This window comes from Marmota monax, unplaced genomic scaffold (assembly GCF_021218885.2).
Source record: "Marmota monax isolate L192 unplaced genomic scaffold, Marmota_monax_Labrador192_F-V1.1 WCK01_AAM20220418_F8-fsc00178, whole genome shotgun sequence".
Lineage (NCBI taxonomy): Eukaryota > Metazoa > Chordata > Mammalia > Rodentia > Sciuridae > Marmota > Marmota monax.
The window spans coordinates 592,946-712,080 of NW_026694501.1; the positions used below are offsets into that span (position 1 = coordinate 592,946).

A 119,135-nucleotide genomic window follows, 5' to 3' on the forward strand; every position below is an offset into this window, starting at 1 on the left:
CGGTATCACGTTTGCCTAGCACATGTGAGGCCCTGGGTTCGATCCTCAGCACCACATAAAAATAAATAAAATAAAGGTATTATGTCCAACTACAACTAAAAAATAAAATATCAAAAAAAAAATGTGCGTTCAGCCAGATACACTGGTGCACACCTTAATTCCAGTGACTTGGGAAGCTGAGGCAAGAGGATCGATCACAAGTTTGAGGCCAGCCTCAGCAACTTAGCAAGACCTCTTGAAAGAAAAGATAAAAATGGCTGAGGAGGGCTGGGGTTTGGCTCAGTGGTAGAGGGCTCGCCTAGTATGTGCGATGCCCTGGGTTCGATCCTTAGCACCACATAAAAATAAATAAAACAAAGATATTGTGACCAATTACAACCAAAAAATAAATATTAAAAAAAGTGGCTGGGGATATAGCTCAATGGTTAAAACACCCAGGGTTCAATCCCCAATACAGGGGTAAAGGGGAGGAGGGGAGAAGAGATAAGTTGGCTGCTATACCGAATTAATGATTCTAAGCTAGAAAACTAATTAACTTAAATATCATACTTAAATTTTTAAAAAAAGCCCTCTAGCAACAGAGATTTCTTATCTTGTTCTTTGGTGTTTTTTTCTTCTTTAGCCTGACATGAAGCAACTGTTGGCTTACTCAGTGAGATAATAGAATAATTTGGACTCATGTGTGCTGATGGGTGATTGTATGCACAAGCCACATGAGAGTGACCCTTGACAATGGTCATTCTAACACTTTCACTCACTGTGATGGCTATCTACCCTTGTTAAGCAGGGAAATATGGTAGTTTTCCCCCAAATAAATTTATTTGCATCATTTTAAAAAGTAAGTGCAGAGTTGAGGTGTAGTTCGTGGTAGAGTGCTTCCCTTGTGTGCATCCTGGGCTCAGTAGCCAATACTACAAAAAAGAAGTAAGAACATTAAAGAGTGCCCAGAGGGCTGGGGATGTGGCTCAAGCGGTAGCGCGCTCGCCTGGCATGCGTGCGGTTCGATCCTCAGCACCACATACAAACAAAGATGTTGTGTCCACCGAAAACTAAAAAATAAATATTACAATTATTAAAAAAAAACCAACTTTAAAAAAAAAAAAAGAGTGCCCAGAAAGTCCCTGTGTAATAGCCTTGTTTCTATTTGCCTGCAAAATCTAAAACTTTTGAAAACTATAAGTCTTTTTGAGTAAGAACAGTTGTTCAAATACTAGATAATATTGGAACATCAAAAATCAATTTAGAACAGAGGGCTAATAATTTTCCTAAGCTCTTGATTAGTGAAAAGATGTTATAGATACTGCTCAATTGTTGCTACTTATTCCAGGAGACAGTACAGAGTTTTCAGTTAATGAAGAATCAGACATGCCCAGTTATCCCACTCCTCAGCTTATACCTAAGGACTTAAAATCAGCATACTACAGTGATGTAGCCACATCAATGTTTATAACAGCTCAATTTGCAATAGTTGAACTATGGGAACCCTAGGGTGTCCTTCACCAGATGAATGGATAAAGAAAATGTGGTACATTTACACAATGAAATATTACTCAGCTGTAAAGAAATTATGGCATTTGCTGGTAAATGGATGGAACTAAAGACTATCATGATAAGTGAAATAAGCCAACCCCCAAAAAACCAAAGGCCTAATATTTTCTCTGGTATGCAGAATGCAGATGCTGACTCACAATAGGAGTGAGTAGAGAAGAATAGAGGTTCAGTGGATTAGACAAAGGAGAATGAAGGGAAGGGTGGAAGGAAAAACAGTAGAATTAATCAGACATAACTTTCCTATGTGCATATATGATTAAACGATCAATGTAATTCTACGTCATGTACAACCAGAAGAATGAGAAGTTATACTCCATATATGTATAGTATGTCAAAATACTTTCTACTTTCATAATAACTAATAAGAACAAATAAAAAATAAACAATAAAATTAAAAAAAAAAGACTGACCACACCAAGTGTTGAAAGGATGTGGAAAACTAGAGATCTAAAACCCTGGGAGTAACATAATCACACTGGAAAACAATTTGACACATTTTTAAAAGAAAAAAGAATTAGACACGAATAATGTGGATGAAATGATTAAGGCTAGGATATTCCAAAGAGGTTGAAAATACACCACTTCAGTACGACCTGAGGTGGAACCTACTGCATGTGATGCAACTGAAAATTTATGTGGAGCAGAAAAAGGATTAGATGGGCAAATTTACAAAGCTTGTGAAAATGTAAGACATTCAAAACCTACAGTGTGCTGGGCACACAAAACTGTAATTCCGAGGCTCATGAGGCTGAGGCAGGAGGATCACAAGTTCAAAGCCAGCCTCAGCAACTTAATGAGCTCCTAAAATATTAGGGACATCTGTCTCTAAATTTAAATTATATATATATATATATATATATATATATATATATACACACACACACACACATATATATATATAAATATATATATGAGAGAGAAAGTGTGAGTGTGTGTGTGTGCAAGACCAAACTAGCCGGGGATGTGGCTCAGTGGTTAAGGCCCCTGGGTTCAATCCCTGGTACAAAGAAAAACAAAACAAAACAAACAAAAGCCTACTGGTTTCCTGTGCTATTCATCAGCAGACATTGTGTGGGAATTATCTGAATCCACCATGTGTTCAGTGAAGCACTAGTGTCAGTGGTGAATTTTGTTCACACTCAGGAGGTGAAACACATCAGTTCTGTGAGACAGAGTATCTGGACTTACTCTATGCCACATCAATTCCCTGGTTTGGCATTCCTGAAGTTTTATTTTCTGGTGGCGCTGGGGACTAAAGCAGGGTCTCACACATGCTAAGCCAGCGCTCTACTCCTGGGTTGTACTCCCAGCCCTGTTTTTTGATTTAGTTTTGTCTTGTGTTTTTAGTTCTAGGCTGAGATTAAATGTTTTCTAAATGAGAAGAACTACCCTCAACCACTGTTACCAAACACCAAAGGGCTTTGAAATTAGTTTTTCTTGCAGACCTGCTACTGGTTCTTAATGAATTCAACCTAAGATTACAAGGCAAAATGGTGCTTAAGTGTGAAATGCATACTACGATGAAGTCACTTCAACAACTAAGTATGTTTTATGCACAAGCAACATCAAACTGACAAGCTACTTAAAACACTTCCAATGTTGGCAAACAAGAAGTGAGATCTCCATTCCCAGTTAACTGCAGCAGATACATTTTCTGAGCTCAAATTGCACAGTTTATCAGAAATCAGTAGAAGTAGAAAGGACAGTTCCATATTTCAAAATTCATCTCTGTGTGTTTGAGGAGCTTTCATCTAACTTTCAATTAGAAATGTTTAATCCACAATGCAAAGACATACTAAAGGGCAAATATGGAGAGAAACTCGAATGATAAAATGTTTGCCAAGCTGAGTACAGTGGTACATGCCTATAATCCTAGCGATTTTGGAGGCTGAGACATACAGTGTGAGTTCAGAACCAGCCTCAGCAACTTAGGGAGGCTCTAAACAACTTAGAGAGATGCTGTTTCAAAATAAAAAATAAAAAAGGATCTGGGCACAGTGGTGCATGCCTGTAATCCCAGAGGCTCAGAAGGCTGAGGCAGGAGGATCGTGAGTTCAAAGCCAGTCTCAGCAACAGCAAGGCGCTAAGCAACTCAGTGAGACCCTGTCTCCTCTCTAAATAAAATACAAAATAGGGCTGGGGATGTGGCTTAGTGGCCGAGTGCCCCTAAATTCAATCTCCTGTACCCCCCAAAATATAATTTAAAAGGGCTGGGGGGCTGGGGTTATGGCTCAGCAGTAGAGCGCTTGACTTGCACATGGGGAGGCACTGGGTTCGATCCTCAGCACGACATAAAAATAAATAAAATAAAGATATTGTGTTCATCTTTAAAAAGACGGGGTGGGGGCTGGGTATGTAACTCAGTGGTTAAGTTCCCTGGTACCAAAAAAAAAAAAATCCAAACAATGAATATGTTGAATTAATTGCCTGTGGAAAACCACAATCATATGCTTGTGGATTGATGTAAGTACTTGGGGGCTGAGGATGTAGCTCCGAGGTAGAGTACTTGCCTAGCATGTGTGAGGCCATGAGTTTGATCCCCAGTATGTGAAAAACAAATAAGTTCTTGGCAGTACCTATCTGTATGAAGAGACATTTTCAAAGCTTAGTCAAATCTCATTATAGATCAGTATTAGCAGATGAACATTTACAATCAGTTTGGATGACAGGAAGCACACACATCAAACCTAAATTAAATGACATGTTATTTCCAAAAAAGAGATTTCTGTTCTTATTTGAAGACTCAGATAAAATATTGCTCAATTTATTATTGTATTTTGAATTTTAATAATAAAAATATTGTGCAAATTTTCTTCTCATTAGGTACATACCTACATAATATTCTTCATTCTGCCTCTTGGTCTATATTGGGGCTCAGAAAAAAAATGTCCCAAAATATGGAACTTTGATATGCTGAGTAGTTTGAGCTAATGGACATGGAAAGACCTCTGAAGCAGCCTTAAAACCAAGGTCTCTATAACCTCTCCTGTCTCATCCCTCATCGGTCATTCTCTCCCCTAAAGCAAGTCATAGAAACCAGAATTCCTCTTTTCCAACTTGAGCCATAGAAACTATAGAGGCCTGTTTCTAAAGTCAGCCATAAGACCTGGAATGCTTACTCTAACTTTCTCTAGTCTTTCTGTCTCAAGCTGGCCATAAGGAAATTCCCTCACCTACCTTTGTCCAATAGCAGGTCTCCCACTGAGTAGCCAAGAAGAATCTGAACAGACAGGCTCTGCTAGGTTTCCTATTAAATTATATCATTCTTGGTTACTATTAAATTATATCCTTCTTGTTGAATGTGTAGGAATGCCTACACATCAGGCACTGCTTCATTGAATTTAGGCATAAAAATAAAGTGGACATTTTCCACCTGTGTCTTTGGATCTTTATTCTAAGGCTCCCATATCTCGTAAAGGTATGATTAACTAAATAAATTTATGCTTTTCTCTTGTTAGCTTGTCTTTTGTTAGAGGCACGTAGGCCATTGAACTTTTTTTTTTTCTTTTTATTATGTTTATTTTTTAGTTATTGGCGGACACAACATCTTTGTATGTGGTGCTGAGGATCGAACCCAGGCCGCACGCATGCCAGGCGAGCCTGCTACCACTTGAGCCACATCCCCAGCCCAAGGCCATTGAACTTTAATGAGGAGAAAGGAGTCACCCCTCTTCTCTCCCAGACTTATAAACACCAAAGCATTCACTCTCCAGCCATTTATAGGAAAAGTGAGCTGACTTTGGCTTTTTAAATATCAAAATGTACACATTTGTCCCAGAAAATTATTTTTACTTTTGGTACTTAGATTAAATCCAGAGCTGCTTAACCACTGAGCTATATCCCCAGCCCTTTTTATTTTTTATTTTGACACAGGGTCTTGCTAAGTTGCTTACAACCTTACAACCGAGGCTGGTGTTGAACTTGTGATCCTCCTGCCTCAGCCTCCAGAGCCACTAGGATTACTGCCACCACCACACCAGAACAGCAAAAACACACGTATTGTAAAAATGCATACTAGAAATTTGAGGAAAACTTCTAGATGTGGTTTGTGCCATATTTCCAGAAATGTGCCCTATTGAAACACCAGTGTTCAAATGAACTTAATGAAATTTGCACTGGGCACGGGGATGCAAGCCTGTAATCTCAGAAACTCCAGAGGCTGAGGCAGGAGGATTGCAAGTTCAAAGTCAGCCTTAGCAACTTAGCGAGGCCCTCAGCAACTCAGTGAGACCCTAACTCTAATTAAAATACAAAGTAGGGCTGGGGATGTGGCTGGGTGGTGGAGGGCCCCTGAGTTCAATTTCCAATAACCCCCCCCCCAAAAAAAATCACCCTTAATCAAGTGGTTTGGGTTAGGACTCCTGGAACGAATACTCAAGCTAGGTGATTGATGAGAGTTTAATCAGAGACATGAAAGTTTCAAGGGTTAGGGAAAACTGAACAGGGTGGGCATAGGTCTTGACGTCATCCAGTGGGGGACTCACCTGGGCTGGGGTGTAAGTGGGAGGGGGTAATGTATCACCAGAACTTGAAGAACATAGTTACCTAGACAGGGTGTAGAATAAGAAAAAGTGGTCTTCAATTGGAAGACCAGAACACCGGTCAACCCCATAGGACCACAGGCAGAGAATGGGTTCTCTCAAGCCGGCTCCTATGCCCTGCTGAGCCTCTCAGTTGTCAAAACCAGGTGGAGCCACTCCACGCAGAATTCCTGGGTCGGTGCCCTCAGGCACAGGGCAGGGAAAAGAGGACATAACCTAGAATATAGACCATAACCTACTGTGTGAAAGAAAGCAAGTTAGGAAGGGAGATGCTTCATCTAGTGTGTGTATTTGTGTGCACGCGTTATATGCCTGGGTAAAAAAGCTTTGAAGGGTTGGCCCTAAAATGTTTCAATGGTATTCTGAGGGTGGGGTTGATTGCAAGTGACTTTTAAAGTTTTTAGTCTTTTTTTTTTTTTTTTAACTTTCTGCTTAGCACTCAGTAGGTCCTTTTTCCACATACAAAAATAAGCATTCAGTGTCCAGCTTCTGAATGGGCTATGTACCCAGAGCCCTCGAGCGACTTCGCTGCTGTAGCACAAAAAAAGTGTTTTCCAAAAAAACAGATGCGCCCTCAACCACAAGTTTACCCGGGACCGCAGTGAGGGTTCGTGCTGGGCGGCGCCTTAGCGGTCCGCGCAGAGGGAAAGGGCTCCTTCCCACTAGCTTTCTGGGCCCTTCGCCCCAGATCTACCTCTGTCCCCGCAGTCCCCACCACCTTCACCCTCCCTCCGGCTTTTCGCGCCACCTGCAGGCGCTCCGCCGCGGGACCGGCCCCCCGCCCCCCCTCCTCCCCGCCAGGACTTGTCAGTCATCGCGAGCGAGTTGGGGGTTCGCAGAGATCCGGATCCGGTTGCAAGACGCTCCGGACCTCCCCAAAAGGGGTGAGCGGGTGCGTGAGACCGTGAGCCAGCGTCCCACTCCTTTGCACGGATTGCAGAGTACTTTTTGCACAGTTGGGACGTTCGCAGACGTTCCTAGATGCAATCCTGCAGTCGGTCCTGGGAGCGGTCACATGGAAGCTCTCTTTATCGTGTTATAAATTACTTTTAAAAAATTTGGTACTGGGTATCAGGCGCGATGGTGCTCCCCTGTAACCCCAGCGACTCGGGAGGCCAAGGCAGGAGGATCGCAAGTTCGAGGCCAGCCTTAGAAGTAAATTGGTTTTCTTCTCCTTTGGTAACAATTAGTGCTTCTGTAAATTATGTGGGCCACTCGACCACTGAGCCACATCCCCAGACCGATTTTGTATTTTATTTAGAGAGAGGGTCTCAATGAGTTGCTTAGCAGCTAGCTTTTGCTGAGGCTGGCTTTGAACTTTGTGATCCTCCTGCCTCAGCCTCCTGAGCCGCTGGGATTACAGGCGTGGGCCATTCCGCCTGGTGGCGTTTTTCTTTTTCTTTTTTTTCACACTGGTATTGCTTTCTAACTATCTTGTTGGGTTTCCCAAGAAATATTGCCCAAAGCCTAGGGATTTTCTAGGAGAGAAGGTTTGTTCAGTCAGAGGTCTTGAGTTACTGGGGGAAATGCATCACAGATCACATCTCAAGGAAGAGCAATAAAAATAATCATCACAGTAGGTGTTTTATGTGTGAAAACTAATTTAATTTTTTTCTGGTATCAGGGATTGAGCCCAGAGGTGTTCAACCACTGAGCCCCATCTCTAGCCCTTTGAGACAGGGTCTCGCTAAGTTGTTGAGGCTGGCTTTGAACTTGCGATTCTCCTTCCAACTCCGGAGCCATTGGGATTACAGGCGTGGGCTACAGAGTCTAGCTAATTTAGTCTTTTCAACATCCCTATTTTATACATAAGAACTGAAGGCCCAGATAGTACGAAGCAACCCAATTCAGTGTTTTCTAAAGACAGATCAAGTGTTCAACTTGATGGCATTTGAAAAACAAGTTTGGAAATGAAAACTTGACTCAAAAGCCCTGTGACTATTAAAAGTCTATATTTTAGTTTTTATATTATACCCATCTAAAGAGGAGAGGTAAAGGCCAGATGTGATGATACACCCCTGTAATCCCGGAGGCCGAGGCAGGAGGATTGCAAGTTTGAGGCCATCATGGGTAAATTAGAGAGAACCTGTTGCAAAAGAAAAAAAAAATAAAAAGGGCTGGGGATGTAGCTCAGTGGTACAGCACCCCTGGGTTCAATCCCTAGGACCACAATAAAGGATGGATGGATGAATGAATGAATGAATGAATGAACCAATAGAAGAGAGGTAGGCAGACAGGATGGAGAGAAGACAAAGGAACTGGGTGCAGATGGGAGACAAAGAGGACCAAGGTCACCGGCAGGCAGACCTTTTGGAGCCTACAAGGCTTTAACCTATTGAAGTACTTCCGTGGCCGGCTCCCTGGGGGCAAAGCTGGTTAATTTGGACTTGTTTCCACATAAACTATATAAAAGTTGGAGCCCTGAGTTCTTGGTGGGGGAAAAGGATGTGGAGAATGTGACCTGCATGTATCTGTCTGTCTGTCTGTACATTTACCCTCGAGGGCTCTGGTCTCTGCCTCTACCAAGATGGCAGCCCCTCTTGTTACTGGTGTGGGATTTCCTGTTTGTTTTGATTTCTTAGCTGCCTGCCTGCCTGCCTGCTCAGGTTTGACCTCACGCTCACTCAGTAAGTGGCATCCTTCCGGCCACAACCTACTCTGACCTGCCCTTGAGGGTTCAGTTTCTGTTATCCCAGGCTGGCTGCACTTGGCTGCATCCATTACCACTTCCTGCCCCAGGACTGGGGAGGATGGTGACTTGGGTTCCCGTAGCAGAACCCATTTCCCCAAAGCTCCCCGACGAGCTCAGCTTTTTTCCTTAAGGCAGCTGAGGTCGGGGAAGGTGGGAGGGAAGAATCAGCTGCGCCAGAGGGAAGAGTAGACAGGTTTTGCATTTCTTTTTAGACTTTATTGTGTGCGTGTAGTGCTGGGGATGGCATGCCAGGCAAGCGCTCTGCCACTGAGCAGCTGCCCCAAGCCCTGCATTTTCTTTCACTTTCAGTCCACTTGAAGCTCCATGTCCTCATTGCTGACACAGTTAGTTTCAAGGGCCATTGACACAGCACCACAATCACATCGCCTTTGACTGTGACTGCAGGGCTTGCTGCACTGTTGTCATGACAACACTGAATCCTTTCCATCCAAACTGTGGACGTCTGGAATGTGACCCTACTGACAAGCCCCTTACTGTTCATGGATGCCGGCACGAGACACAAGAGCCCCGGTCAGAGACAAAAGGCTGCCTTACTCATGGCACAAGCACCCAGTCCAGCTAATTCTCCTTGCTCTCCAAGACTCACAGGGCCAACACGGAGGGGCCCGGATGGCTTGCAGTGCAGCAAGGAATTCTGATCTTGGGAAAAGGACCTCTTTCACGCCTGTTCTTTTCTTTGTCCTGGTAGGAGACATTACCTCATCCCTCAAGGTTTCTCGCTACAAACAAAATTTTGAGAAAAGGCCTCGTAAAGAGTGGTAAGGCCCTCACCGCTTAGTATCCCCAGTAAGAAGACGCAGGGATGCCTCAGGCTATGGCAGGTTGCCACGGTCATCACCTACCCCAGGTGGTTGAGGAGATGAAATGAGATGAACACCTGCATGTAATACACTCCACAATATCAGGTATTACATCAGCATCAGAGTTGGTCATGAAAGTTAAGGCAGTTCTTAACTCTTTATTAATGATTAATGAATATTTACATTAATTATTAATGAAATTGAAGCAGTTCTTTCTTTTTCTTTTTCTTTCTTTTTTTTGGTACTGAATATAAAACCCCAGTCCTTTATCTGTATTTTATTTAGAGACAGGGTCTCACAGAGATGCTCAGAGCCTTGCTAAATTGCTGAGGCTGGCTTTGAACTTGTGATCCTCCTGCCTCAGCCTCCTGAGGACTATAGGTGTGCACCACCATGCCTGGCTGAGGCAGTTCTTTTTTTTTGTTTTCTAATACCTTTATTTTATTTATTTTTTTGTGGTGCTGAGGATCGAACCCAGGGCCTCGCATGTGCTAGGCGAGCGCTCTACTGCTGAGCCACAACTCCAGTCCAGCAGTTCTTAACACACCCTTAACATGTGCAAAAGGTGAATGTGTACTCATTGAATAATAACTTAAATGCTATAAGGTAGGAGGGACCCTATTTTCCCAACCATACAAATTTGTATGTAATATCTAATAACATCTTGCCTTTTAGATGTTTTTTCAGTGACACTTCCAGATCGTTTGTCCATATTCTTTTATTTTCCAATTGAACTCATAATCCATTGGCTCAGGTCCAACTGGAAAAAACCAGTTATGGAAGAAGACCTGCCGCCTTGGGCCCACCTGTTGGCATCCAACTATAGTAAGTCATGAAGCATTTGCTTTGTATCACTACTGTCAGCAATTTTCATTTGGAAAAGTTTTTCATGAATTTAATAATAGGGTAAAATGTAACAAAACAGTAACAATTCCAGGGCCACAGCACTGGCTAAGGCGACAGCAGTGCCCCTAGACCACTGGCTGGCTAAAGGGCCACTTGTCATGCTTGTCAGCGGAGTGAGGAAGTCCATCATAAGAGGCAGCTGCCGGGTGGGCATGTGGCCTGGAGAACTAACACAGGAAGCTCTAAGATTGTTCACCCTGGGCTCCTGCAGGAAGTAGCTGTCCAAGCCTTCACTAAGCCTGACCTCAGTTGCCTGTGTCTGCCCCAAGAAGAGCGTTTGTTTGGCCACCTTCCTTCCAATAGGCACAGTCCTGAGTACATGGGGGCTCTGCTTCATGGTTATCAGCTTATTAAAAAGTTGGGAGGCTGGGGACGTGGTTTAATGGTAGAGCATTCACCTAGCATGCATGAGGCCCTGGGCTTGATCCCCAGAACTGCAGTGGGGTGGGGATTGGTTCCTGGATACACAGCTGGAAAGGCTAGAGGGCCTCAGGGAGAAAAAAAAAATTAGAGCCTGGGACTTAGATGTCATCCCAAACCAGTCTGAGGTTGAGAGAGACTAATAGGCAGGGACTTGAAGCTACCAAGATGAAAGGAAATTATAGCTCAAAGAGGAAGTGCAATAAAGTCACTCCAGCCGGGGGCAGTGACACAGGCTTTGTAATACCAGCGACTCTGGAGGCTGAGGCAGGAGGATCACCAAGCTCAGAGCCAGCCTTAGCAATTTATTGAGGCCCTAAGCAACTTAGTGAAACCCTGTCTCAAAATAAAGTAAAAAGGGCTGGGGATGTGGCTCTGTGGTTAAATGCCCTTGGGTTCAGTCCCCAGTACATTAAAAAAAAAAAAAGTACACTACAGCATTGTCTGTTTGTTTTTTTAATGGTTTAGCTTTTACTTTTATTTTTTCCACAATTTTATTGGTGCATTTTGGTTGTACATAACGGTGAGATTTGTTGTTACATATTTGTACATGCAATAACGACTTTTTAAAATAAATCATATAACATTTGTTAATTTATGCTTATTTGTACCATATTTATTTATTATGTTATTGTTATATACATATTGCTGGTTAATACATTCTTTTTTTTAAAGAGAGAGAGAGAATTTTAATATTTATTTTTTAGTTTTCGGCGGACACAACATCTTTGTTTGTATGTGGTGCTGAGGATCGACCCCGGGCCGCACGCATGCCAGGCGAGCGCGCTACCGCTTGAGCCACATCCCCAGCCCCAACTTTTTTTTTTTTTACAGCTCCGCTCTACAAGAGAAATTGGAGGAAATGGGATGGGGGAGGGAAAGACTAATGGAGGAGCTGCCTGGTCTATATGGGAGATTCAGCTTATCACAAGGTTGTCCATGTCTGTGGCAGAAGCAGGTTCCCACAACTCTGCAAGCCACCTGCTGCCTAGTTACAATCAGATCTGTCCTGGAACCAGTGTGAACCACACTTGACAGTGACTGTCCTCCTAGGGAATATATGTTTATTTCTTTTTAAACAAGTATATCAGGCATGATGGCAAATACCTGTAATTCCAGCAGCTCAGGAGGCTGAGGCAGGAGGATCGAAAGTTGAAAGCCAGCCTCAGCAACTTAGCAAAGCCCTAAGCAACTTGGTGAGATTCTGTCTCTAAATAAAATATAAAAAGTGCTGGGGATGTGGCTCAGTAGTTAAGTGCCCTGGGTCCAATCCCTGTTACCAAAAAACAAAGAAAAATCAAAACAAGGGTATGACAACCTGCACACCAAAATGAATTCTTGGTCACTGTAAACCAGTCACCTGATAAGGTAATGGTACTTGTTCTAAGAATGCAACCACAGTTCAGAGCATTCTGTAAAGAGTCACCCCATCTGTAGTGATGCTGTTGAATATGCCCAATGTTGTGACCTGTCTTCAGCATGAGGTTTGAAGTTGGGGAACCAGAACAAGCTTGCTGGGTGGAAGGGCCGTGAGGTTGGGTAAGACCATGTGAAAGAGGATGGATACAACAAAGAGGCATGTTTCCTTAGTGAGTCACGAACTTCCTGCAAACACAGAAGGTTTCAGAAATGTTTTTGAGAAATGCAACACTGTAGGACAATACCTTACACTCACTATTTCCTAGCATAGTTCTGGGTGCCAGGCAACCCTACAGAGTAGGGAAAACCATCTCTGTTAGGCATAGAGGAGCTGGGAACCTGCCTAAGTGTACACAATTCATAAGGGGTGAAGCTGGGATTTGAACTCAGGCAGTCTGTCACAAAAGCCCACACTTTCTGGGGGGAAGGGGTACAAGGGATTGAACTCAGGGGCACTTGACCACTGAGCCACATCCCCAGCCCTATTTTGTATTTTATTAGAGACAGGGTCTCACTGCGTTGCTTAGCACCTCACCATTGCTGAGGCTGGCTTTGAACTCATGATCCTCCTGCCTCAGCCTCCCGAGCTGCTGGGATTACAGGCGTGTGCCACCATGCCTGGCTATGCTTTTTAAAAAATATTTATTATTTTTTAGTTGTAGTTGGACACAATATCTTTATTTTATTTTTATGTGGTGCTGAGGATCGAACCCAGGGCCTCACATGAGCTAGGCGAGCACTCTACCACTGAGCCACAACCCCAGTCCCCCTGGCTATGCTTTTTATCACTACATCAAACTGCTTCTTGGTTAAAACAAAAGAGCATTACCCTCTAAGATGCAGACTTGAAGGGGAAGAAGCCTGTTTAGAAAACTGTACCAGATGAATTAATTAGAAAATCAACTTTGCCACTACATATATATATATATATATATATATATATATATATATATATATATATAGTGGTACTGGGGACTGAACCCAGGGGCACTGTGCTACTGAGCTACATGTCCTGCCTCCTTTTAAATTTTGTGACAAGATCTTGCTAAGTTTCCCAGGCTAATCTTGAACTTGAGGTCCTCCTGCCTCAGCCTCTCAGGTTGCTAGGATTACAGGTGTTAGAGTCTGTAAACAAGTCAAAATAACACCTGGCATTTTGCCAGGGGAATGTTAGAGTTCGTAAACAAGTCTGGATGGTGCCTGGCAAAATGCCAGAGGGAGTGGTTTGAGAAGTAACAAAAGCGAGCCATTAAGTGTGGAGATTCCTTATTGGTTGACTGATGTATCTAGTTTATGCTAATTAGATAAGCTGTGTGGAATGTATAAATACCGCTCCTGTCCTGCAATAAACGGCTCCCACTCCTGCTGTATCAAGTACACAAGTTATTCGTCATGACGTCGTCTATAATCCTAGAAGCTCAGGAGGCCAAGGCAGGAGGATCGCCAAGCTCAAAGCCAGCCTCACAATGGCGAGGTACTAAGCAACTCAATGAGACCCTGGCTTTAAATAGGGATTGGGATGTGACTTAATGGTTGAGTACCCCTGAGTTCATTCCCCAGTACCCCCCCCCAAAAAAAGTGCATTACTGGATGAACTGATATCCCAGGCAAATAAAGAACTACCACTTATGGGGTCCCTTCTCCATTTAAGAAACCAAATTATACTCACTAGAATCATTTGGTTTACCTTCAGTCCTACCCTGTAAGAGTATATTCTATCCTAGATCAGGAGGCATTTCATTGTTCAATATGCAAATTACAAGGTCATACTAGACTTTGAGGGGAACCAGTACCCTGCCTTTCCAGTCCCAAGAGCTCAGGCAATTTCGGGGCTTCCTGGGAAAACCAAAGACAATCACCAAGTCCTCAGGAGTTTCACTAGGTGTCTCGCATTCCATAACTACTGGCCACGTGACCTCCATCAGGCACAAGCGACCTCTGGTTCCACCGGCTGTGGCTTTCCAGCTGTACTCTGTCCCTGGTTCTCCCACTCCTCCACCATCCATTTTGCCTAGCACCAGGACTGTCCCCTTCCCCATGCTCAGCTCTGTGAGAAACTCCTGTCCATAGGGTCTGGAAAGAGAAGGCCTGCCTTGGAGGCAGACCAAGTCATACCGCTTCTTGGAACCTCGATTTTTTCACTGGTAAAATGGAAAACACCAGTATATTTCACTAGATTTTTTTTTTAATATTTATTTTTTAGTTGGATACAATACCTCTATTTATTTACTTTTATGTGGTGCTGAGGTTCGAACCCAAGGCCTCTCACGTGCTAGGCGAGAGCCCTGCTGCTGAGGCACAACCCCTGTCCTATTTCACTGGATTTTATAGGGATTAAATGAAATTATGTACCTTGAACCATATCACTTCATTTAGTTACTTCTCAAGTATTTATATGTACACTAAACTGCATAAGTAATTTTTTAAAATTTGGTGTTGGGGATTGAACCCAGGGCCTTGTGCATGCAAGGCAAGCAGTCTACCAATATACCCCAGCTCTCCATAACTACTTTTAAGGACTCAGAGAACAACAAAATCAATTAGGATCCTTGAGAAGTTATAGTCTTACAGGACAAATGAAACATAAAAGTAATTGCAATTATAAAGCATAATGCAAGCTGGGCATGGTGGCCCATACCTGTAATTCCAGCTTCTTGGGAGGCTGAGGCAGGAGGATCTCAAGTTTGAGGCACATTCTCAATTTTTTTTTTAAACAGAATGCAGTCAGTATCATAACACATAAACATGCTAAAGTGGAACTCTGCAAATGTTTGTTACATGCAAAATACTCTAAGCTTTTCCTTTCTGATCCACCATCTGTGGTGGAACTGCTGCTGAGATAGATTTTCTAAAAACAAAAAATTCTTGCAGGAAGACTATCATGCTCAAGGCTGAACCCTTGGATGCTATAGAAAATGTAAAGGTCAAGATCCCCAATTAAGGAAGGAATTCCTTCTGATCAACAGAGACTGATCTGTGTTGGTAAGCAACGGGATGAACTTTGTCTGACTACAACATGGAGAAGGAATCCACTCTTCATCTTGAGCCGAGGCTTTGTGGTGGTGCTAAGAAAAGGAAGAAGTCTTAGACCACTACCAAGAAGAATAGCCTAGGAGAAAGAAGGTTAAATTGGCTGTCCTGAAATAATGAAATTGGCAACATTCGTTGCCTTTGTCAGGAGTGTCCTTCAGATGAATGAGTTTTCATGTCCAGCCACTGTGACAGACATTATTGTGGCAAGAGTTGTCTGACTTACTGATGCAACAAACCAGAAGACAGCATGCCTTAAACATAGCAGCTTGGGAGGCTGAGGCAGAAAGATCACAAGTTCAAAACCAAACTTAGTAACTTAACAAGACATAAGCAACTCAGAGAGACCCTGTCTCTAAATGAAAAATAAAAAGAGCTAGGGGTGTAGCTCATTGGTAAAGCACCCCTGGTTTCAATCCCCAGTACCAAATAAACAAATAAGAGACATGAACTAATAACAAAAGAAAAAAAATACTCTGTAAGGTTTTGTTTAATCTAAATTCTAGTCGCTACAACCAAATACATGCTGAGACACTGTTAAAAAAATTCTTCCAAAAGAGAAAATTATGGCTTCCAATTGTCTCCCGAGTAAAGTAAAAACTCTTTATAATGGCATTCTTTCTTCAATAAAGAGATCACAGACTCTTTCTTGGCTTTGTTCCATTCCTTACACTTGCCCTGCAGTCAGCTGAACCCAGCTCTTCCCAGTTCCTGAAACATGCCTCGGGCTTCCCACCTTCATGCTTTTGATTTTTTTTTCTGTGTCCCTTTGAAACCTCCTACCTCTAGCTTCTACTGAAATACAGCCAGACTTTATGTCACAACCACTACTCACCCTGTCTCCTAAGGCAGAAGTGATTTCTCTGATCTTTTCCTTGTGGCACTGATACAGCCTGCTTTTGTGAGTGTGTGTGTGTGTGCATGTGTGTGTGTGTGTGTGGGGGGCATGCTGGGGATCTAAGAATCACAAAAGACCACATATCATATGATTGATTCCATGTGTACATGGAAGATGTCCAAGTAGGAAAAGCAGAAAAGAGATTGATGTTTGCCTAGGTGGGAGGTAAGGACGAGAGAGAGACTGGTAATGGGAAAAAATTCTTATGCTAAGCAAAAGTTCTGCCTCTAAGCTATACCCTATTGCATCCTGCTTCTTATTGCAGTTATCTGTGTTTTGCTTCTCCTGCAAGGCTGTGACATCCCAAGGTCTTGAAAATATAGTGCACATATGTTCGAGAGGTAACTAAATAAAGTGACTAGTCTGAAGGGACTATTTCTATGCAGGGCCCAAGCAGATGTCTGAGCCACCTGTTCAGGCCCAGGTAGAGGAGCAGGGAATTCTGAAGATCTGTAGGAAGAGGCAGCACAATAGCGCACACATGGACCTGAATGAAGCTCAAAGTCCTTGCTCTGAATCCACTGTGGTAACTACAGTCACTCCAGGGGTCTTGTTCTACCAGGGTGCCCCAGTCCCTCAGCATCCTTTTAAGAGAATAATCCTTTTAAAAGTTGTTTAAACCAGATTTGGTGCACACCTATGACCCCTGGATTCAACCCTCAGTACAAAAACTAAACATTAAGTGAAAGAAGCAAGTCACAAAAGACCACATAGCATATGACTCCATGTATGTATATAAAATGTCCAAATAGGAAAAGCAGAAAAGAGATTAATGGCTGCCTAGGTGGGAAGTAAGGATGAGAGAGACTGGTAATAGGAAAAAAATTCCTTTTTTCAATATTTTTTAGTTTTGGTTGCACACAACAGCTTCACTTTATCTATTTATTTTTATGTGGTGCTGAGGATTGAACCCAGGGCCTCACACATGCAAGGTGAGCACTCTACCACTGAGCAACAATCCCAGCCCCCAAAGGAAAAAATTCTTATTGGAGTGATGAAAATGTTCTTTGGATTTTTTATGATGCCAGGAATTTGAACCCAACTCTGGAGGTGGAGGTTGGATGATTTTAAGTTCAAGGACAACCTTAGCAACTTAGTGAGACCTTGTCTCAAAATAAAAAATAAAAGGGCTGGGAATGTAGTTCCTTTGTAGAGTATTCCTGGGTTTGATCCCTAGTACCTCAACAAAACAAAACAACAACAACAACAAAAACTTTTATTGAGATATAATTTATAGGTCATAAGATTGTTTCATTTAAAAAAGTAGTGTTCTGGGCTGGGGTTGTGGCTCAGCAGTAAAGTGTTCGCCTAGCATGTGCAAGGCCATGAGTTCCATCCTCAGCACCACATATAAATAAATAAAATAAAGGTACATATAAAAAAAGTAATGTTCAGGCTGGGTGCAGTAGTGCAGTCCTGTAATCCCAGCAGCTCAGGAAGTTGAGACAGGAGGATTGTGAGTTCAAAGCCAGCCTCAGTAAAAGGGAAGTGCTAAGCAACACAGTGAAACCCTGTCTCTAAATAAAATACCAAATAGGGCTGGGGATGTGGCTCAGTGATCTAGTGCCCCTGAGCTCAATCCCTGGTACCCCCCCCCAAAAAAAAAAGAAATGTTTAATATTTTTTCATCTGTATTCAGAACTGTGCACCAATGATTAACATCATATGGAATATTTTTTTGGGGGTAGGGGTACCAGGATTGAACTTGGGGGCATTCAACCACTAAGCCACATCCAAGCCCTGTTTTTTATTTTTATTTAGAGACAGGGTCTCACTGAGTTGCTTAGCACCTCACTGTTGCTGAGGCTGGCTTTGGACTCACAATCCTCCTGTCTCAGCTTCCCGAGCTGCTGGGATTACAGACATGTGCCACCATGCCTAGCTCACATGTAACATTTTTGGGTTCAGTCTCCTAGCATCATAAAAAATCCAAAGAACATTTTTCATGAGAAAATTTTTCCCATTATCAGGTTCTCTCTCTTCCTCACCTTCCATCTAGGCAACCATTAATCTCTCTTCTGTCTTTCCTACTTCAAACATTTTATATATATATATATATATATATATATATATATATATATATATATATATATAATCATATGAGGTCTTTTGTGATTTGCTTCTTTCACTTAACATTTAGTTTTGAACTGAGGATTGAATCCAGGGGAACTCCACCATTGTTACATCTCCAGCCCTTTTATTATTTATTTTTGAGACAGGGTTTTGCTAGCTTATTGAGGCTGGCCTTGGGCTTGTGATCCTCCTCCCTCAGCTTCCTGAATCACTGGGAGTTGCAACTGGGCCCAGTTTTCCAACCCTTTTGTGTCCATGTGTCAGCATGGACACAGATTATAAATCAGCCTTAAGGCTTTGGATTCAAATAACCTTCAGGGAGCCCCCACCTTGAGTCCACACACTTCCTTAAGTGCTTTCAAACATTCTACTGTCTTTAATCACAACAGTCCTATGTGGAAATTTTTATTGTCTCAAGCTACAAGGCTTACCTGTCTTTTGGAAGGTTTAGATTTAAAAACAAAACAAAACAAAACAAAAAAAGGGCTGGGGACACAGCTCAGTTGGTAGAGTGCTTGCCTTGCATGCATAAGGCTCTGGGCTCAATCCCCAGCACCATTAAAAAAAAAAAAAGTAAAAAACATGGTAACATGGTCCAGGGTAGCAACTCCAGGCCTACAGGGACCTGCAAGCAGCGGGTGGCCAGGTTTGGGAGGACGGGCGCAGTGGGAGGAGCATGTGCATCTTCTAACTTTGGCTGCTGCGGAGTAGCTCTGAGCAAGGATGAGGGAAATGCAGATTTTGTGTGAATTTTCGAAATTTTAAATAAGGAGCAACAGCGAGCCAAACAAAACAACAGCACAGGTCAAATTTGACCCAGGAGACTGCCGCCGTGGACGGGTTTCTTTGGCTCAAAACTCATAGTCAACTCCCCCCCCCCCCCCAAAGAAAACGTGCTGCAGGAGGGCCATCATTCAGTCCTTCATTCCGCCGTGAATTGCCAGTCCCTAGAGGGATGTGGTGGACTGACGCGGAACCGGGTGGAATAGGGAGGCTGCGTTGGGAGCTGCGGAGGAACCGCGATTGGGGATCTGGCCCCGCCAGGAGGGCAGCCGCCTTCCCCACGGCTCCTAGGGCGCCCCGCGCCTGTGCAGGCGGCTGGCGGAGAACCAGGGTCGTGCGGACGTGGGCTTCGGGCGGGTCGGGCGGGACCGCGAGCTTTCCACTAACTTCCCAAGACAGGAGAAAACCCAAACGCATGCGCGCGCACACACACACACACACACACACACACACACGAGCTCAATTGCTCTCTTCCAGAAACGGCTCTAATTAGCCCTTCTTGGCTGCCTCCCTCACAGCATAGTGCGGCATCAGGAAAGCAGCGGTAGAGAAAGGCTCTTCGGTTAGAATCTGTGGGTTCGGGTCCTGGGTACCAAGCACCAAGAGGTGGCCGGAACCAGAATCTAGGGGAACGTGTGTCCCGGGACCGGGAACCGGGTGAGCAAGCCCCGCCCACTCCGCTAGAAGGCCGCTGGAAAGCGGCGCGCGGTAGCCGGAAGCCTTCCCTTCCTGCACACGACCCGGAAGCGGAAGGGAGTCCGTCTCTTTTCACTGTCCATTGCGTTTCTCCTGCGTTCGTTGCTTCTCCCGGGAGCGGTTCCGAGGGGTTGTTCGCAGGGTGCGGTGAGAAGCGGTGCACTGAGGTCTCCGAGCTGCTGCGGCCATGGCGGATGTGACCGCCCGTAGCCTGCAGTACGAGTACAAGGCGGTGCGTGGGATCTCGGGGGAGGACTCTGGGCGGCCGAGTGTGGTTGGGGAGCGGGAGGCTGTGGAAGGGGGTTTCAGTCGAAGGCCTCCAGGACAGCCGCGAAGGCGAGGGGGAAGTCGATCTGGGGAAGGTGAGATCACACGACGACGCTTAAGTCAGCCCCCACGGGGGCTGGTGGGATAGGCCGAGAGCTCTCTGAGGAGGCTTTTTGCAGTTCTCATTGTAAGTCCGCCCCCTTCCATGTGATGCTCCTCTAACAGCCGGCACTGTTAGGAGCAGGGATTGTCCACCGCTGATACAGGACATGGGACTCAGCTCTAGGCTCATGCACAACGTTGTATGACACCATTGCTTTTCCGAGAAAACGGTTTTAGATCCAGTTAATCATTATTAGCCTTAGTTGCTGTGGTTCTTTCATCGGCTGATATGATTGTGATGGTCTCATGTCGAAGTTTTGGTAATGTATAATCTTTTCAGAACTCGAATCTTGTGCTCCAAGCTGACCGCTCTCTCATTGACCGGACCCGCCGGGATGAACCCACAGGAGAGGTGCTGTCCCTGGTTGGGAAGCTGGAGGGCACCCGGATGGGAGATAAAGCTCAGCGGACCAAACCGCAGATGCAGGAGGAAAGAAGAGCCAAGTATGTACCAAGGGGACGCTGGTTTTTCAGATTCAAAGTCCACCTTCCCTTGTAGCAGTTGAGCAGCATTTTTGCTGCAATGTGTGGTGGAAGGTCAGACATCAGTGTCATTAAAAATACTGTGGAAATTTACAGAAAGTTTGTTAGAACATGAGAGTTTTAAAGATTCTTTGGTCTTAAGTGCAAGTAAACTGGAAAATAAGTTTTTTGAACATAAGTGTTTCTGATCCACAGATCTTAATTTTCTTTTAGGTTTTCAAGATCCTGGTATTCCCTTGTCTCAGTAATTTTTTTTTTTTCCCCTCACTACTGACTCTTCATTACTGCTTTTTCCTTTTTTTTCTACTCTTGTTTGTTTTTTGGTTGTAAACTAATTCAAGCATCCATAGTAAAAAAGACAGTTTTGTTATAATTTGTTGGGAGTAGGTTAGAAGTAGATTCTGTTGAAACTAGTTTGTTTGTCTAGAGAAAGGTAATGTATCTGAAAGGTGAAAAAACTAGTTAAATTCCATTGTGTAATCTTAAGTTAATGGGGAACCTGTCTTATATCAATTTGTCCATCTAGTGAGAGGATGGCAGGATTTCCTATTTATTTATTTATTCATTCATTTATTTACACAGTACCTTTATTTTAATGTGGTACTGAGGATCAACCCAGGGCCTCGCATGTGCTAGGCAAGTGCTGTACCGCTGAGCCACAGCCCGAGCCCCGGGATTTTCTTTGTCACTGTGTCCTGTAAATAAATGCTCCCGTAAATGAATAAGAACAAGTTGGACTCATTTGATGGAGTACAGGTTCCTGTTCTCAAATATCAGATGTCTATATGCCATGAGACTGAAAAGGAAAGGAGGATGGGCTTGATCTAGTATTGCGTGGGGGTGGGAAAGTTCTTCTCTTCCATTTCATATCATGTCTTCATCAGGCGAAGAAAACGTGATGAGGACCGGCATGACATCAACAAGATGAAGGGTTATACTTTGCTGTCAGAGGGCATAGATGAGATGGTGGGCATTATCTATAAGCCCAAAACTAAGGAGACCCGAGAGACCTATGAGGTGCTGCTCAGCTTCATCCAGGCTGCTCTTGGGGACCAGGTAAGGCAGCGAGAGGCTGAGGCCATGTGTTTGGAAAGGGAGAATGTCACATTTGGAAGACATCAGAAAAACCTTATCTTTAGATTTCTGCTGCATACCAGTTTTCAGAATAGACTAATACTTACTAAGCATTTAGTTTATATGGAACAACACATCAGCTATTAATACTTATTTCCTATTTTGCAGAAGAGAAATGTGAGGCACAGAATAGTTATGTAATTTTCCTAAGTCGCAGAGGTAGGATTTGGCAGAGTCAGGATATGAATTCAGGTGATTTTCTCCAGGATCTATTAACTCTTTCCCATGCATGATTACATTGTGGGCTTTTTTGAGTCTTTGAGAGACTCTGAGATGCTAGAGAAAGTATGGACATAGAACTACCAAAAGTGTGTCGAGGTGGAAGAAGACTGCTAAGTGCCTCTGTCATCTAGGAATGTGAGGCAGATTACTGTGAAAGCTGTGTCCTGCTTCTGGAGACTACCTATCCAATCTTTTTTATCCTCCCTCTCAGTGCTGGGGATTGAATCCAGGGCCTCATGTATGCTAAGCACAGTGTTCTACCATTGAGCTATATCTCCAGTTTCTCTAATATTTTTAAAACAGATGACTTTTACTTCAATAATGTGACTTTTTTTTTTTTTTTTTTTTTTGGCATTATTGGGGATTGAACCCAGGGCCTCATGCATGCTAGGCAAGCATTGTACTACTGAATTTGCAACCCTCCTAGCTCTAGGTGGAGTTTTTATCAACATTAATAAAAATTGTTACAGCCAGGAGTACTGCAGTTTTGAAGCAATGTGGCTCATCACATCCTGGCATCACATAAAGCTGGTTGGGGGGTATTCTGCATGTTATTGTTCTAAAAGCTGAATTTTTTTTTTTTTTTTTTCTTTTGTGGTGCTGGGGATTGAACCCAGGGCCCTGTGCATATGAGGCAGGCACTCTACCAACTGAGTTATATCCCCAGCCCACCTAAAAGCTGATTGTTTTTTTGCCACCAGCCACGTGATATCCTTTGTGGGGCAGCTGATGAAGTTCTAGCTGTCTTAAAGAATGAAAAGCTTCGGGACAAGGAGAGACGAAAGGAGATTGACCTGCTGCTGGGTCAGACAGATGATACCAGATACCATGTGCTAGTAAACTTGGGGAAAAAGATCACAGACTATGGTGGAGATAAGGAAATTCAAAATATGGGTAACTAAACTGTTTGTGTTCTGATTGTTGTTGACTCTGAAATGTGTATCTTCTAGCATCATTTGATAATGAATCTGAGTGTCAGTGATTTCCCATCAACCAGAGTTGGTGGGTTCTTTTTTCTTGTTGTTTGTTTGAGGCATTTGGCAGGTTTTATTCAAAGCTGGCTTTAAGGAAGATAGAGAAGAATTTTTTTCCTCGAATCTCCACATTCCTATTTTGTGTTTTTTAAAAAATTAATGACTAACAGACACCAGATTCCCTCAATTCCAGCAGCCATTTCTTACCAAGATAGCCTTTTTCCGCTTTTTTTTTTTTTTCTTTTTCCTATACCAGAGCTTGAACCCAGGGGTGCTCTACCACTGAGCTACACCCCTGGCACTTTTCATTTTTATTTTGAGACAAGGTCTTGCTAAGTTGCCCAGGCTGGCCTTGAAATTTCAGTCCTCTTGCTTCAGCCTTCCAAATAACTGGGATTAAGGAATGCACCACTATGCCCAGCTCTGAGGCCCTTTTATTGTGTAGAATGTGGAAGAGAACTTGGGCAGAGCCTGTGGGATAAGAGAGGGGTGGAATCCAGAATTGGTGGGTGGGAAACTGTCTCAGTGCTGACAGCACAGATGGCGCTCTCATGTGGATCACCTAAACTAAATCCTTATGTGTCCTTAGACCCCAGTTCTGTGCCTCTTTTCATTAACTGCTCACTGCTCTTCATCATTTCAGATGACAACATTGATGAGACCTATGGTGTAAACGTGCAGTTTGAGTCTGATGAGGAGGTGAGCAATTAAGCAAGTGGACTAACTCATTTTTTTAAATTGTTAGGTGACAGGACCCCTTTTAGTGTAAAGAGGTCCCCTAGCTTAAGCCAGATAGATTTTATGGTGTTTTATGAGTATCAGAAATTTAGTGTTATTTTGCTAAAAATATTATTATCTTCAGGTTTTCCAACGCAAATTTAAGTTATTAAATGTAAACTAATATAATTTTTTTCCATTTTTTTATTACTGGTGCATTTCAGTTGTGCATAACGATGGAATTCATTGTTATATATTCATGTTTACATACAATGTTATAATATAATTTGGCCAATATTATTCCCTAGTATTGCCCATTTCACGCCTCTCCTTTCTCCCCCTGGTCTCTTTCCTCTACTCAATTTATCTCCCTTTGATTTTCATGAGACATCCCCCCTGCCCACCTTTCTTTTCCTTTTTTCTCTCTAGCTTCCACATATGAGAAAAAACTTATGACCCCTGACCTTCTGAGTTTGGCTTATTTCACTTAACAGTGTCCTCAAGTTCCATTCATATTCCTTCAAATGCCATAGTTTCACTTTTCTTTTTTTTTTTTTTTTTTTTTTTTTTTTAAATCTTCATGATTTCAGCTTCTCATCTTTAATTTTTTTAAGAGAGAGCAAGAGGGGGAGAGAGAGAAAGAGAGAATTTTTTTAATATTTATTTTTTAGTTTTCGGTGGACACAACATCTTTGTTTGTATGTGGTGCTGAGGATCGAACCCGGGCCGCACGCATGCCAGGCGAGCGCGCTACCACTTGAGCCATATCCCCAGCCCAGTTTCACTTTTCTTTATGGCTGAATACAATTCGTGCGCGGGCACGTTTGTGTGTGTGTGTGTGTGTGTGTATATCACATTTTCTTTATCCGTTCATTGCTTGACAGACACCTAGGCTGGTTCCGTAGTTTGGCTATTGTGAATTGTGTTGGTATAGACATGGGTGTGCCTGTGTCACTGTATTGACTTTAATTCTTTAGGATAAATATTGAGGCAAGATATATTTGGGTCATGTGGTGGTTCCATTCCTTGTCTTTTGAGTAACCTGCATACTAATTTCCACAATGGTTGTACTAATTTATGGTCCCACCAACAGTATAAAAGTGTTTCTTTTTCTCCACATCCTCTCCAGCATTTATTAATATTTTATTTTTTTATTTTTTTTTTTTTAATATTTATTTTTTAGTTTTCAGCGGACACAACATCTTTGTTTGTATGTGGTGCTGAGGATCGAACCTGGGCCGCACGCATGACGGGCGAGCGCGCTACCGCTTGAGCCACATCCCCAACCTATTAATATTTTAATAAATATGTTTTTTAGTTGTAGGCGAACCTTTATTTTATGTATTTATATACAGTGTTGAGGATTGAACCAAGGGCCTCACACATGCTAGGCAAGCACTCCACCCTTGAGCTACAACCCCACCTCCAGTGTTTATTATTGTTTATATTCTTGATGGCTGCCATTCTGACTCATGTGGGATGAAATATCAGTGTAGTTATTTGTTTGTTTGTTTGTTTTTCGGTGTTTTTTCAGTTTTTTTTTTTTTGGGGGGGGTGGGTGATACTAGGGATTGAACCCAAGGGCTCTTAACCACTGAGCCACATCCCCAGCCCTTTTTTTATATTTTATTTAGAGATGGGGTCTCCCTGAGTTGCTTAGATTCTTGCTAAATTGCTGAGGATGGCTTTGAACTCAAAATCCTCAGCCTTCCAACCTGCTGGGACTATAGGTGTGTGCCACTGTACTTGATTTTATGATTTTAAGTAGCAACAGATTAACAAACTGCTCATAGTAGTTCATTTAAACAAATGTTTATTATTTATTAAGTACCCACTTTGACCATGATATATATATTTTGGTTGATGGACATTTATTTATTTATTTATATGTGGTGCTTTTGAATCAAACTCAATGTCTCACACATGCTAGGCAATTGCTCTACCACTCAGCCCCAGCCCCATGATGCTGTTTTAAGTGCACATTTTATTTCATGAGTAAGCACAGTGCTGAGCGAGCTAGTTGTGGTCTCTGCATTTCTGGATCACCATCCGCTTCCCCGGCCTGCTTCTGTACAGCTCTTCTCTCCTGTTAGCCAGCAGCTCTTGTGTCTAAGGACTGTGTATGTATGAGAGATTGTGATCGAGGCGGTTGCCATTGTGGCAGCTAAAGTGAGAAGCAGAAGAGAGGAGAGAAGCATCTAAGGAATCCCCACCAGGTTGTCATTCTGTTAATGTGCTCTAGAATAAGACTGAACCCCCAGGGAGGGGGACGGGAAAGGAAAAGCCGTAGAATGAATAGGATGTCACTTTCCTATGTTCATATATGAATACAAGACCAGTGAAACTCCCATCATGTACAGTGACGAGAATGGGAAGTTATACTCCATGTACGTATGATATGTCAGAGTGCATTCTGCTCTTATGTGTACCTAAAAGGAACAAAGACTGACCCGATTCCAGTAAGTCATTGATTTCACCACAAAGCCGTTGCTCTAACTAAGGGGGTCATTGAGGGTGATTCGGGGAGCGGTTCTGTGGTGGCACAGGATGGGTTCCGGAGTATGGTTGAGGTTGGGGCTGTTTCCACAGGAAGGCGATGAGGACGTCTATGGGGAGGTTCGAGAAGAGGCGTCTGACGATGACATGGAAGGCGATGAGGCCGTTGTGCGCTGCACCCTCTCAGCTAACGTGAGTGAGGTCTCCTTCCCCTGGCTGCACGGCCAGCTCATTTCTGGGTGTAGCCTTTTCCCAGTGCCTGGTCTGGTTTTGCATTACTTAGTGAGCCGTGTTTTGACAGAGTGAGCCATAATAAGTATTTAGTGTCCTGATTCTTAAGATTTCAGCTGGTCGCCTTCCTACCCTGAGGCATGTGGTGGGGAATCAGCCTGGTGCTCCTGAACTCAGGATAGCCCTTTTTTTCTCTCAAAAGGGCCCCCAGAGAAGGCTGGCTGTGGGGTGGCAGGGAGCTTAGTTGTAGGGCAGTGAAAACGTGGTTGGGACCTGGTGAGCTAAGGGCCTGGCTATTATTTTAGCTTGTAGCCTCAGGTGAACTGATGAGTTCCAAGAAGAAGGATTTGCACCCTCGGGATATCGACGCGTTCTGGCTCCAGCGGCAGCTTAGTCGTTTTTATGATGATGCCATCGTGTCACAGAAGAAGGCAGATGAAGTGTTGGAGATTCTGAAGGTATGGCCGAGATGGCAGTTCTGTTGAGTGCATCTTAGCAGATGGAAATGGTGTGGAGCAACAGACAACTGTGTCCTTGATGGTGGCATTGCTTTCTCGTTAGACGGCCAGTGACGATCGTGAATGTGAGAACCAGCTGGTTCTGCTCCTCGGTTTCAACACGTTCGACTTTATTAAAGTGTTGAGGCAGCACAGGATGATGAGTGAGTATGCGCGAGCTCTTCCCCATGTGTGGCCTGAGCCAGGCAGGGGGGTGCTGCTTTCATGGCTTCTGCACTTAATGATTTTTCTCTGCACCCCAAGAGTGAAGGCTGATTTACCCATCCTGTGCCCCTCACCTCCTCCTTCTGCTCCCTGTCATTGGCAGTTCTGTACTGTACCTTGCTGGCGAGTGCTCAGAGTGAAGCTGAAAAAGAAAGGATCATGGGAAAGATGGAAGCTGACCCAGAGCTATCCAAATTCCTCTACCAGCTCCACGAGACTGAGAAGGAGGATCTGATCCGAGTAAGGGCTGGCTTGATCGTTCTGTCTCATTTCTCAGTTGGAGTGTTTGCTTCAGAAAAATGGACAATTGGCTAGAGATTAAAAAACAGATGTCAGAGTAGTGAAGCATTTCTCTAAATTCCTTGGGGTTTCTCAGTGAGTACTGATTAGAATTGTTACATTCACATTTGTGTGGCTAGAGACTGTTTGTTCAGCAGCACCAGGGGGACCTTTACAGATTTCACCATAAAGACGGTGTTTACTTGAATGCAGGAACAGAACCCATGCTTAAAAATGGGACTCAACACTGCTGCCTCTTCCCTAGATGATGAGGTCCCTCTTCTATGTGCTCCTAGGTGCTGAGGTCCCTCTTCTGTGTTTTCCTCTCCTCTATATCGTTTGTTTCCTTGGATCTTTATTTATTTTTTATTTTTTTAGTTTTAGGTGGACACAGTGTCTTTATTTTGTTTTGATATGGTGTTGAGAATCGAACCCAGTGCCTCACGCATGCTAGGCGAGCGCACTACCACTTGAGCCACATCCCCAGCCCCTCCTTGGATCTTTTTGGTGGCCTTTTGGCAGGTGTCTGAATGTGAAGTGCCACCTTTTGTTTTGGGGACTTAATAGTACCAGTGAGTCAAGCACAGCTAAGCAGAGACTGAAAGGGGCAGGTACTCAGCATGGTGATGAGCTATCCTGCTTTTTTCTTTTTCCCACTGCAGGAGGAAAGGTCCCGGAGAGAGCGGGTTCGGCAGTCCCGAATGGACACAGATCTGGAAACCATGGATCTGGACCAGGGCGGAGAGGTGGGAGTTGGGCCATCTCCTAGGCCGTGATGGGTAGAAAACTGTCGTGCTCAGCCAGCTCACTTCCCATGGATTGTTGTTTGTCACATCCCCAGGCACTGGCTCCACGGCAAGTTCTGGACTTGGAGGACCTGGTTTTCACCCAAGGGAGCCACTTCATGGCCAATAAACGCTGTCAGCTTCCTGATGGGTCCTTCCGTCGCCAGCGAAAGGGCTATGAAGAGGTGCATGTGCCTGCTCTGAAGCCCAAGCCCTTTGGCTCAGAAGAGGTGAGTGTAGTTTTGCTCAGTTCTCGTGCTCAGTTCACCTCTCTTCCAGTTTCCAACCATTGCCTAAGATGTAGCCTTGTCTGTTAGATAGCTTATTTCTGAAATGAACGCTGCTTCAGAATTTTCCTATTCTAATTTAGAGCCCAGGGGATAATATTGATCTCTCTGGACTGGGTCTTAGTGAAGAGTCAAGTAGGGCGATGGCCAAAGAATGAGACCCTGGCAGTCCCACGGTAGTGGGCAGTCTGCTGAAGGATGCTGTCGGTGTGATGTGCATGGCTTTTCTCCCTAGCAACTGCTTCCGGTGGAAAAGCTGCCCAAGTATGCCCAGGCTGGATTTGAGGGCTTCAAAACACTGAATCGTATCCAGAGTAAACTGTACCGCGCGGCCCTGGAGACTGATGAGAACCTGCTGCTGTGTGCTCCTACTGTAAGGGCTGCCCTGCTGCTTTTTATTTGATAAGAGACTTGTTAAGTGGTAGATCAAATGCCATGACATGCTGTTTTCTGTTTTGGAGATAAGCTTGGGGAAATTGGGGCAGCAAATATAACCTTATAAATAGGCTGCTTGTCCCTGACCTCTGTCTTAGGGTGCTGGGAAGACCAACGTGGCCCTGATGTGTATGCTCCGAGAGATAGGGAAACACATAAACATGGATGGCACCATCAACGTGGATGACTTCAAGATTATCTACATTGCTCCCATGAGATCCTTGGTACAGGAGATGGTGGGCAGTTTTGGAAAGGTAAGGGTCAGATCTTTGCTCCAAAAGATACTGGCCGCAGTTCTCCAAGTACTGGGAGCTGGCCTGGGCATCTCTACTGCTTATGTGGGGCATCTCTGAATGCCTCTGTGGTGCTTTTCCCATTTCTGAAATGGAACTTGACCCAGGTACAGAAAGCTACTGGGGCGAGAATGTCTTGAACTCTCTTTTAGAAGGGTTTACTACCTTTCTTTCATCTTCTGCATAGTGATATTCTGATGTTGGTGTTATTGCATTTTTAAGTATTTATAAAGTGTCTTGTGGATATGGTTGGTAGAAGACCTCGTGGTGTTATTCTAAGTCTGTTATCTGTAAAGTCCATTTCCCCACCCTTACATGCAGAGCTCCCAGAGATCCTTTGCCTGCTTCATGTGCTCGAGTGAAACTTGGATTTGTTTTAGGAGTGTGTGTTCATATAGACTTATTACTTACCTACTCCCAGTACCCGACACTGAGACTACCCAGACAGAGTTTGGTATCTAGGCCCCTTCAAGCTTGCTGCCTTTTTTCCTTATTTCCAGTGCTGGGCATTGGACCCAGGGCCTAGAGCAAGCTAGGAGAACATTCTACCACTGAGCTACGCTCCAGCCCACTTCAAGCATTCTTGCCTGATGTACCTCTTTTCACCTTAGCGCCTGGCCACTTACGGAATCACTGTTGCTGAACTGACTGGGGACCACCAGCTGTGCAAGGAAGAGATCAGTGCCACTCAGATCATTGTCTGCACCCCTGAGAAGTGGGACATCATCACACGGAAGGGTGGTGAACGCACCTACACTCAGCTGGTGCGGCTCATCATCCTGGTGAGCAAGGGGAGCATGAGGAAACCTGGAGGCAGTCGGGATCAGGAGTGTTGTTGGGCTTTAATGGTGAACATTTCCTCAGATCCTTTTCTGTAGGCACTAGCCTTTGAATGACAGCCATTGTCAGCTTTGTTGTTACAATTCAGTAGAAAAACTTAGCAGCATGGTGTTTGCAGTATTTCTTATATCTTTCTTCATGTTTGAAATAATTTTGAAATAAATATAAACAGACCCCCAACAAAATATATGTATGTGTGTGTGTGTGTACACACACACACACACACATATTCCCAGAACATAGAAGGGCTTTATAAATAAATAATCTGTTCTCAGAGGCAATAAGTAGGGAGTCAGGACATTGTGTTCCGTGCGCACAGAAGCACAGTGTGGAAGGTCTGAGTGTCATTTCTTTGAGGTGTCTGGGAGAGCAAGAAAGGAGAGTGCACGAGCAGGCATTGGCAATCTGTGGCTGCTGGATTCTGTTTATTGGAACACAACTGCACCCCTTAGCTTATGTTTTGATTACAGCTGCTTTCGTGCTGCAGAGTAGGGTTAAGTATTTGTAATAGGGACTCTGTGGCCCACAAGCCTAAAACATTGACCACTTGGCCTTTAAAGAAACAGTTTGCTAAGCCCCACATTGGAGCCTGGCTAATCAGCCTCATTAGCAGGGACATTAGGAATGCTGGATTCCTGGGCCCACCTCTTGCCTTCGAGTACCAGCAAGATCTCCTGGTCTTCCTGTGCTGCTGAAGTTTGAGAAGTGCCACTGAAGTTTGAGAAGTGCCACATGCAAACTCATGCAATGCGTGAGAGCTTTTGTTCTTATTTAATATAAATATGAAGCCTTATTTGATATACATATGGTCTGACCAAAAGCTTCATTTTTCCATAAGGAAATTTATGTGAAGGTTAGGAATTCGCTTACCTAAAGTATCTTGTCATAAAGTGCTGCATCAAAGCAGCTCACGGTATGCTCTTTCCTGGGGTATTTCTTGGTGAATACTATATTCATTCTTCGGATTTCTTTAGCTTAAAATTCCCTTTCTTGTCGTTGTTGTCGTCGTCTTTTTAAAATTTTGTTGTTGTGGGTGGACAGAGTGCCTTTATTTTGTTTTATTTTTATGTGATGCTAAGGATTGAACCCAGTGCCTCACATGTGCTAGGCATCTTCCTGCTTTGCCATCTTCCTGCTTTGCTATCTTCCTGCCTCCCAGCCACCGCCCTCTTGTCTTCTTTGTTGGCATCTTAGGTTATATGTGTATAAAATGGGGGTAGTCTCGGGAAGGGGGGCTGTGTTTCTCTGGTCCTAGAGGTAATTTGCTGCCCTCCCATTCCTTAGGATGAGATCCATCTTCTCCATGATGACAGAGGTCCTGTCTTAGAAGCTTTGGTGGCCAGAGCCATCCGAAACATTGAGATGACTCAAGAGGATGTCCGACTGATTGGTCTCAGTGCCACCCTCCCCAACTATGAAGATGTGGCCACCTTTCTGCGTGTTGACCCTGCCAAGGGCCTCTTCTACTTTGACAACAGGTATAAGAAAGGCTGGAAGAAGTGTATAGCCAAGGTGACCTTCTTACTTTCCTTCTATTTTCTAAGGAGCACTTCTGGATTGAGCTTTAGAGAAGGGCCTTTGGTTTCTGTGTGTCAATCCAAAAAGACAAATATTGCTTCCAGGGCATGGAAAGTACTATTTGTTCCTGCTGCATCCCTGCCAAAGCCTCATTTGTCCTCATTGTTGAACTTCCAGCTTCCGTCCGGTGCCTCTGGAACAGACATATGTGGGCATCACAGAGAAAAAAGCTATCAAGCGTTTCCAGATCATGAATGAAATAGTCTATGAGAAAATTATGGAACATGCTGGAAAAAATCAGGTCTGTTCATGGTTTGTTCTTGAACCTTTCAACTTTTGACTTAACTGATAATTAGGCAAGATTGACACAGGTAGAAGAAAATACAAATCACCAATATCTGGAATTAAATAACTTATTAGTATAAAACCTGCCATTAGCAGGGTAATCAGGGGAATGGGCGTGTGGCTTCGTGTCCCACCCCACTAGGGAAAGAAAGGATAATTAGGGAATACACTAAACAACTTTACACTAGAAAATTAGAAGAAATAGCCAGGTGCTGTGGCACACCCCTGTAATCCTTGCAGGATTGTACCAGAGATTGAACCCAGTGCTTAACCACTGAGCCACATCCCCAGGCCTTTTTTATATTTTTTTTAGAGACAGAGTCTCACTAAGTTGCTGAGGCTGGCTTTGAACTCAAAATTCTGCTTCAGCCTCCTGAACCCCTGGGATTATAGATTTGGTGTGCCTCTGCACCCATCTTCAACCAGAATTTTTTTTTTTTTTTTTTTTTTTGGTACCAGGGATTGAACTCAGGGGCACTCAACCACCGAGCCACATCCCCATCCCTTTTTTATATTTTATTTAGAGGCACGGTCTCACTGAGTAGCTTAGTGCCTTGCTTTTGCTGAGGTGGGCTTTGCACTCACAATCCTCCTGCCTCAACCTCCCAATCACAGCCAGAATTTTTTAATTGAGCAGAGTTTAGCAATGTTAACCAAGACAAATAAGGAAAAACAATAAGATGTGTTTCTTTAAATCTGATAAAAAAAAAAAAGTGAATGAATTTAAGTGAAGACTTAATATGTTTGTTTTTCCTCATAGATACTAAGACTATTTCCAAAATGTGGTGCTAGTCCTAGATGTACTTATAAGTCCTTTTTTTTCCTTTATAAAGATGTGTCTTGCAGATACATCTTCATGTGTCTTCGACTCTTGTTTAGGAGCTTGAACACATTTTTTTTTGGTGGGGGGGCGGATACTAGAAATTTAACTCAAGGTGCTTAACACTCGTGGAGGAAATTTAACTTAGGTGCTCAACCATCCCCAGTAATTTTTATTTTTATTTTTAGACAGGGCTTTGCTAAGTTGCTGAGACTAGCTTTGAATTGCCATCTTCCTGCCTCAGCCTCCCAAGTTGCTGGGATTAAGGGTGTGCACCACCATGTCTGGACATACACAGATTCTTAATTAAGACCCTTGAATTTGCATTCATAGCATATTTAAACTTGCTGTGCAAGATTGGGTGCTAGGGCTGGTTTAATTTCCCACCTGCAGGATTTTTAGTTATTAGGTGGGCTCCTTCTTGGGTCTTGCTGGCCCTGGTTAGGCTTCTGAACCTTCTTGCTATTGCTCCTTTTTGCAAGACACTTGATTCTGATTTATGTAGTGCAGCATCTTTTCCTACTGCTAGTGCCCTGGGCCTGTAGGAGTGGCTATTGCAGTTGTGTCTCTTAACTATAGCAAACTATGGTTTCTTCTTAGGTGCTGGTGTTTGTCCACTCTCGGAAGGAGACTGGCAAGACGGCCAGGGCCATTCGGGACATGTGCCTAGAGAAGGACACTCTAGGTCTGTTTCTGAGAGAGGGCTCAGCTTCCACAGAGGTCCTTCGGACAGAAGCAGAACAGTGCAAGGTGAGGAGGGTTCTGCTCATTTCTCGTTCCTGCCTGGTAACTGGCCTCCCTTACCAGTTAGGTCCCAGACAGCTCTGCTGGGACTGAGTGACCCAGGGCACTGTTTCACGTAGGAATGGTGATTGGATGTGGTTATGGGGATGGGTAAGGGGCAGGGTCTCACGTGAAGAGAGATCCTTTTCCCCGGGAGCGTTCCACCGGAAGATTCACCTCATCCCTTGGTCTTTTCTGTGCACAGAACTTGGAGCTGAAGGATCTTCTGCCTTATGGCTTTGCTATTCATCATGCGGGCATGACCAGAGTTGACCGAACCCTTGTGGAGGATCTTTTTGCTGATAAACATATTCAGGTAAGGGTGGGCAAGGCTTTGGGAGCAGTTGATGCAGGCTTAAAAAGACCTGCTGTGTCAACAGTTGTGCCATGTGTAGGCTCTTGGTACTTGATTTTTTTTCTGGCCCAGCTGGCTGAGGTTGGAGGGTCATGATGGACACACTAAATGTAACTTCCTGCCATCTCTCCCAACACACCACACCCTGCAGGCGTGAAGGTGAGTGCGTTTAGGGAGGTGTCTGAGGAGTATAGCAGAGCAAGCGCTCTATAGCTCCACCAATTCCAAACATGCCTCCTAAGGTCTTGCCCGTGTTCCTTCACTCTTTTAGGGTAGCCTGATTTTGCGTTTTCTCAAGACTATAAGTTTATTAACATAGGCTTATACTTCTGACTCTTACGTTTCTCTGAAACTGAAACGTTAATTGCGGAATAGATGAGGAGCCCGAGGAATCCTTTCCTCACTATTCGGGTGTCACATTGACAAGTATTGGGACATACCCCAGTCCAGTTTCCTCCTGCCCTCCTGATAGTTCCCATAGAACCTCTGAGGCCAGAGAAGTCAGGGATTCTCTCCTTTTCGTGGTATTGCCTGTTTGCCTCATTGTCTTGTCTTGCCTCTCTAGGTTTTAGTTTCCACGGCAACTCTAGCTTGGGGTGTGAATCTCCCTGCCCACACAGTCATTATTAAAGGCACCCAGGTGTACAGTCCAGAGAAAGGGCGATGGACAGAACTGGGAGCACTGGACATTCTGCAGGTACAGAGCCTTTGAGTTTATTCTCAGTGGGAAAAGTACCCTGTTCCTGAAATGCAAAGATGCTGGAAAGAGAGCTCAAAGGCCGTGTTCTCTATTGTCAGATCCCTGAGTCAGATCCAGAAGTCCTTTCTCTGTAGCATCCTTTGTTTGTTGTCTCTGACTTAGATGCTGGGACGTGCTGGTCGACCCCAGTATGACACCAAAGGTGAAGGCATACTCATCACATCTCACGGGGAGCTACAGTACTACCTGTCCCTTCTCAATCAGCAGCTTCCTATTGAGAGCCAGATGGTATCCAAGCTGCCCGACATGCTTAATGCAGAAATTGTGCTGGGGAACGTCCAGAATGCAAAGGTAGGGAAGACTGGGCTCGGTGCCTTCCCCTGGTGCCCCAGAGCCTGAGGGAGCAGGAGTTGGATGGTCCTTGCTGTGGTGCTTTAGGTGTCAGCATCCCACATCCCCTACCTCACACCCACCTCTTCAGTGCAAGCTTCCTGGATCTGTGTCACTTGGCACCGTTCCTCTCGTGTCCAAGATCTTTGAGAGGACTCTTTATCTTTCTATTAATGAAATGTCATAAGCATTCAAAAGGTGATAAACTATGTATCCTCTTAGCTGGGTGTTGATCTCTGAGCCCTCTGTGGGAACTTTGTGTCGGACATGAGCAGTTCTCCATGCTGAGAAGTTTGGCCATCTCTCTTAGGACGCGGTGAACTGGCTGGGCTATGCCTACCTCTATATCCGAATGCTCCGATCCCCAACCCTTTATGGCATCTCTCATGATGACCTCAAGGGAGATCCCTTGCTGGACCAGCGCCGACTCGACCTGGTTCACACTGCTGCCTTGATGCTGGACAAGAACAATCTGGTCAAATATGACAAGAAGACAGGCAACTTCCAGGTGAGTGGTGTGAGGATTTGGAGATGAAGGTCTCAGCAAAAGTTGTAGGCCTGGGTGAAAATTCCTCGGCTTGCTGTCTGTATCTATCTGATTGCTTGGAGCAGGCCTTGGATTATACCTTTTGAACTACGAACTTCTACCGTGATACACCTCTTTTGTAATTTGAGTTGAGGTGGATCATTCAGCTGTGGTACTGTTCAGGCAGTTGATCTGTAGGACCAAATCCTACTGTGGTTGGAGTTTGTCAGTAGTCAGCATTGCTTCAAATCTCTCTTTTCTTCTAGGTGACAGAACTGGGCCGCATAGCCAGCCACTACTACATCACCAATGATACAGTGCAGACCTACAACCAGCTGCTGAAGCCCACCCTGAGTGAGATTGAGCTTTTCAGAGTTTTTTCCTTGTCCTCAGAGTTTAAGAACATCACTGTGAGGGAGGTGAGTCTGTCCAGCACCCCAGGATGGAGCATTGTGTGCACCACCAAGTTGCTGAGTGACTTCTTTCCTTGGCCACTTGGCTTTTTCTTGACCTATCTCCCCCTTGTGGCAGGAGGAAAAACTGGAGCTGCAGAAACTGCTGGAGAGGGTGCCCATCCCCGTGAAGGAGAGCATTGAGGAACCCAGTGCAAAGGTGAGCCCATCTTTTCTTTGCTGGGGGTTTTCATAATGGTCCAAAAGATGAACCTTGAGTCTGGACTCGTGCGTGTAAATCTGCAGAGCTCGTCCACTTTTTCTTTGGGGATCAGGGGTCATTGAACCCTACGGCAATCAGTTCCCAGGTCTTCTGATTCTTTTTATATGGAGCAGTAGTTGTTTAATATCTGTAAATCAAGAGCTGTGGGATGTCTTCTCTGGTATGGGTGCCAAAAGCAGAAATATAACTCACTTTGTGGGACTGTCCAGTGATTGACCTCTGGCCGGTTGACCTTACTTCTTTCCAGATCAATGTGCTTCTTCAAGCCTTCATCTCACAGCTGAAATTGGAGGGCTTTGCACTCATGGCTGACATGGTGTATGTTACCCAGGTGAGGGCAGAGTTGAACTGGGGCTGGCATTCCGTGCCTTGTGTGCTATGTCTTGAAGAAAGGCTGATGAGGCAGATGGAATGCCTAGCACTGTCCTGACTGGCTGGTTGGTTGGTACCTGTGTGGCCCCAGCTGCACTGTACTAAGCCCAAGCACATGGGAAGGACAGGCCTTGACAGGGGACTGGGAGGCTCTGTGGGCCCTTGGAGAGATGGGCAGATCTGCCGAACACAGGATCTTCTCCCCCACGGTGGTTGCAGGACTCATAAATAAATTCAGAAATGGCATAGGGTTTTAGTAGTGACTCTTTGTCTCTTTACCTGTAGGAACAGGAGAAAGGAGTAATTATGGAGGATACTTTGTCTTTTTTTTTTTGGCACCAGGGATTGAACCCAGGGATGTTAACCCAGGTGCTTAACCACTGAGCCATATCTCCAGCCCTTTTTATTTTTTTAAATTTTGAGACAGGGTCTTGCTAAGTTGCTGAGGCTGGCTTTGAACATATGATCCTCCTGCCTCAGCTTCCCAAGCCTCTGGGGACTTTGTCTTTGAGTTGGTGTGGGTAGTTGCATCTGAGCTTGAGGTAGTTAGCGTGGTAGGGAGGCTTGGGGGCAGTTGAGACTTCACAGAGGAATGCTTCATCTTTCCTCAGTCGGCGGGCCGGCTGATGCGAGCTATCTTTGAAATTGTCCTGAACCGAGGATGGGCACAGCTTACAGACAAGACCTTGAACCTCTGCAAGATGATTGACAAGCGCATGTAAGGGCCCAGTGATCTGGGGGCTGGTCACCATGAATTGGGGTCCCCACACTGAGGGTGTGATGGGAAAGCTTAGGAGTGCCTCTGACCTGTCCTGATGCTCTAAGAATGACTTGAACCTGGGTGAGAGTTGGAGAGGGGAGCCCTGCTGGCATGGGGAAGGGAGTTGGTGGTAGTCCGCCACTGTAAGCTCTCTGGTGTCACTGCAGAGAGTTTTGGACATCTTCATCTGGTGACTGTGTCTTGTGTGGTTATGGCTAAACTGTTGGAGGCTGTGATGAGGGCAGCTTGTTACAGCCCTTAGAAGGGACCAATAGCTTTGTATCCTTTCTGGGTAGGTGGCAGTCCATGTGTCCTCTGCGCCAGTTCCGGAAGCTCCCTGAGGAGGTGGTGAAGAAGATTGAGAAGAAAAACTTCCCCTTTGAGCGTCTGTATGACCTGAATCATAATGAAATAGGTGTGTGGGGAGCTTTTGTCCTTGTCCTTTTGTCCAGAACCTCCATGCGCTGCAGTTCCTCAGCCTCGGGCCCCCGTAGCCTGTGTTCACCCCGCACGTCCACTGAAGTACAGTCTTGCTTTTGGGCCTGAATTCTCTGGGCTCCACTGAGGCCAAAGGGAAGAAGCTGCCCATTGCATAGAATCTGCCCATTTCCCATGGTGGCCTCAGGCCCAGCCCGCTTTGCATCTGCAGCCAGGCCAGCTGGGCTGCAGCCCCTGTACTCTCTCATTTCCTTGTAGGGGAGCTTATCCGCATGCCAAAAATGGGGAAGACCATCCACAAATATGTCCACCTGTTCCCCAAGCTGGAGTTGTCGGTGCACCTGCAGCCTATCACACGCTCCACCCTGAAAGTGGAGCTGACCATCACTCCAGATTTCCAGTGGGACGAGAAGGTGAGGCCTCCCTGAGCAGAGGGGACTGCATGGTAGGTGTTGCGTCCCTGTGCTGGCTCATGTTCTTTTCCCTGTGCTTGGGTTGCCAGGTCCATGGTTCATCAGAGGCATTCTGGATTCTGGTGGAGGATGTGGACAGCGAGGTGATTCTGCACCATGAGTATTTTCTACTCAAGGCCAAGTATGCCCAGGATGAGCACCTCATCACATTCTTTGTTCCCGTCTTTGAGCCGCTGCCCCCTCAGTACTTTATCCGAGTGGTGTCTGACCGCTGGCTCTGTGAGTGTCTCCTCTCTGGGTCCTCTAGAACAGGTCTTCCAAGAATAGTGGATGGGTCTCTTGCCTTTGTGGGGGGAGAGAGGCACATGCTACCTAGGGCTTCCACAGTTGAGGTGTTGGGGGCTCTGGAGGAGGTTACAGGAGGGCCTCCTATCCTCCCTGTCTCCTCTTTGTAGCTTGTGAGACCCAGCTGCCTGTCTCTTTCCGGCACCTGATCTTACCAGAGAAGTACCCACCTCCCACTGAACTGTTGGACCTGCAGCCCCTGCCTGTGTCTGCCCTGAGGAATAGTGCCTTTGAGAGCCTCTACCAGGATAAATTCCCTTTTTTCAATCCCATCCAGACCCAAGGTATGTGTTGGGATGCCAGGTAGTTGGTTCTCTTAGGGGCCTTTTAAGGTCACCTGGAGAGCGTGTGTTTTGTGGCAGGTAGGGGAAGAGAGTGCTCGGGTGCTTTGGCAGGCCTGGGAGCTCCGGGATATTTCTCCTTGGTCACTGCTAGATTTACTCTGCTGTTCTGCGTAGTTCCCTGAGGAGCATCAGGAGAGCAGGCCTTACCATGGCACCTTGTTATTTTCTCACTCTCAGGGTGCTAATTGTCTGCTTCTGATGCCCAGCATGGAACCTGGGGTGTGGCATTGGTTGAGACCTCCCTCTGTCATCGTAAACAAGGATGAGGTTCACAGAGCAGGGCTGTGCTCTAAGTACTCGGCCGAGAATAGCGGCTGAGTTTTCCCTCTGTTCCTCCCACCAGTCCTGTGGTTAGGTTACTTTTGGGGTTTTTTTGGGTTTTTTTGGTACTGGGGATTGAACTCAGGGGCACTCAACCATTGAACCATATCCCCAGCTCTATTTTGTATTTTATTTAGAGACACGTCTCACTGAGTTGCTTAAGTGTCTCGCCACTGCTGAGGCTGGCTTTGAACTTGTGATCCTCCTGCCTCAGCCTCCTGAGACACTAGGATTACAGCAATGTGCCACTGTGCCCGGCTTTGTTGGGTTACTTTTAAGGTGCTACAGTCATTTTGTACATGAGGAAATAGGCATAGGGAGGTGCCCCAATTGAGTTGGCTAATAAATAGCAGAACTTGGATTTTAACTCAGTCTTGAATCTAGGACTTAGGCTGTTATCTTCTATATTAGATTATTTCTAGAAAATGCAGGAGAGTACTGAGGAGGCACTTCAGTTGTGCATCATTGTCTTTGAGAAACAGAGGAGGATGCTTGGCCTCTCCTGCTTGGGTTGTCCTGCAGATCTCCTTGGGACCAGAGCTTGATCCTGGCCTCTCCCTTTCCTGTTCTGTGGGAGGAGAAGCAAGGCATATCAGGCTGGGCCATCATTTTGGACTCCTGTACCATCGCTCTGTCATTTGACTGTGACACTTTGGCCTGTGTCTCTGGTTCCTTGGTCTTCACAAGTGGTCTGCCTCTTAGCCTGTCTCCTCTCCCCTCCTGACGTGCATACCACTCCTCTCGGTCCCCAGTGTTTAACACCGTGTACAACAGTGATGACAATGTTTTCGTGGGGGCCCCCACGGGCAGTGGGAAGACCATCTGTGCAGAGTTTGCCATCCTGCGGATGCTGCTGCAGAACTCGGAGGGGCGCTGTGTCTATATTACCCCGATGGAGGCCCTGGCAGAGCAGGTGTGTGACGTGCTGTGACCTTTGTGAGTTTCCCCAGAAATCATTTCATCTGTGATTCTGGATCTAAGTTTTTCCAGGTGGCATTTTCAGAGTCATTTCCTAAAGAGTTTCCTCGTCCCTTAAAGGCTGGACGGGGATCAGAAAGTAGTGTGAGCTGGCACCGTGTTCTGTGCTTGTAGCCCCAGCTTCTCTAGGGAAGGCTGAGGCAGGAAGGTGATTTGAATCTAGAAGTTTGAGGCCATCCTGGGCACAGTGACACCCCATCTCCAAAACAGAAAGTGGCCTGAGATCCTCAGAGCACCAGGTCTTTGGCTTCCCAGTTTTCTCATAGCAAGTGCAAGATGCCCATTGTGGCCTGCTGTTGTGACACTCTCTCCCTGCTGCTAGGTGTACATGGACTGGTATGAGAAGTTCCAGGACCGGCTCAACAAGAAGGTGGTGCTGCTGACCGGGGAGACCAGCACAGACCTGAAGCTCCTGGGCAAGGGCAACATCATCCTCAGCACCCCTGAGAAGTGGGACATCCTCTCCCGGCGGTGGAAGCAGCGCAAGAACGTGCAGAACATCAACCTCTTTGTGGTGGACGAGGTCCACCTGATTGGGGGCGAGAATGGGGTACAGCTGCACCTTTCAGCAGATGAGGGGCTGGGGCTGGCAAAGTGACTTGGGCACTAGGCCTGGTATTTGGGTTTGAGGCCACAGACAAGGCAATTCTTTCTCCACAGGATCCTGCATGTGGCCTTACCCAAGTGGGTGACATGGGGGTTTTTGCTAGAACTCTTGGTAAATAGCATGGCTCAGTGGCAGTTGGCTGCCATGGGGCAGCAGAACCAAACACAGAGAGCCCTAGTTATAAGGAAGGAATTTGGATGATTTTTGAGTCTTAGGGCGATGCGTGAGGCAGAACTCAGGCAGAAGTTGGGGAGCCTGGGCCTGAGGTGACGCCCTCCCCCCTCTTTCCCAGCCTGTCCTAGAAGTGATCTGCTCCCGGATGCGCTACATCTCCTCCCAGATTGAGCGGCCCATTCGCATCATGGCACTGAGCTCCTCGCTGTCAAATGCTAAGGATGTGGCCCACTGGCTGGGCTGCAGCGCCACCTCCACGTTCAACTTCCACCCGAACGTGCGCCCTGTGCCCTTGGAGCTGCACATCCAGGTGGGACCCACACTCCTCCTGCCGTGGCCTCAGATGCCATTAGCCAGGTGAGGTGACTGGTGTCCTTTCTTCTGCTTTGGTGTCCAGGGCTTCAACATCAGCCACACTCAGACTCGCCTGCTCTCCATGGCCAAGCCTGTGTACCACGCCATCACCAAGCACTCGCCCAAGAAGCCTGTCATTGTTTTTGTCCCGTCTCGCAAGCAGACCCGCCTCACTGCCATCGACATCCTCACCACCTGTGCGGCAGACATACAGCGGCAGAGGTCGGTGGGGCCTGGCTTCTGGGGTGGGTTCAGGTCATCCTTATGGCTTGGGGCCTGGCTGCAATCGGCAGGGTGTCCCCTACCAACTGATTCAGTGCTTGTGCCGCCCAGGTTCTTGCACTGCACTGAGAAGGACCTGATCCCATATCTGGAGAAGCTGAGTGACAGCACCCTCAAGGAAACACTACTGAATGGGGTGGGCTATCTACATGAGGGGCTCAGCCCCATGGAGAGACGGTTGGTGGAGCAGCTCTTCAGCTCAGGTAAAGATACCTCATGGAGCCAGATGTGGTGACGCATACCTGCAATCCCAGTCAATTCTAGAGGCTGAGGCAGGAGGATCACAAATTCAAGGCCAGCTGTCAATTTAGCAAAACCCTGCCTCAGAAGGGATTGGGCATGGAGCTGAGAGGTAGAGTACCCCTGTTTTCAGTGGCCAGCACCGGAATAAAACCCTCTCGGCTGAGTGAGATGCCATCCAAGGCTTCCCCAAGCAAATAGTGTGTCTTAAATTTTAGGGCCTGGTGCTGTTCCTGGGTGGAGTACTAGCTCTCTTCACCATACTGTTAGGATTTCTGTGTTATCTCATTTATTCCCCCAAGGCCCTTGTGATGCAGGTAGAGAGAGAGCACCCTGCATGTTAGATGAGGCAACGGGCAGGTGCACAACCTGGCACTGTCTCAGAACCTGGTTTTCTAGCATCTGGACTGTTGGCCACCAGACTTGCTTCTGTATGGATGCCAGGCTCCTGGAGTGGGTAGGACTTGAGAGATATAGTACACAGGAGTGTGGTTAGTTCTTGGTCATGTCAAAACTTCTTTCCAGCCAGCCTCACTCTAAGAGAGCTCATGCTGGGTTGTGAGAGGGAGCTCTCTGCTGGGCGGCCCCTGGGTGAAGCCAGGTGGACTGTCTTGGGGGTAGACAGGGAGCCCTCCCTCAGTCTGCTCCCTTCTGCTGCTCAGGGGCTATCCAGGTGGTGGTGGCTTCTCGGAGTCTCTGCTGGGGTATGAATGTGGCTGCCCATCTGGTGATCATCATGGACACCCAGTACTACAATGGCAAGATTCACGCGTGAGTATAGTTGGTGCTCTGCGTCCACACAGACCTCCCGTCTAAAACAAGTGTACAGCTGCCAGCACAGACATCTGCAAATAAACCTGCAGCCCTGGTTCCACCATAGCAGGTGTTAGAGGTCTTCAGCCTCAGGACCTGGGAGACTCAGGACCTGGGAGCCTCAGGACCTGGGCTCACATTTGCCTCTTGGTCATTGTCCCTCAGTACTTTAGCATGTTGGAGAAGCAGGAGCCTAAAAGTGTCAGATGTTAATTAAGTCACTAGCCTATTTGTTTTACAGATTAGAAAAATGATCTGATCAAGGTTATACACCTATGTAGTGACAAGAAGTCAAAGGTTCAGTCTTAGGAAAAGCCTGAATAATTTAACTTTTTCCAAAATGCAGGTAATTTTTAAAATGAATTTTATTTTATGGGTTTATTTTTAATGTCTGAATCTGGTTCTTGGTTTGGATTTAAGTTAGATGATTTATAACTTGTGAAAGGTGCAGCTCTCAAGATTGGAAAGCTTGACTTACACATTTGATTCTTCAATGGAGAGTTATTTTGCTTTTGGCATTAGATGGGTTTGTAGCACTGGGTCAAGGACCTTGTATGACTAGTTCCTGACCTGCACACTCAAAAGCTAATGTGATGTGTAGGTGAGTGAGTGAAATGACTTCCCGAGTGCCTGAGTTCATGAACTCAGAGTTGTGCTGGAATTTGACCTGGTCTCCCTTCGCCATGGAAGGTGGCCATGCCTCCGATTGTGGTCTCTGATGATGCTGTTCCTTCTTTCCCCTCCTCCCCCACCAGCTACGTGGATTACCCCATCTACGATGTGCTTCAGATGGTGGGCCATGCCAACCGCCCTCTGCAAGATGATGAGGGGCGCTGTGTTATCATGTGTCAGGGCTCCAAAAAGGTCAGTCCTTGGCTCAGGCAGCCCTTTTGAGATTCTGAGCCTCAAAACAGTTTTCATCAGCCTGATGGATGTTGTTAATAAATTTCTCAAAGGTTTTTCCCCCTCTGCTCTTATTTTCCCATTGCTTTTGTAATGAGCCTGAAGCCACACAGAAGGCGGCTGCCGTGTTTTGGCCACTGCTGTTGACTCTATTTCCACGGAGGTCTTCCTGCTCTGGTTGGCTCTGTCCCCTCATGCGTTGCTTACTGCTCTGCCTCTGTGACTCAGTATTTCCCTGATCCTACTCTGTTTCTAAATGTGTGGTTTCTTCATTTTGCTATTGTTTGTTTCACACAAGGGTTACTCCTTATTGGTTTGCCCCTGACCTTTTTTGTGACCATGTTGTCATTGATTCCCTACGACTATTTCCCTTTCCCCAATCCACAGGATTTCTTCAAAAAGTTTTTATACGAGCCATTGCCAGTAGAATCTCACCTGGACCACTGTATGCATGATCACTTCAATGCTGAGATTGTCACCAAGACCATTGAGAACAAGCAGGATGCTGTGGACTACCTCACCTGGACCTTTCTGTACCGCCGGATGACACAGAACCCCAATTACTACAACCTGCAGGGTCAGTGGACTCGGGAGCACACACTGTCCTTGCTGGTGTTCCCAGCCCTCACAGGGCATCTCCCTTCCTGAGACTCCCCACCCACCTCTCTCCTCCACAGGCATCTCTCATCGTCACCTGTCTGACCACTTGTCAGAGCTGGTGGAGCAGACCCTGAGTGACCTGGAGCAATCCAAGTGCATCAGCATCGAAGACGAGATGGATGTGGCGCCTCTGAACCTGGGCATGATTGCTGCTTATTACTACATCAACTACACCACTATTGGTGAGGGCCACGCAGCTCAGTCTGTCTGAGGAGCCTCCCTGTGTGGGGCATCTGAAGCCCATTGACAGGGCCTCCCAGGAAGCAGCACAGCCTGGGTGCTGACTCTTGTTCCTCCTATTGCTTTCCATCTGCTCCTGGCTCCTCTCATGTTTCCTCTTTCCCTGGCAGAGCTCTTTAGCATGTCCCTGAATGCCAAGACCAAGGTGCGAGGGCTTATCGAGATCATCTCCAATGCAGCAGAGTACGAGAACATTCCTATCCGGCACCACGAAGACAACCTTCTGCGTCAGGTAAGTATCAGGCTCAGAACAACAACCTGGAGTTGAAGCTTGGCCTGTGTATGTGTTGCAGTGCCACCGAGACCCCCATACAGCTCTGTCTTCCCACACATCACCCCGCTCCCCACACATCACTCCCTCCCCACCCTCACCCTCCTCCCTACCGTCACCCTCCTCCCTACCCTCACCCTCCATGGTCTAAACCACATAGTGTCTTTGGCCTAAGTGTCTCAGGCAGGGTCACCTGTTCAGCACCACCTCTTTTCTTCCTCATTGCAGTTGGCTCAGAAGGTCCCCCACAAGCTGAATAACCCTAAATTCAATGATCCACACGTGAAGACCAACCTGCTCCTGCAGGCTCACCTGTCCCGCATGCAGCTGAGTGCCGAGCTGCAGTCAGATACTGAGGAGATCCTTAGCAAGGTGGCATGGCGCTGCTGGGGTGGGGTCGGTGGGCCCTTGGCAGCCTGGGAAGCCTCGCTTCCAACCCCGCCTGCTCTTGTACTCTGCCCGTATTCAGGCAATCCGGCTCATTCAGGCCTGTGTGGACGTGCTGTCCAGCAATGGATGGCTCAGCCCTGCTCTGGCAGCCATGGAACTGGCCCAGATGGTCACTCAGGCCATGTGGTCCAAGGACTCATATCTGAAGCAGCTGCCACACTTCACTTCAGAGCACATCAAACGTTGCACAGACAAGGTGGGCTGGGTGGCCTGGAGTGCTGGGGGGTGAGCCTGAGAGCCCAGAATCCTGTTCTGGGAGGGCCATGGGAGGTCTCAGCAGGGGAAGTGCAGTTGTGGTTCCCCGAGGGCCCAGCTTCCAGATGCTGGAGGCTGCCAGCCATGGGCTGTTCTTCCCAGAGCACCTTCAGACACGGCTAGTGTGGGAAGTCAAGACAGCAGTCCTTGGAGCTGGGGCCATTCGCTGTGGTTTGTGTCCTCCTCTGACCTCTGTGCGCCCACGACAGGGAGTGGAAAGCGTCTTTGACATTATGGAGATGGAGGATGAGGAGCGGAACGCGCTGCTGCAGCTGACGGATAGCCAGATCGCCGATGTAGCCCGCTTCTGCAACCGCTACCCGAATATCGAACTGTCCTATGAGGTGGTGGACAAAGACAGCATCCGCAGGTGAGCCAGGCACCACCCTGGGTCCCCGTGGGCACGGCATGACACTATGCCGAGAGGCCACGGCCACATCACTCATGTGCTGCCCTGCTCTCCCCACAGTGGTGGGCCAGTGGTGGTTCTGGTGCAGCTGGAGCGAGAGGAGGAAGTCACAGGCCCTGTTATTGCGCCTCTCTTCCCACAGGTACATCCTGGTGTTAGGGTGAGGCCCTGTTCTGGGCATGGTGTGCTTTCCCCATACAGGAGGGAAGTGAGTGAAAATTAACTCACAAGGCTGAAAACTCCTCTAGGGGCCATGGGGTTATCTGCTTGCTTTTGGAACAACTTAGACGACATCATTATTAAAAACATTGGGGTAGTGTTGTCAGTCTCTTGAATGTTATCTCCTGTGTTTTAAATGGCTCCAGGACACTTTTCTTGTATGTTGTTCCCACTCACTGTGCATCTAGTTGCTTGTTTCTCTACCACCAGAAAGGAAATCTGATCCTCTTTTTGTGGGAGAATTATTGTAGGCTGGCCACAGAAGCCAGATGAACTTCACGTTTATTTCTGTGGCTGATTTGTTCAGCAGGCTGTGAGGAGAGCTTATTAAACTAGGCCACGGGGGCTCTGACAGTAGAGTGGCCAGCAGAGAGGGCGTCTCCCCCAGGCAGGGCTTCAGAAGAATCTGCCTTGAATCCTCTGTGGCAGGTTTGTCTCCAGGTTAAGATTTCTCCTCTGGCCTGTTTGCTTTGTGCTTAAAAAGGACTCTGAGGAACAAATCCCCCCCCAAGATGAGCTTTCTGGTGGTGGCATTGGATTCAAAGGCAAATACTAAACGAGGAGGTATCCTGGGGGAGGAAATGAGCTAGGACCAGCAGATGAGGTTATCTGCCTACTGCAGGATGAAAGCCTTTGAGACACTTTATTTTTGTGGTGCTGGGGATCGAAGCCAGGGCTTTACAGTGGTAGGCAAGCCATTAACTATCCTCCAAACCCCTGGGCCTTTTGATGGTTTCAAAATCTTTTATCTATTGGCATTACCAGAAGGAACACCAGGAATGTGTCTGGTGTTGTGACCATTCTCACAGCTGCCTATAGCCATCCAGTTTGACATGCTGAAATTCTTGGGTTTTGGTCACTGCAGAAACGTGAAGAGGGCTGGTGGGTGGTGATCGGAGATGCCAAGTCCAACAGCCTCATCTCCATCAAGAGGCTGACCCTGCAGCAGAAGGCCAAGGTGAGTGGCCACTGGCCCTACATCTGTCTTGGGTGGGGGCAGGGTGAGAACACTTTCCCCTGGGGCCATGTCCTGATTCCCTGCTGCTCTTTCTAGGTGAAGCTGGACTTTGTGGCCCCAGCCACTGGTGCTCACAACTACACCCTCTACTTCATGAGTGATGCTTACATGGGCTGTGACCAGGAGTACAAATTCAGTGTGGATGTGAAAGAAGCCGAGACAGACAGTGACTCTGATTGAGTCCTGAGTGGTTACTTCAGAGAGAGTTCAGCCCGAGTCAAGAATGTGTGCAGTTGAGGGATCCTGGCTGTGAGACCAGGTGTCTGGTCTTGCCTGAAATTTAGCCAGTCAGGGCTGGAGTTGTCCCAGCCCACCTGCACTTTCCCCTTTCCACCTTGAAGTCCAAGCTCTGGGTCCAGTATCTGGCACATGTTGTTTCAATATGAACCATGTCCAGCGTTTGGGGGCATGTTCTTTGTAGTTCCTTTTGTGTCAGACAGTCTAATAAATAACTTGGAGAGATTACTTGTCCTTATAGTAGTTCCAAATTAAAAGCTGCTTTCTCCAACCTAAGGGCCTTGGCCAAAAGATTTGTTCTAGCCACTGAACTTGATAATCGAGGACTTGTGGAGGACAGACCTGCCTTTTAGTTAGGTTTTAGTCTAGAGGAAGAAACATGGGCAGGTAGCTTCTTTTCAGTTGGGCTGTGATACACACACCAGTGCCTTACACAGCAGCCAGCTGCAGGAGCCCCTCCATCCAGCAGGTAGGACTCAGAGGGTTCTCAGGTCTGCATTGTGAAACGCAGTCCCAGAAGGGGTTAAAATGCACAGCTGGGCGCAACAAGGCTTGTAAACTGGTTTTGTAATGCACACCTCAGTCTCTTCAAGTTCTTGCCTTCTGTTCTTTAGGAATAAATGTGATCAAAATTAAAAGGTATTGGGCTGAGGGGTGTGGCTCAGGGGCAAGGCACTTGCCTAGCTTACGCGGCACTGGGTTTGATTCCCAGCACCACATAAATCAGTGAATAAAATAAAGGTCTATCAACAACTAAATATATATATTTTAAAAAATAATAAAAGGTAGCTGGCTATGGTGGTGTGCATCTGTAATCCCAGCTACTGGGGAGGCTGAGGTAGGGGGATTCCAAGCTTCAGGTCAGCCTGGCAATTTAGGGAGACCGTGTGTTAAGTACTTAAGATAAGCACTAGGGATGTAGTTCTGGTAGAATGCTTGCCTGCCACGTGTGAGGCCCTGGGTTCCAGCCCCAGTAATGAGAGTGGATTCCATAGGGCAATTTCCTTAGATAGGCAGTTGTCTCAAAACCCCTTTTACACTGTACAAAATTAAACCAAAGTTCTTGTTTTTTTTTTTTTTTTTTTATTGAGGTTATGTTCTTTTTTTACTTGCTATATTTAAAATTTTAAAACAACTTGTTTAAAAATAACCTCATCGTTGTTATATCTTTTTTTTTAGATATATGGACTTTGGGCTGGGGATATAGCTCAGTTGGTAGTGTGCTTTTCTTACATGCACAAGGCCCTGGGTTCAATCCCCAGCACCACACAAATAAATAAATAAAAAGATTATGGACCTTTATTTGTTTATTTATATGTGGTGCTGAGAATTGAACCCAGTGCCTCACACATGCTAGGCAAGCGCTCTACCACTGAGCCACACAGCCTCAGCCCCCCCCCCCCACTGTTATATGTTTTACAACAAACAAACAAACAAACAAAAAAACCTTCCAAAACAAATCAGGGAGAAGAAAAATGGTAATTTGTTGAATGACAGATCTTTGAAATGTCAATACCTTTCATTACACAAATCACATTTGTTAAGCAATACTAGTAAAGCTCATAGTGGTGGCTCTAAAAGTTTTCAGAAATTCTTATTCTTATTCTGACATAAGCTTTCAGTTTATCATTGGCAGTGACTACTAACAATAAATGGTTCATCTTTTCATTTTCCAGATGTCAGTCAAATAACCAAGTCCCAATACTAGGATTTGCTAGTCTTCCTAGTAAAAACGGTGTGCCATGCAGACTGCAGCTAACAGCTTGTGACTCAACTGAACACATGCTTTCCCTCAAGACAGCCACACTTGAGACTGTGGAAGGAAGTACTTTATGCTTCTTTCCCATTTTCTCAGTGTTATAAATGTTCTCAAGGGTAACATTTAATACAGTTAACCATTTTTACTGCTTCTATTAAGGCCACGTCTAGGTGAAGTCATCAGTGTGTTTACTGTAGGTGCCAGGCAATGACAACTACTACTACTAGTTAGGGGTTACTACCATGGTTGTGCTCAGTACCAATCCCCAAAAGAGTCTCAGGATCTTGAGAAAAGTGTTCTAGATACCTTTCCAAAATCTAAGATTACAAGTTCTACAATGTAACAAGCGGAATGAAGGCTGTGCCTTGGGGACAACCAACACATCCAAACCCATGGTTTTCAACAAGTTGAGACCCAATTTTCATCTTTACTGAGAAAGTATGGCTTGTGGCCAAATATAATTCTCCCTTTTGGGGCTCATGTCTTTCCCATTTATTTTTTCATTTCCTCTGTTGGCATCAGAATAATGGCACAAGAGGTATGTGAGGTTTTCTGAGGGAAAGCAGGACTTAGACAGTCCACAATGGGAAAGATTGAATGTCTTCATGAAATAGGACTTTGGACTTGAATGGATTAGTTCTATAAAGCTCACACTGTCAGGAAGGTCTGAAGTACACTCCCTGTTGCACACCTACATACAGAAACACACACACGTATGCCGTGATTATAAATATTATATTCATCCCCCAAAATGTAACACACTGTCCCCTAAAGCAGACAAACTCTGTGGCTAACAATGTAGACATCCTGTGGCTCTTTACCAAGGTCCTCATGGACCAAGGAGGGAAAGTCCTGTGGTTCCACACTGCCATGCAGGTCTCAGGAGAGGTGAGCCAGGCTAAATGAAGGTCAAGCAAGCTTTTCCAGGTCCCCGAGGACTAGAAGTCTTTCAGCTTCCTGGGGAACCTTTACTCCAAAGTCGTAGTAGCTCAGAGGCCTTCAGGCCGCTGATACTTCCAGAAGGCCACCTCCCCGTCATCACTGCAGGAAGCCAGGAGCCCAGGCTCCTTGGGGTTCCAGGCTACACAGTTGACATCCTGGGAATGGGCCTGTCGCGAGTGGGCAGCCAGGGAGAAGGTGGGCTGCTGTGGATCTGAGCTGGGGTCCTCCTCAAACACCCGGATGGCATCATCCCCACAAGCAGTGGCCAGGGCCCCTGTCAGCTGACACCTGGGAGGAACAGAGACACCAGTAGGTCTGCAGGTTGCTCCTGCCTCCCTGACCTGGCAATTCCTGTACCTGTTGTCTTCCCAAACCTCCAGCCTTAGCTGGAAGACTAAAAACTTTTCTGGAAGAGCTTTCCCATCTACGAGCCAAACCATGGCCCTCTTCAGGTGCTTTGATTTAGCTTTCAGTACAAAAAAATTTTTTTGGTAGAACTAGGAATTGAACCCAGGGGTGCTCTACCACTCAGCTCTATCTCCAGCCCTTTTTACTTTTTGAGACAAGGCTCTCCCTAAATTGTCCATGCAGGTCTTAAACTCGTAGTCCTCCTGCCTTAGCCTCCTGAGTCTTGGATTATAGGTATGCTCCGCTTTGCTCAGCTTCCCTTGATATAATTAGCCTGAAGTAAATAATTAACCTACACACAATTCTTAATGGAACTTTTCTCATGTAGCATAGCAGTTGCCCATGTCATAAAGTATTCTTAACCTTTTTTAAAACAGTTATTAAACAGGCTATTGAATTTTACCATAATTTATGTAAATCCATTTTTGTTGAATTTTGTTATTCTCAAATGTTTGCTAATATACATAAAGCTTGGATGCACAGCAATTTTCTTCATGGTTTAGAATTATTTCCTAGATCCAATTCTCAGGGTCAGAATTGCTCTCTGACCTCTTCTCCTGTAGGAATGGTATGGTTTTTCTAGCCTCCATTATTACCAAACAATAAAGACCCCATTCACAAATTCACAAATTCCAGGATGATGTAAGCCCTAAGGGCTGATGCTGCCCTCACAGTCTGGGATCTTAATCTTGGGACAGGCCTGGGTCTAAGTCTGCTCCCTCCTCCTTTAAGCACTAGGCCAGCCAACTTCAAGCCAACACATAGACAGGCCTAACTTTTTTTTTTGGGGGGGGGGGGTACTGGGGATTGAACCTAGAGTCAATTTACCATTGAGCTACATACCCAACACCTTTTTGATGATGATGATGATGATGATGATGATTTTTGAGACAGGGTCTTCTTGCTAAGCTGTTTAGGGCCTCAGCCTTTCAAATCACTGGGATTACAGATGGGTACCACTGCACCCAGGTGACAGGCCTGATCTGACAGCCATCAGGGTAGCTGCTCTTTATTCCCACATACTCCTGAGATGGTGGAGGGCAGCACAGGGTTCTGACATCTCTAAAACCCCTCCTATGGTAGATGGGGAAGTCGGGGACGGAGGTCTTACCAAGCAACGTCGTAAATGGTCCTGGAGTGGAAGCCCGACAAAGTGCAGATACATTTCCAACTGGGGTCGGAACCGCTGCATGCCACCCCTGCATGACAGACTTCTCTTAAGCCCCAGATGTGTCTAGGTCCTGGGGACCTCTGGGGAGTCACTGCACCACTGCAGAGGAAAACCTATCTTGCCCTCCCTCACCCCAACCTTCAAACCATCATTTGCCCTTATCTCTAATCCTGTCCCCATCCTCATTATCTGCCTTACGCACTGGCCAGAAAGCAGACTCATGAGAAGAAAATTTCCTTATTCTGCTGCAGGCTCTGACTAGTTAGCTGGCCTTTTAAGGCCATCAAGAGTCAAGCCAGCCCAGTTTATTTCTCCCCAATTCCTGTGTCACTATTCCTCATGTAAGTCTAGGCATTCCCACCACCAACCTCTATTTGTGCTGTTGGGCTTTCACTCTGCATTCTCTTCTCATGGTAGATTCCCATTGTGTTAAAATCCTACCTATCCTTTCAGATTTGGATAAGATGGCCGTTCTGCACAGCCTTCCCCCTTTCTCCCAGCACCACCTGCAGCCCTCTTGCGGCACATTACTTTTTACCCGAGTTTGCTATGGTTCATGGATGTGTCCTATCAGACAGCACACCTCTAGATGGAGGGGTCTGTCCCTTTAGCTCTACGACTGGACCCTCACCTTGTTCATTGCCTGGCAGATACTGACGCCAGATGCGCACTGTACGGTCATCACTGCAAGATGCCAGTCGCTGGCCACTGGGATCAAAGGCCAAGCTCCACACAGTGGACTCATGGCCCTCAAGGGTGGCACAGCATACCCAGTCATCCTCTTCTTCCCGGTACAGCTTTACCGTGTCATCATAGCTAGCAGAAGCCAATAGCTGGGGGAGGAGGGAAGGAGATCCAGCAGTTGTCTGCATGGCCCAGGCAGTACCTGTCATTTACAATACCTCCCCCTGCCAGAACAGGCCCAGGGATCTGTTTATATACAAAGACTAATCTTTTTGGCCACAGAAATTCCTATAAAAGCCAAGTAGAGGCTGCAGAGCAGAGGAAGGCTGGACACAAGCCTGCATGCCAAAGTTCCTTCCCACCAAGAGACCTGGCCCAATTCTGACCTCCTGGCTCGGGTGCCAAACCACATGCTTGACATCCTGTGTGTGGGAATTGAGGACGCTGACACATTCATACTCATCTTCTTCATCAACTATGGGAGAAAAACAGAAAGGAGCCCAAGATGTGATCCTGTCATGGACACAGGGATGTCTATGAGCTGGTTGTCCACTACACCCGGAGGGACCAGGACTCACCTTCCCAGACCCACACACTCTTATCTCGGCTGCAGGTGGCCAAGAGGTTGCCAGAGGGGGCCCAAGCCACTGACTTGACCTCATTTTCGTGGCCTTCAAGAGTGGTTACACACTGAAAAGAGAAAGGAATGAGAATTAACAGCAGTTGTGACTCCTAGAACTTAGCCAAAACTTAAGGTCACAGTTTCTAAGTGAAGGCTGTAGCCTTCTGACTTACAGCCTGACTGAACTAGGTTGGCTCAGGTTCCTAAACCTGCCCTGGAGAGCACACAATGATTCCAGCCCCATGCAGCCTGGTTACCTCAAAGTCATCCTGGTTCTTCTTCCAAATACAAGTGGTAGCATCAAAGCTGGCAGAGGCTAGGTAGTTCCCACAAGGGGACCAGGCCACCTTCCGCACAGTGCGCTGATGGCCTTCAGAAAGAACAGACTTGCAGATCCAGCTGTCACCTGCAAGCAGAGGACAGGTCAGGCTCTGGAGCTGGATGCACAAGAAGGTGTTGGAGCGCTGTCACTGCCATTCAATAACAGAAGCTATACCTGGAGCCTGCTGTCCGACCAGGCCAAATCGGTGTAGTTTAACAATGTGCTTTAATGAAGATGCAATTGACTACTTCCTCTGGAAGAAGCCTTCCACATCAACTCTGAGGCTTCACCCTCCCAATGTGAAACTGTCAACATTCCCCAATGACCTCAAGATAAAATTTAAACGCTCCCATCCAGTTGCAAGTCACTCCACAGGCTACCATCCGACCACCCTCGGTAGCGGTCCGCAGACGCGCCAGTACGTGCAGACTCCTTCCTTTGACGAGCTCGTCTCCGGATAGCCATTTGAAAATCGCCTCTCCCCGGGCACTCACACTATGCGCCAGGCTCAAGCAGCCAGGCCAGGCCTTACCCTCGGTGCCCCAGATGCGGATTCTACGGTCTCCACCGCACGAAGCCAGCAGGGTCCCCGCGGGGTTCCAGGCCAGGAACCAGCAGCGGGAGTCGGGGTGCGCCGGGACGCGGGCAAGCAGCACCAACGAGTCCTTCATGGCGGCGCGGGGCAAGAGGTGGTGGGCAGTTGGCGCGCCGACAGCAGGTCCCAAGGCGCACGTCGTGGTGTCGCCAGCTCCAGGCTCCAGCGGCCTCCGAAGCTCCGGCTTCCGCCCGCTGGCCGGGGTAGTCCTGGGAACTGAAGGGCCCGCGGCCGCGCGGCCCTCTGGGAGTTGTAGTTGCTACGCCCCACACACGGCAGAAGAATAGCGGGCCTGCAGCGAACTGCAAGTCCCGTGAGGCCCTGCGCGGAGCCGGCGGCGCGCGCACGCCGTGACGCGCGCGGGGGACGGGGCCCGACGCCGGAGGAGGTGGTGGCCCAGGAGGAGGAAGCCGGAAGTGCATCGGACCGGGTCGGTCTGGGCGTTGCGGGATTGGGGCCTGGGATAGCTCGGCCCCCGGCAGCTAAGAAGCCCGTGACGGGGCGGAGCGGCGCCATTCCAGCCCTGAGGCCTGCTAACCGGTGAGAAGCAGGGGGCAGAATGGGGAGGGTCTTTTTTTCCGCGCAGGTTGTACCCCAAAATGCCGGTCCCCGACCATCGGTCCCGGATCCCCGCGGCCCAGCCGCGTCCTCCGACCCTGGGCACCTTCTGGCCCCGAGTCCGGGGTGCAGACATACCACCACCAGTGGTCGATCCCCAGTACCTCCGCCTTCTCTGTCCCGGTGTGCCCAGACCCCACCTGGTCCCCGACCGTCTCTCTGCCTAGGTCCCGCATCTCTAATCCAGAGTCCCCCGTCCCCGCCCCCCGAATCCCGCAGTCCTCCAGCCTCCGCTCCGCCCTGGGTCCCACCCCCCACCCCCTGGTTTCGGCTCTTACAGCCTCGCGCCGGTAACCCAGTGCATCGCTCTCCTTCCCGGGACAGGGACAGGCAGGCTCTGCGCGCCCCGCGGAGGTCGGCGGCGACCAGCAGCGACCGCAGAGCGACGGTGGGCAGCCCCGGGCATGTATGCCCCTGGAGGCGCAGGGCTGCCCGGCGGGCGCCGGCGGAGGAGTCCGGGAGGCAGCGCTCTGCCCAAGCAGCCGGAGCGTAGCCTGGCCTCGGCCCTGCCTGGCGCCCTGTCTATCACGGCGCTGTGCACTGCCCTCGCTGAGCCTGCCTGGTTGCACATCCACGGAGGCACCTGTTCCCGCCAGGAGCTGGGGGTCTCGGACGTGCTGGGCTACGTGCACCCGGACCTGCTGAAAGGTGAGGGCGCCGTGCTCCTGCCCTCCGGGCCAGGGGGCGTGCAGTATGTGGGACTAGCTGAAGCAGAGATAATTGGGGGGAGGGGGTAGCACTTGGTTGAAGAAAACAACCCGTTCCTTCTTGGTGTCCATGCCCACCAGGTGGCTCTGTATGGGGTCCGACCTCTAATTAATTCTAATGTTCTTCAGCTAAGCACCTACTCCTCACAGCTATGCTAATCCGGACTCCTTGTTATTTTAGGATTCTGCCCATGGAAGGGCGCTATATGTGGAGAAAAGGGAGAAAAGATAAGGGTCATGATTAGCCATACTCTTCTAAGGAACCTTTGAGATACAGGAAAGCAGCTTTGGGTCAGCCTGATTGATGGAGAAAAAAAGGAATTTTTAATATGACTAGGTTTTAAAAAATATTTTAATTCTATGGTATTTGTACTTTTCTCAAAGTAAAAGGGGGTCCATGGCATTTTGGGACATCAGAAGTCAGTTCCATTGCCAACAAACAGTTGGAATTTGGCTCCTGAACCTCTTATAAGTAGCCTAACTGAGGTAAAGTTGCTTTGTTGTTTTCTCATTCAGGTAGGCAAAAGAAAATGACTGTTCTCTTTACTTGGCAAGGCAGGAGTTCAGAGCCCACAAAAGGGCCTGTCTCAAGAAGCTCTGTGGCTCATCCTGCCTTGTCCTGCCTCCATTAGTGGGGGTAAAGGCTGTGTAGTGTGAGGGTAGGACTATACTATCAGATTTTTAAGCTAAAAATGGTCAGTGAACCCCCAAACATCCCTTAGAAACATCACAGTTTATCACCCCATTTATCAACCATTCTTAAAGGTCTTCCTGTTTCCTTCTGTGCCTCTCCCTGGTTGTGATGTATTCCAGATATCTGCTGCCCGGGTATTAGAAGCCCTTCCTGTTAGATATCTGTATGTTGTCTCTTGAAGGATTCAAGCCCTGGAATTTGGTGAAAAGGTCTTATTTCCCCTCTGTGCATTGGGTCATATACCATATCTGCAGATCTATGCTGAGAAACCTTATTCTGTAGTAGCCTAATGCTGTCTTTCTGTGATCATTCTCTCTCTCTCTTTTTAATATTTATTTTTTAGTTGGACATGAATCATCTTTATTTATTTATTTATTTTTATGTAGTGTTGAGGATCAAACTTAGGGCCTCGCAGGCTACCACTGAGCCATAACCCCAGCCCTCTGATCATTCTCTTAATGCTTTGCTTCTCTTGAGTTTTAGAGGCTTTTGGATGATTTTATATAGAGAACAGGCTGGGGACTTCTGGTTTGCTTCCAGATTTCACCCTGAATGGTGCCCTGGCCTGGGTTGGCTCTTTAAAACCAATGGAGGCCTGGGGATGTGCAGCTTTTTCCATATCATTTGATGGCACAAGGGCCATCAAATTCAAGTGAATCTGCATGATCTTCCCCTCAGCACATTCCCCCTGCATCTGCCTTCTGGGAAGTACAGTTGCCACCTTCCTACCACTTCCTCCAGACCTTTTGCACTTCACCCCATGGGGTTTCAGGGGTTCCGTGTCACCTACAAACAGGGAGAATTCATGGTGCTTCCTCTTTGAAGATCATCCTGGGTGTGGGAGTTCATAAAATTCACATGACCAAGGGAGAGGCAGTCTGGTCCCACATCCTTATTTCAGAAATCCAGGAAGCTGTTGTCTCAAAACAGTGAAGTGATCTCCCCAAGGCGACCCAGCTGGGTGCCTAGCTGAGACTCCCTCCGATCTGTGACACCAATGTACAGCGATTCTGTTTCTCATTTAAGGTTTTTATTCTGTTTACTGTAACTGTCAAAGAATAATCTCACAAGCCAGGCGTGGTTGCACACGCCTGTAGTCCCAGTGGCTGGGTAGGCTGAGATACGAAGATCGTGTAGGAGGATCACAAGTTCAAAGTCAGCCTCAGAAAATTCGAGGCGCTAAACAACTCAGTGAGACCCTGTCTCTAAGTAAAATACAAAATAGGGCTGGGGTGTGGCTTAGTGGCCAAGTGCCCAAAGTTTAATTCTTGGCACCACCCCCCCCAAAAAAAAGAATGACCTTGCCTTAGTGTGCATCCTTGTCAAAGGCATGTGAAAAATAAATAAAAAGAAGTTCTTGGTGTAGTTTCTCCTATGTTCACATATGTATTTACCCTTTCTAAGAAATTATGCAGAACAGATTTTATCTTACGTAAAATCTGTTACCTTAACCTTTACATTACTTCTGCTCTGTGTTTAGAGGTCTTAACCCATGGCTTGTTTCTGTGGCTTGCCCGTGGCTGTCTCCTTGTCCAGTGCAAGCAGGAACACGTGGTGTCTGTTCACAGGAGAGTTGGCAGTGGTGCTTTGTGAGCTGTCACAGAAACAGGAGAAGGCAAAGAATCAGGAAGTCCCTGATTGCTCCTCCTCTCCCTTTTCGTTACCTGTTGGTTTCGGTATCCAGTGAGCTTTCAGACAGGTCACATCCTGGGCGACCATGCTGATCCTCAGGACCTGACAGATAGTGAAACTTGACCCTGGGATATTTCCCATCTCAAGAGGAGCAGAGCTGCGGGGCACAGATGGATAGATGCTTCCAGGGGAAGAACAGACCTGCCAGGCTTCCTCGTGCCATGAGGAGTGGGGCAGGCCAGCTGGCCGCACCAGCGCCAGTGTTGGCATTATGTTAAATACACTCTATGTCACCTTTCAGTTTCTGCTAAACATCTTTTTTGGTAGGTATGGTCATCATCCCCTCTTTACAACCGTCTCAGCTCAGGTACATTGGGTAATCTGCTCAGGAGCACACAGCTAATCTGGGTGGCATTGATGCCGAAATCCATTCCTATTACCACCCGCCTTAGTGTGTTCAGTTTTGTTTCTTTCAATCAGAGCTGCCCAAGGCTTATCACTTCCCCGTTCTGGTTGAATTTTGACCACAAGCCCAGCCAAAGCTGTGCTCTTTGTCCCCCTCTGCCTCAGTGATCAGGCTCAGGTTGGTGATCCCAAGGCAAAGCCACTCATCCTCCACTCAACCAAAGAGGCTTTAACAAGTGCAGCCCAGCTCAGAAGGTTCTGTCCTAAATTCTTCCATCCCCCAAGGGCTGCCTGCTCACCACATAGCTCTTGAACTTGGCTCTGGGTTCAGAGCAATATTCAGACCTGGGGAAGGGGTGACTCATACCCCCTTTCTGTCTCTCCCGTGAGGCCAGCCAGGACAGCTCCATGAACAGCCTCAGGAAGCACCTTTGGAGAATGAGGAAGTTTGGAATTTGGAATCAGGTGACTTACGATTGACAGCAGCCACTGGAGGATGCAGGGCTTTCCTGAGAGGGCCTGTGTACCTGCGGGTGGTAATGAGGCAGCTGGCACTGCAAGGCCCTGCAGGGCCTGACCTTAGTCATCTGGACTAGCATCATTGCTGTCTATGGGAAAGACCTGGCTGGACACTAGAGGGCCCTGTTGGAGGCCTGTCTGAGATGTGTCTAGAAGCTAAGAAAGTCAGCGAGGAGAGGCTGGCAGGTAGGACCATGCACACACAGAGGGACTGGGACAGTGGGGAAGTGCCTCTAACTCACAGGGACCTGATGAGGAGGAGGGAGGTGGGACAACAGCAGGAAGCTGGTCAGAAGCCACTATAGCCTTCCTGCCTACAGCCCACGTGGGTCAGGAGGGGGTTAGAGTAATGGGCAGGTAGACAGGAAGAGCCAGGGCCTTCAAAACAAATCCAGCCCTGTGACTCACCAGTGACCTTGGGCAAAGTCAGCTCCCTGGGATCCTATTACATAGCAGCTGCCTTCTTTCCTGGTGACTCGAGGGGACAGTCAAGCAGTGTTTAACAAAATAAACAGGCTAGAGCACAACTGGAGGACAGGGTGTGTGTTTCACCAGAGTATGGTGGACCTAACCACTGCTTGAATTTAAAATCAGGGCCTTGCCCCACGTGCCCTTCCTCTTCCACAAATAAAGTCACACCTACATAGCCCTTGGGGCCTGTGTCTCTAGTCCTCCTCTGGAGAGAGAGCAGGTACTGTTGCCTGCCCTGCCTGCTGCTGTGTAGGAAGGGAAGCAAGACACAGTAAGGCCATGTCCCCAGGGAAAACACTGAACTGAATCCTCAGTGGTCTGGGATAACTCTGCTGCCTTTCTGTGTGCTGAGACCTCTCAATAAAAGTCCCATCGGAGACATGGCAGCAGGCTCCTGGATCATCCATTATCGTCATGCAAAAGGAAGTTCACAATTTGTTTCTTCTGAAATCTTAGGGCATGGGCTGGGGATATAGCTCAGTTGGTAGAGTGCTTGCCTCGCATGCACAAGACCCTGGGTTCGATCCCCAGCACTGCAAAAAAAAAAAAAAAAGGAAATTTAGGAGGCTATCCAGTGGAGATAAGCATGTGCATGAAATCTTAGGGCTTCCTCACAGCTTTGGGGTGTAGAAAGGCAGCTGGCAAATCTGCCTGAGGTTCAGATGGAAAGCCCCTTCTCTGAGCCACGCTGTGGTTCTGATGAGTGAGCCCTCCATCTGATTTTGGTGGACACCTCTTCTGACCCACACATGACAACTGTGTGGTCCAAAAAGTTGGTGTAAGAAAAACACACTGGGTGGTGTTGCTGTGGCCCAGTTGTAACAGCCCCTGACAGTAACAGAACAGGTGGCTGCTCTGTCATCGGCAAGGAATCAGCTGGCCCTTCATTGCACCCTGTGACTGGGACAGGAGCAGATATTATTGCTTTCATTTGATCCATGAGAGAAAGAGGCTGAGGGCAGTCAAGTACTTGCTCAAGGTAACCTGTAGGATCTGGCAGCAGGTCCAGAATCTTCCTGGTGTCCTGACCATTACCCAGAAGTGGACTCCTGGCCCATAGTGCTGCAGAGGCTCAAACACCACACGAAGCAGATGCTGCCCAGTACGTCCCCATATGAGCACTTCCGGTTATTTAATGACCCTAACCTTTCTTGCCTTTCTTTTTTCCTTGAGATTTCCTGCTGCAAGCTGTTCCTTTAGCAGCCCAGCAAGCTGCTGCTGAGGACGCTCTGGCAGCATTTGTCAGCCCCTGACCCGTTCACTCCAGGCGCCTCTTTAGGATTTGATTGATTATCTCCAAAGCAGCTGACTGGGGCTCAGTGATTCCAAGCAGCACAGGGCAGGGTGTGAAGTCACTCTGACCTGGAGAAAATCACTTAATTCCTGGAGCCCTGACTCCTCATCTGAGCTGGGTGGTGAACCACCCCCAGGTGGTGGCAGGATGAACTAAGAAAACATTAGACTCTGGGTGTGCTGGCTCTTCCCTCAGGGGTATGCGGGGCACCTCCCTCCGTGTTTGCCTCTGGCCAGGGGCTGGTGGATATCTGGAAGCGGGGGACATCCTCTGTGAAACTTTAATCACGTGCATATTTTCCTTATTATTAAAATAAATGTATTTTGAACCCCAGGCATATAGAAGTGTGTATAATAAGTGCACATTTTTAATTTTTTTTTTAGTTGTCAATGGACCTTTATTTATTTATTTTTAATATCTTTATTTTGTTTTTATGTGGTACTGAGAATCAAACCCAGTGCCTCACGCATGCTAGGTGAGCGCGCTATCACTTGAGCCACATCCCCAACCCCAATAGGTGCACATTTTTAAGGATAATAAAATGAGCATCCTATGCTCACCAGTGAGCGGAAGCAGCAAAACAGTCTTTTTGAAGCCCCGCGGATCCCTTTCTTCACTCGTTGCCTGGCTGCATTGAGTAATGCGAGTAGAACCCAATGTGACCTGCTGCAGAGCAGCCTGCCTCTTTCAGGGCATTCCTGGAAGCAGCAGAGGACCACACCCCCCCAAGTACTGCACAGACCCTGAGAAGAGCCATCTCAGCTACTAGCAGTAATCAGAGCAAAGCAGGGGCAGCCCCTGCCTCCTAGGCATTTCTTTCATCAAGGGCTGTGGGTTTTGGGACTCCTGCAGCCCTGCCACGCCGTCTCAGCTGTGCAGGGGCTGGATGCACTACAGGCTGGTCCAGCTGCGGGCAGAGCTCTCGCTCCCTGGCAGTGCTTCGCCGTCACTGGGGCTGGCTGTTCAAGCCCCAAACAGATGGTCAGCAGATGAGATCATGACATCCCTAAGGACAGCTCAATGAGTGACCCAAAACCAGATGGAAGCACATGAACCTTGTCCTGGTCCAGCTAGCATTTGAATGAAGAATTCTGAGCCTGAGGTAGGGTATACCTGTCAGTCACAAAGGTCCAGCGCCTCCCTCTGCCCAAGACCCCATGATGGGGCAACTGCTGAGTTGAGTCGGCTTTGTTGGGTTTGGGTCCCCTGCCCCTCACTCCTGGACTTTTCTTTCATCCTTCCACTTTCCTCTGGGATCTGGGACAGTATTTCTTGGAGAGAAGGCTTGGACCATGTGCCCGAGGGTTACCTGCAGTGCTTGTCAAAATCCAGATTTCTCAGCCCTGTTCCAGACGTAGAAATCAGACCTCTGGGGGCCTGAAACATGCTATCAACCAGCACCCAAGATACATCGATGTGTATGAGGGCTTGATTATCACCACCCACAGACTCATCCTGACCAAGATTTGGGAAGAGATCCTGTACCCTAAGTCTGGCCAGCCTTTTCCAGGTTTTTTAAAATCATTTGTTGACCTGTGGCCTGAATGAAAGAGCTGGCCAACACCTGGAAGAGGGGGGAGAGGAAATTAAGGCCCATGACTTTCTTTAGTTTTGCTGTACTGGGTATTAAACTCAGCGGGGCTCGACCACTGAGAGGTACATCCATACACCCCAACCTTTTTTTTTTTTTTTTTGGTACCAGGGATTGAATCTAGGAGTGCTTAACCATTGAGCTCCCTAACCATTTTTTTTTTATGTTTTTTTTTTTTTTTTAATTTTGAGACAGGGTCTTGCTAAATTGCCCAGGCTGGCCTCAGACATGCAATCCTCCTCCCAAGTAGCTGGGATTACAGATAGGTCAGCAAAATCCATTTCCTTCCCCCTGCCTCCAGTACTTAGGATGGAACCCAGGGCCTCATGTGGTAGGCAAGTGCTCTACCACTGGTGCACATCCACAGCCCTTTTTATTTTGAGATGGGTTCTCACTGAGACTGGCATTAGACTTGGGATTCTCCTGCCCCAACTTCCCAAGAAGCTGGAATGACATGTGCCACTGTGCCTGGTCATTTTCAACTTTTATTAATACTTAAAGTACTTAATCATGATCTGACTTCTTTTGGGATCAGACTGTATTTTATTCTGTGCTTCTAGAAGCTTTGGAAGTTTGCATGGCTATTAAAACAAACAGTGTTGTGTAGTTAATAAATGATGCTAAAGTTCTGAGAGAAAGAGTAAGTCCCTGTGTCGGACGCCTGGTTGTCACCCTGGGACCTGCCTTCACCATGGCTCTGAGTATTGCTCTGCCTCCCCATCTTCTCTTTCCTTTGTTCTCTCTCATTTAGGGGGAGCATGCGTGCACCTTGGCGACGTCCATTAATTTCTGAGCCTTTTGGGGCTTTGTGGTGTGAATCTAGTTTCATAATTTCATTTCCCAGCCCCCTTCTCTTTGGGTCTATGCTTTGTTAAAAAGTCTTGTTCTGTAGGGTTCAGGGAGGGAGTGAAAGCAAATGGGCTGTGCTGTCTACTGTCTTTCTGCATCATTTAATACTTTCTTTTAGTTACTGATTTCTCTAAACACCTTCAACTTTTTCCCCTTTTCATTTTATTTATTTTTTATTGTGGTAAAATTTAAAAATAACAAAATTTGCCATTTTAGCTGGGCATGGTGTTGCACACCCGTAATCCCAGCAGCTCAGGAGGCTGAGGCAGGAGGATTGCAAATTCAAAGCCAGCCTCAGCAACTTAGCAAGGCTCTAAGCAACTTAATGGGTCCCTGTCTCAAAATAAAATATAAAAAAGAGCTAGGGATGTGGTTAGGTTAAGCACTCTGGGTTCAATCCCTGGTACAAAAAATTATTTTTTACTATTTTAATCATTTTTGGTTTTCAGTTCAATGACATAAAGAATGTTCACACGTTGCACAAACATCACCACTGTTCTTTCCAGAATTTCCTCATCATCCCATATTGAAACTCTACACATTATAACACACGCTACTCTCCCTGGCATTCCACTTTCTGTCTCTAGGAATTTGACTATTTCAGGTGTCTCATATAAGGGAACTCAGACAGTATTTGTCCTGGGTTTGCTTATTTCATTTACTGTCTTCAGGTTCAACTTCTTTTTGGTACAAAAGGGAAGGAATGAGTAAGTAGAGGGTCAGTATTGACTGACCTCTGGCCTTAGCCTTTCTGTCTCTGCTCAGGTGATAGTGGACTTTCCCCACGAGCCCCAAGCATCCTTTAGCAGAATGGGTTAACATACCACATTCATTAATTGCCAGGACCTTTAAAAACACTGAGAAGGGCATGGCACATAGAGTGCAGGGGAATGCTGCAAGAGGAGCCTTAAGGTACATGGGAACAGGGACCCAAGGTTCCTGTCTGCAGCCGTGGAGATTGTCCCTCCTCTCTGCAGACCAGCTCGTGCAGGAGCCAAGCCAGTGTCCTCTAGGGCTCCCTGGCTTCACAGGATGGTGGGGGTGGGGTGCTGCCCATGCCAGGGTGTGATTGGGGCCTGAAGCTTTGGTTCTCCTCCCACAGATTTCTGCATGAACCCCCAGACAGTGCTGCTCCTGCGGGTCATTGCTGCCTTCTGCTTCCTGGGCATTCTGTGCAGCCTCTCCGCCTTCCTTCTGGATGTCTTTGGGCCCAAACACCCAGCCCTGAAGATCACGCGTCGCTATGCCTTTGCCCATATCCTCACTGGTAAGCCCAGGGCCTGCTATTCTAGGGGAGGACCTGGCACAGAGTGGGAATGGCAGGTGGGACTCATTTCTGCAGGCAGACATCACTCCAGGTGCTCGAGTGCCGAGCTCTTGCCCTCAGAGCACTCACTGGGTGTTAGCAGCTTGCTCCAGCCATTTGCAGATGGACTTGCAGGGAGCACGAGCCTGCTGGGCACTGCTGGAGACGGGATAGTGTTAGAATCTTGCGAGAGACCCCCTCAGCTCTCCAAAAATAGCAGCTGAAGCTGACTCGAGCTTAGGACCTGGAAAGAGCAAGGAAGGAACCAGGCCACAGCCCTGTACTTCCCCTGAGAGCACAGCGGGCTCTCCTTCTCTGCAGGCCGGCCTTTGCAGAGGCTGGGCTGGTGTGTGTGTTTGATTTAATGGTAGTGCCAGCCAACTCTAGCTCCCACATTTTATGTTCTTTTTTTTTTTTTTTAGTTTTAGATGGACACAATACCTTTATTTTATTTATTTATTTATTTTATGTGGTGCTGAGGATCGAACCCAGTGCCTCATACATTCGAGGCAAGCACTCTACCACTGAGCCACAATCTCAGCCCTTATATTCTTATATCTTCTTTTTAGGTCCCCAGCATACCCAGGCACCTTAGTATCCCAACTGCAAATTCTTTAGACAGAGAATCTGCCTGGTCTAGTCGGAGTCAGATAGCTGTTCCTAGCCCTGGGCCGTAGAACTCCTTGCAGGGACTGGGGCCAGGCAGGCCCCTACTTAGAATGGAGCAAGAGGCTATGATTAGTCCTCAAGCGTCCTAGCCACAGGGCATCTGCTAATCCCCCTTCTTGCTGTCCCTCTGTCCCCCAGTCCTGCAGTGTGCCACCGTCATCGGATTTTCTTACTGGGCTTCTGAACTCATCCTGGCCCAGCAGCAGCAACATAAGAAGTACCATGGCTCCCAGGTCTACGTCACCTTTGCAGTTAGCTTCTACCTGGTGGCAGGAGCTGGTGGAGCCTCAATCTTGGCCACCGCAGCCAATCTTCTGCGCCACTACCCTACAGAGGAAGAAGAGCAGGCTCTGGAGCTGCTTTCTGAGATGGAGGAGAACGAGCCCTATCCCGCAGAGTATGAAGTCATCAACCAATTCCAACCACCCCCTGCCTACACACCCTAATGCCAGCTGGGCTCTTCCTCCACAGCCCCTCCCCCAGCGCTGCAGCTCCTCTCACACCCAGAGGGCCTGCTTCCCCAATAGGCCTCACCAGTAGGACCCTGACCATCCTCACCAAACCTTCCCCAGGAGAGATTCTGCCTTTAGGGTTGTCCACGTGTCCCTCCTCCCAAAAGCTGGGATCCAGCAACTTTATATAATGCCTTCTCCTTTCCGCCACCCTCTGTTCCCTTCCATTCACTAGTCACTACCAACCAGGGATGGTCAGATAAGTGTTCCCCCATCGTGGGCCACATCTTTGGGACCAGGACTCCCTGGGGAGCTACTAATAGTGGACATTCCCAGAGAGAGAAATTGTCAACAGGGCCCAAGAGAGAAAGGGGACCATGTTGGCAGACTCGAGTCACCAGGCTCTGAGCTTGTTCCGCAGCTGTGGCTCCTTGTTGACCACCTCCTTCCTCCTTGGTGTGCCCTAGTCCCAGGCTGTCCACTCCCTGGATTCTCTGCACTTTAGTCTTTGGACTTCTCCTCGCGGGCTCTGGCTTAAAGGGAAAAGGAACCACCGTCATCGGGGAGTAGAGGGCCGCCCTCCCTGCCCACCCTGGCTTCTGTGGTGGGAGCCAGGCAAGGAGAGCAGGACCTGGCAGGAGCCCGCGCCTTCTGGTGCCTATATAGGACCAGTGTGAAGGGGACTCCATCTCCCAGCCCCTTCGCATTTTAAAATGCAAGGAAAAAACAAAACCAAGCAACAACCACCATATTCTCTTTTTAAAATACGGACAAGGCTATTATCATTTTTCAGAAATGAATCCCATCCCTTTTGGCTCTGCAATAGTTTGGACCACAGCTCCTTCTGAGCCCTGGTGGCCCTCCCTGAGTATCTCCTAGAAGAATGCAGCCCCTCTCTCCTGGCTCCCTCCTCCCAGTAATGGCGGCTCCCTGGGGCCTTCCTGTGGAACCATTGCTGCACGCCTCAGAGGGCTGAGGACTGTGGCCTGGCTGGCTGGCCAGCGTGGTGCTCCTCAGGACTGCAGCACTGAGACGGAACCTGGCCTCAGCTCAGGAACAGGGGCCACAGGGCAGGACCCTCCTGTCTCCACATAGGAACTCCGACCAGGCAACAGGCCTGCCTACAGCCTTCAGACTCCGTGTGTCCCCTAGAATGTGACTTGGGCTACAGCTCGCTGCATGCCCCTGCCCGCTTCTTGAATGTACTCTGGTCGCAGTGTGCTCCTGGCTCTTTGTTGCCCTCCATCGCTCTGGCTACCTTGTTTGCTCTAGATCTAGCAGAATTTTCTGCCTGAGACCTGGAGTATCACATGGGGAAAATGGGAGACACCCCCAGCCTGGATCCAGACGACTGAGCTGTCCGTACTCAGTTCTCTGGAGCCATGTCCAGTGCTGAGCTAAAAAGAGAACATATTCCAGTCTCCTCCCATCCTTGAGGTGATAAGCAGTTGGAGCAAGAATGCAGAATGGATGCTGCCATTGAGCTGTGGCAGAAGGGGACTGTCATGCCCCTGGCCGCCTTTGGCCAGAATGACCGGGGATGTCTGGACAAATGCTGGTGTGGGTGAGGACCATGTCTGCACACGAGTGAGTGGCTGCTTGGAGTTCACTGCTGTGATGCCAAAGCGTGCCCCGAGGTGATGCCTCCACTCCTGCACACCCGTCCCGTAGGCAGGAGAGGCTGCCGAGTGATGCCTGAGCACAGAGCCAAGGAGCTAAATTAATAAGTCTGTCTGTCTGTCAAGTCCTGAGTTTGTCATTGGCAGGTTTCTGAGGTGTGGCCAGCTCTTTCTGAGTGTGGGTGTCTGAGCGAGCAGGCCAGAAGGCCAGGCACCAAACTCGCATGCCAAAGTGAACGGTCATCTCGTAAGGCCTGGCCACGGCCCTGTGGACCGTTCCACGTGATTCGGACCCCACTTTTTATTGGCTTCCCATGCCTCTGGCCTTTCTTTCCCTGCCATCCTGACACTGATAGTTTGTCATAAAAAGCCCTCCGGTTGTGTTTTTTCTTTTCTAGGAAAAAAAAAATTAAAACGCAAAACAAAACAAAAAACAGAAACTACAGATAAGAATGTAAGTGCCAATGACTGCCTGTCATTTTTCTGTCACAATTTTCCCAATTTGATCTGTTCCCTTCCTCTCGGAAAAGCAGAGGACATAGATGAGGCTTGTGATTTAAAACAGTGAGAAGGGACTTGGCGTGTGCCTGCTTCATGACATTTGTACGTCCAGGGGCCTCCTAGCCCTGACACCTTTCTCACAGGAAACTTCCAAGCCCTTCAGCTAGACACAGTCGATGGCACCCCAGCCCTTTCTCCCTGCCTTCCCTGGGGTGCTGCAGGAGAGCTGTTGAACCTCACTGTGGGGAGGAAGGCTTCATCTGTGGCCTCAGAAGAGCTGCCCTTCCATTGATGCCATAGGACGTGATGCTGACGGAGGCCTGGGAGTAAGTGGTTCCAGGATGACCTGCAGGAGGCGTTTCCAGGTGGTGCTGGGCACTAGTGTTGCTCACACTCCATTCTCTCCACCCACAGCCTAGGCCCCAGTGTATGTGACAGAGGGCTTAGGGCTTCCTTGGGGAGTGACCGATTTAGATGGTCTTTTTTTTTTTTTTTTTTTCTGGGGAGAGTACACGTCTTTATTAGGAGCTGGGAATTTGTTCTTTTCTGCCTGCTCAGACATTCATATGAAAGGTCCCTTGTGTTATGCACAAATCACCATTAGCCTCCATGAGAAACACGGTGATTGGCAGGATCCTGTCTCCCGGGATTTTGATGTCCTCAGTTCAGGAGAAGGCCTTGTGCACAGGAGGGTGGAGGGACATGAGGTGTCTGCTGGACAGCTAGAAACAGCGCCTTTCCAGAGGAGAGGAACAGGCAGCTTCAGGGGGAGAGGACATTCCCACCAAGGGAATGGCAAGGACAACAACGCACTGGGGACCAGGATCTGGTGGGAGAAGGGGTGAAGGCCCATGGAATGCCCTAAAAGCCACAGGGAGAGGGAAGGGAGGCACCCAGCTCCATGGGCATGACAGTGTGAAGGAGGGCCTCCTGGTGTAAAATGTGAGCAGGTGGGACTGACACCCCAGGAGGAGGGGAAGCAGCAGTCACAGCCAGGGGCTAGATAGGGACCCAATAACCCCAGTCCTTGCAAATCCGCGAGCATCCATACTCCACAGTTGGAAGGTAGAGTCAACTGCACACCTCGGTGGGGCACGTGAGGAGCAGTAAAAAGCCCTTGGGAAACAGGAAGTGGTGGTTGCCAAGGGGAAAGGATGTCCTCACCACATACCCAGAGGATCTCCAGCTGGCATCTCACCCACAGTTGTACATGCTCTGGGTCACTATGCTAATGAGACACAGGTTCTATAGGGAGACACAAAGGAACTAATAAACTTCCTGGCCCTTGTTTTCAAATAACCTGCGGTCTTCCTCTTTGTGCAGTTTTTTGTGGGAGTAGCACCTTGATGGAGGTTGGGCAGTGTGTGGAATAAAGAACGTGACTACTTTTTGATGGGTACACGGACGTGAAGGCACTCTGCTAGGGATAGAGGTTTGGGAACTAAGAACTACTGGGTTCCTCACTGTAGTGCTTGACTTCACTGCTGTGGGAGAAGACGGCTCCCTCAGCAACGCGTTCACTGATCCCGGTGATGGAGGACTTGCCTGCACGTTTGACTGTGCAGGACACGTGGTGGTGAGACTCCTCAGCTTAACCATGTGGGAATGGTTAATTGTGTTACGGCTTGTTTCAGGAGATGTATAGGTCCCTGAGAGTGGGACCTGAGGGGTGCAGGGCCTGTAGGCAGCCCTGTTGAGAGGTTCCTGTCCTTGTCTGTAGAAAATGGCAACTGGCCCTGTAAGGGACCTTTCCTGTGGTGAGATGGAACACGTGGCCCCGATGCCCCGATGCCCGGTGTGTTCCACCTGCCTGCTGTGTTCCACCTGTCTTGTGGCACTCTCGCTCAGATTTCCAGTGCCTCTCCTATTGGTGGAGAGTTAGCTTCCGGAATCACCTTGGGGTGGTTGGTTGTAGGCTTTGTTGTAGTGGGGAGAGGGTGTCCCTTATTCTTTCCCACTTGTTTGCCTCATGATCGACTGGGAACAAGGGAAATTTGCACGTGTGAGCACACACACACAATTTCTATTATGTTGACAGGCCTTTCTTGTCCTTAGGTTCATTAGGCCAAAGGGTCAACATTCATTCACCAAATATACTGGACCCAATGCGGAGGGTGCAGGATATTAACACACAGCCCCATCCTTGAGGGCTTTCCAATCCAACTGCCAGGCAGCAGGAAACCTGACAGTCAAGGAAGGAGCTTCCTGAGGCCAAAGAAACTTCATTGGGGCTTGAAGAATGGGTGAGAATTTGGTGAGAGAATGCTGGGATTCATGGTGGGGAAGTAGAAGAGGGAAGGGTGTGGCTTTGGGGAGCACTGAGCTGCTGCCCTTCAGCAGTAGTGACATCCACTGGAGAGGTGGAATAGGTCATTAGGTGGAAGGACCCAGAGGGCTGGAAACTGCACAGTTACTGCCAGGTACTAACAGCTGCAAGACACAGAACTCAAATGGGCCTTCATGTAAATGGGATTTATTGGTTCCTATAACTGCAAAGCTCAGCGTAGTTCAGGAGGTTTGGCTGGGTCCAGGGACTCAAGCAATGACAGGAGACATGACTTCTCACATGCTTTTGCTATATTTTTCTGCTTAAGCCAATTCCCCAAACATGGCCGACAGAGGCCCTAGGCTCACGCTGACCTCTTTATTTAAGGCACTGGAATGACTGATCTCTGCCCAACTTAGATCATGCTCCTTTCCCTGACTGAGGACTTGGACTATCATCCTGTGTCCTGATTGATGGTTGCCTGTGAGATCTTGGATTCAATACCACTGTTTGTGGTTGGGATGTGTGAGCCCAAGGGCCAGGCCTCAAGGAAGCAGAAATCCTGGCTGGCAGGAGCCTTTGAAATGGAGATGAGCTGCCTGTAAGACCTATCCTTGAATAGAAATGGACCTTAAAGTCAGGCCTACCCCTCTCAGTGGGCAAGCCGAGCCTTGCTTGCACCAATCCTGTCTCAGGAACTGTCTCTTGCTTCTCTCCTCCCCTAGCCCCTGCTTCCTGCTCTGACTCTCCTGACTTGTTCTCTCTAAGCTCAGTGCTTTGTTGGAGTAGTGCTTGGTATTCCTGAAGACATAACTTGGCACACATCCTGGCTTTTTGGGGTAACCACCCACCTAACACCAGCCCCACCCCATATCTCCATCCTGAAGTCAACCTGAGGGGATGGGGAGGGAAAAGGCAGGAGTAGACTCCAGGCCGTGGGGTTGGTATGGAGTGCCTCCATTAGGGTACATTTTTGCATTAATTCCTCAGAACTCCTGAAATTTCTGCTGATCTTGGGGTGTTGCTGTTTTACTTGGGTTTCTCCAGAGAAACAGAACCAATGAGATGTGAATACATTCAGAAAGAGACTTAGAATAAGAAATGGGCTCACACAATGGTGGAGGTTGACAAACTCCCAGATCTGCAGTATTAGGAAGTGAGAGGAGCAGGCCCCGCAGTGGGACGTTCTAGTCTGATGACTGGCAGGATTGAGGACTGGAAAAGTTGACCCGGATGTCATTGGCCTTGTGGCTTCACATACAGCCTGGTCTTGCTGACAATGACAGGTGTTCTCATGAACTGTTTTGAGCTGCTATCTGGGAGTGTTGCCAAAAGCTAAGTCCAATTTTGAGAAAAAGGAAAAAGAAGGTTTATTGCTTTGCTAGCAAAGGAGAAACACAGGGGACTTGTGTCCTTAAGGCTGTGATTCTGCCCATCAGCAGGAAAACGGGGCTTTTAAAGAGGTGATTCAAGGGCTACATTCCACTGTTCTGTGTTGGAGTTTGATTCACTTGTTTATTTGAGAGTCATTTCTGAGATCATCTGGTTCCATTCCCAAAGTCTGGATTACTTTGTTCCTGTAATGGATGTGCACTCACGGACAGATAAATCTGCCTAGGATGAGGAAAAAAGGCAATCCTGTTTCCCCTGAGATTAGGAAAGGGGAGAGATTAAGAAGGAACTAGGAGAGAGGAAGAGAAAGAACATGTCTGTTTTTAAAAATTAAATTATTTATTTATTCCAATTTGTTATACATGATGGCAGAATGCAATTCATTTCATATTATACAAACAGAGCACATTTTTTCAAGTCACTGATTGTACACAAATTATTTTACAACCATTCATGTCTTCAAACATGTACTTAGGGTAATGATGTCTAACTCATTGCACCATCATTCCTACCCGCTTTCCCCTCATTTCCCTCTCTCCCCTTAGCCCTAAAGTTCCTCCATCCCACATCCCCAGTATGGATCAGCATTCTCTTATCAAAGAAAACATTCAGCCTTTGGTTTTTTGGGATTGGCTTGCTTCACTTAGCATTATATTCTCCAACTTTATCCATTTACCTGCAAATGCCATGATTTTATTCTCTTTTAATGCTGAGTAATGTTCCATTGTGTATATATGCCAATGTTTCCCTATCCATTCATCTACTGGAGGGCATCTAGGTTGGCTCTATTTTTTTAAAATATTTATTTTATTTAGTTTTCGGCAGACACAACATCTTTGTTTGTATGTGGTGCTGAGGATCGAACCTGGGCCGCACGCATGCCAGGCGAGCACGCTACCGCTTGAGCCACATCCCCAGCCCCCTCTAGGTTGGTTCTATAATTTAGATATTGTGGATTGTGCTGCTGTAAACATTGATGTGGCTGTGCCCCTGTAATATGCTGTTTTTAAGTCCTCTGGGTATAAACCAAGGAGTGGGATAGCTGGGTTAAAGGTGGGTCCATTCCCAGTTTTCCAAGGAATCTCCATACTGCTTTCCAGATTGGCTGCACCATTTTGCAGTTCTACCAGCAATGTATGAATGTGCCTTTTCCCCCACATCCTCGCCGACATTTATTGTTGTTTGTATTCTTGATAGCTGCCATTCTGACCGGAGTGAGATTAAATCTTAGAGTAGTTTTGATTTGCATTTCTCTAATTGCTAGAGATGTTGAACATTTTTTCACATGTTTGTTGATTGATTGTATATCCTCTTCTGAGAAGTGTCTGTTTAGTTCCTTGGCCCATTTATTGACTGGGTTATTTGTTTTATTGGTGTTAAGGTTTTTGAATACTTTATATATATCCTAGAGATTAGTGTTCTATCTGATGTGCTTGTGGTAAAGATTTGCTCCCATTCTGTAGGCTCTCTATTCACCTTACTGAGTGTTTCTTTTGCTGAGAAGAAGCTTTTTAGTTTAAATCCATCCCATTTAATGATTCGTGGTTTAATTCTTGCACTATAAGAGTCTTATTAAGAAAGTTGGGGCCTAATCTGACATGATGGAGATTTGGACCTACTTTTTCTTCCATTAGGTGCAAGGTCTCTGGTTTAATTCCTAGGTCCTTGATCCACAGAAGCATGACCATTTAAAAGTAAGTTGCAGCCAGGTACCATGGCACATGTCTGTCATCCCAGCAGCTCAGGAGGCTGACGCAGGAGGATTGCAAATTCAAGCCAGCCTCAACAAAAGAAAGGCACTAAGCAACTCAGTGAGACTCTGTCTCTAAGTAAAATACAAAATAGGGCTGGGGATGTGACTCAATGGTTGAGTGCCTGGGTTCAGTCCCCGTACCAAAAAAAAAAAAATGTTGCAGTGGCAGATCAGCAAGGGCTGTATCAAAGCATAAAGTAGAACATGATGACCCTGACCCTGCCTGCCATGAGGAAAGAGGCTTCCCATACTGAGGGGCTTGATGAAGACTGGAAGCGCTTTCCATTCTGAATAACAGATGCCTGGATCTAATGCACACTCTGAAGGAAAGAAAAGCACTTACTGCTGTGCATTGGCTGGTAACTGGAGCCCAGGGATTGCATCAGACTCAAGTACTTGGGAGAAAGAGATCAGAACACAGACCTGGAAGCTGACAGCCACCGGCTGTTCTGGGCCCTCCAGCTTGTCCTGGGGGATGATCTCTACACATGATGCTGCTAAGACAAGAACAGGTGCTTCTCCTAACTCTCTGCCACGGCCCCAAAGTAGGAACCATGGTCTTTAGTCTGGGATCTAGAACCTGCAGGCTATGACCCTAACCCTAACCCTAACCCAGGGCCCAGGGCGGGTAGGGCATATGCTGAGGGACATCCAGAGAACAGTGCACAGGGCGGGTTGTGCTGCTGGCTGCTGGAAGTGTGTGGTAAGTCATCTCCCTGGGCAGCGGGAGACCAGCACCTAGGAAGGGTACTGGGTATGCGCTCCAGGCAACACCTAGGAGGGAGAAGAGGAGCTTGGTGTGTGGGGGTCAGATTGCATAGTCAGGACAAAGACCTCAGCTGACTCTGCAGAGTTCTGGAACTGGGAGGGACTTCAGAGTTGTCCTAAAACCCCAGGTTCAGCCAGACATGAGATAGATACTGTTCCCAGGGAGGGGGGTGCAACCTTGGGCAAGGGTGTGCTCTTCCCTTGGGGGCTACTGAAGAGAGCTGAAAACTGTTGTCAGCAATACTCCCAGCAGCAACACTCCTACCACCCCAGGTTACCCTGACCCACTACTTTGTGTAAGTTCTGGGAGCATCTTTCTGCCCCTCCCTGTCTCTGTCTCTCTGTCTTTCGTACTAAGGATTGAATCCAGGGGTGCTTAACCACTGAGCCACATCCCCAGCCCTTTTTTATGTTTTATTAGAATCAGGGTCTTGCTGAGTTGCTTAGGGCCTCACTGAGTTCCTGAGGCTGACTTTGAACTTGCGATCCTCCTGTCTCAGCCTCCCGAGTTGCTGGGATTGCATGTGTGCACCACCAGGTCTGGTCTCTTCTTAAGAGATCTGAGAAGTGTTTTTCTCATGGTCATTACAGTTCCCAGTGCCTTTCCAATTCCTTGTTCCAGTACCTCATGAAGTATATTTATGGGCCATAAATTTGGAGTTCTTTGAAACACTGTTATATCTTTCAAATCTGTTTCCTATCTATGCATAAATCACTTTGAGTGCATTCCAAATATTTGCAAAAACAACAACCAAAAACAAAACAAGCAAACAAAGAACCTTGATTGAAATAATAACATGAAGACTATAATCTCAATTTTTCTATGTAAGTGGGGAGGGGAGGAGTTAATGACAGTTAGTCATTATTCCTTATAGCCTGTAGAGGGTTCTACAGTTTCCATCGAACTGTAACTTACATAATCTCATTTGAGCCTTAAATGACCCACAATCACAGGTACACCTGGCATCACCATCTGAATTTTACAGATGATGAAGTAAAGTTTCAAAGAACATATAAATTGCACTCAATTGGAAAAAAAAATTTAAAATAAATGATGGAAGAAAACCAACCATATAAACATTACCCTTTAACTACCAAAACATAACCCAAAGATAACTGCATTCCTGGAGAGATCACAGAGATTAATGTCCCCACTACGCAAATAAAATCTGAGAAATGCAGAGCCGATGACTCCTACCGCATTCCCATTCAATTGGCCTGTCTGGCTGGTGCTGACCCAAGACGGACCGGATCTCAGACAATGAAGTGGGTTATCATAAGCTTAATTAAATTGTGACTCTAATTGCAGCAGCTGTTCCAGATGAGGTTTCATTGCCAGAGCAAATCAATGCATTCCCTGGAATGAAGCATACAGGTATTGATCTGATGAGGGCTTTTGTCCTCAATAATTTCTATTAAAGACTATCAAAAGCAATTTGCTGTTTTGAGCTGGCAGAGCGAACAATACTCATTCACCTATCAACTCCTCAGTTATCTGTCATAATCTAGTCTTCAGAGAACTTGTTCTCTGTGCTCCACACAATGCCCTTGGTCAGATATATCCACAGCATCTTGCTGATGGTAAGTAGTAATTACTGTAGCCACCTTGAGAAAACAAACGTGTTCCAAAGGGTGGGAAAGAGATCACACAAAAATTCAGTTAAGATTTCTAGGGGTCTAATGGTCTGGGGCATGTTGAGCTATTTTTTCAAGGTGCTGCATCTGGCAGTGCTTAGAAATAGGTACACTATGAAATAGGTAGTGTCCAGGGAGGAGCTCAGGATACAGCTTGGTGGTGGAGCACTTGCCTGGCATGTGAGGCCCCAGGTTCAATTTCCAGCAACACACACACACTTCACAATGTCCAGTGGGTTTGGATTTTGAAGGTAATGAACACTCACTAGATTTTTCTCTGTAGAATTCTTCTCTGAAGAAAAGGCTGTCAGTTTTGAGCAGGGCCCAGAACCAAAGAAGGCATTGTCACTGGTTCTGCCTGTTGACCAATCTTCTCTGCCCCTTGGGCCATGAGCCAGTGGAAGTGGTGGTGCTGGAAATATCAGCATAGATATGATGCTGAGGGCATCACTGTGTAGACACTTAGCACTTTGAAGCAGAGTTATGTCACCTGCAGTGAATTTTTATATGTGGCCACCGTAGATCCATTTTGATTATATTAGACTCTCTCATACCAGAAGTAGATATCTGCCTTATGCAACCACCTCCTGATGGGACAGTTGGATGCAACCTGCTCAACTGGCCTGCTGACCTTTACCCTCCATAGACTTTCCAGGTCTCCTGCAGTGACCATGTGCTCGTCACAGTGTGACTCCATGGAATTTGTATCTGCTTGCCCTGAGTCCACCAATTAGAACCACCCTGGCAAAACCATGAACCATAAGAGAGGCCTGAGGATGCAGGACCTTGTGTCTCTTGCTCTGAACTGCCTGGCTAAACAGAGATGACCTGGAGAGTGTCCCCTCCCTGCTGGCCCTCTGAAGCATGCTACTCTCTTGCCCCTGGTTTCCACAGTAACACACTCTTCTGTCATTCCATGTGCCCTGTGTTGCCTCCTCTGTGTCTCACTTGACCAATACACCCAAACCTCTCCTCCCAGTCAGGCCACCCCTAGAGGGGCAATTTTGGTGGAAACAACTGGACACTGGTCACAAGGGCATCTGCCAGCATAAACAAGTTTTCAGTAGGAGAGACACCTGGTCACGGGCCAGACACAGGCATTAGACTGTGTACCAGAATAAAGAAGGATGCTGTGAATGGCACACTGTGTACACCCATGACCAAATCCCTGGAGCTGCCAGGGTGGGCTACAGTGTATAGCCATCCTCCAGAGACATCAGGACCAAGTTAGGAAAAATACAACACTATGCTTTACAGACAGCTCTGCAATTCCCCGCATCCAGCTTATTCCATTCTTGTGCTTTCTATGCTTTGTTACTCTTGCTCAACTGGGGTCCAAAATGCTAAATAGAAAATTCCAGAATGGTTGGTACCATCTGTGATTTCAGGCATCCCTGGGGGTCTTGAAACATATGCTCTGCAGGCAAGGGGGAACTGCTGTATCTTTAGAGATACAGCTTCTAGAACATTACCGGGCCCTAGCAGAGACTGAACACTTGTTTTAGGGCCACAGATTACTAGCTGCCCAAGACAAACCTAGTATTACTTGATCCATCAAGGTGTAAATCGTGGGGCTGGGGTTGTGGCTCAGCGGTAGAGCACTCGCCTAGCACATGTGGCCCTCAGTTCAATCCTCAGCACAACATAAAATAAATAATGGTTGTGTTCAACTACAACTAAAAAATAATATTTTTAAAAAACGTATATATTGTGTGTCTCGAGCAGCACCCCATCATTATATAGAATGGGACAGCCCACCAGGTCCTTGCTCTGAACTGCCTGGCTAAACAGAGATGACCTGGATTTTGGAGGTAACGAACACTCACTGGAGTTTTCTCTGTTTTAATCATGTCTTTAATTTTAATTTAATCTTAATTTAATTTTAATGATAATCTTGTCTTTAAATTTTAATCATGTCTTCATTTGCAGAAAATAGGAAGTTCCAAGAGCATTGGCTCCTGCTGCCTCAACAATCTCCTAGGGGAGCACCCTATGACCAGCTCATTATCTAAGGAAAAATTCAAGTCAGGTTCCTGCTTACAGATGTTTCAGTGTTATATTGGTATCACCAATGGGAAAGTGGTCCTGAGAGCTGGGTGAGGTGGCACAAACCAGTAATTCCAGCAACTCAGCATGCTGAGGCAGGAGGATCTCTAGTTCAAAGCCAGCCTCAGTGACTTAGTGAGCCCTGAACAACTTTGCTGGACCCTGTCTCAAAATAAAAAAAATAAACAGATGGGGATGTTGCTTAGTGGTCGAGTGCCCTCTGGGTTCAATCCCTGGTACAAAAAAAATTACGTGAGGAGGTCCTGAGGACAGTGTTCAAAGGAAACCCTCCCTTCCTGTGGGTTGAACTTTGAACTGTCCATCCGGTTGTTCATTTTGCTGTGGAGGAGAGCTGGCCAGAGCTGTAGATCTATACACTAAAGGAGTGTGAGATGGGTACAGTAGCACATGTCTGTAATCCCAGTGGCTCAGAGGGCTGAGGCAGGAGACTCACGAGTTCAAAGCCAACCTCAGCAAAAGCAAGGGGCTAAGCAACTCAGTGAGACCCTGTCTGTAAATAAAATACAAAATAGGTCTGGGATATGGCTCAGTGATCGAGTGCCCCTCAGTTCAATCCCTGGTACCTCCACCAACACCACCCCCAAAAAGAAAAGAACAAAACAAAACAAAACGGAGAAGGAGCATGATTGGAAATGGGTAAAAGACTGAAAGTTTCCCCTTTAAATCTGGGAACACGATAAGGGTGCTTGCTCTTACCACCTCCACCCAACATTGTGTTGGAGTTTTTACTCAGTGCAATAAGGCAAGGAAGAAACAAGCACAGATTGGAAAGAGAAATAAAACTGTCTTTACTTGCAGAAAACATGATTAAGTAAAAAATTCTTAAAAATCTAGAAAAATAAGCTATTAGAACTAATAAACGAGTTCAGCAAGATTGCAGAATACAAAGTCAATATAAAAACTGCATTTATATACTAGAAATGAAGAATTAAAATTGAAATTTAAAAGTATTTTCAATAGCACTAAAAATCAAATATTTAGGAATAAATTTTTTTTATAAATATTTTTTAAGAGAGAGAGAGAGAGAATTTTAACATTTATTTTTTAGTTTTTTTGGCGGACATAACATCTTTGTTTGTATGTGGTGCTGAGGATCGAACCCAGGCCGCACGCATACCAGGCGAGCGCGCTACCGCTTGAGCCACATCCCTAGCCCCCTTAGGAATAAATTTAACAAAACATTTGTATAATCTGTATACCAAAAGCTTAAAAAATTGCTAGGAGAAATTAAATGGGACATAAATAAATAAATAAATAAATGAACAGAAATAAATAACATATTTGTGGGTTGGGAAGACTCCATGTTAAGATATTAATTCTTCCCAAATTAATCTAAAGATTCAATGCAATCCCAAGTCCCAAGAAAAATTCCATCAAATCTTTTCTTTTTTTTTCCTTTTTTTTAGAAACTGAAGACAATTTATATAAGAAAGCAGAGTACTGAAAGTAGCCAAAATAATTCTGTAAGATAAGAACTAAGTTTGGAGGACTGGCACTGATTTCTGTACTTACTCTGTAGCTACACTAATCAAGACAGTATGGTATTAGTGTAACAATCTATGAAACAGAGGCTAGAAATAGGGTCACATACATATGGATAGCTGAGATTCAACAAAGATGCCAAGGCATTTAACAGGGAAAAAATAGTCTTTCAACAAATGGTGCTAGAATAACTTGGTATCTATATGGATGGAGGCGAAGAATACCAATCTACCTGACACTATACACAAAAATAAACTCCAAATGTACCATTAGGGCTGGGGTTGTGGCTCAGTGGCAGAGTGCTTGCCTAGCATGTGAGGCACTGGGTTTGAATCTCAGCACTGCATATAAATAAATAAAATAAAGGTTCATCAAAAGCTAAAACCAAACCAAACAAACAAAAAAAATTAACATAAGTATAAAAATAAAAACCATAACATTTTTAGAGGAAAACATAGATGACCTTTGTGACATTTGGGTGAGCAAAGATTTCTTAGGACATGAAGAACACAAAGAAGAAAAATCAATATACTGGACTTATCAAAACCAAACACTAACTGGGCACAGAGGCATGTGCCGTAATACAGCGACTGGAGGCTAAGGCAGGAATGCAAGTCCCAGGCCAGCCTGGGCAACTTCACGGGAGACCCTGTCTCAAAGTTAAAAGAATTTTAAAAGGGCTGGGATGAAGCTCAGTGGTAGAGAGCCTCTGGATTCAATCCCCAATACTGCAAATTAGAATATCTAAATTTAAAAGATTGTCAATACCAAGTACAGGTATACCTCGGAGATACTGTGGTTTGGTTTTAGCTCACCGGAATAAAATAAATATGGCAATGAAGTGACTCACATGAATTTTTTTTTTGTTTTTCAGTGCACAAGAAAGTTAACACTATACAATACATATTTGTACATAACACAAGACCAATGAAATATAATAAAGAGTGATACAAGGTATGTGTGCACTGGTAAGAATGTGGAATGCCAGAACCTTCTACACTGCGAGTGGGAACACAAACACCTTAACTGCTTTGGAAAACAGTTTAGCAATTTTAGCAGTTTCTTAAAAGGTTCAACAAACACTGTGCAACCTAGCAATTCTTTTTCTAAGTGTTTACCCCAAAGATTTGCATGCCAATATCCAGAGCAGCCCAAAATGGAAACAACCCACATGTCCATCAAATGGATAAACAAATTTCAGTGTATCCATACAATGGAACACTATGCAACAAAAAGAAACAAAGTACTGACAGAAAAGCCTTATGGGAAAGGATAGAAGCCAGACACAACATAAGAAAATATCTGTCAATTTTTTCATTCATATGAAATTCCAGAAAAGGCAAACCTCCAATGATAGAAAGCAGATCAATGTGTGCCAAAGATCAGGATTGGCTGCAAGGAGCCCAGAGTTTTTCAGAATGATGGTGATGTGACGGAAGTGTTTTATGGCATGACTGTGGTTGCAAACCCAGCACTTGTCCTAGTTTACTGCCCGGAAAAAGGTTCCGTTTTGCAGCACAGGAAGGAGGAACCCAAGTGGAGCCCCACAGACTCCCTGAGTTGAAGACATGGAGTTGTAAAGTCAGAGAGGATTGAGAAGCTGTTACCCCTGTGGGTCTGCGGCTTGGCGGTGGTTCTGGGATCCTTGATGGTCATTAGGGTCAAAAACAGGAAGCAGCCCTGGAAGTAGAGCAAAGGAGAGTGAGTGCAAGCTGGAACCTACCAGTTACTTCTGCCCATCACCTCATCTGACTGCAGAGTTTCAGAAAGTAATAGCCCTGCTTCAATTCTACCTTCCAAAATGCCTACAAGTTTCTTCTTGTCCAACTCTAACTAGACTTATACTATATGAAAGGGAATTTTGGGTAATACCCAGCTTGACCAAGGTGACAATAATACAATACAACATGCACACAACACAATTTAAAGACTCTCTCATCACATTATGTATGTGAATGCTACCTCAATAAAAATGAAAAATAATAGATTTGATTATTAACACTATTTTTTAGTTTAGCTATATAACCAATCATATTAATTGAAAAGAATTATCAGTCCTATCTCATTGTGAAAACTATCCAACAAATTTTATTTATAATTATTTGACATTTCCCGTATGTTTTCTAATGCTGTTTACTAATAATAATGGAACTAAAAACTCAGACCAGAAAAATAACGAACTTTAGAGACTTAGGATCAAAAGAAATTTTTTTTTTTTTTTTTTTTAAAGAGAGAGGGAGACAGAGAGAATTTTTTTAATATTTATTTTTTAGTTTTTGGCGGACTCAACATCTTTGTTTGTATGTGGTGCTGAGAATCGAACCCGGGCCGCAAGCATGCCAGGTGAGCGCGCTACCACTTGAGCCACATCCCCAGCCCCCATAAGAAATTTTTTAAAAATTTAATTTCCATTTTGTTGACAAAAGCATATGATTAATAAAGAATTTATGCTAGGGAGCAGGGATTGTGGCTCAGTGGTACAGCATTTGCTTAGCATGTGTGAATAACTGGATTCAATCCTCAACACCACAAAATAAATAAAGTTATTAAAAAAAAAAACCCAGAACTTACGCTAGGGGATGGGGACCCAGCTCAGTGGCAGTGGTTTAATGTGCTTAGCATGTGCAAAGCCTTGGGTTCAAGCTCCACTGCTTCTGAAAAAAAAAAAAAAAAAAAAAAGTACTGGGAGCCAGGCCGGTGGTGCACCTCTGTAATCCCAGCGACTTGGAAGGCTGAGACAGGAGGATTGCAAGTTAAAAGCCAGCCTCAGCAAGGGCAAGGCCCTAAGCAAACTCAGTGAGACCCTGTCTCTAAATGAAATACAAAATAGGGCTGGGGATGTGGCTCAGTGGTTGAGTACCCCTGAGTTCAATCCCTGGTACCCTCCCCACCCCCAAAAGTACTGGGAATTGAATCACTGAACTACTTCCCTAGTCCTTTTTATTTTATTTTGAGACAAATTGTGCAGGCTGGCCTTGAGCCTGTGATCCTCCTGCCTCAGGCTCCCGAGTGGCTGGGATTACAGGTGTGTGCCACCCTGAGGATATTTTGGTACCAAAGATTAAATTCAGGAGCACTCCATCACTGAGCCACATCCCAGCCCTATTTTGTTTAGAGACAGGGTCTCACTGAGTTGTTTAGTGCCTCACCATAGCTGGTGCTGGCTTTGAACTTGCCATTCTCCTGTCTCAGCCTCCCAAGCCGCTGCTGGGATTACAGGTATGTACTACCAGGCCGCCCTGAGGAATTATTTTGATAAAAACAAACAACACAACAACAAATTTTTTTTTCCTCTAAAATTAAGGAATCCATTTCCATGACTGTCATGAAGCCCTGGGTGAGTTAGCAGGAATAAGTTTGGAGGTAACTATCCTGGCTCTGGAATTCCTAGTAACAATCACTGTTTTCTCTCTTGATCTCAATGGAAAACCCAGGATCATATAACCTCAACATTCCTGGCAAACGCCAAAGCCAACTATGTAGGAGGCTTTTTTAGAGGAGAAGACAACTCTTGTCTTCCCAGAGGATAAATCCTCCACGTTGCTCTATGAGGCAGATAGCAACCCCGAACCATGAATGGGTTGGGGTCTGCGCTGGCCTCAATGGCTTCCTTTCAATTAAAGTAAGTGGACAGCAGTAAAGTTCAACTCCCCCTTCCCCACCCCGGGGGTCATCCTACAATCATTGAAAAACACCTGGCTCAATTAAGTGTCAAATATTATTTTGTTACCTACACATTTCTCCTTACCTACTCTGAAAGGGAAATAAATGTCAATACCAATCTCCAAAGTAAGATCAGACAGGCTGGACAGGTCAGGAGAGACCTACATTTTACCTTCTGGCAAGGCAATTTTTTTTCTTTCTTTGGAGAAATGTCTACTTTTGTTAAGACTACCTAAAACTGCATACATTTAGCTACAGTAAAATTCTTAACTGCCTTGGAAGAAGCAGAGCCCCTTTCACACCAAGACAGCACATTAGCCGAACTTTCAGCATTAAGCATCAGTGCTTTTGGGGGTGTGGTGATGGCATTCTACCTCTCAGCATCGCTAACATATTCAAATTTTTTTTGTTGTTGCCCTCCAAAAAGACCACAAGAATTTATTTAACCAAAGTTGCCCAGCACCTCTTCTAGATGATCTAGAATGAACTTTGCTCTTTATAATGTCAAAAACCCCAGGCGGTACTGTCCACCATTTTTAAAAATGTGCTTTAAGAAGCATGCCTTCTACCAACCTGGTGCGGGAATGTGCCTCTCTGTGGGTGACAAGTAACCTCAGTAAGCGTCCCTGCTACCTTTGTTCGCAGAGACACGGCTTTGGGAAGACATCCTCTGCCTCTCGTTTTTCCTTTACTTATGAGTAAGTAAACCATTCTTCACTCTGATCTTTTCTGATTGTGCTCACTGGCTCCTCGATCACCAAGGGGCAAACGGACCCACTATGTTCGCTTACAATCCTTTTTGTCAGTAGGATCCTTAATTATAAGCTTAAAAAAAAGAGAGAGAGAGAAAAAATAAGCAATTTAGAGTAAGGGTTTCCTACCAGACATCCAGCGGTTTCGTTTTAATGAAATTGGGACACAGAATATTAATTTAATGCCCTTGAAGCCATTTAGCCAGGTTGCCCAAGGGTGATGCACAGGTTTTAGGAAACGTGGCTGCTTACCCAAACGTTGTCAGATTGCGATAGGACACTGCCCACGTGGCTCGCTCTGTACTGATTCCTGCGGTCTCATGCCAACTCAGAACCCCGACCCTCGGGGACCGCCTCCGCGCCGCGAACGTTCAGGAGGGATCCGGGAGAACGGGCGGGGAGGCCGAGGAAGGTTCGGTGGGCAGGCACCGCCAGGTCTGAGCAGGGTCCTCGCCAGGTGCTCCTGGGCCGCCCCCCACCTCCCAAGCCCCTCAGCCTGGGACGCTCCCATCCCGGACTCTAGGGAACTGGGCAACGGTTCCTCGCCTCTTCGAGGATCTGCCCACCGAGCAGGACTTCCACGGCCCCTGGCCGCGCCCCTCTGCGGGGCGGGGGCGCGGCGGCTAGCAATGGCGGCGGCTACAGGGTCCCAGGGTCATTCTCCAAGGCGCCCTTGACTGGTTCACGCCGCGGTGCCACCTACCTTGCTAACAGGCGGCCGCGGCGTGCGGCGCGTAGGGGCGGAGAGAGCGGTGACGGGCATTTGGCGCCGCCAATGAGAGCCAGACCGTCGGGATCGTGGCCAATCAGAGCCCGAGAGGCGGAGACGCGGGTAGGTTGCGGGCAGGCGGCGCGTGTGGTGGATTCGGAGCTCCCGGGACCTTTCCTCCTGCGGAGCCGGGGTCGCCCGCCTCGCTAGTTCCCGCGTTCCCCGCACCGCAATTCCGCCGCCAGCTGGACACTCGGAGGAGCGAGGGGGCCGAGCCCGCGCGTCTCCTGCAGCGGCGCTCTCCCCCGAGGGGGCTCTTCTCAGCGGCTGCTGCAGAGACATGAGAGGCGGCGCCTGGCCTGGGCAACGAGAGACGGACTCCGGGCCGGCCAGTTAGGGGACTTAGCTGACGGCCGCCCGCGCCCTCCCGGGCCCGCTGCTCTGCCTGCGGTGGCGGCATGTTCCCGCGGAGGCCGCCGGCCGGCCTGGCCGCCTGGCTAGCGGGGGCGCGGGGCGGGGGCCTGCTGGGCTTGCTGGCCAATCAGTGCCGCTTCGTGACGGGCCTGCGTGTGCGGCGCACGCAGCAGATCGCGCAGCTCTACGGCCGCCTCTACTCCGAGAGCTCGCGCTGCGTCCTACTCGGACGCCTCTGGCGCCGGCTGCGCGGCCGCCCGGGCCATGCCTCTGCTTTGATGGCGGCGCTCGCCGGCGTCTTCGTGTGGGACGAGGAGAGGATCCAGGAGGAGGAGCTGCAGAGGTGGGCTTTGCAGCGAGTCGCCCCTGTGCTTGGGGTGGGGTGGCCCCTGCGGGAGGTGGGGACGTGCGACCCTCGGGGCCTGCCCCGTGTCCCCTGTTTACCTGGTCTTCCTGTGAGTGGCGGTGCAGCAGACTGGAGCAGTTTTAGCAATTCACCTTGCTGCCCGTGTGTTTCTGCGGTTTGTTGCGTTAGAAGCAAGGGCCGGAAGTGGGTGTTATTCTGGGGGGGGGGGACTTTGGATGGGTAGTATGACACTGAAGACAACCTTAGGAGTACAGGGGTAGCTCAGTGCTGGAGCACCTGCTTGGCAAGCGCGAGGTCTGCGCTGGATTCCCAGCCCTAGAGATAAAGAAAAGAAAAACCACATTGTAAAAGTGAATACAGAAGGCGTGCAGGCCCTTCTTGACGAAATCTTTAACGTTCTCAGAAAAAAATGCAAATTCAGAACGACTTTAAACTCGACCTGAGGCTGTATTTCTGCAGTTACAAAATGACTGCCATCCAAATGGGACTCAAGCCTTGGGAGAAGTGGCCCGAGAGAGCTCTGTCATTGTGACTCCCTTCTGAAAGGAATTTAGAGGCTGGGAGGGATTTTGCCCTGCTTGCACAAACCGATAACCCAGACGTTTTATCCTATAAGAATTAGGTGAGATTTTTGCTACTTTAGAACTTTGGGTATCATTAAGGTCAGAAGTCATGCTGTCATTAAAACTTCTGGGTGAAAATCCAGTACCGTTGATTGTATTTGTTACTCTGTAGTTCTAAATCTCAGATTTTATGTAATCTAAAGATTTGTTTTAGGGCTGGGTTGTGGCTCAGTGGCAGAGCACTTGCCTCATACATGTGGGGCACTGAGTTCGATCCTTAGCACCACATAAAAATAAATAAAATAAAGATACTGTGTTCATGTATAACTAAAAATATTTTTTAAAAAAGATTTGTTTTTAGCCCTTGAAGTATATGTCTCTTTATTTACTTTATTTCTTTTTTCCCCACTGTTACTGGAGTTTAAACCCAGGGCCTCATGCATGCTAGACAATCACTCTACCACTGAACTACATCCCCAGCTACTCTTTGTTGTTGTTGTTGTTGTTGTTGGTTTTTGTTTTGAGATAGGGTCTCACTAAGTTGCCAAGACTGGCCCTGAACTTGTGATCCTCCTGCTTCAGCTTTGTCAGGAGCTGGGATTAAGGCATATGCCACCAAGCCTGGCTTGGATTTTCATTTTTTGACAGATATTTTTAGACTGTGTCCTCTACATAAGCACTCTTTTAAATTCTAAAACTGTGATTTCAGGAACCAGGGACAGTTCCCTCCTCCTCATAGATCCCACAGAGTATCTTTATTCTAGATATTTCTTGAACAGGGAGACCACCTGTTATTCCACATTTTTGGTTAGATTGAAAATGGAAATACAGCAGTAAAGTTTGTACCATGGCCTGTGTGGGAAGTGTAATACCCAGATGCCAGGCAGCTATTTGTGCAACACTATGAATTGTGGGTAAATGCAAGTCTATCTTAAGAACTGGGAATGCTTTTCCTAGCAGGAAGGATGACTTTTATAATGCAATTTAAAATCAGAACCACAGGGCTGAGGGTGTAGCTCAGTGGTAGAACCCTTGCCTAGAATGTACAGGGCCCTGGATTCCATCCCCAGAGCTGTTAAACAACCCTCCTCCAAAACAACAACAACAACAACAAAAAAAAACTAAGATCATAACTGCACATAGCCTCGTTCAAAAAAATTAAAGAATCAAAGCATGATAGCAATTTTGCCTAGTTCCTATTAGCATTCTTTTGCTATTTGGATATTTGTGCTAATCTTGCAAGAAATAAAAAAAATGAGAAGAAAATTTTAAGAAAATTGCTGATTAACTGTTTAATTTTCTTTCTTCCTTTTTTTTTTTTTTTTTTTTTTTTTTTGGTACTGGGGATTGAACTCAGGGGCACTGAGCCACTGAGCCACATCCCAGCCGTATTTTGTATTTTATTTAGAGACAGGGTCTCACTGAGTTGCTTAGTGCTGAGGCTGACTTTGTACTCACAATCCTCTTGTCTCAGCCTCCTGAAATTACAGGTGTGTGCTATCTTGCCAGGCCCTAATTCTATTTTTTTTTTTTGGAGGGGGGGCGGGTACTAAGGATTGAACCCAAGGGTGCTCACTTACTGAGCCACTTCCCCCCAGCCCCCTTTATTTATTTATTTATTTTTTGATACTGGATCGAATCCAGGGCCTTGTGCATGCAAGCCAAGCACTGTACCAACTGAGCTATATCCCCAGCCCCACCCCCTTTTAATATCAATTTTCAGTTGTGCTGGGGTTGTAGCTCAGTGGCAAACACTTGCCTAGCATGTGTGAGGCACAGGGTTTGATTCTCAGCACCACATAGAAGTAAATAAATAAACAAATTAAATAAAGGTCTATCAACAACTAAAACATTAAAATTTTTTCAATTGTAATTGGACACAATACCTTTAAGTAATTAATTTACTTATTTTTATGTGGTGCTGAGGATCGAACTCAGGGCCTTGCATGTGCTTAGCCAGAGCTCTACCATTGATCCACAACCCCAGCCCATCCCCAGCTCTTTTTTTATTTTATTTAGAGACAGGTTCTCACTGAGTTGTTAAGTGCCTCGATAAGTTGCTGGGGCTGGCTTTGAATTTTCAATCCTTCTGCCTCAGGCTCCTGAGCCGCTGGGATTATAGATATGCGTCACCTCGCCCAGCAGCCCTCATTCTATTTTTTTTATTACTATTGTTTTAGTTGTCAACGGATCTTTTATTTAATTAATTTATTTATATGCAGTGCTGAGGATTGAACCCAGGGCATCACACATTCCAGGCAGGCGTTCTACTACTGAGCCACAACTCCAGCCCTTCATTCTATTTTTGATGAATTTCCTGTGTTCCATACTGGTGACCCTTGAAAAGAAAATCCTCAGGTGGATCTGTTCGGGAAGGAGGAGAAAGGGTTAGTTGGTACAAAAGAGAGGGAAGGAATTGGGGCGCTGGGAGTTGAACAGTGTTGGGGTTTAGTGGTAGATGACATTGTTTGCATTACTTAATGTACTTTTATGGGTGATACATCCTGGAGCTCTGGATGGCAGTTCTCCCATTTAGGGGAGCTGGAACGGAAAACAATTTAAGAAATGGATGTATTGAACATTCAGATAATAAGTCAGTCCCACTCTGGCCATGAGATTGGGCCAGTTGCTGACCCAGGTGTTCATCCTGTTTCCTGCTCTTCAGTCAGTCTCCGAAACCAGGATCTGTTGAAACACTCTTGGTTCTAATCCTGCTCGCTTTGCAGTTTAGGTGTCCAGTCAGACCACTTCTTTTTTGTTTGTTTGGGTGCTGGGAATTGAACCATCACTCTGCCACTGAGCGGTACCCCAGTCTACAGAGCACTTGGGAGCTGCCTTTTGTTTTGGTCTTCCTCCAGTTACTACAGTAAAGGCCCATATTTAATACTTCATTGCCTTTGTTTTTGTTGTGGGGTTATTGGGAATAGAATCCAGGGAGGTTTCTTTACCACTGAGCTACATCTCCTCATGCCACGCCCTTTACATTTAAAAAAATTTTTTTAAATTCTGAGATAGGATCTTGTTAAGTTGCTTAGAGTCTTACTAAATTGCTGAGCTGGCCTTGGATTTGTGATCCTGCTGCCTCAACCTCCTGAGTTGGGGGATTATAGGTGTACACCACCAGCCTGGCTTAATACTTCATTGTCTAGTTCATGCTTGGATTTTGCTTTTCTTTTCTTTTTTCTTTTATTTTTATTATTATTATTTTTTTTTAGTTGTAGATGGACACAATACCTTTATTTTATTTGTTTGTTTTTATGTGGTGCTAAGGATTGAATCCACTGCCTCACGCATGCTAGGCAAGCACTCTGCCACTGAGCCACAACCCTGGCCTGGATTTTGCTTTTCTTATCATTAAATTTTGATCAAGTTGTTAATCTTGATCAAGGTTTGTTACCTTGATAGGGAGACAGATTATATATTATTGATTGTAGATTGTTTCCTTGTGTCTCAGTTCTAATAGCTTATAATGTTTACATTTTTATTGAATAAAATGTGGATACAGTCTAACTTTTTTGCTTGATGTTTAAGTATTGTATTTGCTTTAGAACAAGTACTGCTGAGGTTGTTTCACCTAGCTTAGAACATTTGGATTTTGTTTGTTTTAGTGAGGTGGTTGAGAGAGATTGGGTAGTTTCCAGAATGGAACAGAGTTGTCTCAGGTCAGGTACAATTCTTTCATTGTTAATGGAAGAAGAGAATGATTGTCCAGTAACCCCTAAATTACAGCCTTTGTCTCACCTATGTTGTTTCTGTACCCACTTGTCCTGACGTAAACTAATTCTGACCCTTCCATCTTGGTTACACAGGGAAGTGTGCAAAATATATCTTTTAGAACCCGAGCTTTAGATTGGCATGTTTTTCTTACGTGTGTTTCTTTTCCGAATAAAAATAATTTTGCTTTCTATTCTTTTGTGTTTGAGAACATTTTACCAAGTAAGAAATTGATCTTATTTAGCAAAGAAGTAACCTGTACAAAGTGATTTTGACTTGTTTCTGGGGCCTCATGTAGAAATCAGATCTTTTTAATCCTTGCTCTAGTGTTCTTATCTAATTAGTTTCAATTAAACAAAATAATTTTGCTCACTGTTCTTGGTGTTAGCTGGCATTCCGTGAGCCCAGGGCAAATTTTCTAGAAGAATACAGTAGTAATTTTTATGGCTTTGAAACAGTTAAAAAAAAAATTACAGGAACAAAAAGAGGAAGGATATTAAGAAATATGAAAATTAGGGGAAAATTTTCCATTGACCTCATCTTTTTTTTTTGTTACACCTCATTGCTCTATAAACTTGAGTAAAATAAAATAATTGCCAGTAAAGTTTCAAAGGGAAATTGGCCATTTTCCCAATTCTGTGTTTTAGCCCTAAAACGGAATATATTCACGTTTTCTGTATGTTATTAACTGGATGAATGATCAGTGTGAACTTTCTGGCTTACAGGAACACACACACATATAGTTTTCATTCTTTTAGCATTAACTAGTTTATGTCCTTTATTTCAAGATGTGTCCCAAATCAGTTGAAAATCCCTCCCTTTAATAGTAAGTTTGTAATGTGAAGGAAGAGATTATGTGAGGTGAAGGTTGTCTTGTTGAAATTCCTAATTGTCTGATGGCTACATTTGAATCATTTTAAAGACTATCTTGCCTCATGCAGAGGACAGGACCCTGAGTCAAGCATTTGTACACTTACTTAGTTTTCATTGAAAGTCTTTAGTTGCCGCTGCTTTCATTCCAGCCTTCCTCAAATATTCAGGTGATTTTCCTTTGGAGAAAAGGAAGCATAGACCATCTTTTCTTGATCCTTTGACTAATCTGCTGGTTTTGTAACTATTTGGGGAATAATCTCTTTTGTCCTTTTCTGTCCTTATTAATTTAAGTCTCTTAGATAGGAAGGTTTAGAAGCCTATCTTACCCAAACAGGATTTGGCACAGCAGGCTAAAGAGATGCCTGGTGAGAGGGTTTATCATTTTCCACTTAGTACGTATAACAGTGTTTGTGCTCCTCTGTTAATTATGTCTGTCCAATTTAGAAGGTGGGACCCTTCAAGAACTTTTAAACCTGGCTACAGAAGGTTGTATGATCACATACATTTCCATCACAGCAGTCTTTCTCCAGCATTTGTATTATGCTGTTCAAAGAATGAATGTTAGCTGGGTGCGCTGGGCACACTTGTACATCTCCCGCAGTCCCAGCTACTCAGAGGGCTGAGGTAGGAGGATTGCTTGAGCACAAGAATTTGGGGCTAGCTTGGATAACTGAGTGAGACCTCATTTCAAAAAATGACAATGAAGAAAATAAAAAAGAACATCAGCTGGGCACAGTGGCAGGAGGATCAAGTTCAAGGTTAGCCTGGGCAGTTTTGCAGAACCCTGTCTCAAAATTTACAAAAGGACCGGGAATGTAGTTCAGGCCTCTGGATTCAATTTCCAGTACCTGGGGTGGGTGGGCGGAGGAATGTCTTGTTTTCATAAGACATTTTCATGCCTCTTCAGGTGGACTTAGTCTCAAATTTAATCAAATTACATGGAATTTTAATTATATAGGAGAACCTGATTAAGTAGTATAGATTAGAAGCTCTATACCACCTTGCATCTTAAAAGGCCATTAAAAAATATTGCTTACTTCTGGGCATGGTGGCACAGGCCTGTAGTCCCAGTTACTGGAGAGGCTGAGGCAGGAGGATTTCTTGAACCTAGAAGTTAGGAACATAGTGAGATGCTATCTAAAGGGGGGCGGGGAAAGCTGGGCTTAGTGGCTCATACCTATAATCCCAGCAAATGGGGAGTCGAGCCAGGAGGATGGCAAATTAGAGATCAGCTTGGGCAATTTAGTGAGACCCTGTCTAGGAATAAAGGGGGCTTGGGATGCCACTCAGTGGTAAAATACCCCTGAGTTCAATCCTAGTAGTGCTCCCCCAAGTATATATAAATATATGTATGTGTATATACATACACACATATCTATGTGTATATACACAGATGTTGCCTACAGTCATTAATTTTCTTAAAAGCTTTCTAGGTACATAATTCTTTTATGAGCCCCTGATATTGTTTGTTGTTTCAATGTTTTTTTCTTTTAGTTGTAGATGGACACAATATCTTTGTTTTATTTACTTATTTTTATGTGGTGCTGAGGATTGAACCTAGTGCCTTACACGTGCTAGGCAAGTGTTCTATCACTGAGCCATAAGCCCAGCCTGAGCTCCTGATGTTTTGATAAAATATTCCACCAATGGAAACAGATTCTTGTCTTCTTTTTTTTTTTTTTTTTTTTTATATTTTTTATTTTTTTTTTTAGTATTTGGCAGACACAACATCTTTGTTTACAACATCTTTGTCTGTATGTGGTGCTGAGGATCGAACCCGGGCCGCACGCATGCCAGGCGAGCGCGCTACCGCTTGAGCCACATCCCCAGCCCCTCTTGTCTTCTTTATTATGTGATAAGAATGACATTGAGGAGTGGTGCTTAATTATTATGGAAAAATGTTATTAACTGGTTCCATGTGATGTCTAAATTGTTCTCTGAGCAAATCAGGCTGTGGTTTTGCCTTGCTTTTGCTTTCTCTTCTGCAATATCTACCAGAAGGTTTCTTTCCTATTTCTGTACTTGGACATTTGCAATGCCAGTCTTTAATCTTATTTTGCATTTTTTCCTCCCCTGGTACAGGGGGTGGAACCCAGGAGCACTCTACCACTGAGCTGCATCACCAGCTGTTTTTATTTTTTGAGACAGCGTCTTGCTAAGTTGCCCAGGCTGGCCTCAAACTTGCCTCAAGATTTCAACTTTTTATTTATACATACATACCAGGGATTGGACACTGGGTACTTAACCACTGAGCCACATCCCCAGTCCTTTTTATTATTTATTTATTTCTAAAATATTTTTTAAGTTGTTGATATACCTTCACTTTATTTATTTATTTATTTATTTATTTATTTATTTATTTATTTATTTATTTATATGTGGTGTTGAGAATCGAACCCAGTGCCTCACACATGTCAGGCAAGCTCTGTTCTACTGAGCCGCAATCCCAGCCCTTATTTTTTATTTTGAGACAGGATCTCTCTCAGTTGCTTTGGGTTTCACTAAGTTGCTGAGAATGGCCTCAAACTTGCAATCCTCCTGCCTCCGCCATTGGGATTATAAGTGTGTGCCACTACGCCCAGCTCAACTTTTAATTTAAATTGAGAATTTTTTTTTTTTTTTTTTTTTGGTACTGGGGATTGAACCCAGGGTTGCTTAACCACTGAGCCACATCTCTAGCCCATTTTATTTTATTTTTTAAATTTAGAGACATGGTCTTACTAAGTTGCTTAGGGCCTCACTAAATTGCCTAGTCTGGCTTTGAACTTCCGATCCTCCTCCTCAGCCTCCTGAGTTGCTGGGATTACAGGCGTGCACCATCAAGCCTGGCGGCTTGAAAAGTTTTTTCAAATGGTAAAATAATTTTCTTCAGAACATCAGTATAAATTGTACTGGATTCAATTTATGTCATGGATTCTTCCTTGTAAATAAACAAACTGATCTTGTTTAATTTAAACCAATAGGAATTCATTAGTCGATTCCTTGTCAGGTTGTTCAGAACAGTGACAAGAAGGCCAGAAAGTACAAGTTGATCAGGAGAACAACCAAGGCTTGCTCCAGGAATCATCTCCTTAGATGTTGGTGTTGCTGGTGATTTCCCCCTAGATTGGTTGCACTGCTGGATCTCCTCAAGATTACTAAGAATAATCTCCAAAAGATCTTGTGCCTTTGGGTTATTTCCTCAAGATCCAAAGCCCTAGAAGTCTTTAATTAATCTCACTTAAATTAGGAGCTGCCCTTAAACTGCTAGGGGCTAGAAATGGAGGGATTTCAGACAGTCAGAAATGACAAATACTGCTGAATATGGTGGCACATAACCTGTAATCCCCTGTAATTGCAGCTGCTTGGCCACTGAGACAGGAGGATCACAAGTTCAAAGTCAGTCTCAGTAAATTAACAAGGCCCTAAACAAGACCCTGTCTCAAAATAAAAAAAAAAAAAAAAAAAGGACTGGAGATGTGGCTCAGTGGTTAAGTATTCCTGGGTTCTGTCCCGGGGTTCAATCCTTGGTACCCTGCCCACTGGCCACCCCCCCCCCAAAAAAAAAAAAGATAATAGCTAAGTCCAAAGTTTAAAATTAAGTGAATTGGAATTTTAAGAAATAATGTCCTACTGGGTGTGGTGGTGCATGCCTGTAATCCTAGGACTTGGGAGGTGGAGGCAGGAGAATCACAAGTTCAAGGCCAATCTTAGCATCTTATGAGACCCTCAACTACTTAGTGATACTCCCTCCCCCCCAAAACAAAACAAAACAAAACACAACAACAGAGGTATAGCTCAGTGGTAGTGCACCCCTGTGTTCAATTTCCAGTACTAAAAGGAAAGAAAGACAGAACAAAAGAAATAGACTCAGCATTACTTTGGATTGCTCTAAGTTTTAATCTTGGATTGTCAGTAATTTTTGGCTTTTAAAGCAATTTATTACAGGCATGGTGTGCATGCTTGTAATCCCAGCTGCTTGGGAGACTGAGGCAAGAGGATTGTGAGTTTGAGGCCACTGTGGGCAACATAGTGAGACCCCGCCTCAAAGTCCCCCCCCAAACTATATTAATGTAATTTTTTTTAGTGAGATCTACTTCTGTCTTTTCTTCATTTACTTAATTTATTCAGTAAGCATTTGTTGAGTGTTTATTATTTACAAAAGAGATGCTAGGAGCTGGAACTACAGTTAGGAAAAAGATTCCTTACCCTTAGGAAATTCATAGTTTTACCAATAAGATGATATAAAGATAGATTAACTATAGTGCAATGTGATATTGTCTCTATAGGGGAATAAAAAGTAAATGTATATGGGGCTGGGGTTGTGAGTCAGTGGTAGAGCGCTTGCCTGGCATTTTTGAGGCACTGGGTTGGATCCTCAGCGCTTTATAAAAATAAATAAAATGAAGGCTTTAAAAACAAAAGTAAATTTATATGGTTAATTCTGCCTTAAAATTACCCTTCAGCCTTGTTTCATTTGATACTTGGGAGAGGAATGAAAGGTCATTTCAGTGTATCAGTGTTTGAGGTCTTCCTCAGTCTGAATCACACCAGTTTTTCTTTCCTGTCTGTGATTTAAGCAAAATACTAGCCAAACTTTTTTAAAAGAAATTATTATTATAGGGCTGGGGATGTGGCTCAAGCGGTAGCGCTCGCCTGGCATGCGTGCAGCCCGGGTTCGATCCTCAGCACCACATACAAACAAAGATGTTGTGTCTGCCGAAAACTAAAAAATAAATATTAAAAAATTCTCTCTTAAAAAATTATTATTATAAAGTGTCTCAGATACATTAAAAAGTGTTAAAAAATAAAACAAATGTTACATTTAAGAAACAAAATATCATAGATACCACAAATTTTCTTCTGTACTTTTTCCTAACATACTCTCCTTTTTCCGCAAGATGTAACCATTGTCTTAGTTTGCTGTGTGTCATCCCCGTCTTTGTCCTTATGTGTATATATTGTACGTGTGTATATGCCTCTAGGGAAATACGGTGATTCATAGCATGATATCTGGTACTGTTGCGTATATTTTAGAAATGTAAGCAGTCCTGAACAAAATACTGACAAACCAAGCCTCGTAACATATAAAAAGGATTGTATTCATGAACAAGTGGGATTTATCCAAGCAAAGAAGAAAGGACAAAAGCCACATGGTCATCTGAATAGATGTAGCAAAAGCATTTGACAAATCCAACCTCACTTCAGATTTAAAAAAACAGAATCCCTTTTCATCCTGGGAATAGAAGGGAGTATCCTCAAACTGATAAAGGGCATCAGTAAAAACTAGCCAGCAGTAAGTTGATGGTGAGAAGGTCGGGAACAAGACCTGTGCTAGCCCTTCTTTTCAACAGAGTGCTACAGGAGAGTGCTACAGGCTGTAGCCACGGGAATTAGGCAAGAAAAGGAGAAAGCAGGCATCCCGACTGGAAAGGAAGCACTAAAACTATTTGCAGTTTATATTATATTTAAAAAAATGTTTTTACTTTTTTTTCTTATGTGATTTTATGTGTAGAAAATACTAAAGAATCCACAAAAAACTGTTAAAGTTAATAATCTAGACAGCTAATAAGTTCGCAGGATATAAGATCTGTATACAGAAATCACATTTAAAAATATATATTTTTTAGTTGTAGTTGGATACATACCTTTATTTTATTTATCCATTTTTATGTGGTGCTGAGGATCGAACCCATCACCTCACACATGCTAGGTGAGCTCTATACCGCCAAGCCACAACTCTAGCTCCCCCAAATCACATTTTTATACATTGTTCAGAGGAGCAATCTGAAAATGAAAGTAAGAAAATTCCATTTACAACAGTATCAAAAAGAAAATATTTAGGAATAAATTTAACAAAAGAAACATAAGGCTTTTACAATGAAAACTATAAAACATCCTTGGAAGAAATTTTATAAAGACAAAATAGATTGGTCACAGTGGTGTACACCTATAATCCCATTTGCTCTGGAGGCTAGGGCAGAAGGATTGGTTAAGCCCAGGAGTTCAAGGCCCGCGTGGGCAGTATAGCAAGACCCTTCTCAAAAAGAAAAAGAAAAAAACATGAATAAGTGGAAAGATAGCCTGTATTCATGGATATTATTAAGATGGAATTAGTATCCCGAATCAGTCTACATGTTCAGTATAGTTCTTATCAAAATCGTAGTTGGCTATTTTACAGAAATTGGCAAGCCAGTTATACTCATGGAAATGAAAGGGACTCAGAATAACTTAAACACTTTTGAAGGAGAAGAGCAGAATTTGGGGGACTCACTCTCCTGACTTCAAAACTTCAGAGCTACCATAATGAAGACACTGTGGTACTGGTATTAGGATAGACATGTAGAGTGTTGGAATAAAATTGAAAGTTCAGAAATGAACCTTTATATTTTTGGTCAGTTGGTTCAACAAGGGTATCAAGACAGGTCAATGGGGAAAGAAGTAGGGCTGGGCTAACTGAAGAGGCATATGCAAGAAAATGAATTTAGACCCCTGCCTTATGCCGTACACAAAAATTAACTCAAATGGGTCGAATACCATAATGTAAGCTAAAACTTTAAAACTCTTAGATGAACATTTAGGCATCAGTCTTTGTGATGTTGGAGTAGGCAGTGATTTCTTAGATGTAATGCCAAAACATTAGTAATCAAAGAAAAAACAAGTTAAATTAAAAACCTTTATCATCAAAAGATACAAGAAAGTTAAGATGATCCACAGAAAGAAAGAAAATATTTATATTTTCTTTATTCTGATAAGGTATTAGTGTCCACCTGTAAGCCAAGTGGTTTGAGAGTCTGAGGCAGGAAGTTTGCAAGTTCGTTAGCCTCAGCAACCTAGTGAGGCCTGTCTCAAAAAATAAAAAGGTACCCCCCCCCCAAAAAAAAAAAAGACAATCTGATAAAATAGAGAATTTCAATAGAGGTATTTCTCCATGGAATGCACAAGTGGCCAGTGAGCTTATGAAAAGGTAACCAACATCATTAGTCATTAGCAATTGTATCAGTTCAAACCACACTGAGATATCACTTCATGCCCGCTAGTATGGCTAGAATAAAAAAAAAAAAAAGGATGATAATAAAATTGGCAAGGGTGTGGAGCAGTTGGGATCTTCATACAACAGTGGTAGGAATCTAAAGTGGTGCATCTGCTGTGGAAATAGTTTGGCAGCTCCTCAAAAAGTGAAGCATTGAGTTACCATGACTTAGAACATTCACGCCTAGGAATCTTCCCAAGAGAATTAAAAACATGTTGATTCAAAAACTTAAATGTTCTTAGCAGCATTATTTGTAATAGCCAGAAAGTAGAAACCAAGTTTCTATTACCTGATAAACAAAAGGTGATATATTCCTATGATGGAACATTATTTAATCATAAAAAGAATAAAGTACACTTTCATGGATGAAACTTGAAAATATGCCAAGAGAAAGAAGCCAGATACAAAAAAACATTATTATGTGACTCCATTTATTTGAAATGCCCAGAATAAGCAAATTCGTACAGAAAGTGAAGGGAGGCAGGAATGGGAAGGGACTGGTGATGGTATAGTTTCTTTTGGTTGATGGAAATGTTCTGCACTTAGATAGTGGTGATGCCTTTTGTAAAGGTCCCAAATGACATTTCACAATCATGGACTTTATTTATTTATTTAGTTTGTACTGGGGATTGAGCCTGTGGGCACTTAACCACTGAGCCACATCACATTTTGGGGTGGGGGGGGGGACAAGCTCTAAGGTGCTGAGAATCTTGTGAAGTTTCTGGGGCTGGCCTTGAACTTAACAATCCTCCTGCCTCAACCTCCCAAGTCACTGGGATTATAGTGAGTGCCACCACTCCCAGCTGTAGTCAAAGACTTTAATAGTGGATGTTGAAGGTTAATAATGTACTAGGTCTTAAGCACTTTATATATAAATTTGTTGATAATCTTTATTCCCAATCTTGAGATAGGTACTATTCTTCCCATTTTATATATGTAGAAGTGGGTACTGATTAAATACTATGTTGTTTGGGTTAATGAGTGGCATCCAGCACAGGAACTGATTTTTTATTCACCACACTATACTGTGTTAAACCCACACCATTCCTTTGCAGGTCTCTGTGTGGACATTTCATTTCACAGGGCTGACTGACCACCTGCACCGGATCTGTTTTTGTTTTTTGCAGATCCATTAATGAAATGAAACGGTTGGAGGAAGTCTCAAATATATTTCAGAGCTCAGGAGTCGAGCGCCACCCTCCAGAATCAAAATCCCAAACAGAAGGGAATGAAGAGTTGAAGGACAAGGAACAGCCATGGGAGATGGTGATGGATAAGAAGCACTTCAAACTGTGGCGGCGCCCAATTGAAGGCAGCCATCTTTACCAGTACCGAGGTGAGCTGGGCGTGCTGCCTTTGAAATGTGTGCCTGGGTGCCCAGGTGCTTGGGACTTGGGGCCTCATGTTTTTCTAAACTATTCTGTTCTGGTGGTTTCTCAGGAAATTTACCATGGCTTTCTGTTGGTGGTTTTCCTCTCCCGGTGTCTTCCTTGACACATGGCATCTTTGGCTTTGCTGCCCCTGCCTTGCTTCTGCTTTCTGAAGCTGCCTTCAGGAGCTCTCAGTACTCCAGAATTGAAACGCCGGTAGTGATAGGAATGGGGCCAGGAGCTCAGCAAGCATCCTTTATTCTTTCTTGTCATTTTAGTTTTTGGAACCTACACAGATGTGACACCCCGGCAGTTCTTCAATGTTCAGGTGAGTTAATTTTTTGCTGTGGATTTCAGAGCTTCCTAACAAGCTATTTACTACTGTCCACATGAATGATTTCTTTGATTTGATGATGTTGGATTTGGGGTATCCATATGTGTCTGTGCTTCTTGTTCCTTGGCATGTAGCATCTGGGGGAACATTTGACTTGTAATTTCTCTATCTGTCCTGTGAGGGTGGGACTGATTTTTGCCTACAGCCCACCCACCCTCAGACTGTTTGAGAAGATCAAATAGAAGGGTTGATTAAGATACTCTAATATTTCACAAGCCTTTATTGTTTTTTTCCTAAACATTTTGAGGGCAAATTAAACATATCATGGTCCTCTGTCCCTAAATTCTTTAGTGAGTATTTCCTGAAACTAGGCATATTCTTCTAACTAACCATGTCAGTAAATTCAGCATTGGTGCAGCACAGTTCAATGTAATCTGTGTTTGTATTTTGGTTTTGTCAGTTGACCCAATCATGTCCATTCAGTATAGATCCAGTTAGGATTCCATTTAGTTGTTAGGTGTCTTTAACTTACTTTAATCTGAAGTAGTCTCGTGAATATATTTACTTAAAAATAAAGAATATGTTCAAGGACTGCTTTTATCCTTGGGTGTTCAAACAACAGAGTTCTACATAGGTATTTTCACTTGTTTTGCCAGACCAGTTGCTAGTTTGTTGATTATAACACCCCCTGTTCATATGCAAGTGCATTTTCTCTTAAGCACTGAATTTTGTCAGTTTGTATTGCATTTTTGTTAGTTTGGATATGTCTGTCTTTGAAATTTCTTAGTTACTAGTGATGCCAGAAATTAAAAAAAAATATGCTACTTTGTTTTCTTTGTGTGAGGTGTCTACTCGTGCTGAGAGTTTTTATCTGTTTAAACCTGTTTAGAATTCTTCCCTTCATGTTTCTGTCACCGCATATACTATATTTTCCCCAGACATGTCTGTTACCATATTTTTTTTTCCTTATATTTTTCTGGGGCTTGCCTTTTAAGATTCTCTTTCACACACGTGAAAGGACTTTGGAAGACTATGTAGTAACCAGAGCCGTGCCTCCCACGCTTAGGCCCCATCAGTTAGGTCTGTGTTTTATAATAGGGCCCTTGGGTCAGAGGTCCAGTCCAGGCATCTGGAGAGGCCGTCTGCATTTTTGCTTTGGATTGTCTTGGGTCTTCATGGTCTTGTCTTTTACAGCTGGACACAGAGTACAGGAAGAAGTGGGATGCCCTAGTGATCAAGCTGGAGGTGATCGAGAGGGACGTGGTCAGTGGTTCTGAGGTTCTTCACTGGGTAACCCATTTTCCTGTGAGTATTTTCCTTCTGGTTTTACTTCTGTCAAATCTGCAGGGTGCCAAGTGCTAATCCTGCCCCTCCTTTCTTTAGTACCCAATGTACTCTCGGGATTACGTGTATGTTCGGCGATACAGTGTGGATCAGGAGAACAATGTGATGGTGTTGGTGTCACGGTATGTATGGCTGCCGTGGCCCTTGGCGAGTTCTTCAGCCAGGAGTGTTGGTTGTATAGACCTGTAAGCCTACCCTTAGTGCCCTGGCGAGTCTCCTGCAGGCTTACCAGGGACAGCCAGTGTCCTGCCCTCCCAGCTGAAAGAGGAGGGGCTGTGACTAGCTAGGAAGATTGAAGGGATGCAAGCTTTTAATTAATCATTTCTTCAGTTCCTTACTGTTGGTAATTAAAGGGGAAGAGAGTTGATTTGACATGGCCTGGTGAACTGCATGTTGTTTGTTTCAGGCTCCTCAGGGCCTGTCCTTGGCTGCGCTCCCTGGGGTCTGTGGATAGGCGTCACTGACCTGTTTTCCCTCGCTCCCCCTCCAGTGCTGTGCAGCACCCCAGCGTGCCGGAGTCTCCAGAGTTCGTCAGGGTCAGATCCTATGAATCCCAGATGGTCATCCGCCCCCACAAGTCATTCGATGAGGTGAGTTTCACTTTGACCAAGAGACCCTGCGTCATGGCTTTGGGATGTTCTCGAGGAGTGCCTAGAGTCTGCACTGGGGGTAGGGGCTGAGTGAGTTGTTGGGGGCAGTGGTTCTCAGACCTGGCATCTGTCACATTGGCTGGAGGCTTCCTGTTTGTTTTCTCCCAGGGATTGAACTCAGGGGCCCTTAATCATTGAGCCACATCCCCAGGTCTTTTTATTTTTATTTTGAGACAGGGTTTGTGAGTTGCAGAGACTGCCTTTGAATTTGTGGTCTTCTGTCTCAGCCTCCTGAGTGGCTGGGATTACAGGCCAGCTGGAGACATTTTTTTTCTTTTGGTACCTGGATTGAACCCCAGGGGTGGGGGTGCTTAACCACTGAGTCACATCCCCAGCCCCCGCCCCCTTTAAATTTTATTTATATGCAGTGCTAAGAATCAAACCCAGGGTCTCATACATGCTAGGCAAGTGTTCTACCACTGAGCCACAACCCCAGCCCCCTATATTTCTGCATTTCGTGTAGAGACAGAGTCTCACTGAGTTGCTCACTAAGTTACTGAGGCTGGCTTTGAACTCGTGATCCTCCTACCTCAGCCTCCCCAGCCACTGGGATTCCAGGCTGTGCCACCATGCCTGGACCAGCTGGAGCTTTTAAAATACATTGCTGGGGGATGGGGATGTGGCTCAGTGGTAGAGCGCTTGCCAGGCATTCACAAGGCCCTAGGTTCAATTCCAGGCACCACAAAAAAATAAAATAAAATACGTTGCTGGGCCCTAGTCTCAGACCTGATTCAGCAGGTCCGAGGTGTGGCTTGAAAATTCACTTTTTTTTTTTTAAATTTGGCTTTATAAACAAGAGATTCATTTCTCATAGTTCTAGAGCCTGGGAAATCCAAGATCAAGGCACCAACAGATCCAGTGTCTGGTGGGAGCCCATTGGTAATTTACATTTTTGAGAAGTTCTTAGGTGAGTCTCAGGCTGTTTGTCTGGGGACCATATTTTGGGACCCCTTGCTATAGTGCAGTATACCTGGAAAATCCCTAAAGACAGAGTAGTGATGACATGTGGCTCCTGGCAGCTTTTGTCAGGGCCAAGAGCGAGTCTTCTGAAAGCATTTGACACTGTGGGCAAAACACACACGCCCTTCTGGATTTCTCCTTTCTTATCTGTAAAACAGAGATTTAGACTATTGCTCACTGTCTCTCTTTACAATTCTGTAACATTTATCAGGAAAGAATATTTTCTTTAGCTTAGTGAGCTCCCCTCCCACAAAAAAAAAAAAAAAAAAAGCTTAATCTGTTGAGTGTACCTATTAGTGACAGTGGTTCTGTTTTTAGTTCTGTTTTACTTCATAATGGCTTTGTGTCTCCCTGTTGCTTTGTGTGGTTTAGAGGGCATGGACTATTCATCAAGTTGTTTATTATTTTTATTTTAAAAAATTATTCAAATTTGTTACATATGATAGCAGAATGCATTTCAATTCATATTACACATATATAGCATAATTTTTCATGTCTGTGGTTGTACACAATGTAGAGTCACACCATTCATGTCTTTATACATGTACTTAGAGTAATAATGTCCGTCTCATTCCACTGCTTTTCCTACCCCCATGCCCCCTCCCTTGCCCTCCCTCCCCTTTGCCCTATCTAGAGTTCGTCTAATCTTCCCATGTCCCCCTCCCAATCCCTGTTACAAATCAGCATCCTTATATCAGAGAAAACATCAGCATTTGGTTTGGGGGATTGCTTGACTTCACTTAGCATTATATTCTCCAACTCCATCCATTTACCTGGAAATGCCATGATTTTATTCTCTTTTAATGCTGAGTAATATTCCATTGTGTGTATATTTACCAAGTTGTTCTATTTATACCACCTGCAGTAGGCCTTTGGCTATGACAGATGGTGGCTGACCTCAGTCAATATGTTTGTTTTTTCCTGGGGGATCTATGTGTTTACCTCTATACTATTTATAGAGTGGTATTCTCCCACAGATCACCACCCATTAGTGGGAGACATAATTAATTTAGGGGATTATGATCAATTTTTAAAAAAGAAAAAGTAGAAAATGAGTGTCAGCATATTTTATGGAACTTGTCTAGTTACCCAAGTATGTATGAGTTTGTGCATGAGACACAGAACGAGTTGTAGTTAAAAATATTTGAAAGTTACTTTCTTTAGAAGCGGTAAGGCTGCTGTTGATGGCTAGTTACCCTTAGGACAGGGAGACTGGCTCGGCTGGGAACCATGTGGGGAGGAGATCTGCACCTTGCTTTATTCCTTTTAAATTGCTTTTGAAATTTGAATCATGACTTTGTGCTATCTGTGTGGGGGGAAAAAAAAAAAGAGGCTTGAGTTCCAGCATTACTGCCTTTAGAAATGATGGCTGCAAAATAGCTGAGACAGAGTTGGCACGTGGCACAGTGTGGCCTCCAGTAGGCACCCAGTAAATATTCTAGCTGCATTGGGAGAATAGTGAGAATTATCGTGTGTGTGTGTGTGCGCGCGCGCGCGCGCATAGTGCTAGAGGTTGAACCCGGGCCCCTCTACTACTTAGTTACATTCCCAGCACTTTTCTTAGTGTAGTTTTTAATTTTTAATTTTGAAACAAGTCTTACTGAGTTCTTGAGGCTGGCCTGGAATTTGAATCCTCCTGCCTCTGCCTTCCTAGTAGCTGGGATTACAGGCAGGTGCTGCTGTACCTGGCTTGAGTCAATTTTGGATGGGGGGAGGGGTACTGGGAATTGAACTCCGGGGCACTTGACCACTGAGCCACATCCCCAGCCCTAATTTGTAGTTTTGTGTTTTGTTTAGAGATGGAGCTTCACCGGATTGCTTAGTGCCTCGCTTTTTTTTTTTTTTTTTTTTGCTGAGGCTGGCTTTGAACTCGTGATCCTCCTGCCTCAGATCCTCCTGCCTCAGATCCTCCTGCCTCAACCTCCCAAGCCGCTGGGATTACAGGCGTGTACCACTGCACCTGGCTTGAGTTGATCTTTGTAAAAATGGCAGATGATAGTAGAGGAGGCTAGGAGGGGCACTGGAGACAGAGACATGAATCGAGCAAAGACAGTGATAGAAATGAGCCCTTGTGTGCTCAGAGGCCGGGGAGCATGGGTTGACCACAGGTATCAGTAAGTCAGTGGGCATTTGGAAACCAGGCAGCTGAAGTGGCTTTGCACATGGAAAGTAGGTCCTTTGGCCAAGGTTGGATATTTTGTTTGTCTTATTTTAAATTTTTTAAAATATTTTTTTAGTTGTAGATGGACACAGGCCTTATTTATTTGTTTTTATGTGGTGCAGAGGATCGAACCCAATGCCTTACATGTGTCAGGCAAGTGCTCTTCCACTGAGCCACAACCCAGCCCCTTGTCTTACTTTTTGTAATGGAAAATTGGAAGTGCGTAACACACATCCTATGTACCTGTCCCCAACTTCCACAGTTACCAGCTCATGGCCAGGCTTATTGGTTTGTTTTTTCCCTTCACTGTGGGGATTGACTGCTGGGCAAGTGCTGTACCACTGAGCTCCACCCCACTCCCAGACTGTAACCTTTTTTTTTCCATTTTTTTAAATTTCAAAAAGGGATTTTTGAAAACATAACTTGTGTCATAATCATGCATAAAACAATTGACAGAAATCCCTAATACCAAACCATTTTAAGTCTAAATCAGTGTTTAAATTTTCCTGATTGTGAACTATTTTGCTATTGGAATCTGTTGACATTTGTCCCTGCTGCCTTTTGTGTCTCTTTATATCAGTTAGATCGTCTTTCCTGGATACTGGTAATTAGGTCTGGAGGCTTGAGCAGATTCAGGTTGGTAGGTTATTTTGGGCAGGATCATTTTAATTGGGAGGCAGATAATGTCTGCTTTGCCATTTCTTTGTGAACCTTTAAGTTGTTAATGATTATCCATTGTGTCATTAGAGGTTACTGAATACTGATATTGTAGTTCTTTCCTACTTCCTTTCTTTATTGGGTGGAATACTTCATAGGCATAGTTCCTCATCAATTGCTTGGTTTCCTATAGTTCACATAGGAAAGGGAGATAGGAGAAATACTTGACTTGTTTTCTTTATTTATTAGTTTTCAAAATAAAACAAGTTTGTTCTGTCAATTAGAAATCCTCAAAGACAAGGTTCTGTTTCTTTTTTTTTTAATTTTTATTTTATTATTTAGTTTTAAGTAGACGCAATATCTTTATTTTGTATTTATGTGGATCTAACCTAGTGCCTCAAGCATGCTAGGCGAGAACTCTACCACAGAGCCACAATCCCAGCCCTCTGTTTCTTAAGGAAGTATCATTTTTGAAACACAAATTTAAATGCACTAGGTTAGTTTTGATACATTAGTTATTCTTACTGATGATCATATTAATGATCTTATTAATCCTGGTTTTGGGTAATGGGGGCTTCTTGTTGGCTTCAGGACCCTAGGAGCTTTCTAGTATTAAAAGATGTTCCCGGATCATGTTTTATATTTTTAGCTCTAAACCTAGAAATTAGAGTTCTGGTTCCTTTAGTGGAAAATGGCCTTTTGATACCACAGCTTGGCTGTAAGGAGTGCTCACAGCTGCAGGGTCATTTATTGGTTTTAGGCCATTTTATTTGTTTGTATTTTATTTAGAGACAGGGTCTCACTGAGTTGCTTAGTGCCTTGCTTTTGCTGAGGCTGGCTTTGAACTTGTGATCCTTGGGCCTCCTCCTCTGGAGCTGCTGGGATTACAGACATGCGCCACAGTGCCTGCCTCCCCAGCTCTTTTTATTTTAAGACAGGGTCTTGCTGAGTTGCCTAGGCTTACCTTGAACTTGGGATCTTCCTGCCTCAACCTTCTGAGTAGCTGGGATCACAAGCGTGCATCACAGCCCCCAGAGACTCCCCCACAGGTTCTTTATTTACTTTGGATTTTTAGTATTGCTCTGAAAATTTTAGTTTTAATAAATGAAATATTTGTGTTCAAAGTCAGATCTATAAATAATAAGCAAAGTGATTTAGATTTCCCCCATTCCCCCACCCCCACCCCGTTCTTCCTTCCCCACAGTAACCATGGCATTTTTGGCTTCATTTGGATAATGTCAGCAGCAGTGGAAGAAAGTCCAGGTCTCTTGACGTCCCCATCCAAATGTTTTGTGGGTGGAATAATTTGAAGTCTTATGCTTGTGCTGATTCATGCTGTCCCCTCGCCAGCCCTTGTGGGGGCTTCTGACGCTGTTCCTGTTTACAGCCTTTGCCTCCCTTCCCTCTGCACTGCAGTGTCTTTTCAGCACCTTTCTCTGAGTCAGAGACTGGAGCGGATCGTTTCCTCTGCAGCACCTCGCACACAGCCAGACGTATAGCAGACAAAGTGCAGATGGAAAAGTGCTCTCTTTTACTCCTTCAGGTGGAATGTAATCTGTCTAGGCTTCTCAGGGTCAGGCACTTCAGATTTTCTTAATAATTGCACGTCCTTTGCTGTATTAGTGTGAAGGCTGAGCTAGAGAGACAGTGGGTGTGTGATTTCAGTGGTCCGAATTCTCAGTTTTCTCACTGAGCAGGAGGGTGACGTTGGGCAACATTACTTTAAGCTTTTTTTGCTTGATTTCCTCATGTAAAACGGGGGGATAGTTGAACCTACAATGTAGGATTGTTGAGAGAAATTGCAGCAGTTCCTGGCCCACAGTAAGTTATTGTATAGTTGTTTGCTATTGTTACTAGTAGGAGGTGCAGGTGAAGATGAAGGTCTTGAAGCTGAAACATAGCCCTGTATTTGAAGAACTCATAGGACTCAGCATTTAGTTGTTTTCTCAGCTGATTTTATGACAATGATGTAATAAGTCTGCACAGACGGTGATGACAGAGACAAGAATGGTCTGCGGACTCCGAGGCCTCCTTCTCTAGCAGGGAGTGCAGGAGTGTGTGCGCCCTGCTTCTGTGTGGGAAGGCCCTGCGGAGCTCAGCATCCATAGGTTGTATTGGGAGCTGGTCTCATGGCACCCTCTACTTAGTGAGTACCATCATTCCAGACCCCCAGGAAGAAAACCTGCTTGGCATAAGTCACAACGGTTTGCATTGTCTGAGCACAGGGAGCCCCCTTACCAATGGGACTAGGACACCCTAGGAGCCATGCTTGCTAGAGGTCACCCTGTAGGCAGGCGTTGCTGTGAACAGTTGGTCTCAGGCATCAGGTGAGTCTGTTCTTCACAGGTTAAAATGGTGGCACTCCTTACTCCCGAATGGGCATGGCTGTCGGTGATGCTGGGTGTGGAGGCTGTGGTGTGTGCTCAGGTACCCTCATCTTTGCCCTGTTTCTTTTCCAGAATGGCTTTGACTACTTGCTGACATACAGTGACAATCCCCAGACTGTGTTTCCTCGCTACTGTGTTAGCTGGATGGTTTCCAGCGGTGAGTGGAGATGTGTGTCAGGGCTGGGCACTGGGGTGAACATTTTGTTTTTCTCTGTCTTCTTAATGGCAGCACTGAATCTCTGTAATCCCTGCTACAGAGATTCAGTGCCCTTCCCAGTTCATTCTGGTCTCCAGGTGGTATTGTAAGAATGAGAATTATAGGGTCCCAGAAAGGAACTTGTACCCAGAGGAGACTTTTTATTTTAATTTTTTTTAGTACTGGGGATTGAACCCAGGGGCACTTAATCAGTGAGCCACAATCACAACCTTTTTTTTTTTTTTTTTTTTTTTTTAATGAGACAGGATCTCACTAAGTTGCTGAGACTAGCTTTGAACTTGGAATTCTCCTGCCTCAGCTTCCGGAGTTGCTAGGATTGAAGGCATGTGCCACTGCACCTGGCCAGAGGAGAGTTTCTAAAACATATGCTTCAATGTCTTAAATATAGACTGTGTACTTTAATGTTTTTTTTTTTTTTTTTTTTGCAGCTGGGGATTGAACTCAGGGGCACTCAGCCACTGAGCCACATCCCTACCCGCCCTTTTTTTGTATTTTATTTAGAGATGGTCTCACTCAGTTGCTTAGTGCCTTGCTTTTTGCTGAATGGCTTTGAATTTCTGATCCTCCTGCCTCAGCCTCCTGAGCCGCTGGGATTGCAGGCATGCACCACCATACCAGGCTTAAATTTTTTCTTTAGTAGTGTTGAAAACTCTTAAGATCTGGCTTAGAAAATATGATTGTGGGCAGTCACCTAGGGAAAGGGCCACCACCCATGTAAGAGAGGCTGCACATCGCAGCTGTAATTTCACCTTCCCCTTCTAACGTCGTGTCTCAGAAAGCATCCTCGTGATTGTTTTCTATAGGCATTTGCTTATTCCTTGGGGGAAATGGAGAGAAGATTGAGTGTTTCTGTTTGACATTTTTTTTTTTTTTAATATTTTTTTTTTAGAGAATTTTAATATTTATTTTTTAGTTCTCGGTGGACACAACATCTTTGCTTGTATGTGGTGCTGAGGATCGAACCCGGGCCGCACGCATGCCAGGCGAGCGCGCTACCGCTTGAGCCACATCCCCAGCCCCCTGTTTGACATTTATCTAAGTTAAATTGGCAGTTATTTTGACATGCCACTGATGTGTATTTTAATCACCTCAAAGAGCCTTTTGGGATTTCAGTGGCCTGATCACTGCCCCTTCTGCAAGGATCGTAGGTTGTGGGTGTTTTTGCAGTCCATGCAGAGGGAACACCTTCTGGCGGCAGCTGTCACTTGTAGTTTGCCACTCAGGCTGCCTTGGTATGAGGAAGAGCAGCTCCCCACCACCAAAGAGGGGGCCGTGCAGCTTTGAATCTTCTGTTGATTTCTGGTCGTCTTAACTAGACCCCCGTCTCCCCCAGGCATGCCGGATTTCCTGGAGAAGCTGCACACAGCCACTCTGAAAGCCAAGAACATGGAAATCAAAGTGAAGGACTATATCCCGGCAAAACCTCTGGAGATGAGCAGTGAGGCCAAGGCCACCGCCCAGTCATCGGAGCGGAAGAATGAGGGCAGTTGTAGCCCTGCTAGGATCGAGTATGCCTAAAGGGCCTTAGGAGAAGACGGGACCGGTCCTTCCAGCCCTGTCTTTGTCCCTCCCTCTGCCACAGAATGGGGAAAAGCCGTGGAGGCATGTACGTAACCATCAGTGCAAGATCATTCAAGGACTAGTGTCTGATTTCCTTCCGAGCCCTGTGCTGCTCTTGATCAGAGAGGAAGCGGGATCCATGGAGGCACTGCCGTGTTCTCAGGCTGACCAGTTTGAAATTCAGTATTTGACTGAGCTAATCTGGAACAAGCCTCTCACCTCAGGTTGGAAGTGGACGACTCTGTTGGCTTCCCCTGAATGGTTCCTTGCTGACATTCCAGATCCCACCATGGGTTTTGCAGTGCTGGAATTTCCTCCAGTTCTGAAGGTCACCTGGAAAGTTTGGGTGGCCAGTTATTTCTTCAGGAGGGTCACTGGGAGTGCTCTTGGTAACAGTCTTGGTGTGAATGGGTGTAAACAGCTCTTGGCCGTGTTAAGTGCCTTGTCCTCACCTTGCTTTTATCTTTAGGAGCATGAAGTTTGTACCAAGAAACTCTCCCTGCAAAATACTTCCCTTGGCTCACTCACCTGACCCCAGACATTTTCATGGAAACTGGCCAGCTCCATGCTCGTGTGCTGTAGTCACCAAATCCTTTCCTCTTCCCAGCCTTCGCTGGGAGCACTGGAGATTAGTTTCTGTATCATCAGTGTTTTGACAGGGTCAGTAGAAAGGCTCAAACATCACATTTAAATTTATTTTATTTTTTTTAACTTTGTGTCAAAAAGGAGTTGGGGGTGTTTTCTCCATAGTAACACAGTATAGAAAACAGTTCTTTGGTTCAGGCATTATTTTCCTCACCTGAGGTTTGACTTGTCCTCCTCAGAAGGCAGAGGAGGGGGGCTGGGCCGCCCCCTTGGAGTGCTCAGCACTTAGACCAGCTGCTGTCTAGACAAGCAGATGTAATCTTGTCCCAGATACTAATATGATAGGGATGTGGTGTATGTGACCCTCTTGTTCCTCTAAAAAGTTTTTCCTCCTCCCTCGAGAGCTGAAATGAAGGCAAACCATACCATTTAATAAGGTCACAGCCACATGGTATCTGCTTGGTCTCGGTTTTGCCAATGGTCCTGTCACAGTGTGTTGGGAGAATAGGGATCAAATTTTTTAAATCCTCCTGCCTTCTTTCTTTTCTGGAGTTCAAATGGCTGAATTTTTACCTTTTTTCCTGCTTGCTACCCTGTTGTGTTGGAAAGGGACTCTAAACCTGGAACTAACCTAAACCCCTCCTGACCTTCTTGTTGCCTGTCCAGTTTTGTGCCAAGGAAGTAACTGTCCCCGTTCATGTCTCCTGAGTCACTGGCAGAGCAGAGAGGTCCTGGGTGGTCCCAGCATCTTTGCATTGAGGATTTCTTTCCTTCCCCAGAGGAGCCAGGGAAGAGTCCCGGGTTATTAACGTCCGAACTTTGTGCCTGCCAGTGTGAGTGGGTGTGTGCGAGAGAGCGTACCTGCGTGCGTGTGCACAGGTGCTAAGCAGCTGTGGTTGCCCCATATTCTGATTTAACAGCAGTTTGACTCTGTAGAGTTACTTATGTCATTGTAATGAATTCACTCCTAACTGTGACATTTTTATCAAATGTGTGAATAAATACATAAAGATTGGTACAAAGGAGTGTTTGTCTCTGAATGGACTGTGGCAGGAAAGCCTCCATGTTGGGCTTGTCCTTCTTTCCACATCACAGAGCTGTGAACTGACCCCAGGAGCTGACCTGGGAAGCAGCAGGGCTTAGTCTTAACTGTCCGGTTGTGGCTGGCTACACCTGCCCTTTGCAGGTGATCAGCCTAGCAGTTGAGCACAGCCTCCTCTGCCATGTCGTGTGCTGGGGCTTTGCAGAGGGTGGAACTCTTAAGTGCGAGGCTGAGTTGAGGACAGTCCAGGAACTTCAGTGGAGGCCTGCTGGAAAGTGGGTTGGCATGTAGGCAGCTGGTTCTGCCAGAACCCAGCTTTGTTCCAGGAGGATCAATATGTTTTTATTTATTTATTTATTTATTTATTTTTAGTCATACATGACAGCAGAATGAATTTTGACATGTAATACATACATTGAATATACATACATCAATCATATTGTCAATTCTATTCTGCTGCCCTTCCTATCCTCCAGGAGGATCAATATGTTTTTGAAAGCTTTGAGCACAGCATGAATTTGGGGTTTATGTGTGTTTCTCCCATGGGAAAATCCAGGAGGACAGGCACAGGCATCCCACCTGTCTGGCTAGAGCTGTGGCTGCGCAGGCACAAATGAGGCACATGCTCCACCCACGTCTCACCCCCCTGGGGTTGCACAGAGAACCCTGTGGCCTCATCTCACAATTGCAAGCTGAAGTTCTCCCGTGGTCACCTGGCCCTGGCCCTCACAACTTCTTGTCCTCGCTGCTTTGAGGCACCTTTGCATTTTTCCTTTCTTTCCCTTTATCCCTCCTCTTCTGTTTTCTTGCACAGTGGCAGGTGGGAGCTGGGTGGCAGGCTGAGACCTTCTGCAAGCAACCTGCAAGTTCCTTTCAAGGCGAATGCTTTATTTGTATATTTTATTTATTATAAGCCCTAGAGGTTTCTTTTTCTTTTTCTTTTTCTTCTTTTTTTTTTTTTTTTTGGTACTGGGATTAAGTCCAGGGGTGCTTAACCACTGAGACAAACCCCCAGCCCTTTTTTATATTTTATGTAGAGACAGGGTCTGGCTGAGTTGCTGGGGCCTCACTTTTGCTGGGGCTGGCTTTGAACTTGGGATCCTCTGGCCTCAGTCTCCTGAGCCACTGGGATCACATGCATCCGCCAACCCTCCTGGCTCATATAGGTTTTTTATGTGGTCTTGCATAGTGCAGGGACTTGGGGACATGCTCTCATCTACTCCCACAAGCTGTGAGCACTGGCCAGCCCTGTTGTGTGGAAGAGGAAATGACATCAGAGGCTTAAGCAATTTTCTTGCTGCTTGTGCCTGACAGGAATCTGGTGAGGCTTTTCTAGCCAGTGTGGCTGTACCCAGCATGTGCTTCACTGAGCAGCTGTGAATGGGACATTAACATGAAGTTTCTACTTTGAAAAGTTTCGTATATTAAAGGTTGACAGTTTTCAAAACTACCTGTACCACCTGTACCTTTATCTGTACCTTTAGTGGTTCAGGTCGTGGTGTGTGTGCCTCCTCTTTTCACAATCATTTGAAAATAACTTGCAAACAAAATATATTCCACTCTAACACTTGAACATGCTTTTTAAAAAATTTTTTTTAGTTGTCCATAGACCTTTATTTTATTTATTAATGTGGTGCTGAGAATCTAACCCAGTGCCTCCCACATGCTAGGCAAGTGCTCTACCACTGAGCTACATCCAGCCCCTTGAGCATGCTTTTTATAAGGATGTTAACAGTCCTATTAGCATATGAGGTAAATTACAGTGTTATAATATTTAATAATGCAATTTGTATTAAAATTTACCCAGTTGCTTCCCAAATGACTTTTGCAGTCCCCTCAATCCTCACTGCAGTGCAGTTTCTGATTGCATTTGTCCCTTACCATCTAGTTGCCTGTCCTTTGTAATGTCACTGCCCCTGTGCTTTATACAAAACAATGTCATGGAGCAGTTCTCAAACTTGATTGCAGACCCCAAAGCCTGGGCCACACCGCAGGTGCCTGCACCTGACGTGGAAGTGTTGCATGTTGAAGTAACCGTAGACAAGCAGGCTGCAGCCTGCAGGCTTCCATTATTGACTCAGGGAGCTCAGACTCAGCCACTAATGGCTGTCATTTCTGAGCACTTGGTGTGCCAGACACCAGACACTGCTGCATGCTCTCATCTACTCCCACAAGCTGTGAGCACTGGCCAGCCCTGTTGTGTGGAAGAGGAAATGACATCAGAGGCTTAAGCAATTTTCTTGCTCAAGGTCACACAGGGTGTGATGTCAGAGCCGGATGCCGACCCAGCTTTGACCGGCAGAGTCCAGTCAGTAAGGCTTAAACAGGCTCATGTCTCACAAACACAGTGCTAGGCCCCTGCCCTGGGCACTGACTTGTTTTGGAGCCTGGCTCAGAGGCTCCCCTTTGGTGTCAGGTTCTATGTGGCTCATGCCACGCCCCCTCAGGGCTCAGCTCTGTTTCACCTGTGCTGTTCCCGTGAGTACTTGAATCATCAGTGCCATTTTCCTCCTGAAAACTCAGGATGTACACCATTCCCAGTAACAGCTTAACATAAAGTTATCTGGGGAGTCTTTTGGGGACATCGTGAAATTAAATTTTCTAAAAGTACTCAACTTCAGGATGTATTTGATCAGTCTCCACACCCAGTACGGTAGGGCAGAAGTCTAAAAATGCTCTTCATAAAATCTGAGGTCTATTTCTAGTAAATACCACTTAAAAGTCTCTTAAAAATCGAACAGTAGTGTGTGGATGAAAGTGACCTAATGCGAAACGTTTCCACAAACCTCCATGAGAGCTTGATGTAGCATCACTCAGATAGGTTTTGGGCTGTGCACTGTCACCCACACAGGCACTAAGGAATTTTTTCAGACATCATAAATGTCTTTTCTTTGTGGCAGGGGTCCACCTTCTTTGAATAGAGCCCTTGCGGCCCTGCCACTGCATCTGACTTTTAAGATGGACCTGTGTCTTTCTCTTCCTCTCTCCCTGCTCCTCCCTAACCTCACCAGTCTCAGGGGACAGGCTTCCATTATTGACTCAGGGAGCTCAGACTCAGCCACTAATGGCTGTCATTTCTGAGCACTTGGAGTGCCAGACACCAGACACTGCTGCATGCTCTCATCTACTCCCTTTCTTCTCCATTCTGGGCAGAGCTATCTGTCCCTGAGCACACACCCACCATAAGAACAAAGTCATCCAGACTTCGGGGATGGCACCAGAAGGTCTCAGAAATGACTGTCTCCCAAACTAACAAGTGAATTACCATTGCAACAGAGTTGTAATGCAACACGTGGAAGGTGGCCTTTGAGACCTCTTTAAAAGCCCCCTGTTCCCCCTGCTGGGCAGAATCACAGCCTCTGGGAGCGTTTCTCCTTTGGTAGCAAAGCAATAAACTTCCTTTTTCTCAAAACTGTGCCCTAGTTATTGGATTGACATCAGGGACAAGGACCAACCTTTCAGCAACATGTTGATTGTGTACTTTTTTTTTTGGTACTGGATATTGAACCTAGGGGTGCTTAACCACTGAGCCACATCCTTTTTATTTTTAGAGACAGGGTCTCACTCAGTTACTTAGGGCCTTGCTAAGTTGCTGAGGCTGGCTTTGAACTTGTGATCCTCCTGCCTCAGCCTCCAAAGCCAGTGGAATTATAGGTGTGCTCCATTGTGGTTCATCTTTACTTTTTTGTTTTTGTGGTGCTGAGGATTGCGAGGCAAGCACTCTACCAACTGAGCTATATCCCCAGCCCTTGATTATCTACTTTTAAAAAGCATAACCCCAGCTAAAGAGGCAGGGCAAAAGCGTGATAGAAATATTGGGTGTTTTCACAGTGCATTTTTTCCTCTTAGCTGTGCATGAGGATTATGTTCAGCCTCAAGGATAGAAACTGAACATGGCTTGGACAAGCCCACTGTTGGTTGCCTCCTCTGAATGCAGCCAGTCTGTGGCTGACATGGGAGACCATGGGCCTCCCCCAAAACTTGACTAGTTAGTAGCTTGCTGTTGCCTGGAGGCCTGGTAACACAGGTAACGCAGTTCATAGGTTGTATGTGGCATCTATGGTGAAACGTGACCACAAGCTGCAAAAGATCACTTTTTTTTTTTTTAACTTTGTTAGGCAGTTTCCCGGAGAGAAACAGTGCTCATGGTGTGAGGGTGTTTGAGGCAGATGCAGCACAGAGCCTGCCCTGGCACGACAGAAGGTGGCTATGGAGTCACCACAGCAGACAGCATGCACCACAGCTAATTCTATGAGGTTGTGATTTAATACTGCATCTTTACCCTCACTTACATTTCTGTCTACTGCCATTTGTGGTCTGTCAGTTTTGAGGTAATTTTTTATAAATTTTAATTTTCTTACTTTCTCTTGATTGTATTTCTGGACAAGGGCATTCTGTCGATGCCCTTCGAAAATGTGAACCTCTTTGTTCCCTGGAAGGTGGGCACCTGACGGGGCTGGGCTCTCACTGATCTCTGTGTTCTCAGTGCCTCAGTGGGGCTGCTCCAGCCAGGCGCAGTGGCACACGCCTGTACTCCCAGAAGCTCGGGAGGCTGAGACAGGAGGATCTCTAGTTCAAAGCCAGCCTCAGCAATGGCGAGGTGCTAAGCAATTCAGTAAGACCTGTCTCTAAATAAAAAAATACAAAATAGGGCTGGGGTTGTGGCTCAACCCTATGGAGGGGCTGCTTCACTACTAGCCATTATGCCTGTATTCCATGTGGAGGTGAACAAAGGGAGAGTAGAAGTCCCCTCCTCTGAGGGACACTTCCCAAATTGCGCACCATTTCTGCACACTGTCTAATGGCCAGGATTGAGTCAACATACCACCCGGCCACTAGAAAATATTCTGAATTTTGAACAAGATATGTACAACTAAAATTCAAATGTGATTTTGCAGAGGAAGGAGTGGATGGAAATGGGATCAACTGGCAGGCTTTGCCAAGGTACAGATAGAATTTCAAATGCATCGTTTCAAAGGACTCTGAATGGTTCTTTGAGCAGGACAAAAATGGCCAGCAGACATTCTAGAGCTTTCAGTAGCTATTATAGAGTTCAGGTTTCAGTCGATGACCCTAGAGCTCACCAGTCTAGAATTTTATGTGGCATCCACATGGAGCCAGCTGGCCTGGATTCTGGGGCCCTAAGAACCTTGGGCCATCTGCAGTCTCCCCCGCCCCCAGGACCCCTCCAGCTGACCCAGGACTCTGAAGAAGTCCCTTTTTGGTCTTGGTGTCCAGAACAGGACTCTCAGTGGGGCGGGCTGTCACTTCCCCTCTTTCCTGGCTCCAGTTTACGTCCCTGCTCTCGTTCATTGTGCTTCTCTTTCTTTTTCCGTCCTCCAGCTCCACGTCCTGAGGGCTGGGCTTTGAGTGCTCTCTGTAGCGCAGGGTCCTTCAGGTATCTCCAGTTCCACGTGCAAGTGATTATAGTCATGGTGGCTCCACATCTGGAGGTCAGGACTCACTTGAAAAATGTGGGTGACAGGAGAGGAAGAAGCGCTGCTTTGAAACTTCCTCTTCTTTTGGTCGAATGCCCCAGGCACCGAACCCAAGTGTGCTAACCACTCAGCCATATCCCCAGCCCTTTTACCTTTTTATTTGAGACAGGCTCTTATTAAGTTGCTTAGGGCCTCACTAAATTGCTGAGGCTTGGAACTCGTAATCCTCCTGCCTCAGCCTCCGGAGCCGTTGGGATCATATGCGTGCTTCACTGTGCCTGGCTTAATTTCCTCTTTTCAAATATCACAGTCTTCCCTTTCCCTCAGAAGACAGTGAGGTGGCAGGCTGTAGCATTTGGGGGCAAGGTGGCTGTTCTCAGGTGGCTCTAAGTGGCTGGCTTGGGTGCTGCTGTGTTCTGGGAGCTGACCTATTTGTGGGTTCAGAAACTCCATCGTGTCAGAGTTGTCTGAACCCAAGGGGCCAAGCAGACTCCAAGAGAAAGACATTCATGATCAAGAAGTGTGGGCTGGGGCGGGGGCTGGGACTCAGGGCAGAGTGCTTACCTAGCACACGTGGGGCGCTGGGTTCGGTCCTCAGCACCAGGTACAAATAAAATAAAGGTGTCCAACTTCTACTAAAACAAAATATTAAAAAAAACAAAAAGAAGTATGGGCTAGGCCACGCATGAAGCACACACCTGTAATCCCAGCAGCTCTGGAGGCTGAGGCAAGAGGATCGCAAGTTCAAAGCCAGCCTCAGCAACTCAGTGAGACCCTGTCTCTAAGAAAAAAGTAAAAAGGGCTGGGGATGTGGCTTCATGGTTATGTTCCCTGTGTTCAATCCCTGGTACCAAAAAAAAAAGTCTGGGCCAGCAGCCAAGTCAGACCTTGTTAGCCTGACCAGTGTCTCCATGTAAATGGCACGAAGGATGCCCAGCCCAGCCCAGCCGTTGGGTCTGGGGTGTTCAGGCATTTGGGTGAGCATCAGCCCTGCTGTGTGTGCCCTGGTACCACACAGGAACCCTTCTGTGAGCACCTGGGCAGACACATGGATTCTTTTTTTAACATTTTTTTATACCTTTATTTATTTTTATGTGGTGCTGGGGATCGAACCCACTGCCTCACGCATGCTAGGCAAGCGCTTACCACTGAGCCCCAACCCCCCACCGAGCCACATTTGCTCTTTCAGGCCTGACGCTGTTCAGTGCACTTCCCTAGATAGTGCTGATCCAACATTTGAACAGTTGTGGTGGTCCAGGGGAGGGTACCTTAGAGGACATCAAGTGCAGATCTTTCTTTTAAAAGTGATGCTAAGATGATATTAAAGGTTGGGATTTTCTCCAGACACACATTCTCTCTTGACTTGGCTAGATCTAGAACCTTGGTCCACTGGGACCCAAGGTGTTTTTCCATTTCACTGCATTTTTTTGAGAAAGGTTTTGAGAGATGTTTTTAAAGAGAATCTTTAATAAAATGTATAATGTGCATGCTGGAAATCACCCTTAACACTCCATCCTAAAGGACGGTCCTAGATGGATGAGGGTGTTTGGTAACAGTCAGTCACTGTGACAAAGTACCAGACACTGAGTGGCTTAAATAGCAGAAATTCACTCTCACACAGTTCTGGAGTCTAGAAGTCTGAGATCAGGGAGGGGCAGGCTGGTTTGATCTGACTGCTGTAAGGGAGAACATTCCAGGCCTCTCCTAGCTGCTATTGCTGCTACTGCTTCTTCTTTTTTTTTTTTTTTTTTTTTTTTGTGGTGTTGGGGACTGAACCCAGGTCCTTGGGCATGCAAGGCAGGCCCTCTACCAGCTGAGCTCTCCCCAGTCCTCTCCTAGCTTCTTGTGATTGCTGTTGATATTTGGTATTTCCTGGATTGTCAGTGTGTCTCACCAATCTCTGCCTTCATGTTCCCTTTTCCTAAGGCCATCAGTCCTATTGGATTAGGGCCCACCTTACTCCAGTGTGACCTCATTTTAATTATATATGCAGTGACACACTCTCTAAAGAAGGCCACAATCTGAGATCCTGGGGATTAGGCCTTGAACATACAAATTTCGGGGACACACCACCCAGCCCGTAACATGGAGAGATCTGCAGAGAACCTAATTTAAGAAAAAAACTTTCCAGCCAGAGGAGGCATAGACCTGTACTCCCAGCGACTCAGGAGACCGGCAGGAAGATTACAGGTTTGAGGCCAACCTGGGTCATTTAGTGAAATTCCGTCTCAAAAAGAGCTGGGGATGTAGCTCAGTGCTTGTCATGCATGAGACCCTGGGTTCAATCCCCCAGTACCGCGAACAACAACAAAACCCTTTCAAAATAAATAGCTGGTGTTACTCTAGCATCCTGGCCCGGCCACCTGGCCTGCAGCTTCAGTTCAGAACAGCAGGGGGCAGGGCCGAGCCACTTGCTGGGAACCTCACCTCCCTGGGCAGCCCTGCGGCTGCTGGAAGGATGTGATAACTTCTAAGAGCTGAAATGTCACTGTGGGTCTCTTTGGGCACCACCGACCCCTCAAAACCTTGATTTGCATCAAGCCCTCTGAATAAATGAGAGGAAGTGGGCCAGACGACTAAGGGGTGCGTGGGTGTGTCAAGTAGTTTGAAGAGGGGTTGTCCCTTTGGGCAACTGGGAGATTCACAGGCTCCAGCCAGGTGACTAGGGGTTTATTCACGGTGGGAGAGAGACAGATAGACAGACTGTCAGAGATAACTAGACAGCCGCTTGGACCCGCCTCCTCGTCACCACCTCTTTGCTCCTGGTGTCTGGTGGGTTTCCAGCTAGGAGTGTGGGTGGGCTCTCCCAGAGGGAGCCAGGACTCTAGAGGGAGGGCCAGCTGTTCCTCAGCTGTTGGCAGCCTGCTGTTAGTGCACGCCTGTCAGCTGTGTTCGGTGCCCGGAAAGGATCTGCAAGGGTCTGCTGAGGGCCATTGAGTTCCCCGTGACTTTCAAAGGAAGCTTGAAGCAGCATCTTTAAACCAGCCACCTGCTGGTTCATCCCAAGAACTTTTTTTATGGGAGGGGGGCGGGTACTGGGGATTGAAACCCGGAACGTTCTATCATTGAGGTACATCCCCTGGTCCTTTTTATTTTTTGAGACAGGGTCTAACTAGGTCGATGAGACTGGCCTTGAAGTTGTGATCCTCCTGCCTCAGCCTCCCAAGTAGGTGGGTATGCAGGTGTGTGTGCACCACCCAGCAATTTTTTAACATTTTATTTTATTTTGGGTGGTGCAGGGGATCACACCCAGGTTGCATGCAGATTAGACAAGCACTCTACCACAGAGCCACATCCCCAGCCCTTCCCTGAGAGCATTCTTAACCCTTTGGATTTTACCTTCTTAGCCTTTGTTTCCCACAGCAATAATTAAGTAATTACAAAGGCAATGCATTTAGACGTAAAAATATAAGAAAAAACTGGCATTATGGCTCATGCCTATAATCTTAGTGGCTAGGAAGGCCGAGGCAGGAGGATCACAAGTTCAAGGCCAGCCTCAGCAACTCAGCGAGACCTTGTCTCAAAATAAAAAGGGTTGGGGATGTGGCTCCGTGGTTAAGTGCCCCTGGGTTCAATGCCTGGTATCAAAAAAAAAAAAATATATATATATATATATACTATCCGTATGTCTCCTTTTCCATACTTAAATCTATACATAACCTATTTTTTTTCCTTGAGCTTATCTGTGCACGTAGTTTAAAAACTTGAATGGTCTTGCAGCTTTGGTCATGAACCCTCTACCCCACTCTGTCCCCTCCCAGGGACAGCTGGTTCCATCTCTCCTGGTGGACCTTCGGG

General features: G+C 45.9%; 4 protein-coding genes and 1 long non-coding RNA gene across 8 annotated transcripts; 3 read left to right on the top strand and 2 right to left on the bottom strand.

Moving 5' to 3' along the window:
• The first annotated feature begins 19,886 nt into the window (after window positions 1-19,886).
• Window positions 19,887-47,643, top strand: Snrnp200 (small nuclear ribonucleoprotein U5 subunit 200). The gene is made up of 45 exons (XM_046420047.2): window positions 19,887-20,062; window positions 20,540-20,703; window positions 21,627-21,798; window positions 22,800-22,992; window positions 23,716-23,771; window positions 26,379-26,477; window positions 26,822-26,974; window positions 27,078-27,177; window positions 27,342-27,478; window positions 28,180-28,263; window positions 28,359-28,532; window positions 28,825-28,962; window positions 29,123-29,278; window positions 29,929-30,099; window positions 31,442-31,635; window positions 31,853-31,976; window positions 33,441-33,590; window positions 33,829-33,939; window positions 34,544-34,675; window positions 34,841-35,029; window positions 35,379-35,576; window positions 35,861-36,013; window positions 36,126-36,206; window positions 36,517-36,600; window positions 37,253-37,359; window positions 37,698-37,816; window positions 38,098-38,252; window positions 38,342-38,531; window positions 38,708-38,881; window positions 40,015-40,175; window positions 40,563-40,790; window positions 41,140-41,331; window positions 41,419-41,597; window positions 41,709-41,860; window positions 42,560-42,668; window positions 43,466-43,574; window positions 44,001-44,190; window positions 44,291-44,455; window positions 44,624-44,745; window positions 45,013-45,156; window positions 45,254-45,430; window positions 45,699-45,859; window positions 45,959-46,040; window positions 46,983-47,075; window positions 47,172-47,643. The coding sequence occupies exons 1-45, from the start codon at window positions 20,018-20,020 to the stop codon at window positions 47,313-47,315; spliced, it is 6,411 nt and encodes a 2,136-aa protein (XP_046276003.1). The 5' UTR covers window positions 19,887-20,017; the 3' UTR covers window positions 47,316-47,643.
• A 2,204-nt stretch (window positions 47,644-49,847) lies between these two features.
• Ciao1 (cytosolic iron-sulfur assembly component 1) lies at window positions 49,848-54,145 on the bottom strand. The gene is made up of 7 exons (XM_046420045.2): window positions 53,813-54,145; window positions 53,216-53,364; window positions 52,915-53,026; window positions 52,723-52,811; window positions 52,284-52,485; window positions 51,593-51,680; window positions 49,848-50,361 (listed from the first exon to the last, which is right to left on the bottom strand). Exons 1-7 carry the CDS (start codon window positions 53,949-53,951, stop codon window positions 50,121-50,123), a joined length of 1,020 nt encoding a protein of 339 aa, XP_046276001.1. The 5' UTR covers window positions 53,952-54,145; the 3' UTR covers window positions 49,848-50,120.
• Window positions 54,146-54,265: 120 nt separating this feature from the next.
• On the top strand, window positions 54,266-68,501 carry Tmem127 (transmembrane protein 127). 2 transcript variants are annotated; one of them, XM_046420046.2, is made up of 4 exons: window positions 54,266-54,415; window positions 54,818-55,141; window positions 63,758-63,922; window positions 64,769-68,501. In XM_046420046.2, exons 2-4 carry the CDS (start codon window positions 54,898-54,900, stop codon window positions 65,074-65,076), a joined length of 717 nt encoding a protein of 238 aa, XP_046276002.1. In that variant the 5' UTR covers window positions 54,266-54,415; window positions 54,818-54,897; the 3' UTR covers window positions 65,077-68,501. The 2 variants fall into 2 exon arrangements, with proteins under 2 accessions (XP_046276002.1, XP_058427377.1); XM_058571394.1 differs by lacking the exon at window positions 54,818-55,141 and having other exon boundaries at window positions 54,269-54,415.
• A 2,675-nt stretch (window positions 68,502-71,176) lies between these two features.
• LOC124076224 (uncharacterized) lies at window positions 71,177-83,675 on the bottom strand. 3 transcript variants are annotated; one of them, XR_009224529.1, is made up of 5 exons: window positions 83,233-83,675; window positions 82,802-83,053; window positions 81,137-81,219; window positions 75,283-80,245; window positions 71,177-74,738 (listed from the first exon to the last, which is right to left on the bottom strand). It is a non-coding gene; the product is annotated as an uncharacterized LOC124076224 (long non-coding RNA). The 3 variants fall into 3 exon arrangements; XR_006846295.2 differs by having other exon boundaries at window positions 71,177-80,245; window positions 81,137-81,216; XR_006846293.2 differs by having other exon boundaries at window positions 71,177-80,245.
• Window positions 83,676-83,818: 143 nt separating this feature from the next.
• Stard7 (StAR related lipid transfer domain containing 7) lies at window positions 83,819-109,879 on the top strand. The gene is made up of 8 exons (XM_046420013.2): window positions 83,819-84,446; window positions 97,760-97,968; window positions 98,281-98,330; window positions 99,531-99,641; window positions 99,720-99,802; window positions 100,171-100,270; window positions 106,568-106,652; window positions 108,046-109,879. Exons 1-8 carry the CDS (start codon window positions 84,148-84,150, stop codon window positions 108,228-108,230), a joined length of 1,122 nt encoding a protein of 373 aa, XP_046275969.1. The 5' UTR covers window positions 83,819-84,147; the 3' UTR covers window positions 108,231-109,879.
• Window positions 109,880-119,135: the final 9,256 nt, after the last annotated feature.

Bases quoted from the DNA above. Each gene is read 5' to 3' on its own strand.
- Ciao1 (XM_046420045.2), bottom strand. From the start codon at position 53,951: ATGAAGGACTCGTTGGTGCTGCTTGCCCGCGTCCCGGCGCACCCCGAC. The intron at 53,365-53,812 runs GTAAGGCCTGGC...CTCTGCTTGCAG, and splicing joins CCGCATCTGGGGCACCGAGG to GTGACAGCTGGATCTGCAAG. The intron at 51,681-52,283 runs GTGAGGGTCCAG...TCTGTCATGCAG, and splicing joins TCTGCCAGGCAATGAACAAG to GGGTGGCATGCAGCGGTTCC.
- Snrnp200 (XM_046420047.2), top strand. From the start codon at position 20,018: ATGGCGGATGTGACCGCCCGTAGCCTGCAGTACGAGTACAAGGCG. The intron at 28,264-28,358 runs GTGGGAGTTGGG...TCACATCCCCAG, and splicing joins ATCTGGACCAGGGCGGAGAG to GCACTGGCTCCACGGCAAGT. The intron at 34,676-34,840 runs GTACAGAGCCTT...TCTCTGACTTAG, and splicing joins GAGCACTGGACATTCTGCAG to ATGCTGGGACGTGCTGGTCG.
- Tmem127 (XM_046420046.2), top strand. From the start codon at position 54,898: ATGTATGCCCCTGGAGGCGCAGGGCTGCCCGGCGGGCGCCGGCGGAGG. The intron at 55,142-63,757 runs GTGAGGGCGCCG...CTCCTCCCACAG, and splicing joins GCACCCGGACCTGCTGAAAG to ATTTCTGCATGAACCCCCAG. The intron at 63,923-64,768 runs GTAAGCCCAGGG...TCTGTCCCCCAG, and splicing joins CTTTGCCCATATCCTCACTG to TCCTGCAGTGTGCCACCGTC.
- Stard7 (XM_046420013.2), top strand. From the start codon at position 84,148: ATGTTCCCGCGGAGGCCGCCGGCCGGCCTGGCCGCCTGGCTAGCGGGG. The intron at 97,969-98,280 runs GTGAGCTGGGCG...TTGTCATTTTAG, and splicing joins CCATCTTTACCAGTACCGAG to TTTTTGGAACCTACACAGAT. The intron at 99,803-100,170 runs GTATGTATGGCT...CTCCCCCTCCAG, and splicing joins GTGATGGTGTTGGTGTCACG to TGCTGTGCAGCACCCCAGCG.